The 107550-nt window shown below is 45.7% G+C and overlaps 2 protein-coding genes across 4 annotated transcripts in view; both read right to left on the bottom strand.

The window, feature by feature from the left end:
- Positions 1 to 17608: 17608 nt before the first annotated feature.
- LOC309558150 (hydroxyproline dehydrogenase-like) lies at positions 17609 to 62169 on the bottom strand. Of its 3 annotated transcripts, XM_082261153.1 has the most exons (15): positions 61849 to 62157; positions 60447 to 60640; positions 58504 to 58624; positions 55273 to 55356; positions 55097 to 55177; positions 52541 to 52687; positions 50636 to 50802; positions 50448 to 50558; positions 32333 to 32556; positions 29361 to 29459; positions 29124 to 29229; positions 24445 to 24524; positions 23925 to 24108; positions 21122 to 21336; positions 17609 to 17873 (listed from the first exon to the last, which is right to left on the bottom strand). In XM_082261153.1, the coding sequence occupies exons 1-15, from the start codon at positions 62086 to 62088 to the stop codon at positions 17716 to 17718; spliced, it is 2211 nt and encodes a 736-aa protein (XP_082117279.1). In that variant the 5' UTR covers positions 62089 to 62157; the 3' UTR covers positions 17609 to 17715. The 3 variants fall into 3 exon arrangements, with proteins under 3 accessions (XP_082117279.1, XP_082117278.1, XP_082117277.1); XM_082261151.1 differs by lacking the exons at positions 17609 to 17873; positions 21122 to 21336; positions 23925 to 24108; ... (2 more) ...; positions 29361 to 29459; positions 32333 to 32556 and adding exons at positions 46827 to 47007; positions 48377 to 48465 and having other exon boundaries at positions 61849 to 62169; XM_082261152.1 differs by lacking the exons at positions 50448 to 50558; positions 50636 to 50802; positions 52541 to 52687; ... (3 more) ...; positions 60447 to 60640; positions 61849 to 62157 and adding an exon at positions 37996 to 38149.
- Positions 62170 to 80124: 17955 nt separating this feature from the next.
- CLN3 (CLN3 lysosomal/endosomal transmembrane protein, battenin) overlaps positions 80125 to 107550 on the bottom strand; it is a 44269-nt gene continuing 16843 nt past the window's right edge. Inside the window, exons 8-15 of the mRNA XM_082261156.1 lie at positions 102490 to 102633; positions 102180 to 102304; positions 97675 to 97736; positions 93940 to 94008; positions 93804 to 93859; positions 90739 to 90832; positions 87952 to 88098; positions 80125 to 80390 (exon numbers count right to left, since the gene is read on the bottom strand). Of these exons, the coding sequence (XP_082117282.1) occupies positions 80271 to 80390; positions 87952 to 88098; positions 90739 to 90832; positions 93804 to 93859; positions 93940 to 94008; positions 97675 to 97736; positions 102180 to 102304; positions 102490 to 102633 (817 nt within the window). The 3' untranslated portion in view covers positions 80125 to 80270. The remainder of the gene's footprint in view (positions 80391 to 87951; positions 88099 to 90738; positions 90833 to 93803; positions 93860 to 93939; positions 94009 to 97674; positions 97737 to 102179; positions 102305 to 102489; positions 102634 to 107550) is intronic.

The raw sequence follows: 107550 nt of genomic DNA on the forward strand, positions 1-107550 counted from the left end.
TTAATTCTAAATCCTAGCAAGAACATAAGAAAGCCGCCCACAACACTGCCCCAAGCTACAGCACCAGTTTGGTCTCAAAATAGCACCCAAATTTCCCTCTTTGCTGCTCCCAAGACCCCCAGCTCTCTAGATCCTTTGCCTCCTACTTCCATGCTCGCCCACAGGAATTCTTTGGAGCCTCTCCCATTCTCTGGTACTCCCTACCCCAATCTCTTTGACGATCACCTCCTCTGTCTGCCTTTAGGTGATCCCTGAAAAATCACCTTTTCAAGAAAACCTAGCCTGCCCCTACCTAGAAACTGAACTTTGACTTTTGCATCAACACATCCCCCACAGCTATTGCCTTTTGTCTCAGATGCCCCCCTCTTTTAGGCTTCATGTACACATATTACAAAAACCCAACCAGAAAAGAGTCCTGGGAGTGAAAATACCCGCTTAGTTCCACAACCAAATCAGGGGAAGTGCATCCAAAAAAACAAACATAGAGAAAAATACCCCACCAGGATAAAACACCTCAAAGGCTACTATTGGCAGTATAAAATATATTTATTGGATAAAAAAAGTACAAAAACACCATAGACCAGGAAAGTCAGACACCCCAGAGAGGGGGATCCCAAACCCCAACCAGCCCCCAGTCTACATCCTCCCATCCCACCCAGGCAACACTACATCCACCCATCCCACCCAGGCAACACCACCACCCAGAGGAGCCCCCCCCCCCCCCACTCCAATGTCCAAAATGATGCCCTATCTCCTAAACTCCCCTCACATACCCGCTCCTCCCCTGCACTGGCCAGTGGAAACCTCCATTATAAGAAACTCTAATAGGGAGGGTGCAGTTAAAATGTTCATATCCTGAACGCAATTCTTCTGCGTTCGGATGAGGGAGATTGAACCTCTCCTAACTGCAGCAGCTCCTAAGTGATCCTAAAAGTCTATGTGTACATGGACACATAGGTTTTTATGGAGTTGAGTTTAGGAGCTTTGGCAAAGCCTCAATGCTATTTATGAATAAATTGAAAAGGGTTGGTCCCAGGACTGAGCCTTGGGGGACCCCACTTACCACCTCAGACCAGTCTGAGTATGCACTATTTATTACCACCCTTTGTTGTTGTTTTTTTCTAGGTGAGACAGTATAATCCCAAAAAAATCCAATAAACTAAACATATCTTATTCAAGTAAATTCCTGCATCCATCTGTTCATTACGCAGCTAATTCTGAATATACTCTTCTCACCCCCTCCTCTCTATTTCTATAACTCAAATCAACCCCAAAAACGAACAACAAAAACAAAAAAAAAAAGGGGGAGGAAGGGGGGAAAGGTAGGAAAAGAGTATCTCCTCCCCTACTTTCCGAGTTATCTTTTTATTACTCAAGAGTCTGTCGTGTCTTCTTCCAACCTATCTATCCCGTGATTCGATGCTATAAACAAGTTCCAAGCACCCCATGTTTCTGTATATTTTTCTCTTTTATGTTGGCCTGTCAAAACCAAGTCTTCCATTTTATTTATTTCCTCTACTTCCACTTTACTTTCCTCTACGTATCCAACAATTTATTGTTGGAGGCTCTTGTTTCTTCCACTTGAGGGGGATACAAGATCTAGCTGCATTTGCCATATGGCATAATAAAGATCATCTATATCTCTTCCCTGAAATCCCACTCAACTGCAAAAGGAAAAAAAAACTGATCTTTTGGTATCTCTATTTCTGAAAACTTTTGCATTACTTCTCTAACTTTTCCCCAGTAATCTGATAATTTAGGGCACGAGCCAAAAATATGTATTAATGTGCCCTCTTCCACCGAGCATCGCCAATATCTGTCAGAATTATTTATCGCTATTTTATGTAATTTATATGGTGTATAATACCACCTTGTCAAAATTTTAAAGTTTAATTCTTGAAATTTAGTACATATAGATGATTTAAAAACGAGACTAATCATCTTAATCAATATGCACAAGCAGCGCTGCTTGTGGATATTGATTAAGATCTTCATGATTGATACGCACCTTTGATTTATTTATTGAGTTGTTTTAGGCGGCATCTGTTTGAGTTAAATTGTTTGATGAAGTGCTCAGGGCGGCTAGGCTGAAAGGTGCCCTCTCCTATCAAAATGCTAAGCTCCTAATATTCCCGGATTATTCCATTGAGACCCAGAAGCTCCGGAAGTCTTTTGATGGGGTCAGAGCTGCCCTATGTGCCTCAAATACAGTGTGCTGTTTCCTGCGCGCCTGCGGGTTCAAGATGGAGAATCTGTTCGTTTTTTTGTGAACCCCTCGGATGTCTCTGCCTGGATGGATACTCAGCCCCCGCAACGTTGAGTACATTGCCGTTCCTACCTGTGGATTACTGAGCTGTTTTTTCTCTGTTTTGTTTTGTTGCTCTATTACCTGGGCTCCGGGTCTGCTCGGCGTCCCCCGGCTGGGGCTGCTGAGTAGGGTTGAGTTGAGTCCCTTTAAGTGTGTGCCCCTGGAACTACAGGAGACTGTTCTACTGCTGACTGTGTTGCACTTGTCGCCGGATGTGGCCCTCTAGATTTCCCTCCTTCTACCCCCTTTCCTTTAGGACTGGGCTGGAAGATTTGGAAAATGCCTTTCCTGCAAGAGTCTCCTTTTATCCAAGTTTTTGGTTTTCCCCACTCTTTTTGTCCTTGGGGCACCTATGTGGTGGGGGTCCCCCTGGTGCTCCCCGAGTATGTATGGTTTAGTCCCTTCTGTTTCTGGGTGGTGAGGCTGGCCGGGCCTATCTATTTTTTTTTTTAATGCACTTTTGGCTGGCGAGGAGTTTACCTTTTATATTGAGTACCTGACTATCCTGACTTTTTCAGCATCTCTGCTGAATGGACTGCTGCTCCTACGGGAAGATCTCTGATGGATGCGGGGTGGGGGGTTGCACTGGTACATGGTGCCAGTTTTGGGGGTTTGTTTTTAATGTTTTGTTTTTTTGTTTTTGGAGTGCTGCATTGCTGTCTTGTCGTTGGTGGGATTTGACTAACTTATGTTTGTGTATGTTGACTTATCCGATGGGGGGGGGGGGGGGGGGCTGCGCGGTGGAGGGACCTTCTCTCTGCTGGGGGGGGGGGCTCCCTGCAGCTGGCTGCTGTCCATGTTCAATGCATGTTTTCTCTTTTTATCATATCATCTTTAAAGATAGTTTCCTGGAATGTTAGAGGGCTCAATGCTGCAGTTAAGTGCTCGCTAGTCTAAGTTCCTGCGGCAGCACAATCCCCACATCTGTGTGCTGCAGGAAACACACCTGCGGGGTTCCAGACTGCGCAGCCTTAGGAGACCCTGGGTGGGACCTCAGTACCATGCAACCTAATCGTCCTATGCTAGGGGTGTCAGTATACTGGTGCATAAGTCCCTCCCCTTTCATGTGCTTGCCGTTAAAACAGACCCGGGCGGTAGGTATGTGATTATCTCTGCTGCAGTTTCTGGTGTCCCGCTGGTGCTGGTGGGGGTGTATTTGCCTCCCCTGCTTCTGCCCAATTACTGTACTCCCTTATGGAATCCATGCTCCAGTTTGACATTCCCAATATTTTACTACTGGGAGACTTTAATCTGGTGCTGGATCCTGGCCTGGACAGACTGCATGCTGCAGGGAGGGATTCTCCGGAACTCCCACGCTGGGCGGATGCGTTTGCCCTTACTGAGGTGTGGCGTTTTTTACACCCACGTGTCAGGGCCTATACGTGTCACTCTGCCTCGTATCGGGCGCTGTCGCGCATTGATTTGGCCTTCGCATCTGCCCCTCTTCTGCGCCTGATCACGGGGGCAGAGATCCTTTCCCGCGGCATTTCCGATCACGCACCTGTCTGGCTGTCACTTGAGCTCTCTCGTGCTGTGGGACCCAGGCTCTGGAGACTTTCGAAATACTGGGCTCAGGATGACAGACTGCAGTCGCAGATGACTTGGGCCAATACTGCCCACTGGGAATCCAATGCTGATGTCGCTTCACCCCCGGTGGTCTGGGATTGTTTTAAAGCTTGGATTAGGGGGGAATTTATCTCTCGGATATCCTCTATTCAGCGGCGGGCCTCGGGCTCTTTGCGGGAATTGGAGGAGAGGGCGGCTGCCCTGGAGGAGGCGTATGCTTCGAACCCGTCCCCGGAGAGACATGCGGAGTTCCAGCAGGCTCTCCGCACTCTCTCTGTCTTCCGCATGGAGGCGACCAATAAAGCCATGGTGCATTCTGCTCAGCAGGTTTTTGAACATGGTGGCAAGAATGGCAGGCTTCTGGCTTGGTTGGCACGGAGTCAATCGTTGACTACGCCGGTGGGCTCTGTCTTGCTGGGGGGGGGGGGGGGGGAGAGCTTGTGTCTTCTCCAGACCGCGTGAACGCCCGCTTTGCGGAATTTTTTGAATCCATTTATTCGTCTAGGGCTACCTATACTCTCTCTGACCTGGCTGCCTACCTGGACGGGGTTTCTTTTCCTGTTCTGGAGGCCTCTTCTAGGGACCGCCTGGATGGGGGGATCTCGCTGGAGGAGATTCAGGTGGCGATCTCTGGGCTGCAGAAGGGTAAGACGCCGGTTGCGGATGGACTACCTGGGGAGTTCTACTCTGTCCATGAGGACATACTCTCGCCGCGCCACTTCTCTCTGCTGTCGGACTTTGCCTCCCTGGAGTCCCTCCCTACCTCAATGGAGAAGGCGGTGATCGTCCTCATCCCCAAGCCGGGCAAGGATCCCCTTGATTGTGCGTCGTACCGCCCCATTTCGCTGTTAAATGTGGACGCTCAAGATATTTGCTAAAATCTTGGCCTCCCGGTTGTCCACGGTTATCGAGGAATTGGTTAATGTGGACCAAACGGGTTTTATGCCAGGTAGAGGTACGGACATTAATATTAGGCGATTGTTTCTCAATCTCTCCATTCCTCATGACAACACTGGCTCCTGGGTTATTGCCTCTTTGGATGCTGAGAAGGCATTTGACTCGGTGGAGTGGGAATATCTCTGGGAGGTTCTGCGCAGATTTGGCTTTGGCCCTAAGTTTCTCCATGGCCTGCGGCTGCTGTATCGTGAGCCCAGAGCGCGAGTTCGCACTAATGGTGACCTCTCGGACTCGTTCCCACTCCGCCGAGGTACTCGGCAGGGGTGCCCCTTGTCCTCCAGCCTTTTTGCTCTGGCCCTGGAGCCACTTGCTATATTGATCAGGGCGGCGGATGCGGTGCGGGGGTTGCGCCTAGGTGCCCTGGAAGAGCATATATCTCTATATGCGGATGATACCCTTCTTTACCTTCAGAATGCGGGTCCCTCTCTTCGGGAAGCACTCACTATTTTTGATATTTTTGGGGATTTTTCCGGTATCCGTATTAATTGGACCAAATCAGTGCTTTTCCCGATTGATGATTTGGCGGTGCAGCTGGCCCAGCAGACCCCCCTTCGTTGGGTGACTGAATTCCGCTATCTTGGGGTTCAGGTGTTTAAGCCCCTTGATTCTTTTGTGGATAAAAATTTACTGCCTCTGCTTGCTGATTTGAGGGCGCGTTGTTCCTCCTGGGCTGGCCTTCCGTTGAATCTCTTGGGGATAATCAATCTCCTTAAAATGATGATCTTACCTACATTCACCTATATTTTTCGCAATACCCCCTGTTGGATAAATGTGTGGGGTCCTTTATTTGGGGGGGGGGCTCGGTCCCGCGTTTGGCCAAATCCACCTTGTGGCTGCCTCCTAGCCTGGGGGGTCTGGCGCTACCAAGTTTTCAGGTTTATTTTTGGGCGGCGATTTTGGTGACGGTTCATTGGTGGTTTCAGAGTTCCACTTTGAACGCTGCCACCTGCCTGGAGGCGGCTCACCTGGGCTTCCTGACCGATTTGTGGAACTTTGTCTATAGAGGTCCGAGGGCCTATGAGGTTGTGTCTGGACCGTCTCGGGTTATTTGGCGTGTTTGAGTTGCGGCCCGCAAGAAACTCCTTCAGCCCGGCCAGTGGTCACCGGAGCATCCCCTGTGGGGGAACCCCTTCCTGCCCCATTTGCGTATGCTCCCGGATCCACAGGTGTGGGCATGGTACGGGGTTAAGACTCTGGCCGATGTCCTGTCCTCGAGCAGTGTGCTGCCCTTTTCCCAGGTGCGGGAGAGATTTGGGCTGCCTCTGTGGATGAGGTTTCGGTACTTTCAGCTGCGCCATGCCCTGCGGACGCAGTTTCGGGAGCCTCCTCTCCTCCAATTGGATCCCATTGAAAAAATATTGGCCCCTGGGGATCTGAAAAAACCTCTGTCTACCCTGTATGCCTCCCTCCTGGGTGCAGATTCCCCTAAACTTGAGCGACTCTGGTTGCAGTGGCCTACTGACTTCCCTGGATTGGATTGAGAGGACTGAGAGGAATGCTTAGAAGCGGGTCCCAAGTTGGTCATCCCCTCCAGGGACAAATTGATTCAGGTGAAATTCCTTCATAGGGTATACTATACTCCTGATAGGTTGCATAGTATCTATTCTGACAGGGATGATGTTCTTTTTGCTGTGTTGTACTGCTCTTGACCTCTGTCTTGTACTGATTATTACTGTTGATTTCCTGCCTTGTACTTATGATTTTTTTTCACAATAAAGCACTCCTTGTTGTAAGAGCAACGCTGATGGACACCCTTTTGTTTTGCCCATCAGAGTGCCCCTTAACATAAAACGTGCCCATCAGAGTGCCCCTTAACATAAACCGTGCCCATCAGAGTGCCCCTTAACATAAAATGTGCCCATCAGCGTGCCCCTTTTTATATGTTAAGGGTCACGCTGATGGGCAAATTTTATGCTAAGGGTCACGCTAATAGGCACATTTTATGTTAAGGGGCACTCTAATGGGCATATTTAATGTTAAGAGCAACGCTGATGGACACCTTTTGTTTTGCCCATCAGAGTGCCCCCTAACATAAAATGTGCCCATCAGCGTTCCCCTTATTTTATGTTAAGGGGCACGCTGATGGGCAAATTTTACGCTAAGTGTCACGCTGATGGACTCATTTTATGTTAGGGGGCACTCTGATGGCCAAATTTTATGCTAAGGGGCACTCTGACGGGCACATTTTATGTTAGGGGGCACTCTGATGGGCAAATTTTATGTTAGGGGGCACTCTGACGGGCATATTTTATGTTAGGGGGCACGCTGATGGGCAAATTTTATGCTATGGGTCACGCTGATGGGCACATTTTATGTTAGGGGGCACTCTGATGGGCACATTTTATGTTAGGGGTCACTCTGATGGGCACATTTTATGTTAAGGGGCACTCTAATGGGCACATTTTACACATTTTATGTTCGGGGGCACTCTGATGGGCACATTTTACACATTTTATGTTCGGGGGCACTCTGATGGGCACATTTTATGTTAAGGGGCACTCTAATGGGCATATTTTATGTTAAGAGCAACGCTGATTGACACGTTTTGTTTTGCCCATCAGCATGCCCCCTAACAAAATGTGCCCATCAGAGTGCCCCCGAACATAAAATGTGCCCATCAGGGTGCCCCCTAACATAAAATGTGCCCATCAGGGTGCCCTCCAACATAAAATGTGCCCATCAGGGTGCCCTCGAACATAAAATGTGCCCATCAGGGTGCCCCCGAACATAAAATGTGCCCATCAGGGTGCCCCCTAACATAAAATGTGCCCATCAGAGTGCCCCCTAACATAAAATGTGCCCATCAGAGTGCCCCCGAACATAAAATGTGCCCATCAGGGTGCCCCCTAACATAAAATGTGCCCATCAAGCGTGCCCCTTATGTTAAGGGTCACGCTGATGGGCACATTTTATGTTAAGGGGCACTCTAATGGACATATTTTATGTTCGGGGGCACTCTGATGGGCACATTTTGTTTTGCCCATCTTTCTGAGTCATAGCACAGACTTCAGATTCGGACCTCGGCCCAAAGAAAATTTTAGCGACCGGACCTCCTTGAATTTTAACCACTTGCCGACCGGCAAAGTGGCTCGTTATCGTCCAGTGACGTAGGTCTACGTCGCTGGACTCCTCCCCTTGTGGGCGGCGCGCGCGCGCCGCCGGAAGCTCGTTCCCGCTGTATTCAGACACAGCGGGAGTCGGGCCAGGGGAGGAGAGGCGGTCTTCCCCGATCGTCGGGGATCGAGTGTGGAGATCCGCCCACTTGTGTAAACAAAGCGGGCGATCTCCTCTGTGACAGGCAGGGTCAGATTACAGGATTCAGCATAGCTCAACCTGCGATCTGTGTCCCCTCCCCCCACACATGTCAGTAAGCACCAGGCATACATTAACCCCTTGAGCACCAATAAAAGTTAACCCCTTCCCTGCCAGTGTCATCTTTAAAGTAACAGTGCATATTTATAGCACTGATTACTGTAGTAATGTCACTGGTAACCCCAAAAATGTAAAAAATGTCAGTCAGGGGTCCCATCTGTCCGCCGCAATGTCGCAGTCCCGCAAAAAAAAATCGCAGATCGCCGCCATTACTAGTTAAAAAAAATGAATAAAAATGACATAAATCTTTCCCGTAGTTAGTAGCTGCGATAACTTTTCAAACCAATCAAAATACGCTTATTGCGATTTTTTTTTTTACCAAAAATATGTAGCAGAAAACAAATTGGCCTAAAATGTTAAAAAATTTAAATTTTTACATTTTTTTTGGGGGGGGGGGGGGATTTCATATATAAAATATTTGAAAAATATTGTTATTTTTTCAAAATTGTCGCTCTTTTTTTGTTTATAGCGCAAAAATTAAAAATCGCACAGGTGATCAAATACCACCAAAAGAAAGCTCTGTTTGTGGGGAAAAAAAGGACGTAATTTTAATTTGGGAACAGCGTCGCACGACCACGCAATTGTCAGTTAAAATAACGCAGTGCCGTATCGCAAAATATGGCCTGGTAAGGAATGGGGTAAAATCTTAAAGCGGTTAAAAATGAGAATTGAGAATTTTTTTGTCAAAGACATGTAGCTAAATACATTTTGGCCTAAATATATGACAAAAATTGAATATATTGGATATTTTTTAACTGTCAAAGTAGAAAAATATTGTTATTTTTTCGAAATTGTCGCTTTTTTTTTATTAATGTCGCAAAAAATGAAAATCGCACAGGTGATCAAATACCACTAAAAGAAAGCTCTGCCCGCCTTCTGTACTACACAGAACCTATGAGGGGGAGGAGTCAGCACAGGAGGTCTCACACAGCCCGCCTTCTGTACTACACAGAGGCTAGGAGGGGGAGGAGTCTCACACCACCGCCTTCTGTACTACACAGAGGCTAGGAGAGGGAGGAGTCTCGCACCACCGCCTTCTGTACTACACAGAGGCTAGGAGAGGGAGGAGTCTCACACAGCCCGCCTTCTGTACTACACAGAGGCTAGGAGAGGGAGGAGTCTCACACCACCGCCTTCTGTACTACACAGAGGCTAGGAGAGGGAGGAGTCTCGCACCACCGCCTTCTGTACTAGTTACACAGGGGCTAGGAGGGGGAGGAGTCAGCACAGGAAATGACCGCCTGCAGGCAGCAAGGGGTCATGGGATATGTAGTCATTAGACATGAAGGAGAAGCTGCAAAGCTTGCTGGGGATCCAGGAAGTAGTGGAAAAAGAAGGCACATGGAGGAAAGAGTAGAGACAGGAAGAAAATACAGAATGAGGAGCAGACAAGTGATGGAAGAGATCATGTTGGTGGAAGTCCCCTATAGGGATTTCTGGTAGGTAAGGGGAGCCTAACACTGGCCACATGCTTCTCATTTCTCTGTTCCAGATCAGGGAAGGTTGGGAAATAAACAATGACAAGACTTTAGATCTACAGCGTTGGTGAAGGACATTTATAAGATGTAAAATTGTGTCCATTACACCAGGATTTCACTTCTAGGGGGGTCACCACTCTGCTTTTTATATATCATGGGTGTCCAAATCAAAGACCCCCTCCCCCATAGTTCTCTTACTGCCCACCTTGGAATTTTGAGTGTTCACACATCATATCACATAATATAAAATGGAAGTAAAGAGGAGCAGCTGTGGCAGGTTTACAGACCTGGGAACTCAGCACAGGGGTGGTGGAACCCCTCATAATGGGCACAGCAGGGGGACAGACTTGGGAACTCAGCACAGGGGTGGTGAGAACTTCTTATAATGGGCACAGGCCCAGGAACTCAGTACAGGGATGGTGGGAATCCCTCATAATGGGTGTAGCAGGTGAATAGACTCAGGGAACTCACTGCAGGGATGGTGGGAATCCCTCATAATGGGCACAGCAGGGGGACAGACTTGGAAAGTCAAAGCAGGAATGGTGGGAACCCCTCATAATGGGCACAGCAGGTGTGCAGACCTGGGAACTCAGCACAGGGATTGTGGGAACTCCTCATAATGGGCACAGCAGGTGAGCAGACCCAGGAACTCAGCCCAGGGATGGTGGAACCCCTCATAATGGGCACGGCAGGTGTACAGACCCGGAAGCTCATTACAGGAATCTCACAGTAGAGTTCCCAAGAGTTAGAAGAGACTGTCGGGGGGTTTACCGTCACCAAAGACTGAAGTAACATCATTGGGTAGGGTGACCCTTTTAATCTCCTAGGCGGTAATCCCGAGCGTGACTCGGGGTTGATTTTTCATTGCAGGAGCGGTAACCCCGAGTCACGCTCGGGGTGGATTGCAGAGAGCGCAGCGGTCTCTTACCTTATCCTGGCGATCCAGCGATGATTTCTCATTGCTGAGATCGCCAGCCGAGAGTCCCGCCGCTCCTCCGTCCACCGTCGGTGTGATCACTTCCTAGTTCCGTTCCCTGCAGCAGCAATGCTGCATGGGAGCGGAACTAGGGAGGGAAATTAAAAAAAAAAAAAAAAAAAAACGTTGCACAAAACACAAAACACATTTTATATTATATATATATATATATATAATATGCATATATATATATGCATATATATATATATATATGCATATATATATGCATATATATATATATATATATATATATATGCATATATATATATATATATATATATATATATGCGCATATATATATATACCGGATACCGGTATATATATATGCATATATACATATATGTATGTATATATATATATATATATATATATATATATATATATACACACACATATATATATATAAAATTATATTATTGATTCAATTATAATTAATGCCTTATATATATATATATATATATATATATATATACACACATATATCTATATATAATATATAATGCATGAATTATAATCTAATCAATAATATAATTTTATTATATATATTATATATTAAATAATAAAATAATATTATTGATTCGATTATAATTCATGCATTTGTGTTTCAAATTTATCACATCTGGGATGTCTACTAGACTCTTGTTTTGGTCAGGTTTAAGTCAGTAATTACTAAGAATTGTAGGCCTATAATACATAACGCCAAATTTCCATGAAAACAATTGTACCGCTTTTGGTATGTAATTCCTGACATAATCATACCGCCAGGGAGGTTAATAGGCAATCTCTTCTCTGCACTCTTGCCCTCTGAACAGCAAAAGATGTATGAACTGATTATCTCACAGACAGAAGATATAATTGGAGTCTTCAGTGACTGTTTGCTCTCCATTGGTGTGCTCTTTCCCCATTGCGTTTCGCCTTCAGAACCGTTCCCGATGATTTCAGGGGTTCTTCCCGGTGAGTACCCCAAGATTTAGGTATTTAGTAACATTAGCCAGTAGTGGAAAACAGTGTCTTTTTCTATACAAGCTGTGTATTGTAGAGGTATATACACGGATATTGTCAGATTAGCAGATCGGTGCAGTTTAGCACAAACATAGCCAAATAAATCCCATACAAAGTCACATCCTGACAAGAGGACGTCTCTCAATGGGCTTCATTCACAAAGCGGTATCTACCGCGTTTTTCAAAAAATGTTTGGGGCATTCACAAAAAAAAATTCGACTAAAACACCGCATGCGCCTCTTTTATGAACCAATGTAGTTTTTCAGTAGTAAAATCTTGCGTTAATCTAAATAGCTGGCTGTTAAGGAGCCGGCGTCTGCCGCGTCCTTAACCACTTGCCGACCGCCGCACGACTATTTACTGCGGCGGTCAGCCCCTCACAGGCAGAGTGACGTAGGTCTACGTCACTAGCCTGTGAGGGTCTAGGGAGCGAGCGCACGCCCCCGGAGGCACGCTCCCGCTCCCCAGTGGTCACGGACCCCCCCGCGCGTGTGACCGGAGGACCCGATGTCCGCCGGTCACTCAGCGATCGTCGGGGGAGAGGGAGAAAGTCAGGCGGCTAATGTAAACAAGCCGCCTGTCATTCTCCCCGGTGTATGAATGATGATCATACGGTTCTACTATGTAGAACCGTTGATCACTGTTCATACATCTGAAGCCACAGCCAATCACAGTTAGAATTACGCCCCTAGGGACACACATAGCCCCTCCCTCTAAAAAAAAGTTAACCCCTTCACTGCCAGTGTAATTTTACAGTAACAGTGCATATATATAGCACTGATTACTGTAGAAATGTCACTGGTAACCCCAAAAGTGTCAAAAATGTCAGTCAAGGGTCCGATCTGTCTGCCGCAATGTCACAGTACCGCAAAAAAAAAAAAATCGCAAATCGCCGCCATTACGCGTTAAAAAAAAAAAAACAACAAAAATGACAAAAATCTTTCCCTTTGTTAGTAAATGCGATAACTTTTGCGCAAACCAATCAAAATACGCTTTTTGCGATTTTTTTTTTACCAAACATATGTAGCATAAAACAAATTGGACGAAAATGTTAAAAAATTTAGATTTTTACATTTTTTTGGGGGGGGGGAATTTCATATAAAAAAATGTGAAAAATATTGTTATTTTTGCAAAATTGACGCTCTTTTTTTGTTTATAGCGCAAAAAGTAAAAATCGCACGGGTGATCAAATACCACCAAAAGAAAGCTCTGTTTGTGGGAAAAAAAGGAAGTCAAATTCGTTTGGGTACAGCGTCACACGACCGCACAATTGTCCATTAAAGTCACGCAGTGCCGAATCGCAAAATACCCCCTGGCCTTTTAGCAGCCAAATCCTCCGGGGCTTAAGTGGTTAACAATCGACGAGTCATCAGTTGTCAGTGGGATTCCTTGCTGACACCTGAATATAAAGAAAGAAATGATCAGAATTTAAAAAATAACGGAAAAACGGTACCAGGCCCTACTCATTCACCAAAAAAGTGCTCAAAAAGTAAATAAAAACGCAGACACAGTTTTTGGCAATTCCTTTATTTAAAAAAAAAAAAAAAGTCTCCTGGTGTAGATTTATCGTCAATCACGATGACGGCCGATTAAATCACGAGGGGGCGGGGCCACCCAGTGATGTCACTGAGTTCAGGTCGTCCTAGACCTGTCATCAGGTTGGTGGGAGAACTAGAAGTCCCAGCAGACACCTAAGAATAGGGATCTCTGAGAGATATGGGGAGTCTAACAGTAGCCACATACTTCTCATTTCTCTGTTCCTGGTGAGGGAAGGTTAGGAAGAGAACATTGACAATTCTTTAGCTCTCCAGTGTTGGTGAAGGACATTTCTATAAGAGGGAGAAATTGCTCATGGACACAAGGAACCTGTAGCAGCCTTTGGAGGAACCTTGGTTGAGTAAGCCTGGTGTATAGGATGGAAAAATAGAAGTGAGTTACCTAACGTCTCTGTATATATATGGTTTATCTGCTGGTTGTTCTGCTAAATAAGGTACTTATATTAAATACACACACACTTGATGTCCTTTACTTACACACTCATGAACTTTAATGACATCCCAGTCTTAGTCCGTAGGGTTCAGTATTGAGTTGCCCACCCTTTGTTTAAGCCCCGGAAGATTTTACCCCCTTCCTGACCAGGGGGTATTTTGCGATTCGGCACTGCGTGACTTTAACGGACAATGGCGCGGTCGTGCGACGCTGTACCTAAACGAATTTGGCGTCCTTTTTTTCCCACAAACAGAGCTTTCTTTTGGCGGTATTTGATCACCTGTGCGATTTTTTGATCACGCGCTATAAACAAAAAAAGAGCGTAAATTTAGCAAAAATAGCAATATTTTTCCCTTTTTTTTATATGAAATTCCCCCCCAAAAAAATGTAAAAATCAAAATTTTTTAACATTTTCAGCCAATTTGTTTTATGCTACCTATGTTTGGTAAAAAAAATCGCAAAAAGCGTATTTGGTTGGTTTACGCAAAAGTTATTGCGTTTACTAACTAAGGGAAAGATTTTTGTCATTTTTGTTGTTTTTTTTTTTAACGCGTAATGGCGGCGATCTGCGATTTTTTTTGCGGTACTGCGACATTGCGGCGGACAGATCGGACCCTTGACTGACATTTTTGACACTTTTGGGGTTACCAGTGACATTTCTACAGTAATCAGTGCTATATATATGCACTGTTACTGTAAAAATACACTGGTAGTGAAGGGGTTAACTTTATTTGAGAGGGAGGGGCTGTGTGTGTCCCTAGGGGCGTGATTCTAACTGTGATTGGCTGTGGCTTCAGCTGTATGCAGAGTGATCAATGGATCTACATAGTAGATCCATATGATCATCTCTCATACAGAGGGGAGAATGACAGGCAGCTTGTTTACACAAGCTGCCTGACTTTCTCCCTCTCCCCCGCCGATCGCAGAGTGGCCGGCGGACATCGGGTCCGCCGGTCACACGCGCGGGGGGGGTCCGTGACCACGCGGGAGCGGGAGCGCGCCTCCGGCGGCGCGCGCTCGCTCCCTAGACCCTCACAAGCTAGTGACGTAGCCCTACTTCACTTTGCCTGTGAGGGGCTGACCGCCGCCGTAGATAGTCGTGCGGCGGTCGGCAAGTGGTTAAAGCAGGGTTTGAATATAAAAAAAATTGTATTCAGCCCCTCTGAGTCAATACTTTGAAGAAACCCCCTTTCTCTGCAATTAAAGCTGCAAGTCTTTTTGGGGATGTCTCTACCAGCTTTGCACATCTAGAGAGGGACATTTTTTCCCATTCTTCTTTGCAAAATATCTCATGCTCTGTCAGATTGCATGGAGAGCGTCTGTGAACAGCAATTTTCAAGTCTTGCTACAGATTCTCAATTGGATTTAGGTCTGGACTGTGACTGGGCCATTCTAACACATGAATATGCTTTGATGTAAACCATTCCGTTGTAGCTGTGGCTGTATGTTTTGGGTCGCTGTCCTGCTGGAAGGTGAACCTCCGCCCCAGTCTCAAGTCTTTTGCAGACTCCAACAGGTGTTCTTCTAAGATTGCCCTGTATTTGGCTTCATCCATCTTCCCATCAACTCTGACCAGCTTTCCTGTCCCTGTTGATAAAAAGTATCCCCACAATATGATGCTGCCACCACCATGTTTCACAGTGGGGATGGTGTGTTCAGAGTGATGTGCCGTGTTTTCCATCACACATGGAATTTTGCTTTTAGGCCAAAAAGTTCTATTTTGGTCTCATCTGACCAGAGCACCTTCTTCCACATGTTTGCTGTGTCCCCCACATGACTTCTCGCAAACTGCAAACTGGACTTCTTTTGGATTTCTTTCACCAATGGCTTTCTTCTTGCTACTCTTCCATAAAGGTCAGATTTGTGGAGCGCACGACTAATAGTTGTCCTGTGGACAGATTCTCCCACCTGAGCTATGGATCTCTGCAGCTCCTCCAGAGTTACCATGGGCCTCTTGGCCCCTTCTCTGATGAATGCTCTCCTTGCCCGGCCGGTCAGTTTAGGTGGACGGCCATGTCTTGGTAGGTTTGCAGTTGTGCCATACTCTTTCCATTTTTGGATGATGGATTGAACAGCGCTCCGTGAGATGTTCAAAGATTGGGATATTTTTTTTTATAACCTAACCCTGCTTTACACTTCTCCACAACTTTATCCCTGACCTGTCTGGTGTGTTCCTTGGCCTTCATAATGCTGTTTGTTCACAAAGGTTCTCTAACAAACCTCTGAGGGCTTCACAGAACAGCTGTATTTATACAGAGATTAAAATACACACAGGTGGACTCTATTTACTAATTAGGTGACTTCTGAAGTCTGAATTAGTTCCACTAGATTTTAGTTAAGGGTATCATAGTAAAGGGGGCTGAATACAAATGCATGAAACACTTTTCATATATTTATTTTTAAAACATTCTGAAAACCATTTATCATTCTTTTTCCACTTCACAAATATATACACTTTTGTGTCGGTCTATCACATAAAATCCCAATAAAATACATTTATGTTTTGGGCTGTAACATGATAAACTGTGGACAATTTCAAGGGGTATGAATACTTTTTCAAGGCACTGTAAATACCTTTTATTAGATCTTTTATCTATGAACACATGACTGCTGACCCTTTGGCTTATCTTCTTTTCCCTCTGATTGGTGGGCATGGACTTTCAGGAGCAGGAAGTGACCTACCACTGGAACAGTAGTGCAATAGACTTACATCCCTCCATTAATCCCAAAAGTAGGAGGAGCTGTAGGAGTTGGCCTTCACTATCAGAACTTGTGCAGGCCTCAATAAAAACATGGACATGTATGGACAGCAGCACTGCAAAGAGTGTAGTATATTACATCTAATGAATATTTTATGGCCATTTTTCACCTTCGTTCATATCCCTCTGAAATTACATGTTGATCCTTCAAGTTTCCAGAGCCATTCCAGAGTTTCCAGAGTGATTGGACACAGCTGGTCACATGAGCCCACGTCATGCTCTGCGCGCCCCCTGGCCTATCCTGCTGGACGTCATATGATGCCCAGTCAGGATAGAGCAACCACTTTGCGGCCGTCATTTTGCTATATGACGGGCGGGAAGTGGTTAAAAAAGGTGTGTGTATACCCGCGCTAAGGTGCTATAAAAAAATGCTTAATGTTGTACGAGTCAGAATAGTGGGTGTTTAAGAAGCTGCTGCTGGAGTGAAAGATTACATACCGAGCTTCTAAAGACGCCCAGTTGGAAGGGCGAAACGCGTAAAGCGGGGACCGTAGAGTGAAGTCATATCTGATGGTTGGAATGCACGCCGCGGCAGCCCTCACCACATCCATTTTTAGCTTGGATTTGCTTTTAAAATTGGAAGTGTAATTGCTTTTAAATCTTGAATAAATGAAACAATATTATGCTATGGGAGCCTCTCTTTTATTTTCATAAATACATCTCGCTGAGAGCCTTTTCATAGGAGGAGAGGAGTCCTATACTTACACTGTGCTTTAAGAAGCACTACACGGCGGCTTGAACCACACTGTTGGCGAGTGTGGTTTTTTCAGGAGGGGAGCACGGAGTGGCACTCTGCATTCACCAGAATAACTCATCAACCACTGGCACATTGATGGCATTTAAAGACTTTATTTTGCACTGTCACTTTATTTAGCATTGTTTATGCAATATTTATTAGAGGATTTGTATATGTGCAAGCAGCACTGGTGTACTTAATTTTATGCATGGCATCCTTGGCTGACCCTCCCCATCAGCGTTGGGGGGTCACATTAGCTGAGGGATGGAGAAAAACTGAAGCAGAAGAGAAACATTGGATTACTAGTCAGTACCAGTGTGCAAAAGTGTGTTTGCTTTGGAAAAAAAAATCACCTATAATGTTGGGTGTCCTCCTTGGATTTGTGGATTTCCCTGCATTATGTAAAAGTATTAGAATCGTTAGAGGTGCCTCAAGATTGTCCATCATTTGTAAAGGGTGCTTTGACTGAAAAAAGGAAACACTGATCTAGGCCATCGTAAGGCTGAGGCTGGGCCTCCATCAGGATATCGGTATTAGTATGACCACTTGGAAGATGAGCGGCTCCTCCACGCTCAGTGTCCAGGCCAGGCTAGCTTGTGCAGCGATCTAGCTGCGCTCTCTAGTCGGTCTCTGTACTCCAACTCACTGTAATTCTCCTTCGGTACCCCGGACAGTCCATGCAGAGCCCCCCAGCAACAGCCGGCAATCACACCTGTCGAGTCACTGTCACCTGAATGTGGAAGGAAAAGAGAAAAGACCATCACGAGGGTATGCTGCATATTGTGTCCACTATTAACCATTAAAAGTTTTACCCCCTTAACCACTTAAGCCCCGGAAGATTTTACCCCCTTCCTGACCAGGGTTTTTTTTGCGATTTTTTACTGCGTGACTATAACGGACAATTGCGCGGTCATGCGACGCTGTACCTAAACGAATTTGATGTCCTTTTTTTTCCCACAAACAGAGCTTTCTTTTGGTGGTATTTGATCACCTGTGCGATTTTTTGAACATGCGCTATAAACAATAAAAGAGAGTCAATTTTGCAAAAATAACAATATTTTTCACATTTTTTTATATGAAATTCCCCAAAAAAAAAAATGTAAAAATCAAAATTTTTTACCATTTTCGGCCAATATGTTTTATGCTACATATGTTTGGTATAAAAAAAAAAAAAAAAAAAAAAAAAAAAAAAAAAAAAAAATCGCAAAAAGTTATCGCGTTTACTAACAAAAGGGAAAGATTTGTCATTTTTGGTGTTTTTTTTTTTTAATGCGTAATGGCGGCAATCTGCGATTTTTTTGCGGGACTGCGACATTGCGGCGGACAGATCGAACCCTTGACTGACATTTTTGACACTTTTGGGGTTACCAGTGACATTACTGCAGTAATCAGTGCTATACATATGCACTGTTACTGCAAAAATGACACTGGCAGGGAAGGGGTTAACTATTGGAGAGGGAGGGGTTAAGTGTGTCCTAGGGGCATGCTTCTAACTGTGATTGGATGTGGCTACTATTGTAACAGCAGAGATCAACGGTCCTACATAGTAGAACCGTCTGATCTCCATTTTTACACAGGGGAGACTGACAGGCGGCTTGTTTACATTAGCCGCATGCCTTTCTCCCTTCCCGCCGAACGATCGCGAGTGACCGGCGGACATCGGGTCCGCCGGTCACACGCACTGACTTGTCTGGGAACGAGCAGGGGCGGGCGCGCGCTCGCCCGCTATTGGCTCACAAGCAAGTGACAGGCTAGTGACGTACCGGTATGTCACTTTCCTGGCCAGGGCTGACCGCCGCAGTATATGTACTTGCGGCGGTCGGCAACCGGTTAAAGAGGAAGTAAACCCTCCTCTGCAACTTTTACCTATAGGTGATCCTATATTAAGGCTTTACCTATAGGTACTGCAAATACCTCCTAAACATGTACCGTTTAGGAGATATTTACCTTTCATGCAGCCAGTGACATCACTGACGCATGCGCTCTGAAGGAACGGCCGCTCATGCCGTTCCTTCAGAGCCCCATGCCATTACTGTCGTCATCGCAGCTCCAGCCAATCAGATGGCAGGATGCCGCAAACCTGGAAGAAGGGCGACAGAACATGTCGCCCATGAGACAGGTAAGCGGTCGGGACTGCGTTCTTAGGTAAGTATCTCATAATGAGCTAGTATGCGATGCACACTAGCTCATTATGTGTTTTTCTTTCAGGTGTTCTTTTTTTTTAAATTCGGAAGTTTACAACCTCTTTAATGACCAGGCCATTTTTTGCGATACAGCACTGCATTACTTTAACTGACAATTGCGCGGTTGTGCGACTCTGTACCCAAATAAAATTGATGTACTTTTTTCCCCACAAAAAAATAGCGACAATTCTGAAAAAAATAAAATAAAAAAACAATATTTATTTTTTATTCACTGACTGACACAGCTCCATGTCTTCAGGCCATTGGTACAGTTCCACACCAGACCTCTGCAAAGTAGTGATCAACCGATATAGTTTTTTAATGCCGTTACCAAAATTTTGGTCATCAGATATCTGTATCGGCCGATATTTTCGGACATTAAAAAGTAATTTTTTTTATTTATTTATTTTTTAGGTACTCCTTGTGGGGGGATCTGGAGGTCTAAAAGACCCCAAACCCCTCCTCGGCACTGAAAAGCATTCAAAACGCCAAGTTTGGCTGTTTTTGAATGCTGTCATTTTTTTTAATTCGGCGACGAGTACCCGGAAGTGATGTCATGAGATCACTTCCGGATGTTTTACATGGAGACCCGGGTCTTCTCTTCAATGGCGATGGTAGGATGCCCGGGTTTCCCGGTGGGACGGGGGACCGGGGCAAGCTGCGGAAGGCGGTGGGAGGGGGGATCTCTCTTTGCAGAGACCTGGCCAGCAGGGGCGGATGGGGGGAGCTGGGACAGCTCGGTTAGGGCTGCCGGAGGAGGAGTGTCTCCAGTGGGGCATGGAACCGGCCTCTGCTCAGACACAGTTTACACCATCCATGCTGGGGGGGGGGCTGCGCTCTGTCCTTGTCTTTATCCTGCACTCAGTAGGTCAGCGGTGGGGACTTTTTACTTCTCTTCACCAGGAATCCTTTAGGCATGTCTGTGGCAGAAGCGGTGCAGCCTTTTCAAGGGGTATCAGACTAACCCGGGGGGCAATTGCCCCCCTGCCCTCTGGCCCAGTCCTCCCCTGATCATAGGCTCTTTACCGTGGTCGGGGATGTGACACACCAAACCAACGATTGCCTCGCTGCGTATCCCCAGGGTGCGAGTGGCTTGTTTTGAAGGATGTCACATCAGGTCCAGCCAAAACAATTATACCACCGCCCAGCCGTCATTTTGCTATAGCCCAGGCAGGAAGTGGTTAAAGCTGAACTCCAGGCAGATAGAATTGACACACAGAAATTCAATTCTGTAACCATTTTCATAAAAAATATTTTTTATTGAAATACAAGTAAGTACCTGGTTGTAACCTGGTATCAGCCTCTTACAGTCCCTGTACAGCGGGACTGGATTGTGAGAGGAAGAAACAACAAAAAGAGCTGATAAAGAAGCATGCTGAAAAGATCAGAGTAACAGAAATATAAGCTCAGTACTGTGGTGCTTCTAATTTCACTGTCCAGTCACAAGCTGGTGGTGGGTCCAGGAGGACCTGGGCTCAGAGAAAGTGGGTAGAATGATGCTAGCCATCAGACTGAAGACATCTAATGGCAGAAAAAGTCCTGCTGGCAAATCTTGCAGCTTGGGAAAATGTTATCCTTTAATGGGCTAATCATTTTTTTATCTTGTGGAATTTTGTTTTTAAGTTTAGGGGTTATGTTGAGGTTAATGGTAAGTGTGCACATTTCTACCTCTGAATCTCCCGCACCAAAAACAAAGAAGCCAGTGTTCAGAGGGCAAAAGCAAACATACCAAGAATTATCATTACTAAGAAGGAAGCAGAGCCTGCTTATGTATCATAGGATTGGATTGGCTCACCTCCATGGAACATGGAGCGACTGCATAGCTCCTCCCATGAGCCCTTTGCCCCCAACAGGGCGTCATATGCGATCATTGGAGCATCATGGCCGCTTCTCCCTGCCCAGTCTTCCAGACACCAGCGAGCGTACTCCTTGTCCCTTTCTTCAGGACCATACAGAGGAGGGAACGTGGCTGGTCCCGTACCCTGGGATAGACCCCTCTCTGATAGGTACCTAATGAGGAAACACAATGTAGTGACATCATGAATTATGTCAGTTGTATCAATTTCCTGTGACATCATTCCATAACTCTTTAGAATGCATAGAACCCTTTACATCAGTCTTTGCCTCAGAGGAGCTTACACTCTATTGTCCCCACCACAGTCACCACCAGTATTAATATATATACTGCACATATATAAAATACTATTATATCTATGACATACTCTACAGTGCTTTACTATTACTACTACTTTACATCATCATTCGACACACACTACATTGTCAAAAGTATTGGGACACCTGCCTTTACATGCAAAGAATTTTAATGGCATCCCAGTCTTAGTCCGTAGGGTTCCATATTACGTTGGCCCACCCTTTGCAGCTATAACAGCTTCAACTCTTCTGGGAAGGCTGTCCACAAGGTTTAGGAGTGTCTATGGGAATGTTTGACCATTCTTCCAGAAGTGCATTTTTGAGGTCAGGCACTGATGTTGGATGTGAAGGCCTGGCTCGCAGTCTCTGCACTAATTCATCCTATAGGTGTTTTATCAGCTTGAGGTCAGGTCTCTGCAGGCCAGTCATGTTCCTCCATCCCAAACTCGATCATCCATGTCTTTATGGACCTTGCTTTGTGCACAGTCATGTTGAAACAGGAAGGGGCCATCCCCAAACTGTTCCCACAAAGCTGGGTGCATGAAATTGTCCAAAATGTCTTGGTATGCTGATGCTTTAAGACAGGGGTGTCAAACTCCATTTCATTGCGGGCCGCATCAGCATTATGGTTGCCCTCAAGGGGCCGGTTATATCTGTAGGATTAGATGTCCAGAGCACCCTACACCTCCTTACACCCTTATATGAGATGTCAAGAGCCCCCTCCTACCATCAAAAGTCAAGAGTTTTGCACCCTTCCTTACATCACAATGCACCCCCTTATCTTGTGCTGCTGCCAAGAAGAAAATGCAGGTGGATCTGGGAAGAAGTGCAGGGTCTGGAGGAGAACCAGAGGAGGGCTGGAGTCAGCTTCAAGAGTCTGCTGAATGCTGAGACCAGGGGAGGGAGAGGCAAGGTGGTGTTGCGGCTGCACAGAGAGGTGCAGAATCTGTAGGAGTTCTGCCCTCCTCTCTGCTGCGAACTTTTGAGAAGAGGTGGTGCAGGATCTAACAAAGGAGTTCTGTTCTCTCTGCTGCCGACTACAGAGACAAGGTGAAGACAGAGACAAGGGGGGTGCTACAGGAGAGGTGCGAGGGCCACATGAAATAGCCTGGGGGGCCACATTCGGCCTTGTGTTTGACACCTGTGCTTTAAGAGTTCCCTTCACTGGAGGGGCCAAGCCCAACCCCTGAAAAAGAACCCCACACCATAACCCCCCCCCCCCTCCACTAAATGATTTGGACCAGTGCACAAAGCAAGGTACATTCAGATGACCACCACCAGCATCACCCGCACTCTCTCACTCCTTCCAGATGACCACCGCCAGCATCACCAGCACTCTCTCACTCCTTCCAGATGACCACCGCCAGCATCACCCGCACTCTCTCACTCCTTCCAGATGACCACCGCCAGCATCACCCGCACTCTCTCACTCCTTCCAGATGACCACTGCCAGCATTATTCGCACTCTCTCACTCCTTCCAGATGACCACCGCCAGCATCACCCGCACTCCCTCACTTCTTCCAGATGACCACCGCCAGCATCACCCGCACTCCCTCACTCCTTCCAGATGACCACCGCCAGCATCAGTCAGACTCTCTCACTCCTTCCAGATGACCACTGCCAGCATCATTCGCACTCTCTCACTCCTTCCAGATGACCACCGCCAGCATCACCCGCACTCCCTCACTCCTTCCAGATGACCACCGCCAGCATCAGTCAGACTCTCTCACTCCTTCCAGATGACCACCACCAGCATCATTCGCACTCTCTCACTCCTTCCAGATGACCACCGCCAGCATCATTCGCACTCTCTCACTCCTTCCAGATGACCACCGCCAGCATCATTCGCACTCTCTCACTCCTTCCAGATGACCACCGCCAGCATCATTCGCACTCTCTCACTCCTTCCAGATGACCACCGCCAGCATCACTCGCACTTTCTCACTCCTTCCAGATGACCACCACCAGCATCATTCGCACTCTCTCACTCCTTCCAGATGACCACCACCAGCATCACCCGCACTCTCTCACTCCTTCCAGATGACCACCACCAGCATCATTCGCACTCTCTCACTCCTTCCAGATGACCACCACCAGCATCACCCGCACTCTCTCACTCCTTCCAGATGACCACCACCAGCATCACCCGCACTCTCTCACTCCTTACAGATGACCCGCACTCTCTCACTCCTTCCAGATGACCACCACCAGCATCACCCGCACTCTCTCACTCCTTCCAGATGACCACCGCCAGCATCACTCGCACTTTCTCACTCCTTCCAGATGACCACCACCAGCATCATTCGCACTCTCTCACTCCTTCCAGATGACCACCACCAGCATCACCCGCACTCTCTCACTCCTTCCAGATGACTACCGCCAGCATCACCCGCACTCTCTCACTCCTTTCAGGTGACCACCGCCAGCATTATCCGCACTAGCTCACCTCTCCCAGCTTTCTCGGAAATAATCCCACACTTCCACATGGCGCTCCACGTCACTCCCTGTGGAGCGGATATACTCCAGAGCCACAGGAAGAGCCTCTAACAAACGAAGCCCCCATAATTCCAGGGGGACTCTCTGTACCGCAAGAGCTGTAAATAGGGCCGATGCCAGAGATCCAAGGTACCCTGCAGGAGAACAGAGAGAGAGAGGAGGATGAATATATGAAGAGAGAAAAGTATCTGTGGATGAGGAAAACTAGGTGGACACTGAAAAACACCAGTATCCTGTCCAGAGTTTTTTGTAGTTCACTGACCCAAAATTTACCCCCTTTTAGGCAACATCTAAATGTGGGAAATCAATCACGCTGCACTATGTGAGACCATCCTAAGTTTACTATAAATTCAATATTTGTACAAGTGCTGAGAATGGGAGTGCGGAAAGCATAATACAACTCATCTTTTCTATATAGATTTATGGTAACTGGAGGCACAACTGTAGCTAACTTGATCCTGGTGACCGACCTGTGGGGTGGTTGTGGGTCATTTTCCCGCTTTCCACGCTGATGGCGACCAGAAGAGGCAGCTCGGATGGTCGGGGAAATCTGGGAAGAGAATATAGCCCCCCAAAAAATTGTCTTATTGTATATACAGTATGTGTAACACTTATTAACCACTCACATAAAACAAGGATCCACTGCAGGGAGTACCAAGGAAGCAATTGCAAACATTAAAATACAATAGAAGTGCCAAGCCAAAGGCAATGAGTACATAAATAAACAAGCAAAAAGTTGGGGGAGCAAACCCTGAACATGTATTTCTAAAGCTGGTGCAGCTATTAACCAAGCGACACGTATATTAAAAAAGAATAGCGCACACATGCAAAAGAAATGACTATCAAATATGGAGACAATCCATGTCGCTTGGTTCATAGTTGCACCAGCTTTAGAAATGCATGTTCAGGGTTTGCTCCCCCAACTTTTTGCTTGTTTATTATGTATTCATGCTTGAGCACGATATGGCCATATGGTGGGACCAAATCCCCATTTTTATTTATGGATTGTCTTCATGTTTGATAGTCATTTCTTTTGCATGTGTGCGCTATTCTTTTTTAATATGAATGAGTACATAAATGCTTTAAAATTGCTCTTCAGCAACATCACAAAGACACACAAGTCTATGTCAACACAAAAAAAGGGCTTAAAGGTCTAGAAAGAGAACATACACTCAAGGACACTCTGACAATAAAGTCTTCATATACAGTACTGTATTCAGATGTACCTTAGTGAGCAACCCCATGTGCTTACTATGCAGCAGAACAGCCGCTCGGCACAGGATCCAGAAGACATCAAGGACTACTATAGTTGTGGTGGCTACTACAGTGATTCTCCTCTTCCCCAGAGATTGTTTGGGTATGGAATATGTATAATTATGTTGGTCCAAGGTGGACCCATGTAACTATGCCAAAATATCCATACCTGGAATTCAGCTTTCAGCCCTGATGAAGGAGAATATTGTGTCCCCTGGAATGCCTTGGCTGTGCCCTGGAATGGCTTGTCTGTTGTGATGTTGCTAAAGAATTATTACAGCTTTTTTATACTATACACGTCACTCCTACAAAAAGGCATAGCACATGGAATCTGCAAAGAAACACGGTGGGAAGGGTCTCATGAATATAGCAAATCAGATTCCAGATACTCTGTTTGAAAACAGAGCTAAGCCAATCTACACCCCAATATTTCTCACCATCCCTCCCTACTCTAACATAGTCTGCAAAACCACCACTCTTTTATTATTTTTTTACAGTGATGTGAACTGATGGGAGAGGATAAATATTTGCAGCAATCTTCAATAAAAGTTATTGTCTGGCCTGTTGGGGTTCTGCCCTGTCTGGTGAGGTTTCCAGTTTGAAGAACTCCTTTTCTGGAGCCTGGCCCCAGCTGAGAGCCTATTACAAGGCCTAAGGAACTCACGAGAGAGGTCCACAGACAAGGATCATCTTTAGAAGAAAGAGGAGGGTGGCTACTCAGAGGGGACATCGCTAGAAGTAAAGTGGCTACTCATAGAGAGTATCTCTAAAAGAAGAGGGAAAGTGGCTATTCAGAGGAAGCCTCTCTAGAAGAGGGAAATTGGCTTCTTATAGAGAGTATCTGTAGAAGAAGAGGGAAGGTGTCTACTAAGAGAGAGTATCTCTAGAAGAAGAGGGACAGTGGCTATTCAGAGGGAGCATCTCTAGATTAATAGGGAGCATCTCTTGAAGAAGAGGGAAGGTGTCTACTCATATAGAATATCTCTAGACTAAGAGGGAAGGTGGCTTCTTAGGGGGGTATCTCTAGATGAACAGGGAATGTGGCTACTTATAGCGAGCATCTCTAGAGGAACAGGGAAGGGGACTACTCAAAGGGAGTATCACTAGAAGAGGGAAGGTGGCTACTCATAAAAAGGATCTCTAGAAGAGGAAAGGAGGGAGCATCTCTAATAGAGGTAAATTTGCTTCTCATAGAGAGTATCTGTAGAAGAAGAGGAAAGGTGTCTACTCAGGGGGAGCATCTCTAGAAGAAGAGGGAAGGTGGCTACTCATATAGAGCATCTCTAGAAGAAGAGGGAAGGTGGCTATTCAGATGTAGCATCTCTAGATGAATAGGGAGGGTGGCTACTCATAGAGAGCATGTCTAGAGGAAGAGGGAAAATGGCTACTCGGAGGAACCATCTTCAGAGGAGTCCACTATGCCGTAGAATGTTCAGGAGAAGCTGCTGCTGGATGGACATGGCATGGGGACCACATTGCCCAAAATGTAAAGGTTCAGTGACTGCCCTCATGTATAGGGTCACTTCAACCAAACTGACTGCTTCTGCTCCAAAAGACCAATTACGAATGGAAGGCTGCTATCAAAGAAATTTGAGCCACCATTGATTTTGCTGTTGCAAAGAGGGCCTGGGATTTATATTTTGCAATTTCTGGGTATCCTGTGCCCTACCTTCCCTTCATAAGCCCATTGAGCACCTAAACTATAGAAAAGACTAAAGTGATTGGTGTCCACTGCCCAACTTTTCTCAACTTCAAGCCAAGGCTCCGCTCTGAGATTCCAGAAATGCTATTCTACCACGTTGCTTGGGGGTCATCCTACCCTGCCCATGGGTGGGGGGTGCTACACAGCTATAGAATAAAATTAAAGTGGAGCTTTTAGTATTAACTAGTGCAGTTGTGTGCTTAATAAAAATAATTGTATTTCAAATTTAACTAGAATAGGTTATTTTGCATGCACATATGCTCACAAGAGGGTACAGCAGGATGGGCAGAATGATAGCCTTAACAGTGCGATATTGTTCCTTAAGTGTCGGTTCACACAATGGCGATACGACTTAGGGGGCGACCTGTGAAGTCGCGTGCACCGCGACTTTGGCGCGACTTGTACGGACTTCATAAAATGAATGTCTATGCAAGTCGCTCCAGGCCGCCCCGAAGTAGTACAGGACCCTTTTTCTAAGTCGGAGCGACTTGTGTCGCTCCTATTAGAACCGTTCCTGTACCACACAATGGACCGCAACGGTGCACGACTTGTCAGGCTGACCAAGTCGTACTAGTGTGAACTGGCACTTAGTGTCCGATTAGCAGGCAGTGGGTGTTTTCCTGACTACGCACTGGCTGTGCTGTCTGGCAGGGATGAAGGGATCACACAAAATTACAAATCTTTTGGCAAGTAAAATAATGTATGTATTTCAAAGCTGCTTGCCTTGCAGTTATTACCTTTGACCTCCCACCGGTGCTCTGAGATATACAGGCTCATCAGCACAAAAATTGAATTAACTCACCCCTAATGTGATGGCTGCAACTGCTTCTCTTTGGTGAGGTGTGTGTTGTTAGCTGGTATTGATGATGTTGCTACTCGCAACTGGTTTTCCAGGTTTGCGTCGGTCAGTCTGGAGCACAGTCGACTTTGTGGTGGTAAGTTTTGAAAAGAACTGCTGGCAGGTACTGCTGGTGGGTATAGCTGGCTGGTACTGCTGGTGGGTACAGCTGGCTGGTACTGCTGGTGGGTACAGCTGGCTCTGGCTGGTACTGCTGGCTTGTACTGTGCTGTGGGTACTGCTGGCTGGTACTGCTGGCTCAGGCTGGTACTGCTGGCTTGTACTGTGCTGTGGGTACTGCTGGCTGGTACTGCTGGCTCAGGCTGGTACTGCTGTGGGTATTGCTGATTCAGGCTGGTACTGTGCTGTAGGTACTGCCTTGGGTACTGCTGACTCAGGCTGGTACTGCTGGCTGGTACTGTGCTGTGGGTACTGCTGGCTAGTACTGCTGGCTCAGGCTGGTACTGTTGTGGGTACTGCTGGCTGGTATTGCTGTGGGTACTGCTGGCTGGTACTGTGCTGTAGGTACTGCTGGCTGGTACTGTTGTGGGTACTTCTGATTTTGGCTGGTACTGCTGTGGGTACTACTGGCTCTGGCTGGTACTGCTGTTGGTACTGCTGGTTCTGCTGTGGGTACTGCTGGCTCTGGCTGGTACTGCTGTGGGTACTGCTGGTTCTGCTGTGGGTACTGCTGGCTCTGGCTGGTACTGTTTTGGGTACTGCTGACTCTGGCTGGTACTGCTGTGGGTACTACTGGCTCTGGGTACTACTGGCTCTGGCTGGTACTGCTGTTGGTACTGCTGGTTCTGCTGTGGGTACTGCTGGCTCTGGCTGGTACTGCTGTGGGTACTGCTGGTTCTGCTGTGGGTACTGCTGGCTCTGGCTGGTACTGTTTTGGGTACTGCTGACTCTGGCTGGTACTGCTGTGGGTACTACTGGCTCTGGCTGGTACTGCTGTGGGTACTGCTGGTTCTGCTGTGGGTACTGCTGGTTCTGCTGTGGATACTGCTGGCTCTGACTGGTACTGCTGTGAGTACTGCTGGCTCTGGCTGGTACTGCTGTGTGTGCTGCTGGCGGGAAATGCTGGCTAGCAGCGGCGATGTTTCCTGTATTGGTCACAGGCGGAGTGCATTTGATATCACTCCGCCTGTGACTCACTTGACTGTCAGAACGGAGCAGGAACTATACAGGAAGCATTGGCTCCATTCTGACAGATCAGCTGAGAGACACAGACTCAGCTGCACGGGGGGCCGGACCAAATGACTTTGAGGGCCGCATACGGCCCCCGGGACGTAGGTTCCCCACCCCTGATTTATAGCAATAACATCATGTGACACAGCATTAATAATACTGACCTGAGCCCTATACACATGGCTCTCATCGCTGCTCCACATCCGGTTGCTGAAGGGTTAAATGGAATGCGATATCCTCCAGGTTCCCCAGGACGCAACTGAGAGGTTCCTGAAAAAAGGATATAAGTTTTAAAGGATCAGTCCACCCAAAACGGTTTTCTTATTGTTTCATAGGTGCTGGAGAGTTAAACCACATGAGGTTTGGGATGGAGGCTTGGCAACGAGGTGACACCAACTTACCCAGAATACTGGTAGGTCCAGGCTTTCTCCCCTCCATATCAGACATGGCAGACACGTATCTCTTAGCGAGCTCATGGTACAAGTCCTCTCCCAGCTTTCCTGCAAAAAGCATTTTGGAAAAAAGAGACTGAGAATCGCGGCATCCTTCGTACATGAATACGGTCTCTAGTGATGGATTCCTTCTCTTTAACCTGCAGCCTAGGAATTACTACTCGCAGCATGCCATCTAACACCCAGCTCTAGCCAAGAACCAATCAAACCTCCCCAACATGGACACAGCAATAAAAACCCAGCAGAAGGTCTAACCCTTTCCCATTTTATCTAAAGCAAAAAATAAAACCTTGAGAGTCTCCCTTGTATTGCTTCCTTTCTCTGGAACTCCTTTCCTCACATCCTAAACATAAGATATCCTATATTCTACTGCTTCTGTTCTACAACTACTTTATCGACCACCGTATTGTATCTCTACCTTCTCTATTTAGTGTTCTTTCACACCTCCAGTAATGAATACTGCCCTCTGAAAAACAATCCATGTTGGATCACTTTTCAGAGGGCGTTATAGCAGCAGATGAGAGATGTTCAGGAGGTGTTACTGCCACCTCCTGATGTTTTTTTTTATTGTCAAATTGCAACATTTAATTGCAGGACCATAACACAACTGCAAACCAATCGTTTGGCTCGCAGTTGCAGTGCGGCCCCTGTTAATCTCAATCTGTGAGTTTGACAGACAATGCCGCCTGTTCAAAATCTGCAGCTGAGATAAACCGGCTATAGATGATGTGATTTTCTTCGAGAGAGGAAGAAACTGTGCGGAATGTTTGCCACAGGTTGCAGGAATGAAAATCACTTGATTTCTCCATCAACACAGTGTTGATGGGGAAATTCCTCCCTGTGTTCTCCTTGTGAAGGGGGGGGGGGGGGGGGTTACACACAGTGGTTATTGCTAGTGGCTGTAGCCACTGACAATAATCACATGAAAAATCCAACATACTGGTTGTACCCAAGTTGATCGATGATCATGGGTACAATCAGCTTTCCCATACATGGTTCAAATCTCAGCCAGTCCCTGTTGAACCGGCTGAGATTCAAGCTGTCTATGGCCAGCTTTAAAAATGCCATGGCGGCAGCATGTGTACAGTCCTGTCAGACTGGAATGATGGAATACCACTTAGCAGCCGGGGGTGGCTGGAAGGGGTAAAAACGTGGCTCAGCCTCCTGTTTTTACTGCCCCCCTGGCTGCCCATATGAAAGATCCCTAAGGCTGACCATACATTATACAATTTTCTTCTACAATTTTCCTTTAAGCCTCGTACACACGCAACGAATTTCCGCCGACCGGTCGTCCGTCTTTTGTCCAGAGTGGTGTTTGTTGGTTGGAATGTGCTCTAGACTGCACACAAATTTTCCCGTACGACAAAATTCTACTTCAGAAGTGATGTCATGTGTTGGTTTGCTTTCTTTGTGTTCTTTCTTCACTGAGCATGCCCAGTCTTGCTCATTAGATTTTTCCCTGTCCAAATCTGTACTGACTGCACGAAAATCGGCCGTGTTTTGACGGAGGCCAAAAACGTTATAGCCTGCACACCAGATTTTTTTCGGCCGAAAAGTCGGAGTCGGTTGTCGGAAGCATCATACTAACAAGCCGAAAATCGGCGGATCGGTCGTCGGACGAAAATTCCCGGCCGAATTTCGACGCGTGTATACGAGGCTTTAGACTTACCAAAACCCTTTAATATGAGGTCAAACCTAAACACATTCAGTTTGTATGCAATCAGGCAGGTCCTTGCACCACAAAGCTGAAGGTAAATCTAAAGGAAATTGAATAAGACAATTGTATAATTGTATAATGTATGTTTATATATATATATATATATATATATATATACAGACACTTTATTGCACCGACACTTTATTGCACCTTTTTTGCACTATATTTTATATTATGGACTTTATGTAATCTAATTTTGCACTAGCACTTTATATTGTTTATTGCACTTATATGCTTAAATTGCACATTAATTTAAAGCAGCTCTTTATTTACATAATTTTAGTATTTTGACTTTCTTAGCACCTTGCATAACAGCAGCAGCTTCTTTACTAATTTTGTGCATTTGCAGCACATTACCTGTCACCATAGCGCGGGTTTATTAACATATTTTTTCCCATAATGTATGGCCAGCTGAAGATTAAAGTTGGGAACAAAAATTATTTCAGGTTCCTTTCACACGGGCTTTCCGATCCGATCCGCCTGTCAGTTTTTGAGGCGGACCTGATCGGATGCTCCATGCAGCCCTATGGAGCAGCGGATGTCAGCAGTGACATGTCCGCTGACACTCGCTGCTATCCGATCCGATCCTGTCCATGAAATCCGGACGGATGGAAACCCAATTTTCCATCCGTCTGGAAGATCGGATTGGATCGGATGAGAACGGACTGGCGGTTCGTTCTAATCCGATCTCCCCATAGAGGAGAGCAGGGATCTGACAGCTCCGTCTCTGCACACAGAGCGGAGACAGAGCTGTCATCCGCCTGCTCAGCGGGGATCGGAGGATCGATCCCCTGCTGAACAGAACGGACTCTGTCGGGCGCACCGCCTGTGTGAAAGGAGCCTTATAGCCTAAAAAAATATATAACTGACTTTGTGCACCAAATGCCCTTGCAAACCCAAGTATTATTTTGTAAAAGTATCCATGACATCGTCACTGTGCTGTACATGTGCAGAGAGCAGAGCTGTGGGAGGGACACAACAGGCTCCACCCACTACAAGCTGCCTGCAGAAAACTACAGGAGGGGGCGGAGACAAGACCAGTCACCCTGCACAAGGAGAGAGAGCAGCAGTGAGCGGTCTTTATTACAGGAAGTTCCTGCACAGAGGGAAAGTTTATTATTTCATGTATCTGATCTGGCATTGTAACCGATGTTACCATCAGATGTTGGTGTCATGTAAATGAATAATACAATCCTCCCCTCACCTGTGGCCAGGCTCTCGGCGGTTGCTAAGTGGAGCACAGTGTCATCGCTGACCGGCCAGTCTGGTAGAGATGCAGTTATTTTCTGGAGTCCTCCCAGATCTGTCAGCTCCTTGTGAATTTGGGCTCCTGATTTGCAGTATTCCCACAGCTGGTTCCTGTAGCCCAAAGCGTCCCCTGCGGCACTCAGCAGCATGGCCGACACGTACAAGTTGCTGGATGGTGCGCTGGAACACACAAAGCAGGGCAGGTTTAGAATTTTACAACTGTGGAGGGAATGAATCATAAATTGTGGGCTTTCATGCGGTGCCATCTTAAGAGCATTAAAGGGCCCCGGGCAATGCAGTGCACTGGGGCCCCGCCTACACAATCACCCACGAGAATAAAATTTCAAATTATTGATGAGGCGATATTTATTGGTACAGCAGTGCCAGGCCAATGACAACTTCCAAGTTGGGCGGCTGGGTCCGGTGAGCACACACACGGACGGGAGTCAGACTTGACTGCCCTGTGTGTGCCTCTTCCAGTGTGTCGGACAGGCATTCCTGCAGTTGTGGGCTCCCCCTCTACAGCCCAAGTGGCCTGACAGCAGCGCAGGGCCAACAGGCGCTTTCCACGTGCTAAGTTCAGCGGCGGGATTCACACGGGAATCGGGACTAATGCTTGGCTGGGTTGCTGGGCAGGTGGGGCCCCCGGGCAACTGCCCAGCGTGCCCACTTGGTAAGATGGCCCTGCTTTCAAGGAAATTTTCCATAAATGCTGTACATTGGCCTGTGTTCTAGTTTAGAGGGGAAGAATTAAAGCTGAAGCTTAACCACTTGCCGACCGCCTAATGTACATGTTCTCCCACAGGACGTAACATACCTGTACGTCAGGGCTCGACAAACCCCAGGCGCCAGGTTGCATTGGGCTGCAATGCAAGAGGTGTCTTGTCCCCGTGCGCCCCCCCCCTCCCCACCAAAACAGGTGCGCGGACTAAGAACGCCGCGCCGGGCGGTAATTGAGTTCGCAGCTTTGCAGCCTTCTGGAGTGAGATGCTTCTATCAGGGAACTGGCGCCCTCTTGTGGTGGCTGAAGGTGTGACAAGCAGTCACTAACAGCGCTGAGTGTTACCCCTGCCTGTTCTCACTGCCTGCCCATCTCCTTCCCAAGAGGAGAAGAGACTGAAGTTGTTGCAGCCTTCATCTGGCGCTCTTTGCTTTATGGTAAGTGGGCAGGGACAGTGGGGTGGTTGGTTGGAATTCTATTCACACCCTCACAAAAGATAGTTAATTATTTTTTATTTTTTATTATTAAAATTTATTTTTTGTTATTTTTCATCATCTCCCTGCCATGCCACACAGCCAAAGGCTGTCGGTTTTTCAGGCAGACCCGAATGGACTCTCCAGTCTTCTCTATGGAGCAGCGGATGTCGGCTGACAACTGCCCCCATCTGATCCTGTCTGCCAATAACAGAAGGATGGTGGTCCTACTTTCCATCCGTCCGACGAATCGATTCAGAAGACATCGGATTGAAATGGACAGGCAGTCCATTTCCATCCGACTGCCCCATAGAGGAGAGTGGGACTGTGTCAGTGTTCGCTCTGCATAGCAGAGTGGACAGGACCGGTCGTCCGCAAGGGGATTCTGCTTACCGGAGGAGCACGTGGGAAAGGACCTAAGGTGACATGAGTTACTGGATCTCCTATCTCCTCCAACTTGCTGCACTGTTCTTCCCTAGTGAACTACTGCCCATCACACCATCAAGCCAAGTACACACGGGTCGAATGCCGGGCAACATCAGCCGGTTCAATAAAAACTGTCCGCCATTCGGCCCGGGTGTATGGCAGTCGGTCCAAAAGAAGCCAACCATTCGGCATGCACGAAAAAAAAAACCTGGCTCCTAACTTTTTTATCTGGCTCCTAGATTCCAAGCAAATTTGTCAAGCCCTGCTGTACGTGATTTTGTGCAATAGCCACTAGGGGGCGCACTGATTTGACGGAGGGGAGGGCCAATCAGCGGGTCAGGCTGACCCAATGTACATCAGCCACCCGCGATCCTTCCCGAGACAGATAGGCACATCGCCATTCTATGTAAATAAGGCAGATCGCCATTCTGACAGGGGAGAAGATGGAGATCTTGTGTTTCTGCTAAGCAGGAACAGGGATCTCTGTCTTCCCCCAGTCAGAGCACCTTCCCCACAGTTGGCAAGCACTCCCTAGGGACATATTTAACCCTTTGATCGCCCCTTCCCTGCCAGTGTCATTAGTACAGTGTCAGTGCATATTGTTAGCACTGATCACTGCAATAACCTCACTGGTTCCCAAAAAAGCATCAAAAGTGCAAGTTAGGTGTCAAATTTGTCCACCGCCATTGTCGCAGTCCGGCTAAAAATCGCAGATCGCCGCCATTACTAGTAAAAAATAAAGATGCCATAAAAATAACCCATAGTTTGTAGACGCGATAACTTTTGCGCAAACCAATCAATATACGCTTTTTGGGAATTTTTTTTTACCAAAAATATGTAGCAAAGAAACATATTGGCCTAAATTGATGAAGAAATTTGATTTTTTTACATTTTTTTATTGGATATGTTTTAGAGCTGAAAGTAAAAAATATTGGGTTTTTTTTTTCCAAAATTGTCACTTTTTTATTTGTTTTATAGTGCAAAAACTAAAAACATAATAAAGTACCACCAAAAGAAAGCTCTGTTTGTGGGATGTCCCCTCCTAGTACACATCACCCCCCCAACACAAATTCCCTCCCAATCCTCCCTACTAGCACAAATCCTCTTCCACCTAACCCCCCCCTTACAACACAAATCCCCCTAGATAACCACTCTTAGCACCCCCCCTCCGGATCAATACCTACCCCCCTCCCCAATCCCCCCCCCCGAAACAATACCTACGCCCCTGCCGCCCCCCCAGATCCCCCCTACCAATACAAATAACCTCCCCCCAATTGCCATGCGGCACCCCCCACCTCACATGATACCACAGTGAGGTATCACCCTGCCCACCCTTGTTCTGGCCCTGGTCTGCAGTGACAGCTCCCCAGCGATATAGCTCAGACAGGTTCAGACTAGTATCCAGACATGCCGGTGTTCTGTCAGAATACCGCTACCTATCAGATTCTGCAACCGGAAGTGACGTTCGGACGAGAACAACATACTGCGCATGCGCCCCAACGCGTTCCAATGGGTTTCCTAATGTGACAGAACACAAAGAAGCGGCGGACACCTTACACCCACGCAAGTCTTGAATTTTACATTTCCTTTAGCAGTAAACTCACCTTATATACTGAATAACAGTATTACATTTCTATTATTATTGTATTTTATTTCAGGTACTTGTATAGCGCTGTCAATTTACGCAGCGCTTTACATATACATTGTACATTCACATCAGTTCCTGCCCTCAAGGAGCTTACAATCTAAGGTCCCTAACTCACATTCATACACAGTAGGGTCAATTTTTGTACAGGATCCAAATAACCTACCAGCATGTCTTTGGAGTGTGGGAGGAAACCTTAGTACCCAGAGGAAACCCACGCAGGCACAGGGAGAACATGCAAACTCCAGGCAGGTAGTGTCGTGGTTGGGATTCGAACAAGTGACCCTCTTGCTGCTAGGTGAAAGTGCTAACCACTACACCACTGTGTATTCTAGTAAGTATAGGGAGAAACCTGCAGGTAGAAGGTGGCGACGGCCATCTTGGTGCACCCCGCACTGCTCAGCGACAAACTTGAGTATATAGTGAAATAGACTATTTCACTCAGTCGCGGTGAAATAGTCTATTTCAGTATATAAGGTGAATTTACTGCCAAAATCAGTTTGAAATTCAAGACTTGCATGGGTGTAAGATGTCCGCAGCTGCTTCGTGTTCTGTCATATTAGAAAATGTATTGGAATGCATAGCGGCCATGTTGGAACGCATTGCGCATGTGCAGTAAGTTGTCTCTGTCCGAACGTCACTTCCGGTTGCAGAATCTGATAGGCAGCGCTATTCTGATAGAACACTGGAACTCATATCTATTAGTGAGTTCGGGATCCCACCTGTCCAATCCCACCAGGAAGCCGACACTGCTCTCCGCCAATCATCGGCAGTGAGATGTTTCCCAATCTGCAGCTGCACAGATCCAAGAATGTCTCGCTGCCTGTGATTAGCAGAGGACAGCGGTGGCTTCCTGGCGTGATTGGGCACGTGGGATCTCAAACACACCTAAGCCCATCTCTACTAGCGAGGAGGGATGAGCTCAAGCATGTTTGGATGAGTCTGAACCCATCTGACCTACGCCACCAGAAAGCTGTCAAAGCCAACAGCCAATCATAGGCAGCCTTGCATATGTGCGGCTATGGAGCGGAGAATGCCTCTCCTGCCTACGATTGGCTGTTGGCTTTGACAGCTTTCCTGAATCATCCCTACTAGTGAGTTTTCACCTGGAGCACCTGGTGGTGATGGAGTCCTCCCTTCACAATGACTGTGGGAGCCCTGGTGGTTGCATATGGAAGAGCCCTGGGGCCATCATAACATTTTTTTTTCCAAAGATTTCTGAGCTTGAAAATTTTTTTCTTTTTTACAGAATTCTGGGTTTGGAAATCAGAATTCTGGGTTTGAAAGTCAGAATTCTGGGTTTGAAAGTCAGAATTCTTGGTTTGAAAGTTAGAGTCTGGGTTTGAAAGTCAGAATTCTGGGTTTGAAAGTCAGAATTCTGGGTTTGAAAGCCAGAACTCTGAGATTACAAGTTTGGACCATGCTAAAATGTATTAAACACAATTCTGAGATTAAAAGTTAGAATTCTGAGTTTAAAAGTCTGAATTCTGAGTTTAAAAGTCAGAATTCTTAAATTAAGACCCGGTTCACATTAGCGCGACTTGTCAGGCGACTTGTCAGCCTGACAAGTCGCGCTCCCTCGCGGTCCATTGACCGCTACAGGACCCGTTCTAATAGGAGCGACACAAGTCGCTCCGACTTAGAAAAAGGGTCCTGTACTACTTCGGGGGGCAACCTCGGAGCGACTTGCATAGACTTCCATTATGTGAAGTCCCTGCAAGTCCCTCTGAAGTCGTAGTGCACGGGACTGACAAGTTGCCTCCCGAAGTAGTAAGGAGTCGTGTCACCCCAGTGTGAACCGACCCTAAAAGTCAGAATTCTGAGTTTAAAAGTCAGAATTCTAAAATTAAAAGTCAGAATTCTGACTTTTAAACTCAGAATTCTGACTTTTTAATCTCAGAATTCTGACTTTTTAATCTCAGAATTCTGACTTTTAATCTCAAAATTGTGTTTGATAAAAATTTTAGCATTGTCCAAACTTGTAATCTCAGAATTCTGACTTTCAAACTCAGAATTCTTTAAAAAAAAAAACAAAATAAAAAATTCAAGCTCAGAAATCTTTGAAAAAAAAAATGTTATCATGGCCCCAGGGCTCTTCCATAGTTGCAATATAACATAGAAGTCAAATTGTTTTTTTCCCTGAAGGGGAATTTTTTTGGGTGGAAGCTACAGTCTCACTCCTAGTGCTGCAATCTACATTGTGATTCAAGTAGAACTACTTATGCCATTCTTTTAGCAAGCTGCTTTTCTTGCAGAGAAATATTTATGGTGCAAAAAAGTTTTGCCTTTAGTTATACTTTAACGTGTGCGCCCAGCTCGGCGTTATCTGTATATATCGCGTCGTTGGCTCTTACTTGGTGTCCATGGCGGGTTTTCTGGATGGAGGAATAAAGAACACTTCTGTTATTTTCTCCTCTGTGAACTCTTCTCTACTCCATGATTTCCTCTCTCAGTGGTGCAGTCAGTGATAGTCCTCCTCTCTCCTCCCCCGTCATGTTGGATTTGGTTCCGGGGTCTCCGCTCTGTAAGGTCAGCACTGGGAGTTTCTATATCAGGAGCCACTCTGGGCCCCCAGCCAGCAAAAAGGCACCGCCACAGGTCAAAGTTCACTAATCAGAGAACACACCGAGCTAATTATTATCCATTCAGCAATAACATGATCTATTGTTATACTCCATGCAGAGTCCGGGGATGAGGAATGAAAAGATACTTTGTATTTATAATTAAAGAAAACACTCTATAATAATAATAATAATGAAAGAGAAGAAAAGATTAATCTGTTAGCAGATCCAAATACTGCACATATACAGTATATAACGGATAGGACTCTATAGGGGTGTGCGCATGTTAACCCTATAGATCCTAAATTAACCCTTTATGTGATATATTTATAGCAAAGGTTTGCATCATACAGGAATCTATGGTTCGCATATAATGCCACATTTGATAGTTTATGGCTCGGTTCACATTAGTGCCATGGCAGACATCGCATGTGATTCGGTGCGCACTGCTCTGAAAATCACATGCGATGCGAATTCAGCCATGCAGATTGTATAGCTGAATTCGCATCATCACAAACACGCACAGAACCCTTTTTTGGGTCCGCACCAGAATTGGATCGCATGGTGGATCACACTTATGCGATCCGATTCATGTCCGAATGTCAGTTCGCACTGCGATATGTGAACTGATCTGGGGGTGTCGTTAATTTTGAATTGACACCCCCAGGGATTCGCATATGGCAGTGTGAACTGCCTGCGATTTGAATGCGATGCGGGAACCCGCAGTAGATTCGTAGGGTTCCCTCATCGCATAAGTGTGAACCAGGACTTAATGCAATTGGCCAACTTGGACACTTATGCGATGCGGGAACCCTGCGAATCTACTGTGGGTTCCCGCATCGCAATCCCAGAGCAGGCAGTTCACACTGTCAGATGGAATCGCTGGTGTCAATTCAAAGTTAACGACACCCCCAAATTAGTTCACATATTGCAGTGTGATCTGACATTCGGACATGAATCAGATCGCATACGTGTCAACCACCATGCGATCCGATTCTGGTGCGGACCCAAAAAAGGGTCCTGTGCGTGTTTGTGCTGAATCAGATGCAAATTCAGCCATACTATCTGTATACTATCTGTATGGCTGAATTCGCAATGCACAGACATCGCATGTGATTTTTAGAGCAGTGCGCTCCGAATCACATGCGATGTCTGTCATCACACTAATGTGAATCGAGCCTTACACTGGGATGGTTGGGAAGTATGTACAGTGTAAATTCAGAATGAACCCTCCGCACACTGCTGTATTCCCTTCACAGAATGTTTGCATAAAAACAGGGATCCTGGGTTCGCAGATATTACAATATGTGCAGTATCTTACAAAAGTCAGTACACCCCTCAAATTTTTGTAAATATTTTATTCTATCTTTTCATGTGACAACACTGAAGAAATGACACTTTGCTACAATGTAAAGTAGTGAGTGTACAGCTTGTATAACAGTGTAAATTTACTGTTCCCTCAAAATAACTCAACGCACAGCCATTAATGTCTAAACCTCTGGCAACAAAAGTGAGTACACCCCTAAGTGACAATGTCCAAATTGGGCCCAAAGTGTCAATATTTTGTGTGGCCACCATTATTTTCCAGCACTGCCTTAACCCTCTTGGGCATGGAGTTCACCAGAGCAGTGTTTCTCAACTCCGGTCCTCAGGACCCACTAACAGGCCAGGTTTGCAAAAAACCTTAAATACATCACAGGTGATATCATTTGCTGCTCAGTGATTTCAGTATTCTGGTCTGCATCTCCCTAAGGTAATACTTAAAATCTGGCCTGTTAGTGTGCCCTGAGAACCGGAGTTGTGAAACACTGCACCAGAGCTTCACAGGTTGCCACCGGAGTCATCTTCCACTCCTCCATGATGACATCACAGAGCTGGTGGATGTTAGAGACCTTGCACTCCTCCACCTTCTGTTAGAAGATGCCCCACAGATGATCAATAGGGTTTAGGTCTGGAGACATGCTTGGCCAATCCATCACCATTACCCTCAGCTTCTTTAGCAAGGCAGTGGTCGTCTTGGAGGTGTGTTTGGGGTCGCTATCATGTTGGAATACTGCCCTGCGGCCCAGTCTCTGAAGGGAGGGGATCATGTTCTACTTCAGCATGTCACAGTACATGTTGGCATTCATGGTTCCCTCAATGAACTGTAGCTCCCCAGTGCCGGCAGCACTCATGCAGCCCCAGACCATGACAGTCCCTCCACCATGCATGACTGTAGGTAAGACACACTTGTCTTTGTACTCCTCACCTGGTTGCCGCCACACACGCTTGACACCATCTGAACCAAATAAGTTTATCTTGGTCTCATAAGACCACAGGACATGGTTCCAGTAATCCATGTCCTTAAGCCTCGTACACACGCAACGATTGTTGGCCGACCGATCGGCCGTCTTTTGTCCAGTGTTGTTGTGTTGGTTGAAATGTGCTCTAGACTGCACACAAATTTTTTCGGCCAACAACAACCAACTTCAGAAGTGATGTCATGTGTTGGTTTACTTTCCGTGTGCTTTGTCTTCTCTGAGCATGCCCAGTCTTGCTCATCTGATGTTTGTCTGCCGAAATCTGTACTGACTGACGAACAATCGGCCATTCTGTTGATGGCCAACAAAAATTTTATAGCATGCGCACCAGATTTTGTTCGGCCGAAAAGTCGCAGTCGGTTGTCGGAATCATCATACTAACAAGCCGACAATCGGCCGATTGGACGTTGGCCGAATATTCACTGCCAACAATCGGTGCGTGTGTACGAGGCTTTAGTCTGATTGTCTTCAGCAAACTGTTTGCAGGTTTTCTTGTGCAACACCTTTTAGGAGAGGCTTCCTTCTGGGATGACAGCCATGCAGACCAATTTGATGCAGTGTGCGGCGTATGGTCTGAGCACTGACAGGCTGACCCCCCTACCCCTTCAACCTCTGCAGCAATGCTGGCAGCACTCATACCTCTATTTCCCACAGACAACCTCTGGATATGACGCTGAGCGCGTGCACTCAACTTCTTTGGTAGACCATGGCGAGGCCTGTTCTGAGTGAAATCTGTCCTGTTAAACCGGTGTATGGTCTTGGCCACCGTGCTGCAGCTCAGTTTCAGGGTTTTGGCAATCTTCTTATAGCCTAGGCCATCTTTATATAGAGCAACAATTCTTTTTTTCAGTTTCAAAACAAAAAAACCCCTGAGAGGTGAGACTTTAAACGGCAAGAACCAGGACTTGAGTATGGGGTATATAAATTTATTACAAAATTTTCATGAAATACAAAAAAGTAAGACAAAGACATGAGAAACATATATCATAAAAGCATGGTCATAAATACGTCTTTGGTACAGAGAGAGTCTGAGATGTCTGGACAGGACTAGACGCGTTTCGGTCAGATTGCCTTTCTCGATAGCCCAGGAAGCGCCAGAGCTCAGACAGATATGCAGGAACTCTGTAAATTCAAGGACGGAAGACCATGTTGGCAGATATGAGATCTTAGCGGGTTATAAAACCTTCATGTATCTTTAAGCACAAGTAGTAAGTGCCAACTTGGCTGGGTCTGTATTGATAGACCTAGAATAATACGTTATACATGCCAGGGCTTAGAGAGGGAAATTCCTTAGTTTTTTCTTTTTTTCAGATCCTCAGAGAGTTCTTCGCCATGAGGTGCCATGTTGAACTTCCAGTGACCAGTATGAGAGAGTGAGAGCGATAACACCAAATTTAACACACCTGACACCTTGTAAGACGAATGAGTCACGTGACACGGGGGAGGGAAAATGGCTAATTGGGCCCAATTTGGGCATTGTCACTTAGGGGTGTATTAACTTTTGTTGCCAGCAGTTTAGACATTAATGGCTGTGTGTTGAGTTATTTTGAGGGGACAGCAAATTTACACTGTTATACAAGCTGTACACTCACTACTTTACATTGTAGCAAAGTGTCATTTCTTCAATGTTGTCACATGAAAAGATATAATCAAATATTTACAAAAATGTGAGGGGTGTACTCACTTTTGTGAGATACTGTACATATTGTAATATCTGCAAAGCCAGGATCCCTATTTTTATGCAAACATTCTGTGAAGGGAGTACAGCAGTGTGCAGAGGGTTCATTCTGAATTTACACTATACATACTTTCCAACCATCCCAGTGTCCACAGGACTGTCCCAGATTTGAACTAAATCCAGGGGTCCTGCTGACCCTCCCTATGTCCCCACCATTATGCTATCATCTGGTGTCTGTAATAAGCCAGACCCCTGTCCAGTGTGTCACCCGTACCCCTCCTACTGACGCCAGGGAATTTTTTGCTCCTTGCTTACCCTGGGGCATTTTGCTCCCTGCTGACCCCAGGGCATTTTTCCCTTACTCTGACAACTGTGGAGTTGCTTTTGTCTTCCACTGATGCTGGGGCATTCTTGCTACCTGCTACACCCTGACGCGCTTTTGCCTCCTGCTAGGGCATTTTGTTTTCTACTGACCCCGTAGGTTGATTTTGCCTCCGGAAGACTCCAGAGTGTTTTTGCCTCCGGCTGACCCCATGTGTTTTTGCTTCCAGAAGACCCCAGGGTGATTTTACCTCCGGTTGACTTCAGGGTGATTTTGCCCTCAGCTGACCCCAGGGTGTTTTTGCCTCTGGATGACCCCAAGGTGATTTTGCCTTCGGCAGGGATGTGCTATGTACAGAGTGCGAAGTTCAGGGGTGCGTTGTATGCAGATTGCAGGGTTTAAGTGTGTGCAGAGTACAGGGTTTAGGTGTGTGCAGAGTGCAGGGTTGAGGAGTGTGCAGGGTGCAGGGTTGAGAAGTGTGCTGTGTGCAGAGGGCAGGGTTGAGGAATGCGCTACATACAGAGTGCAGGGTTTAGCTCTCTTTCACAGCCTGTCCATATCTCACTTCCACCCCTTCTCATCTCTAACCTCTGCACCACTGTCAGGGAAATCCTGTGAGATGTCTGGTGCATAGATATGCGCATGCGCATGGTATTTCCCAAAAACGGCTAACAGGCACACGCAAATTCCAGATCACGCACAGGTGCAATCCTTGTTGGCGCCAGATGGGCTATTTAAAGGGAGCTCATTTCTATATCCTTTGCTGACTGATCTTCAGCTGTGCCCTGTGTCCTGATTGATCCGGCATGTTCTCCCTATTATGAACCTGGCGTGTTCTTGACCTGACACTGGATTCTGCTTTGGTCTTGTCGTTTACCCTTGACCCGACTCCATTCCCGACTCTGGCTCATGACTTGGTACTTCGCAGCCTGGTTGTTGATGACCCTGGCTATTCCTGAGTCCCTGCTTCTGCCTCTGATCCTGGCTCCCAGTACTTGCCCGACTGTCCTGATAAGCTGCCTATCCTGAACCATCTAGCGGAGTGCCCCTTTAGTCTGGACCAGTCCTCTGCACACTACTGCTGTTCCTGCTCATCTGGTTCCACATCCTCCCTTGAGTTGCATTCCCTGCTGCAGGTTCTGCAATCAATACCCACATGCACTCGTGTCCCTCATGTCCCTCGGCACCCTCTGTCTCATCCTCAATGGGGCCAGGGCGGGCGGCCGACCTCTGACAACCATGCTCCCCCAGCCCCTATCACTGAACACATCTCCCTCCACTACATGGTTGGGCTCCACCACTCTCCCTCACTTGCATGGAGATCATTGGTCATTATCTGTGCACCCAGGCATAGAGTGGAATCACAGTGCAGCTTACCACATGATGCCCCATCCCATACTGCACCCGCATCGGCATCTCCACAGTGAGTGCATGGCAGGCAGGGACCTGTAACAGCCGTTGAGAGGAAAGTTATCCTTGTAAACACAGAAGGCAGAAACCTTTACAAGTGACAGTGGGGAGTGGAGAGCGAGAGTTTCACAACGTTCCAACTAAAAAAAAGCTCTGGTCCACATCCAGGTTGTTCCTTCATGCAGGTTTAGTTACGCCACACTTGAATTAAACCTTTTGGTGTTGACATTTTTTTGAAGTTCTTCCATGAGGATTGTTGGAGACAAAAGATAAAAACAAAGTTCTCCAAAATCCAAGGGGGTATAGCTCAGAATTAGAGCATTCTGAGATTGAGAAACACTGGTCTAGGGTAAACTCTAGGTCTCCAAACTTTCTAAATAAATGCCCAATTTTTTGCCCTTTATATTTTAGGGCGGCCAGACTGTGGCCAGTTAGAGTGTAAATTTGGGAGTAAGCATCGCCCCATTTGGTATTGGGGAGGAATAGTGCCACATCATTGGTATCGTTGGGAGGAATAGTGCCCCATCATTGGCATCAGTGGGAGAATTAGTATCCCATCATTGTTATCAATGGGAGGAATAGTGCCCCCTCATTGATATCAGTGGGAGGAGTAGTGCCCTATCATTGGTATCAGTGGGAGGAGTAGTGCCCTATCATTGGTATCAGTGGGAGGAGTAGTGCCCTATCATTGGTATCAGTGGGAGGAGTAGTGCCCCATCATTGGTATCAGTGGGAGGAGTAGTGCCCTATCATTGGTATCAGTGGGAGGAGTAGTGCCCCATCATTGGTATCAGTGGGAGGAGTAGTGCCCTATCATTGGTATCAGTGGGAGGAGTAGTGCCCTATCATTGGTATCAGTGGGAGGAGTAGTGCCCAATCATTGGTATCATTGGGAGGCATAGTACCCCATCATTGATATCAGTGGGAGGAGTAGTGCCCTATCATTGGTATCAGTGGGAGGAGTAGTGCCCTATCATTGGTATCAGTGGGAGGAGTAGTGCCCCATCATTGGTATCAGTGGGAGGAGTAGTGCCCTATCATTGGTATCAGTGGGAGGAGTAGTGCCCCATCATTGATATCAGTGGGAGGAGTAGTGCCCTATCATTGGTATCAGTGGGAGGAGTAGTGCCCTATCATTGGTATCAGTGGGAGGAGTAGTGCCCTATCATTGGTATCAGTGGGAGGAGTAGTGCCCCATCATTGGTATCAGTGGGAGGAGTAGTGCCCTATCATTGGTATCAGTGGGAGGAGTAGTGCCCCATCATTGGTATCAGTGGGAGGAGTAGTGCCCTATCATTGGTATCAGTGGGAGGAGTAGTGCCCTATCATTGGTATCAGTGGGAGGAGTAGTGCCCAATCATTGGTATCATTGGGAGGCATAGTACCCCATCATTGATATCAGTGGGAGGAATAGTGCCTTATCATTAGTATTGTTGGGAGGAAAAGTAACCCACCATTGGTGTCTGTGGGAGGAATAGTGACCCATCATTGGATATTAGTGGGAGAAATAGTGCCCCATCATTTGTATTAGTGGGAGGAATAGTGCCCCATCATTTGTATTAGTGGGAGGAATAGTGCCCCATCATTGGCGTCAGTGGGAGAATTAGTATCCCATCATTGTTATCAATGGGAGGAATAGTGTCCCATCATTGATATCAGTGGGAGGAGTAGTGCCCAATCATTGGTATCATTGGGAGGCATAGTACCCCATCATTGATATCAGTGGGAGGAATAGTGCCTTAGCATTAGTATCTTACGGAGGAACAGTAACCCATCATTGGTGTCAGTTGGAGGAATGGTGACCCATCATTGGATATTAGTGGGAGAAATAGTACCCCATCATTTGTATTAGTGGGAGGAATAGTGCCCCATGGTTGGTATCATTGGGAGGAATAGTGCCCCATTGGTGGTGTCAGTGAGAGAAATGGTGCCCCATTTTTGATGTCAGTTGATAGAATAATATCTTGTGGGAGGAATAGCACCTCAAGGGCCTAATAAAGCCAAGAAAAGGGCTGCATCTAGCCCCCAGGTCGCAGTTTGGAGACCACTTCTCTAAGGCAGTCAGGATAGATAGGAATAAGCCCCAAGAGACAATCTGGGCAAATTGTAATACATTTTCCTTAATTTTCTATGGTTCTTCTGGCCACTTCTGGACATGTGTGACTTAAATTCAGCAGTGGAACTCTAGGGGTTCAGGGAAGGCTAAGAGTAGTCAGAAAATTCTTTACAGTTCATGAAACCAACTCTTTTTCATTGACAGAAAATGTGGAGTGTGCTGCTCCCAAGCCCTAAACCACCTACCTAAGAAACCGGATTTTGAATGCTGGCAAGGGCTCACCTATGCCCTATAAACCATGCAAGTCAAGGAGAGAAAAAGAACAACTCCACTCCATTAAGATTCAAAAGCAGGCGACTTTATTAGCTGCCCTGGACTCCCTCTGACATGTTTCGCCCATAAGGCTGGACTTAATCATAGAGGCCAGACTTGTAGAATGATTAAACCCAGTCTTGGGGGTGAAACCCATCAGTAGAGAAGATCTTTGTTAATTTGAATCTTCATGGAGGGCAGCCAATTTTTTTTATTCTTCTTACTCTTTGTCTGGCGCTCTGTAGATTACAGTAATCTACATAAAAGAGACCCCATGCTGTCCCCAAAAGCCCATTCTAGAAAATGTTTTACTGAAATAATCACTTGACAGATTGGGGTGGAGTTTGTAGAAAATGGTACCATCATTTAATGCAGCATGGATATAAAATACATTTCTGAGTGTAACACAGAAAAAAACAACATCAGTGGGCAGAACTCTGGACTGTGCTCGGGATGATAAGAATCCTTCCAGGGGAACCCTCAGGACGGTCATGTATGTACAAAGTCCCCTGCAATATGCCCCCCCACTGTCTGGGTGGATCTCCTGTTGGATGGTTCTAGTTTCGGCCCAGAAGACGTCTCTTCCACTCTTGATGTAAGAGGTCTCTCTCCTTCCGGATCCCTTGCAGGACACTCTGGTTCTCCTGGGCCCTCCGGACCAGATAGGGCAGCACAGAATCCACCGATCCATACGGAATAGACTTATACACCAAATAGCCTGCCTGACCTGGAGGAAGGATAGAAATAAGCAAAAGATAGAGAAAGCAATAATATAGAGCTTATCTAATAAATAAAAAAAAATACAAAAAAAATGTTAGAGAGAAAAGGGCCAGGAGCCCATGACTAGTGGATCATACCTTTCAAAGATCCAGTTCGCACAAACATGCTAGCAGATGCTGACACTTTCCCAGGTCTGTGCACCTGCTGTGCCCATTACGAGGGTTCCAATCAACAACCCTTTTGCTGGGTTCCCGGGTTTGTACACCTGCTGTGCCCATTATAAGGGGGTTCCCACCACCCCTGTGCTGTTTTCCCGGGTCTGTACACCTGTTGTGCCCATTATGAGGAGTTCCCACCATCCCTGTGCTAAGTTCCCAGGTCTGTACGCCTGCTGTGCCAATTATGAGGGGTTCCCACCATCCCTGTGCTGAGTTCCTGGGTCTGTACACCTGCTGTGCCCATTATGAGGGGTTCCCACCATCCCTGTGCCGAGTTCCTGGGTCTGTTCACCTGTACCCATAATGGGGGTTCCCACCAACAACCCTTTGCTGGGTTCCCGGGTTTGTACACATGCTGTGCCCATTATGAGGGGTTCCCACCATCCCTGTGCTGAGTTCCCGGGTCTGTACACCTGCTGTGCCCATTATGAGGGGTTCCCACCATCCCTGTGCCGAGTTCCTGGGTCTGTTCACCTGCTGTACCCATAATGGGGGTTCCCACCAACAACCCTTTGCTGAGTTCCCGGGTCTGTACACCTGCTATGCCCATTATGAGGGGTTCTCACTATCCCTGTACTGAGTTCCCAGGTCTGTACACCTGATGTGCCCATTATGAGGGGTCCCATCATCTCTGCTGTATTTTTATTTATTTTATATTAAGAAACATGTAACAGGAGATAGAGCACCCAAAGATGGAAACAACCAAAATTTCTAAGAGTACGGGAATTATAGTACAGAGATCTTACCATTGAGGTAAGTAAACTAACTGAACTTTGAGGTAATTTACTTAAATATATTCAAGGTGCACCAAAATAAAAAAGGTGTCCAAAGCCTTGCAGTTTATTTTTGCTCGAAAGCAGCCACAGCCTGAGTAGAAAAGCCTGTCCCGCGCCCGCATGCTGCAGAGAAGGACATTTGCTCTCCATGTAGAAGCAGTGGTCTCTCTGCAGAAGTCTGAGACACCCCCTGCCAATATCTCTCTAACCAGAAAAGTTCATGCTACTTGCTGATTGGAAAGCTTTGGCCTTGACTCATCAGGGGGTGCTTTGGACCTCTGCAGACAGACCACTGCTTACACAGAGAGCAAGGATTCTTTTAGATATTTGGAAGCCTCTTTTCATTATATCTGGGTATGGGGTGTCCTAGCAGGAAACATACCCAGCGTGAGCGAGACGTGGTCACACATGCCCAGCAACTGTCCGAAACACACTGCTCCGCTGTGCTTATCAATGCCGAGTTCCATCATCCTGTGATGGGGAAAATCACATCTTACTGATAGGTAACAGAACTGCCAAAGAGTGATTAGTGGAAGATATTTTAGTGTCTGACACAGAAAAAAAATATTTATTGATTTGCTAGAAATCCAGTGAGTTCCTTCCTGTCTGAGCTGACAACACTGCCTCTGTTGCACTGAAACTCTAAGCTGTGTTGTCAGCCCGGCCTGAGTTCTCCTCTGCTGGACTACAGATCTGCCCCTCTCTTGATCTCCATGACATAAGTTGGAGGAGTTCTGTAGTTCAGCAAAGGAGAATTAATGTAATTGAAGAACTGTTTATAGGAAGCTGCTAAAACCAATGAATTATTTCCAGTGTGGCACTGAACCATTGTGAGAACTTACTGCTTGTCGGGGCTTTTATTCAGCGGGAACACGGGGGAACGTCCCTCCAGTCTGAATGTATGCAATGGCAAAGGGGTGCCGGGGTCAGTGGGGTGAGCTGAATGGTCTATTGATGCTGGCTGCTGGGGGATCAATTGTTGCTGGTGTGAATCTATTGTTTATGGAGGGCATTTTGTTGTGAGGGGGGCTACTCTTGCAGTGGAGGACTTATTTTTGCTTGGGGGAACTATTGTTGCTGTGGAGCTATTGTTGTTGGGGGGGGGTGTCTATTGTTGCAGGGGTGGATTTATTGGGGGGGGGCGCGATTGTTGCAGGGGAGGATTTATTGTTGGTGGGGGGGCTATTGTTGTTGGGGGTCTATTGTTGCTGATTGCAGGGGGATCTATTTTACTGTTTTTTCTATTGTTGCAGGGGAAGATTTATTGTTGCTGGGGGAATCTATTGTTGGGGGGGAGGGGGGGGGGCTATTGCTGTTGATTCCAGGGTATCTATTTTACTGCTTTTCTAGTTATCATTAACAAATTCTATGCAAATTACCTAGAACCACAACATGATTCTTGGTTATGTATTCTCTAAAAGGGGGGGAGGTACTGGGAGGTGGGTAGGGTGTGGAACCAAAGGACAGCACTCAGAGGTGGGTAGGGGGTGGAACCAAAGGACAGCGCTCAGAGGTGGGTAGGTGGTGGAACCAAAGGACAGCGCTCGGAGGTGGGTAGGGTGTGGAACCAAAGGACAGCGCTCAGAGGTGGGTAGGGGGTGAACCAAAGGACAGCGCTCGGAGGTGGGTAGGGGGTGGAACCAAAGGACAGCGCTCAGAGGTGGGTAGGGTGTGGAACCAAAGGACAGCGCTCAGAGGTGGGTAGGGTGTGGAACCAAAGGACAGCGCTCAGAGGTGGGTAGAGGGTGGAACCAAAGGACAGCGCTCGGAGGTGGGTAGGGGGTGGAACCAAAGGACAGCGCTCGGAGGTGGGTAGGGGGTGGAACCAAAGGACAGCGCTCAGAGGTGGGTAGGGTGTGGAACCAAAGGACAGCGCTCAGAGGTGGGTAGGGGGTGGAACCAAAGGACAGCGCTCAGAGGTGGGTAGGTGGTGGAACCAAAGGACAGCGCTCGGAGGTGGGTAGGGTGTGGAACCAAAGGACAGCGCTCAGAGGTGGGTAGGGGGTGAACCAAAGGACAGCGCTCGGAGGTGGGTAGGGGGTGGAACCAAAGGACAGCGCTCAGAGGTGGGTAGGGTGTGGAACCAAAGGACAGCGCTCAGAGGTGGGTAGGGTGTGGAACCAAAGGACAGCGCTCAGAGGTGGGTAGAGGGTGGAACCAAAGGACAGCGCTCGGAGGTGGGTAGGGGGTGGAACCAAAGGACAGCGCTCGGAGGTGGGTAGGGGGTGGAACCAAAGGACAGCGCTCAGAGGTGGGTAGGGTGTGGAACCAAAGGACAGCGCTCAGAGGTGGGTAGGGGGTGGAACCAAAGGACAGCGCTCAGAGGTGGGTAGGGGGTGGAACCAAAGGACAGCGCTCAGAGGTGGGTAGGGGGCGGAGACAAGGGGTGACTCAGAAGAGGGGAGTACCTGCACCTATTCTCGGAGAACATAAGCCCTGCTGCATGCACTCACCTGTGTACTGCATGAAGAACGGACTCCTCATTGTGACTGGCGATGATGAGGTTATAACGCTGGCCCTCCTGTCCAATCAGATCCAGCAACTTATCCAGGGAGCCATTGTAGCTAAAGAATTAAATGGTTACAAGTCACGATTATGGAAAAGAGATATTGCCATAAAAGAGAATATGAAGTAACCATACCTTCTGTTAGTGGCTTCCCAGTCTGGCTGTACGGGGTCGGGGTACCCCTTTACTTTAGCCAACTTCCTCTCCTTGTCCATGTACGCCCCACGCACCAACTTCACCCCGAAACACAGTCCCAAACCCACTGCTGTGTCCAAATCCTCGGACAGGTTCCGAAACGAATCCTACGGGGCAAAGCTGGTACTGAGTCATTGGGGCATAACCCTGGGCTCCTTTTTTCTTTTTTTTTTTAAAGATGGTAAAAAATTAAAGCATTGCCTATGGAGAATTTTAAGCCCCGTAGTTTGCCGCCATTCCACTGGCAGACGCAATTTTAAAGCGTGACATGTTAAGTATCTATTTACTCGGTGTAACATCATCGTTCACATTATACAAAAAAAATTGGGTTAACTTTTCCTTAATTTTGTATGGTTCTTCTGGCCACTTCTGGACATGTGTGACTTACATTCAGCAGCGTAACTCTAGGGGGTTCAGGGAAGGCTGAGAGGAGTCAGAAAATTATTTACAGTTAATGAAACATGAAACCAACTCTTCTTTTCCATTGACAGAAATGTGGAGTGCGCTGCTCCCAAGCCCTGAACCACCTACCTAAGAAACCGGGTTTTGAATGCTGGCAAGGGCTCACCTATGCCATGCAAGTCAAGGAGAAAAAAGAACAGGTCCACTCCATTAAGATTCAAAAGCAGGCAACTTTATTAGCTGCCTTGGACCCCCTCTGACATGTTTCGCCCATAAGGCTGGACTTAATCATAGAGGCCAGTCTTGTAGTATGCGGCAGGGTGGCTCAGCTGTGCGATTCAACGTATAACCCATGCTGTTCCTTCAGAACCCTGTGCCGTAAACGGCGGCTCTTGCGCGCATGCACAGGTGTGATGTCATCACGCCTCCGGCCAATCAGATGGCCGGAGGACGCCAACCAGGAAGAAGGACGGCCGAACATGTCGGCCGTGTCATCGGTGAGCGGGCGGCACTGCGGGGGCTTCGTTCTAATAGCTCATTATGCCTTTGTCTTACAGTTTTTTGTTTTTTTTTGGGTTTACAACCTCTTTAATGGCTTATTACCAAAGAAGCCCAAAAACTTATCCTTAGTTTTTAAGCTTGAAGGATGGAGTGTGAATGTTGGTTATTTCAATTTGCAAGAATCAACCACAGTTGATAAATGTCTTGGTTGTGTAGTGGTGTGCCCCTTTATCCAGATTCAGGTGCAAGTCCCTTTAACTCAACTCCCCACAATCCTCTGGGCTCCCAGCATCCCGAGCTCCTGGGAGTATAAATGCCAGCTCCTCCAAGCCTCCAGTACTCAGAGACATCCTGCCTGATGGGACAGCAGTGACTGGACAAGTGAGCTGTCCCCAGGTGCTTGGTCCTCCCCTGTTAAGTCTGGTGTGCGGGTCACAAGCAATGAGCACAAGAGCATGCAGCATCTATCCAAGCCCCGGTCACTGGAGAGGACTCTGTTACAGTCCATGTGGAGAAGCTGTCCAAGCAGTGAGGTGGTCCTATCTACAGCCCCCAGAGCCTCCTGACCGAAGTCAGCATCAGCAGTGCCAGTGTGAAGTCTGTGCCAGCAGGAAATCCCCCCAGCTCACAGCCTGCTGAATGGACGATTACTATCTTGGACATGTGAGATTTCTTTAGCTCTCTATCCTATCAGTAAACTGAACTCAGAGCACTCTGCTGCCATCCCGTGACCATTAGTAGAACTGCTGTATAATTGTTTTCACATGTTCTAACTGCTTCCCGAATGCTCATGTTATCGTTTTGTATTGGAAACCCCTGTTCACATGATCTCCTGTGTAATCTAAGTTGATTTTCATTAAGTAGAGTAGAAATTGCACATCACCACTGCTCTGATCATTTGGCTGATACTGTTACATAACAGTTGTAATTCACAGGAAGTACCTTGAGATAGCACTGGTAGGTGTTCCAGATCCACGGCTCCTGGCGGTTACACTGAGCCATCATGGCCATGGTGACCAGACTGAGAGCGGGGTTCATGTATGTATACTCCGCGTCCACCAACACCCGCACTTCTTTCTGCTGGGCATGCTGGGAGAGGAAACAGGAGATGAGCAGGGCTGTGTTATCCCTCAGTATGCCTATTACTAATCATTTATAAAGTTTCTTCTACGGTCATACGTGTGAGCAGCATATTGCATTAGGATGTGCACCATAAAGCTTAGACCCTCTCACTTTTTAGACAAAGAAAGGGACTGAGGACAGAGCTTCCCCAGTCCCTTTCTCTACAGCCTCAGCTGCACTGGACAGCGAATGAATGGGAAGTGCTCTGTACTTAGCGGCTTCTGTTCATTCACAGACTTAATCATAGTAAACATAGTTTATTATGCTTCAACTATGAATGGACACAGTGAGTGACTGGTACCAATCACTCATTGTGTTTATTTAGAAAAGGAAGGGGCTGGTAAATGACATTTTCTTGCCCCTTACCCATTTCCCATCCTGAAACGATCCATCGCAGCATTCGGCGGGGGAGGAGGGAATCCAGCGGTGTTGCAAGGGAGACATGGGGGGACCCTAGCAGCAAGGGTAATCTGTGCCGCACAGGGTGATTAGGGTGTGCCCAGGCACACCTGGAACACCCTGTTCGCATGCCTATGTCTACGTTATTGCAGATAAAACCAGATTATGACTTCTAAACTTAAATCTGACCCTCGGCCTTCCTTTCAGTCTTGCACAGTTGTACCGGCTCCTCTCCTGAACAGAAATTGCTTACTCTGATTTCACTGCACACTGTGACCTTTTCACAATGTGCCTTAGAAGCTGCAGCAACTCAGATAGAGTCCACCTCATTTCCTTGCTGCAGAGCTTCCAACATCATCTAGCTCTTTCCTCCTCAGCCTGACTGTCCCTATTATGCCTCTTTCATTGACTGGATCTCAGTTTCAATCATAGAGGCTCAGCATCACATATGGGCATTACCTAGGATCGTCTGCAGGCGAAAAGCAGCCTGCCTAAGCTGTGATAGTTAGCCACTGTGGGAGGTTGGGGGGGGGGGGGTCGGGGGGTCAGGACGATTGGAGTCCACCACTATGGCACTGATGTTGGGAGTCCACTACTTTAGGATGGAGATGTATGGATTCCACCACTGTAGGACAGGGAGTGGGAGTGTATGGAGTCCACAACGGTGGAATTGTGCGGGGAATTTTGGAATCCAGCACTCACTGTAGGGGAGGAGATGTATGGATTCCACCACTGTGGCACTGTGGGGGGTTGGAGTCCACTACTGTAGGATAGAGATGTATGGATTCCACCACTGAGGGGGGGGGGGGGGGGGTTGGAGCCCACTACTGTAGGACAGTGTTTACTATTACACTTTGTAGATTGTCTCTGCCCTCTTAAGGCTCCAATCATATCTTGGTGTCCTTGATCGCAGGCAGAATCTGCGCGATTCTGCCCGCGATCCTGAATTACAGCAAATCGCGGGGCGCCCATGCAATCCCCGTCACTTCCAATGGCCCCCTGGTCCCGGCGCAATTTTCCCACAATTGTCGCCTGATGAATCACGGTAAAATTGTGCAAACAGAATCGCAGGACGCCTGTCACCAAAAAGAAGTACAAGACGAATTGTGGTAAAACCATGCAAATGGAATTGCAGGACGCCTATCGCCCAAAAGAAGTACAAGAACTTCTTTTGGGCAGCAGGCGTCCCGCGATTCTGTTTTCGTGATTTTACTGCGATTCGTTGGGCGACAATCGCGGCAAAATCGCGCCAAGATCGGGGTGCCATTAAAAGTGTCAGGGATCGCACGGGCGTCCTGCAATTCTGCCCGTGATGTCGGGACGTCAAGATGTGAACAGAGCCTAAGGCCCCTTTCACACGGCTTTCCGATCCGATCCACCTGATCGGATGCTCCATGCACCTCTATGGAGCGGCGGATGTCAGCGGAGACACAGTGGCGGCTGGTGCAGGGGCGCCGCTCCCTTATCCATGCGGGGCGCCGGACACATGGACTTCAATGGGGCTTTTTTTTTTTTTAGCCAAGTGATTAGAGCCAGAGGCTAAAAAAGGGTAGGCTCGGGGCGCAGAGCACTGCGCCCCGAGCCCACCCAATTGTGTGACAATAGCGAATAAAAATTCGCTATTGTCACACGGATCCTCCTCCTGGCCAATAAGGAAGCCGTTCTTGAGACCCATTTCCTGATTGGCTGAAAGGAGAAGCCATGCCATTGGGCATGGAGGAGGAGGGAGGAGAGGCAGAAGACAGGAGAAAGAAGCCGAAGCCATCGCCGCCTGCTGCTGCAGATATCCAGGCAGGGTGAGTGTGTCCTGTCCTCTGTCCTGTCCCCTGTCCTGCTGTGGTCCTGGGTGGGGGGGGGGGGGGTATGGTGTGCGGCCTGGTGTGGTCAGGGGGGGTATGGTGCGGTCCGTCTATCACCAGAAGCCTAAAGGAAATCCCCACTATTACATTTATGTTGATAACATAGTATTTTACCTACCTTCCCAACTCGGCTGAGCCTGCGAACAGAGTTCTGTAGGTGCTGGTTCTGTTGTTCAGACAGAAAGGAGAATGTGGAGTCCTGTAGAAAAGATGGTAGAAGTGTGGAAGTGTTTGGTTGTATCTGAGCTACTGACCACCGATGTACGTGTGTGCTATCCTCTCATAGACACTCACCTCGCCCTCCATGATGGACACTATCCTGTGTGGGCTAAGCTCCTTCCTCCGAGACGGATCAGACAAACACACGGACAGAAATTTCTAAATGAATGGAAAATCACACAATCAGGGGCATTTTCTAGTCCTGTGTACCTGTCCTACACCAAGTAGTGAGTGAAACATGACTTGAGAACCAGATGGAACAGTGGAGGAGTCCAACACGTTTCGGGGGCCAACGCACTCTCCCTTCATCAGGGCTACAAACTAAATGTAATGTAAATATGGGAACATTTTGTAAATCCATAAACACATAGGGGTAAATTTACTAAAGCTGGCGGACTCAGAATCGCGTGCAGCTGGGCATGGTAGCCAATCAGTTTCTAACTTCAGCATGTTCAACTAACCACTTCCCACCCAACGATGTCATATGATGTTGTGGACTTTGAGTGGGGATATCTGAATGATGAGTGCAGTCGCAGGATTCATTCAAATATCATTCTGTTCTGCCAGTGATTCCCATGCACCGTAAAAACAATCATAGCGGCTGTTCAGCCACTTGATTATTTTTACAGGCGGCGAGAGGGGACACCCCCCACCACCCCCTGGTGCTTCTACCGGCTTCTACCTTGTATCGTGTGATAGGCAATCTAGAGAAGGAATCAGCCGGCAGTGGCCATTTTTTCATAGAGCTGACCGAGGACCAGATGACCCCCGGTCATCTCTATGACCTTCGGAGGCCGGGCTTAACGTTATGACGTCACATCCAGCCTCGGCAGTTGTAAACACTGCCATTGCCTCGGCTAGTAAGCCAAGATTAATTGTTTGTTCTTTTTTATTTTAGGCTTTCCACCCTAGAGGAGAGATGTGGGGACTTATAGACCCCAGATCTCACTGTAAAGAGGACCTGTCATGCCATATTCCTATTACAAGGGATCTTCACATTCCTTGTAATAGGAATAAACGTGTAAAGTGTAGAAAAAAAATGTAAAGAGAAAGTGTCAAAATATAAAAATAAAATCAAAATAAACAATAAAAGAAAAAAAAATCGTAAAGCACCCCTGTCTCCATGTGCTCGCATGCAGAACAAACGCATTTGTACGTCATGCCCGGATATGTAAACAGTGTTTAAATCACACATGTGAGGTATCGCCACGATCATTAGAGTGAGAGCAATAATTCTAGCACTTTGTAACTCTAAACAGGTAACCTGTAAAAAAGGTTTAAAGCGATCGCTTATGGAGATTTTTAAAGAACTGAAGTTTGGCGCCCATCCACGAGTGAGCACAATTTTAGGTATCTGTTTCCTTGGCGTATCTTTCACATTATGCAAAAAAATCAGGCTAACTTTAGTGTTTTTTTTTTTTTTTTTTAATTCAAACTATTAAAAAAAAAAAAAAAACGTGTTTGAAAAATTGCTGAGCAAATACCGTGTGACATAAAAAGTTGTAACGATCACCATTTTATTCCTTAGGGTCTCTGCTAAAAAAAAAACAAAAAAAACATATATAATGTTTGGGGCTTTTGAGTAATTTTCTAGCAAAAGTATAATGATTTTTACATGTAGGAGAGAAGTGTCAGAAATGGTCTGGGTGGCAGGTGGTTAAGCTTTGGAAATAAAACCTGACAGCAGATTGAGTCTTTATACTTTCCAGTTTTACTAAATATCCCCTACATTATATATACAAAAATTATTAAAAAAATACATAACCTAAAGAATGCAGTTATTGTGTTATTTAATAATACATGGTGTCATATACTGTAGGTTATTTATTTATAAGTTACGTATTTTTAAAGTATTAATTGGTCTTATATTCATGTACACTATATAACCAAAAGTACTGGGACGCCTTAGTCCCAGTCTGTAGGGTTGTCCTTATCCACTGTACATAGTTCCAGTTGGAGTATCCCACTATTCCCTTCCAAGCTCCACAATAAATACCAAAAACCAAAACCCCTGGACTGCTTATTGAGTAACGAGCCATTGGGAGTAAGGATGAATGTGTGAACTGTACCCTAAGTGACTGTGTGCTGGTAATCAGAGGAGGCCCAACAAGTCATCATACAGCAGGCCCTACAGGGACAGTGCTACATACATTTTTAAATTTAATTTTTTGTATAACTGTAAAGATTATATGAGTTTTTATTTGTCAGGGGTTCCCTTTCTGTTTAAAGTTGATGTAAACTCAGTCAGCTGAGGATGATTTGCCCTTCGGGCCCTGAGCTCAGTTCATGGCCAGTTTACTGGGATCATGAATTTTAAATAAGACCCTATTACTAGGTGCAATTACTGACCTCCTTCTAAATATAAACCTTTTACAAATGAAGTTGACATACTAAAAAATTTTTTAACCTAATGGTCGATTTGGAGTCTGGAGTCCTGGGCAGCGGCCCATTTGGCCCCTATTGTAACCCACCACTGGCTCTTATGCAGGGTTGGGCCTAGGCCAGTGATGGCGAACCTTGGCACCCCAGACATAATTGCCAACATTTGAAAAAAATTTCCAGCGACACTTTGCAGCACAGCTATCAATTACTTACCACACCCACTTCCCTGAAGCTCCACCCACTCCGCATAATTAATCTTCGCCTACTTATCATCAGATTATAGGCCAGGGTCTACTCAACAAAGAGAGAATTACAGGAGATTGAAAAGTAGCAGAGTTGGAATAATTCTCCCATTCAGCTGCACTACTTCTGCGTAAAGTTTAAAATTCTCATCCTAATTTCCTGCAATTCTAAAGTGTGAAATGTGCTCAGGGGTGACCATACAAAAAATGGAATATGGAACTATAAATAAAGTGCAAAGTGTAAATAAGTACATTGCCGGGACAATGTAAATTACCCGGGACAGGCTCCTATTTGCCGGGACAGTCCCGGCAAAAACGGGACAGTTGGCAAGTATGCCAAGATGTTTTGGAACTGCATTTCCCATGATGCTCAACTACACTGCAGAGTGCATGAGCATCATGGGAAATGTAGTTCCAAAACATCAGGGGTGCCAAGGTTCACCATCACTTCCCTAGGCTGTAGAAGTGACTGCCTTGGACACTTCAGCATAAGGTTGGCACAAAAGGGACAGGACCTGCTGATGCAGTTATCAGCTAATGAAGGTAGGGGGCGCACTTTGGCCTTTTCGCCTTGGGTGGTAGAGGACCTTGTCCCGGTTCTGCCACCATGCTCTCAGTTTAGGTTCTCTATCGGTTTCCTCCCACTTATCCTCCTATTGCCCATCATCAGTCTCTCACTCACGCACAGATCAGCACTCATGAGCGCTGTGATCTTCAGCTGCATCATGGGACGATCGCCACCCAAGGATGAGAGATCCACGCAGTTCAACATGACGACTTCATTCTGCTCGTACCAGCGCTCCCTGCCAGACAGGAAAGATCTATATGAAACTTACCAATATATTTAATAAAGTGGAACTTTAATCAAAAAAATGAAGTCCATCTAGATGACCCCAGGTTGGCCCATTTTGCAGGTATAGATATGTAACAAATTAAAATAGGTGTCTATAGTGTTTAAAATCCTGTAATACACAGTCTCACCCTACTCTGCACATGCTCAGTTGCTCTCCATTTTTAGGCACTGCTGAGTTTGTAAGGGCCGATCTGCTGACAGCCTTAATGCAGAAATAAACCCTCCTATCCTTTACAGCAGAGGAAGCTGCTTCTGTTTGATCTGCAACTGCCATGGTGCTGCACATGTGATCAGTTATCACACCAAGCATTTGATGGTCTGACAGTTTGGTTGAGGACGCAAGACAGTTTGCAATCCCGGTGTTCTATCAGAATAGCGCTACTTGTCAGATTCTGCAACCGGAAGGGACGTTCAGATGAGAAAAACTTACTGCGCATGCGCCATGCGTTCCAACATGGCCGCTATGCGTTCCAATTGCTTTCCTAATGTAACAGAACACAAAGCAGCAGACATGTTGTTACACCCAAGCAACTCTTGAATTTCAGACTGATTTCATCAGTAAACTCACCTTATATACTGAAATAGACTATTTCACCGCGACCGAGTAACATAGTCTATTTCACGATATAATCAGTTTGTCCCTGAGCAGTGCGGGGTGTACCAAGATGGCCGTCGCCACCTTCTACCTCCAGGTTTCTCACTGTATTTACTAGAATACAATAAAAATATAAATGTAATACTGGTATTCAGTACATAAGATGAGTTTACTGCTAAAATGAATGTAGAATTCAAGACTTGCGTGGGTGTAAGAAGATGTCCGCCGCTGCTTTGTGTTCTGTCAAATTAGGAAACCTATTGGAACGCAAAGCGGCCACGTTGGAACGAATGGCGCATGCGCAGTAACTCTTTCTCGTCCAACCATCCCTTCCGGTTGCAGAATCTGATAGGTAGCGATATTCTGAAAGAACACCTGCATTCCAGGAATGTGACTGTTTTTTGAAACCGTTAAAATCGATGGGTTTAGTTCCGCTTTATGATTTTCTGCTGTTCAGGGGCTTTGGGCTTCAGCAAAATGGCCGCCTCCAGCAAGAAGAAACGGGAGCAATACTGGAGGCAATTTACAGCACACATTAAACTTGGTAGCATAATTATTAATGTGGAAGGTATGTTCCTTCCTAAAGAACATTATTTTTTATCAAGTTATGGGTAAAGTTCCACTTTAACCGCTTTGTGACCTAGGACGTGATCTGACACTTCCAGGTCTGGGGCCGACCCAAAATTTGGGATTTTTTTAAACTTTTAATGATAAAGGTAAACAGGACAAATAGAGAGGTGGGATCTCCTTAACGGGGGCACAGACAGCAATAACTGACAGGGGTTCTAATCCCTTTCCACTCTATCCAAAACTAAAAAAAAATGCCTTTAGTTATACTTTAACTGCAGTGCAGAAAAGTGGGAGCTATGAGCTATGAATGTAGTGTGGCCAGTACTGGGACAAGGACCTTTATTACCCAAAGCAAAAAGGCCAAATTGTACCCCCCTCCCCCATGTTACCCCCCTCGCCTACTGTTTTAGCGGCCTTGGTAGCAGGTCATGCATACATTTCCTGCTGAAGCACCCAAGGTACCTATCCATTGGCCTGGCTCTGAATGGGGCCAAGGTACCATAATGACAAGGGTTCCAAATTTTGGCAGGCAAAACAGTGAACGTATCTGCATTTCAATGCTGTTTTAGTTGTATGTTTGACATTCAGCTTGGAAATTGCTGCTTACCCAGTTTTGCCCTCTCCCAGGTCTTCCTCAATGGGCACAGCCAACATGGGCCGAATACCTAATTTTCTCAACCTTTCCATATAGGCCTGAATTTCCGGAAGGGTCTCCCCAGCAACAAACTGTCCGTACACGGTGCCTCTCATACCCCATTCGAAGAGACGGCGACCCAGAAGCCTGCGGGAGACTGCCATGAGCTGGAGAGATGGTAAGAGAGGTCACGTATACAGTACAATTTCTAACATACAGCTTTGTAAGTGACAGTTAAGTCTTACATTACTACATAATATCTATGAAAGAGCCAATAATAAAAAAGATAAAAAGGACATAAAAATTTTAAAAGTTTTCATATGAAATGTAGAAATTAACATCAGTCTTTTTCATCCAGGATTCATCCAGAGGTTGCCAGGGACCCATTGCAATTTCTGTCTCTCAGGTAAGTAATCACTGACACCAGTGACATTATTTCCACTGACCACCAATGTAAGAGGCATTCTTTCCACTGACCACCAATGTAAGGAGCATTCTTCCTCCTGACCACCAATTTAAGGGGCATTCTTCCCACTGACCGCCAATGTAAGGGGCATTCTTCCCACTGACCGCCAATGTAAGGGGCATTCTTCCCACTGACCGCCAATGTAAAGGACATTCTTCCCACTGACCACCAATGTAAGGGACATTCTTCCTACTGATCACCAATTTAAGGGGCATTCTTCCCACTGACCGCCAATGTAAGGGGCATTCTTCCCACTGACCGCCAATGTAAAGGACATTCTTTCCACAGACCCCCAATGTAAGAAGCATTCTTCCCACTGACCACCAATGTAAGGGGCATTCTTCCCACTGATCACCAATGTAAGGGGCATTCTTCCCACTGACCGCCAATGCAAGGGACATTCTTCCCACTGACCGCCAATGTAAGGGGCATTCTTCCCACTGACCACCAATGCAAGGGGCATTCTTCCCAACGACCGCCAATGTAAGGAGTGTTTATTTCCACTGACCGCCAATATAAGGGGCATTCTTCCTAATTATCACCAATGTAAGGGACATTCTTCCCACTGACCACCAATGTAAGGAACATTCTTCCCACTGACCACCAATGTAAGGAACATTCTTCCCACTGACTATCATTCTAATGTACAGTGAGCTGTAGATATAGTAATTATTAGCAGGGTCCCTGAAACCGGTAAGGTATTTCAAGAGTTCCTTCATATTAAAATGGTTGAGAAGGGCTGTTGTGCATCATTCCTGGGCAGACCTTCAAGTAGATCCTGGTGAGCCCTTTCTAGCCTAGCATAGCTTAACAGAAAGAATTTTGCAGATTTAAATTCAAGGTACCGCAGTAATATAGGAGCCTAATTTGTAAAAGGGGTTTCCAGTTCTTCCAAAAAAAGTGGCCTACCTTCTCAGAATTCTTCACCAGGCTGGGGAAGGAGCACATCTGAAATATAAGGAGCCCCCTCATCACCTCCCAGCGGCTCTTGAGTCTGAAGACACTTCCATCAGAAAAATTCAGCATTGAGTTGGCCCCTGGAGCTGACGCTTTGTGACATGACCGTCCTATACAGGACAGTGACAGAGTCCACGATGGAGAGGGGACCAGGGAAGACCTGAGATGCAGAGACCGGCCAAGAGTCCACATGGCGAGAGCAGATCCTGTCCTACACCTGACAATGTGACAGACAGGAGTAGGAAGGAGGGGGCGTCCAGCGGCCAATGGCAGCTGGAAACTCCCAGGGCAGAAGGGCACGGGAAGGCACCAGCTGGTGGCTGTGTAAATAGGTGGGTGACCTCCCAACCGTGACAGGTTAACCCAGGCCAGCAGAGGAACAGTCCAACATCTGCAACGTGGACAAAATTGCTTCTGTAAACTATCAATTTTTACAAATTTCACAGGAATTGTTCATACTGTTGTTATGGGGTAGCTCCCGAGGAAAGCTTAGGCAATGTTGAAACTTCAAAAGGGCAGTGGAACTACAAATCTCAGCAAGCCTTGACTTGACATATGGCATGGTTTCACTGCATTTGGACCAACAAACACAAGAGAGGAAGGACTTGGACCATGTTGTGTGTTTTTTCCTGACAGCTCTGAACACCCATTATATGCAAACACCTAAGCAAGTATTGTTTTATTGCTTTAAGATTCACAAATAGTGCTGTCTGCAGAGCTCTGACATGCTAAACCTGCAAAACCAGTGGTGGTCAACTTATAATTTATAGAGGGTGTCAAGTATGGCCTTCAAAACATTTCAAGATGGCCACACATTACGAATGTGTTTTTTTAGGTGCATTTTTTTTTTGAGGTGCATTGCATTAGTTAAGCGGCTCTATCGATTTGAATGGACTCAAACAGGACCTCAACACCCAAAAATGTTGATCCTGGTGCATGTTTTGCAGAAGACTGCAACACACACTAATGGATGCAATAATGATCCCCAGCATTGGTGTAAGTGGATGTAATAATAACCCCCAGCATTGGTGTAAGTGGATGTAATAATAACCCCCAGCATTGGTGTCAGTGGATGCAATAATAACCCAGAGCATTGGTGTAAGTGGATGCAATAATAACCCCCAGCATTGGTGTAAGTGGATGTAATAATAACCCCGAGCATTGGTGTCAGTGGATACAATAATAACCCCCAACATTGGTGTAAGTGAATGTAATAGTAACCACCAGAATTGATGCCAGTGGATGCAATAATAATCCCTACCATTGGTGTCAGTGGATGCAGTAATATTCCCCAGCATTGGTGTATTTGGATGTAATAATAATAACCCTGCGCATTGGTGTCAGTGGATGCAGTAATGATCCCCAACATTGGTGTAGTTAGATGCAATAATAACCCCCAGCATTTGGTGTAAGTGGGTGTAATAATAACCCCGAGCATTGGTGTAAGTGGATGCAATAATAACCCCCAGCATTGGTGTAAGTGGATGCAATAATAACCCCCAGCATTGGTGTAAGTGGATGCAATAATAACTCCCATCATTGGTGTAAGTGGATGTAATAATAACCCCCATCATTGGCATAAGTAGATGTAATAACCCCCATCAGTCAGTAGGGCAGAGACTGGTGTCATTAGGGCAGAGACTGGTGTCAGTAGGGCAGTGGACAGTGTCAGTATTTTATTTTCTTTTTTAATTTCTTTATTATTTTTTAAAATTTCATTTTTAGAAAGGGGTCTTAGCAGATCTTTGATGTCTCACTTTAGAGACAGAGAAAGGAGATGGAGCACAAGGCCCTCAATCCCCATCTCTGCAGCTTCAGCTGTACAGAATGAATGGATAGGAATAGCTTGGTATAGAGCTTCCTGTTCATTCACAAACTTTAGCGTAGTAATAACAGTTTAGCACACAGGAGTGCCAAGCGGCAGAAGGAAGGGGACAGAAGGGGTGGCATTTACTGGGACCGATCTCCTTTTCTCTGGCAGCAGCGGAATGCCGGCGGGAGGGAGAGGAGGAGAAGCAGGCTTTCATCTGCTGCCAGAGGAGCTCCTGTTCAGGTTCCGGCGGTTGGCAAGGAAGGGATGTGATCTACCTGTCACCTGCCTGTGGTCAACGGGTGGATCGCGGTTGATGGGTTTTGCATCTACTTTTTTTTTTCTTTTAGCTTATTTTTTTATTTATTTTTTTTAATGGGTACTTTTTTTAAGATCGGGATTTCTTTTCAGGTGCACAGTGACTGCACCTAGAAAGAAATAATGATGGCTGTCACTGGCATGGCGCCATGTGATTATGGTATCCCTAATCCAGGACAATCCTATCAGGATAATAACCAACTAATCATTTTTTTTAACTGTTTATCTCTTCTACCATAAACAGTTTTTATATGAAAAATGATGTCATTTATGTTTAAGCTTCTTTAATAATTGAATGGCCCATTGCACAACCCTGGAGAATGAATCCTACAGTATACAAACAAGGAGCGCCAGTCCCCAATCCCCGCAGCTCAGCAATATATATTAACTTCTGAGAACTGATTAACCTGTATATGCTGAGCTCTGGGAAGTGAGGTTTATAATTTGCTCATTCTGTAGATTTTGGCTCATCCTAATGTGACATTCTCCAGCCACAAGTCACGTTCCAAGAGGAAGGGTTGTACGCCATGACCTGACATGACATATAAGGAGCGCAGTGTCTGACGTGATCCACAAGGTGGCGAGAAAAATAAATTTTCTCTTTAACCATGCATTAAAGTGACCCTATCACACGGTAAATTGTAAAGAATTACATATCTGTAATAAAAGAAACCTTCTCCTATTATTTTCATGAAACGTAATCCCTTTACTGCTCGTAACTGGCCTGTGTCCAATATCTTCCCTAGTTTGAAGGACATCTTCCCTGTTTTGTAGAAGATGGCCGTACATAACTTTGCTACTTTGCTCAGCCTGGGAATGGTCCAGGTGTAAATGACAGAATGAATTATCTCAGGTGGGGTTCAGGTGGACCCTCTCTCATAGGGTTATACTGGGAAAAAAAAGTTGCATTAGCTGACTAAGGCATAGAAGGGGGTATAGCTCAGTGGTAGAGCATTCGACTGCAGTTCGAGAGGTCCCTGGTTCAAATCCGGGTGCCCCCTTCAGATTTTTTGGTTTGCACTTTCTTCAGGGGAATTGAATGCTTTGCACTGGAAATCCTTTCATAATGTTTATATGAAGAATAACTGCGAATTAAAAAAAAAAACCCGAAAAACAGGAAAACTCAAGGAGTGCAGCTTAGTTGTAGAGCATTCATCTGCAGTTCTCTAGTCGGCATCCAGGTTGACCCTTCATGTAGGTGTAACTGCTTCCCACCCAGCAGGTTGTCAGATGACGGCTGAGCGGGGGCTCTCTCCTACTTGGTGGGCATTGTACAACCTCCTCCCAGGACTGCCTCTCACCCTAGGGCACAGGTGTCAAACACAAGGCCCACGGGCAGAATGCGGCCCCCCAGGCCATTTCATGTGGCCCTCGCACCTCTCCTGCAGCTGCTGCACCCCTCTTGTCTCTGCCTCCACCTTGTCTCAGTAGTCAGCAGCAGAGAGGACAGAACTCCTTTGCCAGATCCTGCACTCCTCTGTGCAGCTTCAGAAAGGCTTGTCTTTGCACCCCCCCCCTTTTCCCAGCAGTACACAGCAGAGAGGAGGGTAGAACTCCTACAGATCCTGCACTTCTCTGTGCAGCTGCAACACCACCTTGCCCCGGCCTCCCCTGGTCTCAGCATTCAGCAGACTCTGAAAGCTGACTCCAGCCCTCCTCTGGTTCATCTCCAGACCCTGCACTTTCTTTTTCCCAGATCCACCCGCATCTTCTTCCTGGCAGCAGTACAAGGTAAGGGGGTGCATTGTGATGTAAGGAAGGGTGGGAGACTCTTGACTTCTGATGGTGGGGGGGCTCTTGACATCTCATGTAAGGGTGTAAGGGGGCGTGGGGTGCTCTGGACATCTAATCCTACAGATATAATCATGTTGTAAAGCACTGCGCAAACTGTTGGCGCTATATAAATTCTGTATAATAATAACCAGCCCTTTGAGGGCAACCGTAATGCTGATGCAGCCCGCAATGAAATTGAGTTTGACACCCCTGTTCTAGGGCTTTGCTTTAGGGCGGTCCACCAGACACAGTGGATAAAAGATCATTGAATTGGGCGGCTGCCGGTACCATGTGACCAATCACATTACAGTTGTACACATTGAATGGCTATAATTTATTGTATAATATTGTGTTGATCTCTGTGATTGGTCACAGTGATAACATGGTACAGACAGAGCCAATCGCAGTGCATCTGTGTCACAGCTTCACAATAATGCATACTGAATGAATGGATGTTATTCATAAAAATTGATTGCTTGTAACAGTGATCACTGTTTTAACCACTTGCCGACCGCCGCACGACTACATACTGCGGCGGTCAGCCCCTCACAGGCAAAGCGACGTAGGACTACGTTGCTAGCCTGTGAGGCTCTAGGGAGCGAGCGTGCGCCGCCGGCGGCGCGCTCCCGCTCGCTCACGGACCCCCCCGCAAGTGTGCCCGTCGGACCCGATGTCCGCCGGGCACTCGCGATTGTCCGTTACAGCGGGAGAAAGGCAGGCGGCTGATGTAAACAAAGCCGCCTGTCATTCTTCCCTGTGTAAGAATGGAGATCACACGGTTCTGCTATGTAGGACCATTGATCTCTGTTCTTACACACAGCCACATCCAATCACAGTTAGAATCACGCCCCTAGGGACACACTTAACCCCTCCCTCTCAAATAAAGTTAACTCCTTCCCTGCCAGTGTCATTTTTACAGTAACAGTGCATATGTATAGCACTGATTACTGTAGTAATGTCACTGGTAACCCCAAAAATGTCAGTCAAGGGTCCGATCTGTCCGCCGCAATGTCGCAGTCCCATAAAAAAAAAAATCACAGATCGCCGCCATTACTCGTTAAAAAAAAAACAACAAAAATGACAAAAATCTTTCCCTTTGTTAGTAAACGCAATAACTTTTGCGCAAACCAATCAAAATACGCTTTTTGCGATTTTTTTTTTACCAAACATATGTAGCATAAAACAAATTGGCCTAAAATGTTAAAAAATTTTGATTTTTACATTTTTTTTTTGGGAGTTTCATATAAAAAAATGTGAAAAATATTGTTATTTTTGCTAAATTGACGCTCTTTTTTTGTTTATAGCACATGATCAAAAAATCGCACAGGTGATCAAATACCACCAAAAGAAAGCTCTATTTGTAGGAAAAAAAGGAAGTCAAATTCGTTTAGGTACAGCATCGCACAACCACGCAATTGTCCGTTAAAGTCACGCAGTGCCGAATCGCAAAATAGGCCCTGGTCAGGAAGGGGGTAAAATCTTCCGGGACTTAAGTGGTTAAGCAATTATAGCATGTAAAAAAAAAAAACAAAAACACTGTACTGCTCTGGTCACAGTATGTAAAATAAATCGTAAATTTAAAAAAATGAAAAAAAAAATGTAAAAAGGTATTTAATTTTTTTTTTTTTTTTTACATACTGTCACCAGTCCATGTCCCTAACCACCACCACATCAGTCATATGATGATGCTGTACTGCTCTGGTGACAGTATGTATAAAAAAATAGTGAAAAAAAAAATTATGACAAAACATTACAACTTCAAATAACTCGCCATGCCTCCTATTTAGAAGCTAACCAGGAGGTCCTTGGTTCATATCTGGGTGTCCCCCTTTATATAACCTAAGGCTTGAGTCATGAGTGCTGCAAAAGAACCGGATCCAAATCGAAGTTCTCCCTTCAAGTACTGTAGGCTTGAATTTGAGTTACATTTGCTGCAAAGGAGCTAGGCCTTCGCTGTCACCATTGTTCAATAAAATATACAATGTGGCCTTTGTACTGAAAGGTTTGGAGACCCCGGCTTTACAGAGAACACATCCTGGGAACAGTTCAGGTGTAAATACCAGCTATGGATGATCTCAGGAGGGATGGAAGGTTTTCCCCCTTAAAGAGGTTGTAAACTCGTTCAAACATTTTTTTTTTTTTACAACCTGCAAGAGAAAGACATAATGAGTTAGTATGCATCGCATACTAGCTCATTATGAAATACTTACCTTAGAACGAGCCCCCGCCGTGCCGCTCTCTTACCTGTATGACGAGCGACATGTTCAGTCGCCCGTCTTTTTCCGGGATCGCGGCATCCGGCCATCTGATTGGCCGGAGCCGCGGTGACGTCACTCCCGCGCACACGCGCAGGAGCCGACGGTCACGGCACGGGGCTCTGGAGGAACGGCACGATCAGCCGTTCCTTCAGAGCGCATGCGCCAGTGACGTCACTGGCTGCATTAAAGGTAAATATCTCCTAAACCGTACATGTTTAGGAGATATTTACAGTACCTATAGGCAGAGGCGTAACTAGAACCTTCAGGGCCCTGGTGCAAGAAACCATGAAGGGCCCCCCGGACCCCTGGCCGGGCCCTTTCCTTTAAGCCTGGGGCTCTTCTCACTGATCCTGGGGCCCTTTACTCTCATTTCGGGGCCCTTTCACAAGTTCTGCAGTGGTCCCCCTTCCTGCCATCTTGGGGCCTCCCAATAGTGGTGGAATGCCAGGGCTCCGGTCGCAGATTTGACCTTTGCGATCCTGGAAGTTCACCCATTGGTGTCAGTCGTTTTTATTTTTTGGTATTTTAATTGTATTATTTTTTATCATTTTATTTTATTTTTTTACAATGTCACTGACTATGACTCTGTCCATTCAGAAAAGGAAGGAGCTGATAAATGACATATTTACTGACCCCTTCCTGGTTATCTATTGTGAACCATCCCCTTCAGCAGCCAGCAGGAGAGGGAGCACAGTGGAGGGGGGGGGGGGGCAGCACAGTAGGGGCGGGGGACCAGGGAAGCACACAGGGGCCCAGAGACAGCAGAACACAAGTGAAGTGGGTAGGAGGAGTGGCGGGGGCAGCATACAGAGGAACCAATCTCCTCCATTTCTCTCCTGCAGCTACAGGAGGAAAAAGGAGGACAGTGATTCCTCTACATGCTGCCCCTGCCGCCCTCCTATCCAGGTGTACAGGGGAGCTGCATGGGCCCCCTGGAGCATGGGGCCCGGTTGCGATTGCAACCCCTGCAACCCCTGTAGTTACGCCCCTGCCTATAGGTAAGCCTTATCATAGGCTTACCTATAGGTACAACTTCCTGAGGAGGGTTTACTTCCTCTTTAATGACCAGGCCATTTTTTTGCAATTCGGCACTGCGTTATTTAATGAAAAATTGCGAGGTCGTACCCAAATAAAATTGATGTCCTTTTTTTCCCCCCACAAATAGAGCTTTCTGTTGGTGGTATATGATCAAACAAAAGGGCGACAAGTTTGAAAACAACGCAATATTTTTTACTTTCTGCTATAAAACTTTCCCAGTTAAAAAAATGTAAAAAATCTATTTTTTTTTATCAGTTTATGTCAATTTGTATTCTGCTACATATTTTTGGTAAAAAAAAAAAAAAAACCCAAAAAGGGACAATTTTGAAAAAAAAAAAAAAAATATATATATATATATATATATATATATATATATATATATTCTTCATATTCAGCTATATAACATTCCAAAAGAAACAAATTTAAAAATCAAAATTTTGTAACATTTTAGACCAATTTGTTTCCTGCTACATATTTTTGGTAAAAAAAAATCCCAAAAAGCGTATTTTAATTAGATTGGATTTCTGTACTTTTTTTTTTTTTTTGTTTTTATTAGTAATGGCGGCGATCTGTGATTTTTAGCAGGACTGCGACATTGCGGCGGACAGATTGGACCCCTAACTGACTTTTTTGACACTTTTGGGGGGACCAGTGACATTACTACAGTAATCAGTGCTAAATATTATGCATTGTTACTGTATAAATGACACTGGCAGGGAAGGGGTTAATACGGGGGGGTGATCAAGGGGTTACATGTAAGCCTGTTTGTACTTACTGACTGTGGGGGGGGGCTCTGTGACAGGCACACAGAGATCGGTGATTCAGCTTAGCTGAAACTCATGATCTCACTGTGCCTGGGTGACAGAAGAGCCATCTGCTTTTTTAACATAGACAAGCGGATCTTCTGTCAGTGTCTGCGAAGATTGCAGGAGGCCAGCGGCAATCGCCGCCGCTCCGCCCGCGGTCTGGCTGCCGCTGTGTCCTATCTCAGCAGGAGCTCGGCGCACGTTGAATCCAAGTGCACATAATCACGTAGATCTATGTGATTATGCGCAGCCAAGCCGCCCTGCCACAGTAATTCTGTGTGGGGCGGTCGGCAAGTGGTTAAAGTTGCAGTAACTTCAAAGTAGTCCATGCACTACTTTGGTCCAACTTTCATGCAACGTAAGGGCCATAGACTGCAATGTTAATCCTCAAAAGTTGCACGAAAGTCGCACCTGAATGTTATACAATGCAACAGTTGTCCATTATCACTATTCAAAGCCAAAGTTGTATCCACGTTACACCCATCCAAAGTTGCGTCAAACTTGCACTTCGGCGCAAATTGGAGTCGTACAAGTGTGAATGGAGCCTTAACCCAGGTCCCTGCAGTCACTATATCTGGTCTCCCTCAGTACACAGAACATGGAAATGAAATTATTTTAGTAAATATAAACTGCTAAATACCTTTTCTCATCAGCAGTATATAGCAGTCTTTTGACTTCTATCAGTGTCTGGTTAAAGCTTGTAGGAGGAGTTTTCAAGTTTTCATTTTGCTACGACTGTCCTATCAGGCTTCAGGACCCCTGACCCTCTGTCTGGACAGTGCTGATTGGCCCTGTGCTGATCACATGTACCCTCCTAAGAAAAACTCTCTAGCAATACACACCGAACTGAGCACATGTGCAGCTTGTCTCCTAGCCTCTGTACTATCAGGAGATAGACTGGGGACAGTAGAGGAAGGGGAGGATCGGGAAGACAGGATCAAACAGCCTTTTTACGCTAGCAGAGGATTAACCCCTTAGTTCCACTGTGAGTATAACAAGCATGCTTTACTGCATTTACAGACTGATTTTACTGTTGTGGGTTTAGTAATAGTTTAAGGGATTGTTCGGAAAGAAACCAGGAAAAAAAAAACCCCATCAGAGTCAGGAAAGCCCTGGAAGGGTAAGCCATAATGGTCTAGTTTTCTGGTCCACATTCAAATTCCCCTTCATGTAGGTTTTCTTCCCTCTTCCCTCCTCCCCTCTTATCTCCTTCCCTCCTCCCTCCAGTGGTAGAGCATTTGACTGCAGATCAAGAGGTTCCTGGTTCAAATATGGTTGCCCCCTCATATAGACTTGTTTTCATGTCACGATTGCTGCAAAAGAACTGAACCAAATCCCAGTGTCCCTTCAAGTAAGGTTGAGTTGGAGTCCCATCTGTTCAAAAAGAATTTAGGGCCTTTAGCCAGGAACACACGGACATGGGCGTCCGCAGAACTTTTTTTCAGGGGGGGCATCATTTTAAGGTCACCCATGCTCTGCCCCTTTTCACCCCCATAGATCCCCCTTTAGAGCAGGCCAGGGTCCCCCATAGATTCCCTTTAGAGCAGGATACCCATAGATCCCCTTTTAGAGCAGGCCAGGACAGAGTCCGCCATAGATCCCCCTTTAGAGCAGGGTCCACATAGATTCCCCTCTTAGAGCAGGACAGGACATTTCCAGGGGGGGGCACTTGACCCCCCTTGCCCCCCCCCCCCCATGCGGACGCCCATGCACACGGATGGAAAATAAGCTGGTTCAGCAGGGACCTTGAATATAGTAGAACATCTGCAGTAATTCCCCGAGGTGGTGAGCAGTCGGTGCACTGGCTTATAGTGTCCTCTTAGCACTCGAGCAAACATGTCGATAAAAGAAAGCTGGCAGCTCGATCTTCCGCAGTGGATAGATTTAATAATCCATAGCCATGGCCGAAACACGTAAGCCCTGTATTATTCTGTACCACACTTGGATCAATAAATGTATTCCTTGCAGAAGATCGAGCTGCCGGCTTTCTTTTATCTACATGTTCAGTAGGGACCTGCCGAATGCCAATCGGGGTGTAACCCTCCTGGTTCGACTGAAGCCGATCATTAGTCCTGCTTGAAAAGCTGTATTTGATCAGTGTATTCTAAAAAGGGGAGTGGTCCCCACAACAGGGGAGGAGTGGGCCAGGGGGGCGATTGGACTTTAATGGAAGTCGGATCCTCATCTATATTGATGTGATTCGGATCCAACATTACAGGAAGAATACACAGGTATTCCCTGCGGTGTAGCTCCTCCCTTACATCAAGTCGCCAGGAAATCACCTGGCAAAGTCAGATGACTTTCAGGCAGGGCCGTCTTTAATATAGATTGGACCCTGGGCAAACATTTTCTTGGGCCCCCCATGCAATTTCGCTCTCCACCTTCTCTGAGACCTACAATAAACAGCAGCTAGACTCAAAATCAGTTTACTTAATCAGATCAGGCAGCAATTGCAATTGGTTGCCAGAGGTTACAGTGTATCATTACCGCTCACTGACTGACTGCTAGAGGTTACAGCACACACTATGGCTCACTGTTTATTTGCTCGAGGTTACAGCACATGACTACTGCTTGTTGATTGGTTTCTAGAGATTACTGTACAATAACACTGCTCACTGATTGGTTGCTAGAGGTTACTGAACATCCTTACCACTCACTAATTGGTTACTAGAGGTTACTGCATATTATTACTGCTCACTGATTGGTTGCTAGAGGTTACTGAACATCCTTACCACTCACTAATTGGTTACTAGAGGTTACTGCATATTATTACTGCTCACTGATTGGTTGCTAGAGGTTACTGAACATCCTTACCACTCACTAATTGGTTACTAGAGGTTACTGCATATTATTACTGCTCACTGATTGGTTGCTAGAGGTTAATGCACATCCTTACCGATCAATAATCGGTTGCAAGAGGTTAGTGCATTACTGCCCACTGATTGGTTTCTTGGTGCACACCATGGACTAGGGAGGTGAGGGGACCCATCAATAGATAGAAAACTCCTAGGGATACTAGGACTCCTGGGATCAGTGGCATTGCTGGGGAAAGTGGGTGATCAGTGGCAATGCTGAGGGGTAGATTGGATCAGTGGCTGTGGTGGGGGGATGGGATTAGTCAGGAGGCAGTACACTGTGGCAAATTCTGAATCATGTAGAGCAAAGCAGGAAATCTTTGGCAAGTATATAGTGGGGGATTCTACACTGACCACCAATGTGAGGGGAGATTCTACACTGACCACCAATGTGAGGGGAGGGTCTACACTGACCACCAATGTGAGGGGAGGGTCTACACTGACCACCAATGTAAGGGGCAATTTGCACTGACCACAATGCAATGGGTGATTTTACGCCCCCCACCAATATAAAGAGGGATTTCTACACTGACACCAATGTAATAGGAGCATTTTTACCAACCATTGTTGAAGAGATTTGTACTGACCACCAATGTAAGGGCAATTCTGCACTTACCACCACTGTAAAGGGAAATGTACACTGATCACCAATGTAATGAAGAAGTTACACTGGCAACCAAAGTAAGTGGGACATTTACACTGACCACTAGTGTGAATGAAAGGATTTTTCACCAAGCCCCAATGTAAGGAGAAGATTTACACTGACCACCAATGTAACTGAAACATTTAGCCTGCATTTACTTCTCTTGTGTCAGGAAAACATGCAAAACTGCTTTCCTGACACCACAGAAATGTGCTGCCCTTCACATGATACACAGCAGTGGCATTAATTGTTAATGACACCTTCACACATCTGCTGAGATGTGCGTATTCACATCCACCAAAATTTAGGGTGCTGTGCCACCATGGTATTTTGAAAAAAGGTTCCCCATCCAATTTGCTTACCTTTGCAGAACTGGCTGATGGAAGGCTTAATCACCACAGTTGTAGGCAGGACTTTCAAGCCTTTACCTCCCCAGTGGGCAGCATTCAACAGAAGTGAAGGTGGATATGACCTCAGGGGGTCATGATATACATATGAATGCTGCCTCTATTTACATATCAATGCAGCTGGTCCGTGGCTATTTACATATTAATACCACACAATTTACATATCATTGCAGGTTATTTACAGGTAACACAGGGTCTGCAGGTGAGTCATCTGTACATGGCAATAGGGCAGAGCTGGGCAGCTATGGGACTAAAACTTTAAGGGAATTTAAACAGGGATAGTTGGCAAGTATGAGGCAGCTGCTTTGGGCCCCACAACAATGATGGGGCCCAGGGCAGCTGCCCCTTTTGCCCTGCCTTAAAGACGGCCCTGCTTTCAGGTCACAGTAGTGTGAACCGAGCCTAATCATGTGTTATGATTGCTGCAAGAGAATGAACCCTAATGAGCTGATGGGATGGAAGCATATGTACAGTATCTCACAAAAGTGAGTACACCCCTCACATTTTTGTAAATATTTTATTCTATCTTTTCATGTGACAACACTGAAGAAATGACGCTTTGCTACAATGTAAAGTAGTGAGTGTACAGCTTGTAAAACAGTGTAAATTTGCTGTCCCCCTCAAAATAACTCAACACACAGCCATGTCTAAACCGCTGGCAACAAAAGAGAGTACACCCCTAAGTGAAAATGTCCAAATTGGGCCCAATTACCCATTTTCCATCCCTCCAGGTGTCATGTGACTCGTTAGTGTTACAAGGTCTCAGGTGTGAATGGGGAGCAGGTGTGTTAAATTTGGTATCCAAAAAGCACTACAAGAAAACAACAACAAGAGAAGTGCGCCATTTGCTAGCTTTTGTAGTGCTTTTTGGATACCCTTGGTCCTGAGGAGGGCAGCAAGACCACTCCAATTTGTGCCTAAAAAAACACCTAGATCATTTACCTTTCCGCACACCACTCGAGCGCAGGAGAGATAGTTTTTTGGTGTTATCGCTCTCACTCTCTTATTCTGGTCACTGGAAGTTCATCATGGCACCTCATGGCAAAGAACTCTCTGAGGATCTGAAAAAAATAATTGTTGCTCTACATAAAGATGGCCTAGGCTGAAGGAAGATTGCCAAAAACATGAAACTGAGCTGCAGCACGGTGGCAAAGACCATACAGCGGTTTAACAGGACAGGTTCCACTCAGAACAGGCCTCACCATGGTTGACCAAAGAGGTTGAGTGCACGTGCTCAGCGTCATATCCAGAGGTTGTCTTTGGAATATAGGCGTATGAGTGCTGCCAGCATTGCTGCAGAGGTTGAAGGGGTGGGGGGTCAGCCTGTCAGTGCTCAGACCATACGCCGCACACTGCATCAAATTGGTCTGCATGGCTGTCATCCCAGAAGGAAGCCTCTTCTAAAGATGATGCACAAGAAAACCCACAAACAGTTTGCTGAAGACAAGCAGACTAAGGACATGGATTACTGGAACCATGTCCTGTGGTCTGATGAGACCAAGATAAACTTATTTGGTTCAGATGGTGCCAAGCGTGTGTGGGGGCAACCAGGTGAGGAGTACAAAGACAAGTGTGTCTTGCCTACAGTCAAGCATGGTGGTCGGAGTGTCATTGTCTGGGGCTGCATGGGGCCCTTGCAGGGGAGCTACAGTTCACTGAGGGAACCATGAATGCCAACATGTACTGTGACATACTGAAGCAGAGCATGATCCCCTACCTTCAGAGACTGGGCTGCAGGGCAGTATTCCAACATAACGACCCCAAACACACCTACAAGATGACCACTGCCTTGCTAAAGAAGCTGAGGGTAAAGGTGATGGACTGGCCAAGCATGTATCCAGACCTAAACCCTATTGAGCATCTGTGGGGCATCCTCAAATGGAAGGTGGAGGAGGGCAAGGTCTCTAACATCCACCAGCTCTGTGATGTCATCATGGAGGAGTGGAAGAGGACTCCAGTGGCAACCTGTGAAGCTCTGGTGAACTCCATGCCCAAGAGGGTTAAGGCAATGCTGGAAAATAATGGTGGCCACACAGAATATTGACACTTTGGGCCCAATTTGGACATTGGCTCTTTTCACACGGGCGGTCGGATCAGATCCGCCTGTCAGTTTTTTAGGCGGATCTGATCAGATCCTCCATATTGCTCTATGGGGCAGCGGGTGTCAGCGGAGACACCTCCGCTGACACCCGCTGCCATCTGCATCCGATCCTGTGCTGAAACCCTATTTTTCCATCCGTTCAGTAATCGGAGCGGAGCGGATCTGATGAGAGCGGACAAGCGGTCCGCTCTCATCCGATCCCCCATAGAGGGCAGCGGGTGCTGAGACACCTCCCTCTCCGCTCTGCGAGCGGAGACGGAGCTGTCATCCGCCCGGCTCAGCGGGGAACGCGGATCGATCCCCGCTGAGCAACACGGATCCGCCTACGGAGGTGGACCGTGTGAAAGAGCCCTTAGGGGTGTACTCACTTTTGTTGCCAGCGGTTTAGACATTAATGGCTGTGCGTTGAGTTATTTTGAGGGGACAGCAAATTTACACTGTTATACAAGCTGTACACTCACTACTTTACATTGTAGCAAAGTCTCATTTCTTCAGTGTTGTCACATGAAAAGATAGAATAAAATATTTACAAAAATGTGAGGGGTGTACTTACTTTTATGAGATACTGTAATGTTACAATAATGTGAGGGGTGTACTTATTTTTATGAGATACTGTAATATTACAGTAATACAGAGAAAAGACAGTTTAAAAAATATTTTAGTACAAAACAGAAGCAGTCTGTATTTTTAGTAACAGTTTTTTTAATAACAGTTGTATGTTTTACACCATCACACCAAAAACGCCTTAGCAGCTGCAACCCATAGTAGTTCAGGAAATCACGTCTCATTAAACGGCTGCATCCTTTAAACCGAAACCCATGTACAATTTTTTGGGTTTTGCTGTTAGTGTACATTAACGTTAATGCTGATTGTCAACTTAAATCTGGAACTGTAGGTAGGATTACATAGAGAGGACAGTTAGCTGGAGCAATCGTTGGTACTTCTGTCTGTCTATGTCAAATGAAGAAAGTTGCCAACTCGAGTGTATTGGTTGCAGTGCAATCTGATGATACAGATGATAACACGGTCTATGCCGTTGGGTGTCAGCTTGTAATTTTACAAAGTGGATTTAAACATGAGAGCCAAATATAATATACTACTTCTTTTCACCTGGTGATCCTGCCAGTAACACACTTCCCATCCAAAGGCTCCTTTTACACGGGAGGTGTGCCCGACGGAGTCCGTTCTGCTCAGCGGGGGATCGATCTGCGATCCCCGCTGAGCAGGTGGATGACAGCTCTGTCTCCACACTGTGTGCGGAGATGGAGCTGTCAGATCCCCGCTCTCCTCTATGCGGAGATCAGATGAGAACGAACTGCCTGAGCGTTCTCATCCGATGCGATCCTCCAAACGGATGGAAAATAGGGTTTCCATGCGTCTGGATTTCACTGATAGGATCGGATCGGATAGCAGCGGGTATCAGCAGAGATGTCTCCGCTGACATCCGCCGCTCCATAGGGGTGCATGGAGCATCCGATCCGCTTAAAAAACTAACAGGCGGATCGAATTAGAAAGCCCGTGTGAAAGGGGCATAAAGGTGACAACACTTAAGCCCCGTACACAGGATCAGATTATCGAATGATCTGTCATCTGTTTTTTGTGGCATGCTAGTCTGATGTGGAAAGTGAAGAGGTTATTTTCATACGAATTTTCCTGTACGACAGAATTCTACTTTAGAAGTGATGTCATGTGTTGGAATGCTTTGTATGTGTTCTTTCATCTCTGAGCATGCCTAGTCTTGCTCTTAAGATTTTTTTCCGTCGAAATCTGTAATGAGACGAAAATCGGATGTTGTTTTGACGGACGACAAAAATTTTATAGCCTGCAGATCAGGATTTTGTCAGCCGAAAAGTCGGAGTCGGCTGTCGAAACCACCATACTAACAATCCGAAAATCGGCAGATCAGTCGTCGGACGAAATTTCCCTTCAGATTTTCTTATCATGTGTACGGGCCTTTACTTAGGCCTCTTGCACACTGCTGCTTAAAAAAGCTCAGTACAGCTTTCTGCATTCTTCAATAAAAAAAAAAAGAAAGAAAAGTGTCCTACTCCTGTAGGGGGCAGTATAACCCTACTGATATGCATCAGGAACTGCGTCAATGAACGATAGAGAAATCTGCATTTTTTGGCAGTAATTTACGCCTCATGCGCGCAAATGCGTACAGATGTGCACAAATGGCCATTTTCATAATGCACAAAATAGAACATGAGAATATGTTTCCACGCATTTGCGCAAAATTGCACGAATGTGTATGCATAAAAATACATAAAAAAAAAAAAAGATGAAAAAGTAAAAGCTCAATCTGGAGTATCCTGTGGAAGAGGCTGTACCCTGCTGTGTCTAAGGAGGAAGGCGTTGTCACCCTAAAACATTACTACAAAACACACCCCATACCACAGGGGAGAGGGTTTCTGTAGTAAACAAAAGGGAAGTGATAACACTGATAACAGTCAGCACAGGGCATGGAGTACAGGAAGTCAGCAGCTCACTGGAGCTCTGGCAGGATCAACTAATAAATAATTAATTTAAAAAGGTATTATACCAAAAGTGTGACATTGCACAACATGAATGAAGTCCTGCACGTAAGATTTGTAAAAAGAACAATAAAAGCAGAGTGTTACTTACAGATAGTAAAGTGACTAAACTCAGGGTAGGTGAACATGGGAAAGAAGAACAAGGTCAGTACTGAACAGCGCTCTTCTGGTTATGGCACGCCAACCTTGTGGAGACTGGATGTGGCCAAGAGGGTTATGCCCCTGAGGAGATCAAACAGTAGTGTGATGGGTGGCAAAAACTTTCCTCTGGACCGGAGTGTATAGGTCCGGTGATTTTGGTTTGGGAGGAAAGGGTAGGGAAGAAGCCGGTGAGAAGCCGGGGGTTGGGGGAGCAGAAGGGGAGGAAAAAAGGGCAAGGAAAAATGGGTAAAAGTAGGGGGGACTGGGGGCAGACGAGGAGGAAAAAAGAGCAAGGGAAAAAATGGGTAAAAGTAGGGGGGCAGGGGGCAGAAGGGGAGGAAAAAAGGGCAAGGGAAAATGGGTAAAAGTAGGGGGCTGGGGCAGAAGGGGAGGAAAAAAGGGCAAGGGAAAATGTGTAAAAGTAGGGGGGCTGGGGGCAGAAAGGGAGGAAAAAAGGGCAAGGGAAAATGGGTAAAAGTAGGGGGGCTGGGGGCAGAAGGGGAGGAAAAAAGAGCAAGGGGAAAAAAAAAAAAAAAAATCGGTAAAAGTAGGGGGGACTGGGGGAAGAAGGGGAGGAAAAAAGAGCAAGGGAAAATGGGTAAAAGTAGGGGGGCTGGGGGCAGAAGGGGAGGAAAAAAGAGCAAGGGAAAATGGGTAAAAGTAGGGGGGACTGGGGGCAGAAGGGGAGGAAAAAAGAGCAAGGGAAAATGGGTAAAAGTAGGGGGGCTGGGGGCAGAAGGGGAGGAAAAAAGAGCAAGGGAAAATAGGTAAAAGTAGGGGGGCTGGGGGCAGAAGGGGAGGAAAAAAGAGCAAGGGAAAATGGGTAAAAGGAGAGGGGACTGGGGCAGAAGGGGAGGAAAAAAGGGCAAGGGAAAATGGGTAAAAGTAGGGGGGCTGGGGGCAGAAGGGGAGGAAAAAAGAGCAAGGGAAAATAGGTAAAAGTAGGGGGGCTGGGGGCAGAAGGGGAGGAAAAAAGGGCAAGGGAAAATGGGTAAAAGTAGGGGGGACTGGGGGCAGAAGGGGAGGAAAAAAGAGCAAGGGAAAATGGGTAAAAGTAGGGGGGCTGGGGGCAGAAGGGGAGGAAAAAAGAGCAAGGGAAAATGGGTAAAAGTAGGGGGGCTGGGGGCAGAGAGGGAGGAAAAAAGGGCAAGGGAAAAAGGGTAAAAGTAGGGGGGCTGGGGGCAGAAGGGGAGGAAAAAATGGCAAGGGAAAATGGGTAAAAGTAGGCAGGTATTTTTTTTTTTTTTTAAACTTATCAAATAAATAAAAAAGGTTTCGATGGTAAATTCAACATGCCAATGCGGAAGTAAAAAAATAAATTAATCTTTAGGAAATTTAAATACCCTTTAATTACCCGCCCTGTATGGGTGTCATAGAGAATAAGAATACCTTAGCACAGGCCACTTTACTCCTGCAATAAAACAGAACGCAGCGTAGTCACCCAGCCGCTAGCTAGCAAGGCATTCTGGGACTTACAACTCTTAACACTTATAGGGATAAAACGAATGTAAGCCCATCCATTGCTGCTTCAAGGCGTGACTTTAATTTGGAATTTCTGTGTTGGCCGACATTGGGCAGGAGAGAAGTTTTTATAGCTAGGCTCGCCCTCCTCTTTATAATCAGCCCAAATGGCCGATCTCAGAAAATGGTGCTTTTCTACCCAGAATCCTTTGCAGCAAATCAGATGATATCACTGCATTCCACAGAAGTATTTATGAACTGGGAGGGCCACGGCTCCAGAGATGGATATTCCCAGAGTGTCCGACACGCAGGCAGCCGCCATGGCAAACTCTTTGTCTTCTGGTTTACTCTGTGGGACAATGTGAAATCAAATGTCATTAAATAACAATAAAAGTGTAAAAACATTTAGCAAAGTGTATAAAATGAGTCACCATCAAACCATCTTCCAGTGAGGACCTCACTTCTGATGACAATTAAAGAAAACGTAAGATTTCTCCCTTTCGGTGGGGCTGTGCCTGCACTGCAAGAGTTAACTGCTCATTTAGATCTGGGGGGCATGGAAAAGTAGATTTATTTACCTGATCCTCTGTGCTGTTATACTGTTCTGCACAGTTCTGTCCCCAATATCCGAATATTGCAACAGGTATAAATCAGGTTGGCCACTGCGGGCTTGCATGAAGCCAAGCTACTCGGATCAGATATACATGTGTATAACGGATGGATATTGGGGACAGAACTGTGCCCATTGGGGATCAGTGGGATGGAGTACCCGAGGAGACTGGGGGTGTGAACCACAGAGTGCCATGAATAGGAAAGATCTTGTGGGGAAGCCTCTCCTTAAGCGTATGACCATCTGGAAGTCAGGGTGCAGTAATGATGGAGAAAGACCTGTCTTAACCACTTGCCGACCGCCGCAAGTACATATACTGCGGCGGTCAGCCCCTCACAGGCAAAGTGACGTATATATACGTCACTAGCCTGTGAGGCTCTGGGGAGCGAGCGCGCGCCGCCGGAAGCGCGCTCCCGCGCGGTCACGGGCCCCCCGCGCGTGTGACCGGCGGACCCAATGTCCGCTGGTCACTCGGCGATCGTCGGTGGAGAGGGAGAAAGGCAGGCGGCTGATGTAAACAAGCCACTTGTCATTCTCCCCTGTGTAGAAACAATGATCATACGGTTCTACAACGTAGGACCGTTGATCATTGTTCCTACAGCTCAAGCCACAGCCAATCACAGTTAGAATCACGCCCCTAGGGACACACACAGCCCCTCCCTCTCAAATAAAGTTAACCCCTTCACCGCCAGTGTCATTTTACAGTAACAGTGCATATGTATAGCACTGATTACTGTAGAAATGTCACTGGTAACCCCAAAAGTGTCAAAAATGTCAGTCAAGGGTCCGATCTGTCCGCCGCAATGTCGCAGTACCGCAAAAAAAAAAAAAACGCAGATCGCCGCCATTACGCGTTAAAAAAAAAAACAGCAAAAATGACAAAAATCTTTCCCTTTGTTAGTCAACGCGTTAACTTTTGCGCAAACCAATCAAAATACGCTTTTTGCGATTTTTTTTTTACCAAACATATGTAGCAGAAAACAAATTGGCCGAAAATGTTAAAAAATTTTGATTTTTACATTTTTTTGGGGGGGGAATTTCATATAAAAAAAAATGTGAAAAATATGGTTATTTTTGCAAAATTTACGCTCTTTTTTTGTTTATAGCGCGTGATCAAAAAATCGCACAGGTGATCAAATACCACCAAAAGAAAGCTCTGTTTGTGGGAAAAAAAGGACGTCAAATTCGTTTAGGTACAGCGTCGCACGACCGCGCAATTGTTCGTTAAAGTCACGCAGTGCCGAATCGCAAAATACCCCCCGGGGCTTAAGTGGTTAAACATCGAGAATCCCAGCCCTGGTGATGCAGTTCTTTATAGGTTAGGCAGGTACCCATCGAAGGGTGTACCTATAGAAAAATTTTACCTGAAAGACATGTATGACGCATCAAAACCAATATCAAATCCCCTTAAACCTTTCACCACTACTATAAAAGATATGATAGCAATGGCAAACCCAACCTTTGAAGAGACAATGGCAGCTGAAACCGGGTTCTCTGACACTAATCTGTGGTTTGAGTGGATGATATTCAATGCAAACAAACATAACAGAAATAACTGCCATGTTTGTGGCAGTGCCAGGCCAAATTTAGGGACAGTCCTTCCTCATATCCCACAAGACAGTGAGGAATGTTTCCTCAGCCTCTTCACTAATACATCCATTACAGCTGGTCCCTACAGTGTCTTCTCCCCCATGCTCCAGTGGCCTAAGGTCCTGACAGGGCTGGCCCAACATTAAAATGCTGCCCCCCCCCCCCCCCCCAAAAAAAAAAAAAATCACACCCAACAAAAGACCCCCCATATCCATTATTTTCTATAAATATCAAATTTAGAAAATATTTTATAGTGTTATCTTCTTCCATAGCTCACCACCAGACGGGTCCACCAAACACCCGCTGCCTGTCCTCAGTCCTCCTGTCACTCCTGTGTCTTCCACCGCCTTAGAAGATGCAGCTTGCCCTGTGTGAGATGGAGTGCGTTGATGTCTGACGTCATTGCGCACACCACGATCACGTGAGGGGCGTTCCCCGGAGGAGATGCTTCACCTCCTCATACTCATCAGTTTGCACTACGGACGGCAGTATGAGATGAGGAAATGCCACCCATAACACACCGCAAACTGATGACACACAAAACTGCTGGGAAGAATCTTGGGAGTCAATTTGCTGCCCCTCTCCAAGTGCTGCTTGGGACCAATGGGCCCAGCGGGACCCATGGTAGGGCCGGCCCTGGGTCCTGATGTAATCAAGATGGATGCAGAGTCTATCACCGGAGCGTAGGGGAGTGTTGTTAGTCGGGAAGCAGAGGATCTGGTAAGTAAAAAAGCTTTTTACGCTCCCTTAAATGAACTAAGCAGTTAACTCTTGCCGTGCAGGCAGAGCCCACATTTTTAGGAGTTAGGCTTTAAGAATGAATTTCCTCTCACTTTAAAGAGATTTACCCTCACAACAAAATCATGGTTTTAACTCTTCTCTATGCAAAACTAGGGAAGGATTACTTACCTGCCTACATTTTAATAGAACATAAAGCATGTCTGAACAGCCGCACTCCAATGCAAATATTTATTGAAAAGAGGATGAAAATACCACAGCATACAGAGGTACGAATCAAAGACTGCTGACGCGCTTCACACTAACCGTGCTTAACCGCTTCCGGACTGCCCGCCGCAGTTATACTGTGGCAGGGCAGACCTCCTGCGCAAACCGACGAAGGTATACATCGGTCGCGCGCCTGCAGCTAGGGGGCCAGCGCGCGCCGCCGCCAGCGCGCTCCCGCACCCACTCGTCAGTGGGGACTCCGATGCACGGAACCAGCAGCTCCAATTGCCGCCTGACACCTGTGATCGCTCCCTGCTGAGAGACAAGAATGGTCTGCTGTTGTAAACACAGCAGACCGTTGTTCTCTCTGAAATAATCACAGAGCGCCTGTGATCCTTCTATATAGGATCACAGGTCTCTATGATCATTTCACAAGCCACACCCCCCCACAGTTAGAAACACGCCCCTAGGTACACATTTAACCCCTTGATCACTTACTGTGTTAACCCCTTCCCTGCCAGTGTCATTATTACAGTAACAGCGCATACTTTTAGCACTGATTACTGTAGTAATGTCACTGGTCCCCCCCAAAAGTGTCAGTTAAGGGTTCGATCTGTCCGCCGCAATGTTGCAGTCCTGCAAAAAAAAAAAAATCGCAGATCGCCACCATTACTAGTAAAAAAAAAAAAAAAAAAAAAAACCACAATAAAAATGACAAATCTTTCCCGTAGTTAGTAGACGCGATAACTTTTGCGCTAACCAATAAAAATACGCTTATTGCAATTCGTTATTACCAAAAATATGTAGCAGAAAACAAATTGGCCTAAAATATTAAAACATTTTGATTTTTACATTTTTTGGGGAATGTTATATAGCAGAAAGTGAAAAATATTGCTTTTTTTTTTTTTTTTTTTTTTTAGAATTGTTGCTCTTTTTGGGTTTATAGAGTAAAAAATAAAAAAAATAAAAATCACAGAGGTGATCAAATACCACCAAAAGAAAGCTCTACGTAAAACGCTCATCTCTAAAGTTCCAAAATTCCCAACAAGCAAAATCTCATTCATTTCAATGGCCCCTGTTCACATCTGAGCGTTTTGTCGCCCGAAGCAAAACGCCTAAAGCTTAAAAAAGTACATGAGCTTCTTTTTTTTGGCAGATTACCAGCGTTTTTGGTCAAATGTCAATGCCTGCCTCCAAACACCTGCAAAAAACGCCTTAAAACAATACAGGTGTGAATGGAGCCTTAGCTATTTGAGTCCCCCTGTGCCTTTTTAATTCAAAATCAACCTCGCTGTATTTCGAAGCGTGCGTCCAGTAATTGGAATGCACGCTATCTCCACTCTCCATGTTCCTAAGCTTAGCATCCAGGATTTGGGACGGACACCAGCAGTACAGACACAGACCTGGCCGCCGGAATCACATCCTGCTCAACGCGCATCATGTTAAGAGGCGGGGCTCTGTGCTTAAATTGGTTGTAAAGGTTCGTTTTTTTTTTTTAAATAACAAACATGTTATATACTTACCTGCTCTGTGCAAGGGTTTAGCACAGAGCAGCCGCAATCCTCCTTTTCTGGGGTGCCCCAGCGGCACTCCTGGCTCCTCCTCTTCATTGGGTGCCCCCACGGAGGGCCACTTTCAATGGGGGCACCCGTGCGGGCGCGCTCACAAGTCCTGCTTCTGCGTCCGTTGACACAGACAGCAGGACTCGGTCCCGCCCCCCGCTCCCGTGTCAATGGATTTGATTGACAGCAGCAGGAGTCAATGGCTATCAATCTATCCAACGAGGATCCGAGACAACGGCTGGAGCTGCTAGGCTCGTGCTCTTCACTGGAACGTTCGGGTTTAGGTAAGAATAACATAGGGTCAGGGGGAGAGCTTCAACCAAGGTGGTTTTTCCCCTTAAAGTGGTAGTATACTCCACTTTTTTACTTTTACCTACAGGTAAGCCTATAATAAGGCTCACCTGCAGGTAAAATTAATATCTCCTAAACCGGCACGGTTTAGGAGATATTCACCCTGCATGCAGCCGCTGATGCAAGATACGCCGGACCTTCAGAGCTCCTTGCTGGAAAGTGAACTCCCGTGCGCATGCGCAGGAGTGACATCATCGTGGCTCCAGCCACTCACAGCGCCAGAGCCGCCGAACCCGGAAGAGACGCCAAGGGAAGATGTCAGCTGCCTCAGCGGTGTCCGGGCGACTGTGTCGGGGCTTGGTTCTAAGGTAAGTATTGCATAATGTGCTAGTATGCGATGCTCACTAGCACATAATGCCATTGTCCTACAGGGTTTGTTTGTTTTTGGTTTTTTTTTGGGGATACAACTGCTTTAATGCATAGAATGTATTAGGGTGAAAAACCTCGAGACTTTACAACTGCTTTAAGCTGCTCGTCTGTTACTATGGACGCCCTGCGAAGCGCCCAATAAGGGAAGGACGATGTATCCAAGGACGCCCCCACCAGTTGCCTCTCCCCAAGGAAAGAAATTGCACAGCTCAGCATCAGCTGTCCTAATTGTGGAGCATATCCATTGCTCAATGTGAGAATAGAGAAGCTCTGTAGCCATGACCAGGGCCAGATTAACGTAGGGGCTATTGGAGCTGCAGCTCCAGGCCCCTACCTTTATATAGGCCCCGGGTTGGCCATATTCACTGTTACCGCTCTTCTGTCACTTGTAAACACAGAAGTCTGGCTTCTATGCTCGCTTCCCCAGGCAGCTCCCTCAGAACCTCCCCACACAGCACGAAGGTCGGACAAGGAGGGACAGTTGCCGATGCATGGATGTGTTTATGGGCTTCAGAGACCATGTTAATTTAGGCATGCATGGCTGCACCCTTCCACCTCTGGGTGCATGCCAAGGCACGGCCCTTAAGGCCCTTCAAAATCCTCAGCACCAAGCCCATGATGCTCGTAATCCGGCCCTGGCCATGACTCCATCCATATATCTCTGCACATTGGTGAGCGACACAAATCTCCCACAAAGACCTCACAAAACTCGGCTCATGAATAAAGCCCATAATGGGGAGGGATCCATAGCACCATATCGCAGCTGATCCCGTGTCAACAAATGCCAGTTATGGGCATTTCCTTTCCTCAGTGCTGTCACTGTGCGAGGAAAGGAAAGCTGGTAACTGGCTATCCTGTGACAGCACACATTTGCACTGATGAGCCTCATCAGAGAAGAAGAAAAATCACTTATTGGCTAAATTGTATAACAGAAATGAAGAGAAGGGGTTTGTTTTTCAAAATTTTTGGTCTTTTTTTCATTTCTTTAGCAAAACAATAAAAAAAAAAAAAAAAAAAAAAAAAACCCAGCGGTGATTAAATACCACCAAAAAAAAAGCTTGGTCTCAAAAAATGATAAAAATTTCATATGGGTACAGTGTGAGTAATTATTTAAAGTGTGACAGCGCTGAAAGCTGGAAATTGGCCTGGACAGAAAGGGGGTGAAAGTGCCCTGTAGGCAAGTGGCTAATCACTGAAGGCCCGGAAGGTTTTACCCCCTAATGACCAGGCCATTTTTTGCGATACGGCACTGCGTTACTTTAAAAATTGCACGGTCGTGCGATGATGTACCAAAATGAAATTGATGTCCTTTTTTTCCCACAAATAGAGCTTTCTTTTGGTGGTATCTGATCACCTCTGCAGTTTATAATTTTTGGGCTTTAAACAAAAAAAAATTGAAAATTGAATTGAAAAAGAAAGTTTCAATTCTGAAAAAAAAAAAAAAAAAAATATTATACATATGTGAGCTGCTGCTCACTTAGGTAAAAACCAAGAGATCAATAGAGTATTATAAAACAGCGCTATCAGGCGTGTTAAAATGCAAATTCATAATGTAATAAAGTGCACTAGTGATAAAAAAAATATTTATCACTAGTGCACTTTATTACATTATGAATTTGCATTTTAACACGCCTGATAGCGCTGTTTTAAAATACTCTATTATATAGTGTTTGTATGCGAAAAAATTAATTAAAGTGTATTTAAAAAAAAAAAAAATTGCTTTCGAAAAACCGCTGCGCAAATACCGTGTGACATAAAAAATAGCATTACCCATCATTTTATTATTAAGGGTATCTGCTAAAAAAAATATAATGTTTGGGGGTTACAGGCAATTTTCTAAAAAAAAAAATACTGAGTTTTACATGTAGGAGAGAAATGTCAGAATTGGCCTGGGTGGGAAATGGTAATTAACGCTGAAGATCTGAAAATATTGATAATTTTTGAGGTGACATTGGATGTGTTGCAGCTTATAATAGATTTTAGTGATGGGGTTTGGATTTACCTGCCTGGCTCTTTTCTTTTAAATGTGTTTACCTACCTGGAGACAGGTATATATATATATATATATTTTTTTTTTTTTTTTTACTTTCTGCTATAAAAACACAGCCAGAAAAAAAAAAATTCTCATCAATTTAGGTCAATTTGTATTCTGCTACATATTTTCGGTAAAAAAAAAAATACCAATAAAGTATATTTATTAGTTCGCACAAAAATTATAGCGTCTACAAACTAAAAAAAAAAAGAAAAACTTGCCTTTAAGATTACTTTAAAAGGAATCATCCTTTCATCATTGGTCACCATAGATTATGTGACCAGAAGCCATTAAAAAATGGACTCTGGTCAACTGTGTATACAAAGGGTTATTACCCAGAGCAACCCGATGATGGCTTTCATGGATAAATAAAAAAAACAATAAGAGTTGGGATTTGACTGGCGGCTGAAGAGAGCCGCTGCTGATGTAGGACAAGCACATGGGAACTTACCTCTATTGCAATGTTGTTGAAGGTGTTGACGTATGCAGCGCCCCCCAGAAGCCCCTCAAATGTTATAATGGCACAAATTCCGTACAGTGTGAACTTGGTGAGGAAGAGGTAGTACACTCCGATCAGGAGGAAGGTGGCCAGACCAAACTGAAGAAGACAGACATAGAAAAAGGTTATTGGCTTCCAAAAAAAAAAGACCAAAGCTGACAATATGCATGCAGGATCATTATGGCAGGATCACCGGGGATTATTTTAACTACTTCCTGCCTGTATGACATCATATGACATCCTCGGGTTAAAGTGGTTATACCAGGATAATGCCTGCACCTGCAGGCATCATCCTGGTATGAAAATTTTCAGCTGGCAATTCCCTTCTAATTGAAAACTCAACAATGGGCCCTCTCTAAGACACAAATCTCAAAAAGAAAAAAAAAAATCACTTACAACAATATGTGAAAACAAATAATAAAGCAACTTTAGGGCCAAAAATCAAGGAAAGGGGGTGGGGTATACCAGTAAATTGGTACAGAAAGGAAAAACTGAATAAAAGAAACTGGTTTAAATTACTCCAAACCACCCAATCCGTACTACATAGAAAATCAAGGACTCATTGGAATAGAATACATTTTATTGAAAAAATCAAAAGTAGAAAAAAAATCAAAAATTAAAATTGTTACAAAATCCCAAAAATAACCCTATAGGGGTTCTCGCATGATATTAAAACATACAAGGTACCAAAAAAGAAAAAACACAACCTATAGGGTTATTTTTGGTATTTTGTAACTATTAGAATTTTAGATTTTTTTCTACTTTAGATTTTTTCAATAAAATGTATTTTTATATTCCAGTGAGTCCTTGATTTTCTATGTAGAACGGATTGGGTGGTTTGGAGTAATTTAAACCAGTTTCTTTTATTCAATTCCCTTCTAAGCAGAAATGATTTGAGTGGCTGAATAGCCACTTGATCACTTCTGCGGGCGGTGGAAGGGGCCCCCCCTTCCCACCGCCGCCTTTTCCAGGCTCTGCTGTCCGTTTGCGAAGCTCGGGAGAGATGTGACCGGTGGCGTCGCTACACAGAAAGAGGGGAACTGACATTGTTGCTCCCTCTCTGTGACCTGGGAAACCGGAAGCGGCGAGGATGTCATCACTTCCGGTTTTGGCTCTTGGTTTACCTGCCCTTTACCGGCCAGAGAAGCAGCTGATCAGACCAATCTGTGTCTGATCAGATGCATTGGAGCCCAGAGACCCCCAGATCTCTCCATAAAGAGGACCTGTCACGGCCCATGATTTCACAAGGGATGTTGTTCATCCTTTGTCAAAGCAATAAAAAGTAAAAAGGTAGACCGTGTTAAAAGAAAAAAAAAAAAAAAGGAGGAAGAAGAAAAAGAAAGAAGAAGAAGAAAAAGAAAGAAGAAGAAGAAAAAGAAAGAAGAAGAAGAAGAAAGAAAAAGAAGAAGAAAGAAAAAGAAGAAGAAAGAAAAAGAAGAAGAAAGAAAAAGAAGAAGAAAGAAAAAGAAGAAGAAGAAAGAAAAAGAAGAAGAAGAAAGAAAAAGAAGAAGAAGAAAGAAAAAGAAGAAGAAGAAAGAAAAAGAAGAAGAAGAAAGAAAAAGAAGAAGAAGAAAGAAAAAGAAGAAGAAGAAAGAAAAAGAAGAAGAAGAAAGAAAAAGAAGAAGAAAGAAAAAGAAGAAGAAAGAAAAAGAAGAAGAAAGAAGAAAGAAGAAAGAAGAAAGAAGAAGAAAGAAGAAAGAAGAAAGAAGAAAGAAGAAAGAAGAAAGAAGAAAGAAGAAGAAAGAAGAAGAAGAAAAAGAAAGAAGAAGAAAAAGAAAGAAGACGAAGAAGAAGAAAAAGAAAGAAGAAGAAAGAAGAAGAAGAAGAAGAAGAAAAAGAAAGAAGAAGAAGAAGAAGAAGAAAAAGAAAGAAGAAGAAGAAGAAGAAGAAAAAGAAAGAAGAAGAAGAAAAATAAAGAAGAAGAAGAAGAAAAATAAAGAAGAAGAAAAAGAAGAAAAATAAAGAAGAAGAAAAAGAAAGAAGAAAAAGAAAGAAGAAAAAGAAAGAAGAAGAAGAAGGAAGAAAGAAGAAGTTTTGAATAAAATAAATGGAAAAAAAAAAAGTTAGAACTCCCTCCATGCTTACGTGTAAACGCAAATGCATACGCAAGTCCCGTACGCATTTGTAAATGATGATCACACCACACATGTGAGGTATCACCGCGAACATCAGAGTGGGAGCAATAAATTTAGCTCTGGAGCTCCAGTGAAACTCTAAACTGCTAACCTGTAAACCCTTTAAACCATCGCTAATAGTCATTTTTTTTAGTTACTGTACCCTGGCGCAAATCCACAGGGGTACGCAATTTTAAAACATGACATGTTAGGTATCTATTTACTTGGTGTAACATCATCTTTTATATGTTAACAAAAAATTGGGTATTATATAGTGTTTGTGTGCAAAAAAAATTAATTAAAGTGTATGTAAAAAAAAAAAAAATTGCTTTCGAAAAATACCGTGTGACTTAAAAAATAGCATTACCCATCATTTTATTTTTAAGGGTCTCTGCTAAAAAATGGGGATTACAAGTAATTTTCAAAAAAAAATAAAAAATACATTTTACATGTAGGACAGAAATGTCAGAATTGGCCTGGGTGGGAAATGGTAATTAATGCTGAAGATCTGAAAATATTGATAATTTTTGAGGTGACATTGGATGTGTTGCAGCTTATAATAGATTTTAGTGATGGGGTTTGGATCTACCTGCCTGGCTCTTTTCTTTTAAATGTGTTTACCTACCTGGAGACATGCAAGGACCCAGATGTGTCTAATAGTGACGCAACGAACTGACGATCGAGATATAAACACTCCGGCCTGGTACAGCATCTGATACCTGAAAAGGAGACAGCCAGAGAACACACATCAGACACATTAAAAGAGGCAAAGAACAGTAGGCAATTTGCAGTAACCTATACCGACCAATCAGAATTCAGCTTACACTGACCTAACTATCCTTTGTTTTGTATGCTATGGGTTACTGCACTTTGCAGTGTTAATGGTCTTTGTTCACTTCAAACAGGTTTTGTATTCCCATATAAGTTTATGAGAATGCAAAACCCGCTAGGAAGGAGGTCAATTGCAGGTTATAGGAACCTGACAAATAAATCTTTAGAGCATGTCTCTTCTGCAATAAAACAAATTAGCTTGCCGGTTTGCAATCTTCTTTAGGATGTACACTGTGCTGTGCATACACTGCTCATTGTACATTCTCATCACAGTTCCTAGGTGCTGGGATGAATCAACTCCCGCACATGCATGGGAGTTACGCTATCCTGCGTTCTCCAATCAAGATGGCTGAAGACCCAGTACTTTGACAGAAGCCAGGGGGAAGAGGTTAGTGCTGGCAGTTGAGCTCACAGTTGATTCATAGTTGGAGGGGAGGTAAGTTTTCGCGCTTTAGGGTTCCCACCAACTCTGCTCTACATATGCAGTAACACACGGAGGTATCAGACCCAGTTGGGTGTGTGCAGGGCTTTTTTTCTCAGAAAATATTGCAGGAACTCAACCACGGCCCTCCTCCCCCCCCACACACACCCACACACACCTTCCAAATCTCATCAAAAAAGTGGGTGTGGTCAAATTTCACTAACAGTGGGAGGATCTTAAACAGCACTAAATACAAGGAGTGCATTAGGTACCAAGTGCAGAGTTCGGGTGGGGGCAGCGGGGGTTACAAACAGAGTGCAGAATTCAGGGGTGTGCTTTGTACATAGTGTAGAGTTCAGGGTGCGCTGCATACAGAGTGCAGAGTTCAGGGGTGTGCTTTGTACATAGTGTAGAGTTCAGGGTGCATTGCATACAGAGTGCAGAGTTCAGGGGTGTGCTTTCTACATAGTGTAAAGTCCAGGGTGCACTGCATATAGAGTGCAGAATAAAGGGGTGTGCTTTCTACATAGTGAAGAGTTCAGGGTGCGCTGCATACAGAGTGCAGAGTTCAGGGGTGTGCATTGTCCAGAGTGTAGAGTTCAGGGTGCATTGCATACAGAGTGCAGAGTTAAGGGGTGTGCTTTGTACATAGTGTAAAGTCCAGGGTGCGCTGCATACAGAGTGCAGACAGAGTGCAGAATTAAGGGGTGTGCTTTGTACATAGTGTAGAGTTCAGGGTGCGCTGCATACAGAGTGCAGAGTGCAGAATTCAGGGGTGTGCTTTGTACATAGTGTAGAGTTCAGGGTGCATTGCATACAGAATGCAGAGTTCAGGGGTGTGCTTTGTACATAGTGTAGAGTTCAGGGTGCGCTGCATACAGAGGGCAGAATTCAGGGGTGTGCTTTGTACACAGTGTAGAGTTCAGGGTGCGCTGCATACAGAGTGCAGAGTTCAGGGGTGTGCTTTCTACATAGTGTAAAGTCCAGGGTGCACTGCATATAGAGTGCAGAATAAAGGGGTGTGCTTTCTACATAGTGAAGAGTTCAGGGTGCGCTGCATACAGAGTGCAGAGTTCAGGGGTGTGCTTTGTCCATAGTGTAGAGTTCAGGGTGCATTGCATACAGAGTGCAGAGTTAAGGGGTGTGCTTTGTACATAGTGTAAAGTCCAGGGTGCGCTGCATACAGAGTGCAGACAGAGTGCAGAATTAAGGGGTGTGCTTTGTACATAGTGTAGAGTTCAGGGTGCGCTGCATACAGAGTGCAGAGTGCAGAATTCAGGGGTGTGCTTTGTACATAGTGTAGAGTTCAGGGTGCGCTGCATGCAGAGTGCAAAATTCAGGGGTGTGCTTTGTACATAGTGTAGAGTTCAGGGTGCGCTGCATACAGAGGGCAGAATTCAGGGGTGTGCTTTGTACATAGTGTAAAGTCCAGGGTGCGCTGCATACAGAGTGCAGAATTAAGGGGTGGGCTTTGTACATAGTGTAGAGTTCAGGGTGCGCTGCATACAGAGTGCAGAATTCAGGGGTGTGCTTTGTACATAGTGTAGAGTTCAGGGTGCGCTACATACAGAGTGCAGAATTCAGGGGTGTGCTTTGTACATAGTGTAGAGTTCAGGGTGCGCTGCATACACAGTTCAACCCTCCTTCACAGCTGCTTACCCCTGCATCCCCCATCCACGTCTCACTTTCACCCCTCTTTAGCTCTGACCTCTGCATGCAGTTCTCCCTCCACTGTCACTATCATCTCCCCCCAACCCTTAAAAACTCCACCATCTTCCACAGGTTTTACTTTTGTTGCTTTATTAAGCACCCAGCCAGCTCTAGTACCTCCCCATAAACTGTAGGTGGCTCTGCCTCTCCTACTTGTAGGGAGATCATCCAGTAGGGGTGTAGGCATCTGCACTGCACCCCGGACACCCGCATCTCCCTTGTCCCCATCCTACACTCAGTTGGAGCCACTCAGGAGATCAGATCTGTGGGTGCTGTTATGAGACGAGCTCTCACTTGTAAACACAGAAGCCAGACTTCTGAGTTTACAAGTAATAGTGGTGAGCAGAAGGCCTGAATCGGAGGTGGTGGAACTAAGTTCCACCAAGTTCCACCTGAAAAAAAGCCCTGGGTGTGTAATATAACCTGCAAAGACTACACTGTGCATTGTGACATGACTGTCCAAGCAGGGAAAAGGTGCTGCATATCCGACAAAACCCATAGGTAATAGTGGTGGAAACAGCGTCAGGCCAGGCTGTTTCCACCACTCCATGACTAAGCCGTGTGGGTGGGGCAAAATGCATGAGAGGGGAGGGGGGGGCATGGCCTGGATGAAGTCTGGGCTGATGCTGACAGGAGCCTAGAACAGCACCCCCTATCTTTTGTAAGGGTTTGCAATGACTGACCAAGGTTTGAGAAGGTTAGAAATAGAGTCTAAGAAATGGACTTACCATCTGTACTGCTCCGCGTGGCTCACAGTGATGTGAGGGAAATAAATTAATTCAAACTAGGAGAGAAAAAATATTTATTATCAGCCAGCATTGATACCGTGCTCTCCATCTACCACCCTGGAAAAGCTGTACTCACCAGGCCCTGGTTAATGAAGTATTCTGCAAAGTACACCAGAGACAGCGGAATCATATACTTCAATAGAGACTGTGAAGAACAAGGAGGAGACTGCATGAGACACCTTTCTCCAACCACTACTATAATTACATAGGTTGAAAAAAAAAAAAACAAGTCCATCTAGATTAACCAGAGAAAAAAAAATATTACATTGAAACCCTCCATACCCAGTTGACCTCCGGAAGATTTTTTCCCCCCTTCATGACCAGGACATTTTTTGCTTTTTGGCGCTGCGTTACTTTAACTTACAATTGCGCGACCATGCAACGCTGTACACAAATGCAATTTAAATCATTTTTTCCCACAAACAGAGCTTTCTTTTGGTGGTATTTGATCACCACTGGGTTTTTTTTATTCTTTGCACTATAAATTAAAAAAAAATAAAATAATATTTTTTACTTTCTGCTATAAAGCAAATCCAATAAAACCTTTTTATAAAATCAAATTTCTTCATATATTTAGGCCAATGTGTATTCTGCTACATTTTTTGGTTAAAAAAACCCCTCTAGTCTACAAAACTATGGGATATATACTGGAATTTTTTTTTTTTGTATATGGTGGCGATCAGTGACTTATAGAAGGACTGTGATAGTATGGCGGGAAGTCTGACACTTTGTGGGGACCAGTGACACTAATACAGAGATCAGTGCTACAAATATACACTGTCACTGTACTAATGACACTGGCTGGGAAGGGGTTAACATCCAGAGGCAATCAACTATGTGCCTAGCCAGTGCTTGGTGCATTCACTGTGTGCTGTTTTTACTAAGGGATGTGCTGGTTTTTATTCCCTGCTTTGCAGGGAAAATAAAAAAAAAAGGGAAAACCCCACTGACAGGACAGAGCTCTGCATTGTTTACATTCACAGAATTCTTTCCAGTCGTCCTCATTGCCGATCAGTGGGTGTCGGGTCGGGATTGGTCAGGACACGCTGATTGGCTTGTGCTGTGTCTATATACAGCACAGCCGGGGCAGCGCCCTTACCTGGAGGTGCGGGATCACGTATCTAGTAGGTGATCCAGCACAGAAGAGCTGCTCTGTCGCCATATTCCTACATGAGGCGGTCAGCAAGTGGATATACAGAACCCTTTACCCACACTAAAGCCCCGTACACGCGTACCGATCGTCGGCGAACGATCGGCCGTCTTTTGTCCCCGGGCTGTCGGTGTCTGTTGAAAAGTGCAAAAGACTGCACAAGAATTTTGTCTGCCGACTACAGCCGACTGCAGAAGTGATGTCATGTAATGGTTAACTTTCCCTGTGTTTTTTCTTTTCTGAGCATGCCCAGTCTTGCAAATCTGCGGTCTGTTGGCCGAATTCTGTACTGACTGGCGAACAATCGGCCGCTTTGGTGTCGGCATACAAAAATTTTAATGCTTGCATGACAGATTCTTGTCGGCAGAATGTGCGCTGACGGCTGTCGGAGGCATCATACTAACAAGCGTACAATCGGCAGATCGGTCGTCGGCCGACGCTTGTCTGCCGACGATCGGTACGTGTGTACGGGGCTTTAGTCCAGGGAAAACAAACCTTTAAAAAAGGTTGGTCCAACTTGCTTCAGCAGGGTAGAACAGTTTTTCTCAACTCCGGTCCTCAGGGCACACTAACAGGCCAGATTTTTATTATTACCTTGGGGAGATGCAGACTAGAGTACTGCAATCACTGAGCAGCAATTTATATCATCTGTGATGTATTTCAGTTATCTTGCATACCTGGCCTGTTAGTGTGTGCTGAGGACCGGAGTTGAGAACCACTGCGGTAGAAAAAAAAATACTATAATAATCTCTGGTGTTATTACCGTATATACGTTAGTATAAGTCGACTTTTTCCGCATGTTTTTTCATGCTGAAAAAGCACCCCTCGGCTTTTACTCGAGTCACGGTCTCACTTACCTTTTCCCCGGTCAGTGCGCATGCGCCGCCGCTTGGGAAAGGTGCAGACGGCACCAGGCGTGACGTGCTGGCGCTGGGCGGCGCCATTTTTAATGATGTATTTGAATGATGGAATTTGAAACTGTGAGTTACTACATGTTTTTAATAAATAGTACATTTTACATACTACACCATGAGAAGTTTTTTCATCTCTATATCTACTAAATGAACCTCTTTGATTGCTGGCTTTGATATTTGAACCTGTTGAGGGGAATCCTAAGGGGGACTGGTTCCTATTTATCTGGTGCCTGATTTGACTACCTGTAATGGGGGTCAAATCCATCTGGTAAGCAGTTATGTGCATGAGGATTCCGGTGGAGGACTCTGGTGGAGGACTTACCTATTTCCCTAGCACAGGTGGTTGACCACTGTTTGAAGGAGAAGGATTAGTGGTCATTTATCACATATGGACTTTTTTTTAATAAATCTTTCACATTTATCAACTTTTTTGTTATATTGATATTTACAGGTGGAGTGTGTGTGTATATATATATATATATATATATATTCAAATTTTGATCACTCATTGTGTGTGTGCAATCACCAGATTTAGAGCGCGGTCTTTAACCCTTTGTTCAATATGATTTGTGTCGCAATTGTATACACTATATTGTTTTTTCTTTATTTGCTAATTTTTTTGCCCACGAAAGTGGAGTTACCCTTTAAAGCTTTTCTCCAGGCAAATATTACCCCTCTTCCACTTTTTTTTCTTGCCTTGTGAAGTGATATACTCACCTAAGTCCACGTCTGGGTCCCTCACAGATGCTGTCTCTGGGTGTGGGGGACCGCTAAACAAGGACTGTAGATGTACCTGGGGTTTTTTCTTATTCCAGGAATCGATAAGAGAGGGGGTGTGGGATAAGAAAAGTCCAGAGATCAGCTTTAAAATGTGTCCTCTACACACTGAATGTGTTAATAAAGTATAACTAAAAGGCAAAACCTTTTTTAGTTTTGGATAGAGTGGAGAGGGATTAGAACCCCTGTCAGTTTTTATTGCGGTCTGTGCCCCCGTTAGGGAGTTTCCCCCTCTCTATTTGTCCTGTTTACCATTATCATTGAACGTCCAAGTGAAAGAAAATCCCAAATGTTGGGTTGTCCCCAGAAAAGTAATAGAGGGGAAATCTTCCAATGGGGAAACTAGTTCTGGTGACCTGGGGGGCCCAAGGAATTCCCTACATTTGCAGGGATTTCCTCTCACTTCCTGTTTATATGTAAAAAGTAACACCTAAAAAAGGGGGTACTCCCCACGCCTAGGAGTTGTGATGAATTTTAAAATTATATAAATACTGTGAAAAACTATAATTAATTAGCAGCAGCGGTAGTGTAAAGGTGTATATGAAAAAAATAGTCCTGGTAGGGGCTATCTACAGCGCTTGCTAAAAATGTGCAAATTGTGTATAAACAAAAATATATTCACAAAAATAAAAAAAACAAATTATGAATATATTTTTGTTTATACACAATTTGCACATTTTGCACATTTTTAGCAAGCGCTGTAGATAGCCCCTACCAGGACTATTTTTTTCACTTCCTGTTTGTCTATGGGACAGGAGGCAAAGGGAAATCTCCCCCATGGGACACAGATGACAAAGAAAAATAAATCTGATAGTGGTAATAACCCTTCCTTACTCTATCCAAAATGAAAAAAAATGTTTGCCCATAGTTCTACTTTAAGTCCAGGCAACTAGTATGTTCAGAAGGAGAAGTCAACCTTCATATTCTCACAATGAATGAATTAATACTCAATAAAGCATCCTTGTCTCACCTTAATGATTTGCCACTTTTGAAGGAGCGTCAGATGAGGACCAGATGGCGTCAGATGAGGACCTTTAAGAATACAGCAACATCCACTCAATCAAAACTCATATTAGTTAGTTATTTTATTATTGAAAAAAGTGGTAAATATCAGTTTTATATAAAGAGTTGTACCACAATGTATCTAGATTTTAAAAAAAAAATGTTTTATATAAAGTAATTATTCAGGTACCATCACTCATGTCATAGAAATACCCACATGGCAAATCATGAGGATTCATTTACCACTTCAGCTTTGGAAAGTTTTACCCCTTTCATGACTAGGCCATTTTTTGCTATTTGGCTCTGCGTTACTTTACCTGGCGATTGCGCAGTCATGCAACGCTGTACCCAAACTAAATTTATATAATTTTTTTTTTCACACAGATAGAGCTTCCTTTTGGTGGCATTTGATCACCTCTGCATTTTTTATTTTTTGCAATATAAATTAAAAAAAAAAAACGAAAATGTAATCAAATAAAAAAAACAAATCAATATTTTTTACTTTATGAAAAAAAAATGTATATGTATATATATATATATATATATATATATATATATATATATATATATATATATAATATCAATTTTGGCCAAAATGTATTCTGCTACATGTTTTTGATCGAAGTGTATATTTATTGGTTTGCGTGAAAGTTATAGCACCTACAAACTATGGTGTATATACAGTGGGTACGGAAAGTATTCAGACCCCCTTAAATTTTTCACTCTTTGTTATATTGCAGCCATTTGCTAAAATAATTTAGGTTCATTCTTCTTCCTCATGAATGTACACATAGCACCCCATACTGACAGAAAAACACAGAATTGTTAACATTGTTGCAGATTTATTAAAAAAGAAAAACTGAAATATCACATGGTCCTAAGTATTCAGACCCTTTGCTGTGACACTCATATATTTAACTCAGGTGCTTTCCATTTCTTCTGATCATCCTTGAGATGGTTCTACACCTTCATTTGAGTCCAGCTGTGTTTGATTATACTCATTGGACTTGATTAGGAAAGCCACACACCTGTCTATATAAGACCTTCCAGATCACAATGCATGTCAGAGCAAATGAGAATCATGAGGTCAAAGGAACTGCCTGAAGAGCTCAGAGACATAATTGTGGCAAGGCACAGATCTGGCCAAGGTTACAAAAAGATTTCTGCTGCACTTAAGGTTCCTAAGAGCACAGTGGCCTCCATAATCCTCAAATGGAAGACGTTTGGGACGACCAGAACCCTTCCTAGAGCTGGCCGTCCGGCCAAACTGAGCTATCGGGGGAGAAGAGCCTTGGTGAGAGAGGTAAAGAAGAACCCAAAGATCACTGTGGCTGAGCTCCAGAGATGCAGTCAGGAGATGGGAGAAAGTTGTAGAAAGTCAACCATCACTGCAGCCCTCCACCAGTCGGGGCTTTATGGCAGAGTGGCCCGACGGAAGACTCTCCTCAGTGTAAGACACATGAAAGCCCGCATGGAGTTTGCTAAAAAACACCTGAAGGACTCCAAGATGGTGAGAAATAAGATTCTCTGGTCTGATGAGACCAAAATAGAACTTTTTGGCCTTAATTCTAAGCGGTATGTGTGGAGAAAACCAGGCACTGCTCATCACCTGTCCAATACAGTCCCAACAGTGAAGCATGGTGGTGGCAGCATCATGCTGTGGGGGTGTTTTTCAGCTGCAGGGACAGGACGACTGGTTGCAATCGAGGGAAAGATGAATGCGGCCAAGTACAGGGATATCCTGGACAAAAACCTTCTCCAGAGTGCTCTGGACCTCAGACTGGGCCGAAGGTTTACCTTCCAACAAGACAATGACCCTAAGCACACAGCTAAAATAACGAAGGAGTGGCTTCACAACAACTCCGTGACTGTTCTTGAATGGCCCAGCCAGAGCCCTGACTTAAACCCAATTGAGCATCTCTGGAGAGACCTAAAAATGGCTGTCCACCAACGTTTACCATCCAACCTGACAGAACTGGAGAGGATCTGCAAGGAGGAATGGCAGAGGATCCCCAAATCCAGGTGTGAAAGACTTGTTGCATCTTTCCCAAAAAGACTCCTGGCTGTATTAGATCAAAAGGGGGCTTCTACTAAATACTGAGCAAAGGGTCTGAATACTTAGGACCATGTGATATTTCAGTTTTTCTTTTTTAATAAATCTGCAACAATGTAAACAATTCTGTGTTTTTCTGTCAGTATGGGGTGCTATGTGTACATTCATGAGGAAGAAGAATGAACTTAAATGATTTTAGCAAATGGCTGCAATATAACAAAGAGTGAAAAATTTAAGGGGGGTCTGAATACTTTTCGTACCCACTGTATACTGGAATTTTAATATTTTTTTATACTACTAATGGCTTATAATGGGACTGCCATAGTACAGTGGACAATCTGACACCAACTGATGCTGGGGGTAGCTGACTAACTGCCACTGACATCACCAGTGACACTAATACAGTGGTCAGTGCTAGAAATATGCACTGTCACTGTACTAATGACACTGACTGGGAAGGGGTTAACATCTAGGGGCGATCAAGGGGTTAAATATGCGCCTATGTGTAATATGTGCTGCTTTTTACTAATGATCTCGCCGTTTCTCTTGCCTGCTTTTCAGGGATAAGAAATGGGCAGATCACTCCTTGTGTACAGAGCTCTGTGTTAATGGCAACACAGAGCTCTCAGCTGTAAATGCACACAGCCTATCAGCAGGTCCCAGGCCATGAATCATTGGCCGGGACTTGCTGACAGGCTCCCTTGTGTACAATCACAGCGGGAACAGTGCGTATGTGCACGCCCTAAACCTGGAAGTAAGCAGCAACATACTCATACGTTGCTTTGCCTACAGCGGCTGCCCGACACAGGTAGATTTTTCAAGTGAAGTACTCTCTACATGAGTAAACATGCAAGTTTTGGCTGCAGCTCTACCCACTTGTGGACCAGCAACATACCCATACATCGCTGGACTTTGAGTGGTTATACCAGGATTATGCCTGCTGGGACGATGCCTGCAGCTGCAGGCATCATCCCGGTATTGTTTTTTCAGCCGGCAAATGGCTTTCTTGTAAAAGCAATCCTAGCAGCAGTTCCACTGGCTGACCATAGAGCTGATCAGCGACCAGAATGCCTCTGCTCATCTCTATGGTCTAAGAAATCTGAAACAATGAGCATTTCATCACTTTTGGTTTTGGGGTTGTAAACAAACCCATAGTGGTTTGAAAAAGCATTGGATCATACCGATCTTGGTAAAAAACAAAAGGTTTTAAGGGCAGAGGAGAGATCTGGGGTCTAACAGACCCCAGATCTCTCAGTAAAGAGTACTTGTCACTGCCTAATGCTATCACAGGTGATATTTATATTCCCTGTAATAACAATAAAAGTGATAAATAAAAAATTAGAAAAAGAGACAGTGTAAAATAAATAAATAAAATAAGAAAAATGTAAAGCTCCCCCGTCCCCCTGTGCTCGCATACAAAGGCGAATGCACACCTCAGTCCAGTAATGCACACAAACAGCGATGGCACCAGAACTCCTAAATACTTTTAGGCTCCATGTACACGGGACGTTGTAAATGGCCATTTAGGAGCAGTTGGGCGTTTTTTTCAGAAGCCCCTGAACCCACCTACATTTTATCTTATCTGTCCATGTACACAGGGTCGTTTACAGTCATTTGCAGGCAGTTGAGTTCAGGGACGTTTTTTGGAACGCAATTATTTGCGTTCAAACGTGTGTTTCCCGGCGTTTCAAACGCAGAAACGTGGCCGAACATGACCAAACGTGACCGAACGTGATGAACCTACGTTCAGCCACGTTATAAGTTTTTTTTCTTCCATTCAAAATCAATGGTTCCCTATGGGAGCCTATTGATTTAAATGGAAGTCACTGCAAGTCGGATCCGATCAGGCAGGGGTCCGATCTGTCCGCCGCAATGTCGCAGTCCCGCAAAAAAAAAAAAAAAAAAAAATCGCAGATCGCCGCCATTACTAGTAAAAAAAAAAATTACATAAATCTTTTCCGTAGTTAGTAAATGCAATAACTTTTGCGCAAACCAAAATACGCTTATTGCAATTTTTTTTAATAAAAATATGTAAAAGAAAACAAATTGGCCTAAAATGTAAAAAAACTTTGATTTTTACTTTTTTTTTTTGGAGAATTTCATATAAAAGAATGTGAAAAATATTGTTATTTTTTCAAAATTGTTGCTCTTTTTTTGTTTATAGCGCAAAAAATAAAAAAAAATAAAAATCGCAGAGGTGATCAAATACCACCAAAAGAAAGCTCTATTTGTGGGAAAAAAGGACGTCAATTTTGTTTGATTACAGCGTCGCACGGCCGCACGATTGTCCGTTTTAAAGTAACGCAGTGCCGAATCGCAAAATAGGGCCTGGTCATTGAGCAGCCTAATCCTCCAGTCTGAAAGTGGTTAAACATACTTATACTACCTGCTGTAATACAGTTCTAGCATGCAAAGATTACCTGTCTGCTGGACAGGGGATCCATTCAGCAGCGGTTGCTGGTCAGCCAGATTGTACCTTCTGTTTAATCCCTTAATGAACCTCCAACGAGGAAGAGAGGGTGGCGGGAGCAAGAGGATGAAATAACTGACAAAGAGAGAAGACCATGACACTGTTCAGTTTTTATTTTACCCAAGAGATTCCTGCAGGTTTTATATAGGCACCAGTAGCTTCTTTAGATATATAGATTCTATGAAACTTTATCCAAAATTGAATTTGGTTAACCTGATAAAATTAATTCACACAGGAAACGTTCAGATTGCTGTACTCACCTTATAAGAAGCAGCATGGGGATAATCAACATGACCAGCAAGGAGCTCCGCGGGGACAGGCCAGCCTCTGTGAGTCCCAGATAGGAGAGGGCACCCAGGATACCAGCACCTCCTGTCCCAGAGGACCAACAAGACACCACGTCACTGATGGGAAGACACACGAGCCAATCAAAAGAGAGGAAAAAAAATGTCTTATGAACTTATAAAGAACTTTGATCATTTGTAGACACGGTGAATAAACTAACCATATAGAGTCTGACTGTGGAAAAAGTTATATTTTACAACTTCTATCTCTGTAGGTCGTGGTATATCTACTAATTGTTAGTTACATTCAACTGAATTTGTCCTATAATGTTGACGTTTTCTAGCTCCTTTGAGCTACTTCTTCAATTGTAATGAGTGCCAGGAAAATACCCCAACACTAACATCCACCCAGGTAACACAGACACCTTAATCCAGGGGTCTCCAAACTTTCTAAACAAGGGACCAGGTAACTGTCCTTCAGACTTAAGGGGGGCCGGACTGTGGGCATTGGAAGTAGAATAGGTCCAGATGTCAGCAGGATAAATTAATGCCCCATCTTTGGTGTCCTTGGGAGGATTCCTGCCCCAACATTGGTGTCATTGGGCCCAATTGTTGGTGTTATTAGGAGGATTCATGCCCCATCATTGGTGTTACTGGGAGGAAATGTGCCCCATCGTTGGTATCATTGGGCCCAATTGTTGATGTCATTGGAAGGAATTGTGCCCCATGTTTGGTGTCAGTGGAGGGAATTGTGCGCCATCGTTGGTATCATTGGGATGAATTGTGCCCCATCGTTGGTATCATTGGGCTCAATTGTTGGTGTCATTAGGAGGATTCATGCCCCATCATTGGTGTCATTGGGAGGAAATGTGCCCCATCATTAGTGTCATTGGGCCCAATTGTTGATGTCATTGGAAGGAATTGTGCCCCATGTTTGGTTTCAGTGGAAGGAATTGTGCCCCATCGTTGGTATCATTGGGATGAATTGTGCCCCATCGTTGGTATCATTGGGCCCAATTGTTGGTGTCATTAAGAGGATTAATGCCCCATCATTGGTGTTACTGGGAGGAAATGTGCCCCATCGTTGGTATAATTGGGCCCAATTGTTGATGTCATTGGAAGGAATTGTGCCCCATGTTTGGTGTCAGTGGAGGGAATTGTGCGCCATCGTTGGTATCATTGGGCCCAATTGTTGGTGTCATTATGAGGATTCATGCCCCATCATTGGTGTCATTGGGAGGAAATGTGCCCCATCATTAGTGTCATTGGGCCCAATTGTTGATGTCATTGGAAGGAATTGTGCCTCATGTTTGGTGTCAGTGGAAGGAATTGTGCCCCATTGTTGGCATCATTGGGATGAATTGTGCTCCATCGTTGGTATTATTGGGCCCAATTGTTGGTGTAATTTGTTCAGTGGGAGGAATTGTGCCCCACTGTTGATGTCATTGGGAGGAATTGTACCCTCTCACTGGTGTTAGAGGAGAGAGAAAATATGCTCCATTTTTGGTTATTGTGGACTAAATAGTGCCCCAAGGCCAGATAAAAGCAAGCAAAAAGGGCAGCAAGTGGCCCCCGAGCGCAAGTTTGGAGACCTCTGTCCTAATCCAATCACTATGGAATGTGGCAAGGCAAGTGTTGATTGTCCAAGAACAGGGTGGGAGGTGTAAAGGTGGTAGACCCACCCTGTTCTACATACATAATCCCATTCCTGGTGTCAAGACGTCTGCATAGGTGTCAATCCTTCAGTTAGTCTGCATAGGTGTCAATCCTTAAACTTACATGGCTGAATATGTAAATTGTTGTCAGAGTTCTAATAACCCATAGTTTGTATATCAGTGGGGGTTTGGGACAAAATGCAGAAAATGGTTTGTGTGGTTAAGTTTGTAGACCCCAATGTAAATATCACAGAGAACTGGTGAGGGGACTTGTCCATGTGCTTCTGACTGAGATACGGGAACACCATAAAATGGAGATTATGTTGTCAATGTGTCCAGCTCTGTTTCAGGTGTAAATTTACACGCTTTAGCCCCTGAAGGGTTCAAGATAATAAGCATGTGGCACCCTAATGAACTGGCGCTGGACAACAAGGGTGTGCAAAAAGCACAGTACTGTGTAATGCAGTCTGAATAAATGTTTATGTAGGTAGGGGGGGGGTGTATAAAGTAGGGATCGACCTATTTATCGGCAAAGCCGATATGCACTTTCCCCGATATATAGGAATCGGCCCAAGAGGTTACCGATATTGCCGATTGTGACGGAAGTGTAGGTAAGACAGAACGCACATGGAGAGCAGGAGTGCCAACAAAGCCTTTTATTGAACGGTAGCGGGTAGGTTCACAAAGAAAGGGCCAAACAAAGGTGCCCAGGGTCAGACCCAATGTGGGTAGGACAGAGTTCCAGATAGCAGGGGTAGTCCATAACAGGGGGCTCCCGATAGAACGGGCAAAGTCCTGGCCAGCAAGGGATTTGGCCACACACGGATCAGGGCAAACAAGGAAGTGACAAAGTCCAGGCAGAGTTCTGGTAGGCCCAGGGTTAATCCACTCACCAGAAGGAAGGTCCAGGGTTAATCCACACTCCAGATTGTAGAAAAGGACAAGGTAATTCCAAACTCCAGGTTGGCTGTAGGATTGAAGAGGCCCACAGGAACCAATAGGGGATTCTGTGTTCTCTGGCCGCAGCTCAGAGACACACACAGTCTTCCAAACAGCAAAGATGAACTACACACAGGAGAGACTCTCACTCAGCTATAATATCTTAGGACTTGTGTCCCAGCAGGTGGCCAGGCCACTCCCAGCCTGGCGTCCAGTTGCCCCAGCAACCAGCCCCACCCCCCTCTACTGGAGCCCACACAAGGAATGTGTTCATTGTCCACAGTGAGCATGAAGGCGGAGAAGCAGACTTCCAGGCACCTGGCTGGGGAGGGGAGGAGGACAGCACAAGGGGGGGGCAGGCAATGGAGTGAGTAGCCAGGGGGGAGAGAAGAATCCCATGCTGGGGAAGATAGCAAAGTACTGGGGGTGCAGAAGAGAGGAAAAGAAGGGGGGGGGGGGGAAGTAGGGCCCGTGACAACCCCTCCCCCTTTTATTTTACAAGTGCCGACAGGGGGACCTCGGCAGGTCTCCTTGGAGGCACTTGTGGTAATAGGCTCACCTACTGAAGGTCCTGCTGACGGGTATGGTGGGACAAGGGGATAAACACTGTAGACTCCCTGAGGAGGATTGGGTGCCATGGGGGTCAGCCAGTCACTGGGAGGCTGGGGTAGAGGTCCTTCCGCTGGGGCCAACTCTGGGTAGTTGACTGGGCGACTGTGGCTGGCAGATGTGGTGCGACGGTTCTGAGGGCAGCTGGCCTGAAGATGCCCAGGTTGGTTACACCTATAGCACCGGAATTTGCTCAATGTGGGGTCAGAGTCTAGTTCCTGTTTAAATTTCTCACGGTCCCAGGTCAGGGTGGTATTCTGGTCAGGGTTGGTAACACTCACCGGATCCAGGGCAGAAGGGGAGTCCTGTTGGGTTTTCTCGGCGGGCAGGCCGTGGCTGGCTTGGCTCCTGGTCACAGCTCCGACATATTGGCACTGTAGCTCTCCCAAATCATTTCCAAGCAGAATGTCCGCAGGTAGTCCAGCCATGATTCCAATTTGGCAGCGCTTTTCCCCAAACCCATAGTCAAGGCGAACCGACGCCTTGGGGATGTGTTTCGTAGTACCACCTGCCATTTCAATAAAGAACCCGGGGCCTGGCTTGATGGCTTCGGGTTTTACCACGCGGGGATCAGCAATGGTGAGGAAGGCCCCAGTGTCCCGAAATCCCGTAGTTCTCTCTCCATCAATCAGGACCTCCTGCAGGTGGCGCTGCCTCTGCTCTGGGTAGGATGGGACAAGGGGATGAACACCATAGACTCCCCGAGGAGGATTGGCAACAGTGGGGGTCAGCCACTCACTGGGAGGTGGGGGTAGTGGTTCTTCCTCTGGGGTCAACTTTAGGTAGTTGACTGGGCGACTGTGGCTGGCAGACATGGTGCGACGGTACTGAGGGCAGCTGGCCTGAAGATGCCCGGGCTGGTTGCACCCATAGCACCGGCGGTCCAGAAACGGCCCAGAAGTACGAGGTCGGTAGGAAGGGGCTGTGGATGGTGTTGGGGCGACAGGGCGCTGGAGGAGTGGCAGGGGGTTGCTGGGAAGTGGTCTGCCTGTGTTCTGGGCTTTGGGCGGCTCGACTACCAGTCTCTTCCAATGGGGTTTAATGGCAAGGGCCTCGTCTGCCAGTGCAGCAGCCCGCTCAAGGGTGCCAGGGTCCCTCTCCTTCACCCACTCCCGCACCTCTGCTGGGCATTTGGCAAAGAATTGTTCCTTTAGAAAGGCCTGGACAACTTGTTCAATAGTAAAGGCCTGCTCCCCCTCCAGCCAGCGTCTGCAGGCCCGGGAGATTTTGTGCGCATACATCTTGAAGGAAGGCTCAGAATGACAGGAGAGGTCCCGGAATTTGATCCGGTGGGTTTCTGAAGTTACCGCGTAGTGTTCTAGTACAGTCTGTTTAATCCTACTGTAATCTCGATTCCACTGTGCGTTCATTGTCCGGTAGGCAGCAGCCGCACCCCCTTCCAGCAGGCCCACTAGGTGGCGTACCCAGTCTCCACGGGGCACCTCCAGCAGCTGACATAAGTGTTCGAAGTCCTGGAAGAACCCTTCCACATCCCCTGTAGCTTCACAAAATGGCTTGAAGTCTTTACGAGTCACCCTTGGCCGATCAGGCCCACCGACTCGTGGGCTGGGGAGAGGGTCATATCCCCTGAGGCCTCTCATGGTTTCTCGCTCATGAGCCCTTCGGATAGCCTCCCGCTTGTCATCCAAGGTGGCCCCGGGCCCCAGGATAGCCATCTCCTCTTCGTACCATGTGATCCAAGGACTCCTGGGACTTGAGACGGTGGATGCACTCTGTTCATTCTCTGACGCCGGAGCATTCAAGCTTTCAGTTCTCTGAAGGCCGGCTTCCTCAATGGCGGTGACCAGCTCTTCTTTGGACAGGCCTGTGTAGG

This window comes from Pelophylax lessonae (assembly GCF_965119305.1).
Source record: "Pelophylax lessonae genome assembly, chromosome: 6".
NCBI lineage: Eukaryota > Metazoa > Chordata > Amphibia > Anura > Ranidae > Pelophylax > Pelophylax lessonae.

Coding starts and splice junctions, on each gene's coding strand:
- LOC309558150 (XM_082261153.1), bottom strand. CDS start 62,088: ATGTGGACTCTTGGCCGGTCTCTGCATCTCAGGTCTTCCCTGGTCCCC. Junction 60,641..61,848: donor TGGTGAAGAATTCTGAGAAG/GTAGGCCACTTT, acceptor CCATCTCTCCAG/CTCATGGCAGTCTCCCGCAG. Junction 52,688..55,096: donor GGCTCAGCCGAGTTGGGAAG/GTAGGTAAAATA, acceptor TTCCTCTCCCAG/CATGCCCAGCAGAAAGAAGT.